Source organism: Staurois parvus, unplaced genomic scaffold (assembly GCF_062004578.1).
Source record: "Staurois parvus isolate SC_StPar_1 unplaced genomic scaffold, SC_StPar_1.0 ptg000356l, whole genome shotgun sequence".
Classification (NCBI taxonomy): domain Eukaryota; kingdom Metazoa; phylum Chordata; class Amphibia; order Anura; family Ranidae; genus Staurois; species Staurois parvus.
Genome location: NW_028318152.1, coordinates 2,561,355 through 2,705,533, shown reverse-complemented (window position 1 = coordinate 2,705,533; position 144,179 = coordinate 2,561,355). Strand labels below are relative to the sequence as shown.

The following is a 144,179-nucleotide window of genomic DNA, read 5'->3' as shown; positions in this document are numbered from 1 at the left end:
TGCATGCACATTTTGATGCGTTTTGAGTTGTCAGAGTGTTTGGGCATTTTTGGCTAGCTTGTTACAGCTTGTTCTTTTTTGCAGTGCAATTAGCATTTTTGTATGTCCATTTTCCATGTGGCAAACGCGTCGCGACCACGCAAACAAAATCATGGGATGTGCGACACCCAAAAATGTTCAGAACCTTTTTTGGGTGTCACAAATCCTGCAATTTTGTTTGCACGATTGCAGTGAGTTTGTCGTGCTGAAAATGTCAGGTGCCATTAAAATTAATGCATTTTCACATTTTTACAGTACATTTTCAAATCGCATGCAGAATAACCCATGATTTGATACACCCTAGTGTGAATCTGCCTTTTTAATATGCCCAGCAACAAGTTGCAAAAAGCACTGCAAAACTGACAAAAGGCAAACTGCATTGGTTTTTGCGTTTTTCTGAACCAAGCCTGAAATGCAGTGAAACTGCAGCAAAAACGCAACATGCATAAAAAACAAGCATGCAAAAATGCAAAACACAATGCAAAAAGCATGTCAAAATGGACAAAACACAAACTGCATTGGTGTGAACAAGATCTGGAATGTATTGAAGCGAAAACGCTTCAAAAACACACATTACATTTTTGATGCGTTTTGCATTTTTTAATCTGCCCAGCAACATTGGCCAAGAAAAAGTGCATCAAAAACTTGTGTGCAAAAATGCACTGCAAAATGGACAAAACGCAAACTGCATTGGTATGAACCATGCCTGAAATACATTGAAAACACACACGTGCTGCAGTTTTAATGCGTTTTTTTAGTCACATGACCTATGAAAAATGTGCCCTAGATGAGGTAAAATTCTGGGTAAAATCTCAGAAAATTGGGAGTAACATCATAGCAAAATCACGGCAAAATCAGGGGTAAAATTGCACCAAAATCCCGGGTAAAATTGTGGTAAAAAGGGCAGCAAAATTCCGAATAATATCGTGGGTAAAGGCAAAGCACAATTCCGGGTAAAATTCCTGCAAAAATTGTGGGTAGAATCATGGAAAAATCATGGGTATAACCGTTGCAAATTTGCAGGTAAAATTGCGGCAAAATCCTTGGTAAAATCTAAACAACATGCTGGGTAAAATCGCAATAAAATGCATTTGTGGCGAGGAAAAATGTGCCACGATCGTGGCAAAAACAGCTCGCATTTTCAGGTACCATTGAAATACGTGTTTTCACATTTTCTCAGTGTGTTTTCAAATCGCCAGCAGAATCATGGTAATTCCGCCCATGATTTTAAATGCCCTAGTGTAAATGGAGCCCTTTTCTGTTTCTGTTGTATGGTGGCCAGGGATGTTATATAGTTACATAGTTAGTCTGGCTGAAAAAAAAACAAAAGTCCATTCGGTTCATCCATAAAAAAAAAAAAGGCAAAAACCCCCAGCAAAGCATGAACCAATTTGCTCCTGCAGGGGAAAAAATTCCTTCCTGATCCCCCGAGAGGCAATCGGATATTCCCTGGATCAACTTTACCTATAAATGTTAGTCCAGACCTTTTTAAAGCAATCCACTGAGCTGGCCAGAACCAACTCTTGAGGGAGTCTATTCCACATTCTCACAGCTCTTACAGTGAAGAAACCTTTCTGTATTTGGAGATTAAATTTATTTTCCTCCAGATGTAAAGAGTGCCCCCTTGTCCTCTGTGATGACCTCAGGGTGAATAGCTCTACACAGAGTTCACTATATGAACCACTGATGTATTTATACATGTTGATCATATCCCCCCTTAATCTCCTCTTCTCAAGAAAATAAATCCAGTTCCTCCAATCTCCCCTCATAGCTGAGCTCCTCCATGCCTCGTATCAGTTTGGTTGCCCTTCTCTGTACTTGCTCCAGTTCCCCAATGTTCTTTTTGTGAATTGGTACCCAAAACTGAACTGCATATTCCAGATGAGGTCTTACTAATGATTTGTACAGGGGTAATATGATATCTCTCTCTCTGGAGTCTATACCTCTTTTAATACAAGGCAGGATTTTGCTTGCTTTAGAAACTACAGCTTGGCATTGCATGGCAGTATTAAGCTTGTGATCTACCAGAACCCCCAGATCCTTCTCCACCATTGATTCCCCTAGTTGTACCCCCCTAGTATGTATGATGCATGCATATTCTTAGCCCCCAAGTGCATAACCTTATATTTATCAACATTAAACCTCATTTGCCACATAGTTGCCCAATTAAACAGTGCATTGAGGTCGGCTTGTAAGTTGGAGACATCCTGTAAGGACGTTATTCCACCGCACAGCTTGGTGTCATCTGCAAAGGCTGAACCTTGGGGTTCACCACTGACAATCCTAGACCATTCAGAGTATGAATCATTAACCACTACTCTTTGAATACGATCTATTAGCCAGTTTTTTATCCAATTACATACAGATTTTTCCAAGCCTGTACACTTTACCTTACACATTAGCCGACACTTTTGCAAAATCCAAGTATACCACGTTCATCGCCACTCCTCTGTCCAAGGTTTTGCTCACCTCATTAAAAGAAATCAGAATTGTTTGACAACTTCTGTCTTTCATGAACCCATGCTATCTGTTGCTTGAAATATTTTGTTCCAGCAAGGGCTCATGTATGTGGTCTTTTATTAAACTCTACAGTATCTTCCCAACTATAGAAGTTAAACTAACAGGTCTATAATCACTTGGTAAAGATTTTGACCCCTTTTTAAATATAAGCACCACCTTGGCCTTACGCCAATCCAGTGGTACTATGCCAGTCATTAAAGAAACAATGGCTTTGAAAGACAGAGCTCAATTCTTTAAGGACCTGTGGGTGTATGCCATCTGGTCCAGGTGCTTTATTCACCTTTATTCTGTCTAACTATTTCTGGATCATATCAGTTGTGAGCCAATGTGGATCATCTGGGGCTGTGTCAATACCATGCCCATTATGGACAAGAGCTCCCCCATGCTCCTTTGTATACACAGAGCTGAAGAAGGTATTTAATAAATTTGCCTTCTCTTTGTCCCCAGTGACCCACTCTAGAATATTTTGTAAAGGGCCTACATGCTCGGACCTGAGCTTTTTACTATTAATATATTTGAAGAATTTTTTGGAGTTGGTCCTGCTATCTTTTGCAATCTGTCTTTCCTTTTCAATTTTTGCGGTCTTTATTTCCTTTTTGCATATTCTGTTATCTTCTTTGTAATGTTTAAACGATGATAGTGTTCCCTTCATTTTTCTATATGTAATAAAAGCTCTTTTCTTATTATTTATAGACTTTTTTAACTTTGGCCGTAAGCCACATAGGTTTGATTTTTAGCCTTTTAAACCTGTTGCCCATGGGAATATATTTTGCAGTGTGTTCACATACAGTCTTTTTAAAGAACTCCCAATTCTGTATTGTATTCATCAATGCCAATATTCCCTCCCAGTCTAAGTCTTGGAGAGCAGTTGTCAGAGCCTGGGTCCGAGCCTAGGCCTTCTGCGGTGAGTGGCAATGTTTCTTCTTGCTGAGCCACCTGGAATGCTGGACTGCTCCCTTGACAATTATTTGGATGATCCTACCTTGACCTTGTTTATCATGAACCTTGAACCCCTTGCTGCTCCCATGAACTTCCTGATATAAGCCATGTCTCTGCACTTCCTGTTTGCCAGATTATTGTGCTCTCCAGCCAGTATCTTGCTCCTTATCATATCTGCTGTTATCCGTATTTTGCTACACTCGTTATTGACCCTTGGCTTGTTCTCGACTATGCTTCTGCCTGATCCCAACCTGCAACTGCTCCTTACCGACCTTGGATTGTTTACTGACCATGCTTCCATTTGATCATTACCTGTTTATATGCTACTGGACCTCCGTTCGCTCACCTCCTGGTGGGGTGATCCCGAGGACGCGACCTGGTGCTAACACGCAGCCAAATCCATCTCCACTATTAGGAGCTCTGGTAAACACCGGTTGGTACTTAGAATCCGCACCTTGGATGATCCCACTCCTCTGCCACGGTGACCTGCCTGTGTACCTATCCTGCTGGTTTCAGGTAAGCCTTTCCACTGCTATAGCAACTGATCTGTCAGGGACCATCGCGACGCATGGGTCTGCACATACGTAGGTGTCTGTCAAGACATGCAGGCAGCAGGGCACTAGGACCCAGATGCACCTGTCGTCTATAACAGTGCTGGGCAGGCAATAGGACCTAGGCTGCGCCTGTCAGGTGCAGGGCAGGCTACTTAAACCAGCCCTGCACAGACACTTGTTGCCAAATGGTCTTTCTGCATATCCTGTTACCTGTGTTGTGAGTACTTTGATCCGGACTGTCTGACCTAGCTGCCTTCTCCTGTCCTGACCCCTTGGCTTGCCTGACTCTGCTCCTGGATGTTCCCCTTTAGATTTGATTTCCTGTTATTGACCAAGCGTGTGACCCGACCATTCTTTGCCTACTGTTTTGTACCGCATCGACCCCCCCGGCTACCAACACGGCTTGTTTGACTCTGCCCTTGCTCATTCCTCCATCCATCCATCCCTCAGGGATCCCCGGGTCCCCTCACATCAGACTCTCACCCTGCAGGAGCCTCTGGCAGACTCCTCTACCACTGATAGAGATATCCGGTAGCTGCGACTTGGTCCCGGGGCGCTCCAAGTCCATCCCCACCATCAGGGGCCCTGGTGAACAAGTGTTCCGGAACTTAGACTCTGCACTCTCGAGAGGCTCTATCACGGGACTGATAGAGGTGCTGTTGGGTGGTCCGTTACATGGTCTTTAAGCTTGACCCCTGATTGGACAGCAGCTCTCAGCCTTGGAAAATTAGCTCTCTTAAAGTTGAGCTTTTTTTATTTTTACCGTGTGTGCTTACATGGAAGCATACAAGCAGTGACGGCTGTTAGAAAAATAGGAAGAAGAATTCCAATATTTCATTCCAGCAGACAACAGTGGATAAATAATCTCATTCTGGGCATGTGGCCATATTTATTTTTGGATTAAAAACAGAATGTCAGGGCAATTAGTTCCTATTCTGTTGTGACTGGAGGGTGAGTGATCACATGTGAGGATAGCAGCGGCAGCTGGGGAATGTGTAGGCATATTTTCTGTTGAAGTGGTTGAAGTGGGCGAGAACACATTCAACATGTACAGGCCTAGTGCACCCACCCACATGATGGGAAGCATCGTTTCCTGAGAGGAGAGGATATGATCTCATCCTGGCCATCACTTCCTCCTTGGCAGAGCAGATGCTGTTACCTATTGAATTACAGAGATAATTTCCTGAAAATTCAGTTAGACTTTTCTCTTCAATGGTAAGGAATTTCACAAATGTATTAGGCTTCATGTACACGAGCCTACCCTACCCTGACTGCCGGCAACGGGAAAACGCAAATCGCGGCACAAATGTGGTGTGGTTGCCGCATTTTGCCTGGGTTTTTGCTGAGTTTTGCGCTTTCCCACAGTTAGTGGTCAAAACATTCCAATCCTGAATGCAATTCTTCCATGTTTCGGAGAGGGAGGTTTAACCTCACCTAAATTTGGCAGCTTCTAAACTCTGCTAAAAGCCTACATGTACATGGAAACATAGGCTTTTATGGGGTTGAGTTTAGGAGCTTTGCCAAAATAGTAGCTGCTCGTGTACATGAAACAAAACACTAAACAATAAATGTTTAGTGTTTTGTGTAGGGTGGTATACTAAAGGGTGATTTTTTTTGCCTATCCCAGAGTTCTTTAAGCATATCTAAACTCAGAAACTTAATATATTACAGCTTACCTGCCCTTAAATGTGGTAGTTTAGTTCGATTTATTTTCAGTCTTTCTCCCCTTTATTTCATTTGGTAATCCTGTGAATAACACACTTCCTGTCCTTGGGTGGCTACGCTCACTTACTCCACTGTATCTAGGAAGGGTAGCATGTTGTCATCCTACAGTAGGCCGCTCTCCTGATTTGGCATACAAACATATTTTCCTCTATTTATCTCTTTCATTTGAAAGTAACATTTGTGATTTCAGTTCCTGTGAGCTGGTTTCAGTTCAGCTTACAGGAAGCAATGAGGAGCACTTCTGGCAAGATCCACAGGTCATTTCTTTACTTGCAAAATGTTCTTAGCCTGAACAATATAAACTAATGCAGGCACTGCATCCAAGGACTGAATATCGGCAATATATTTATTTTGTATTACTGGGTTTTTTAAACCCTTTAATTGAAGAGACCAGATGTAGGTGTCTGCTTTGCTGTAGGGGGGAATTTTGGTATGAGTGCTATGGTTACATAAGCCTTTTAACATATATCCCACATATTATGAATCTGTATAATTATAGTAGATATTTATTTGTTTTATATAATTGATTGTAAAATAATATTAACAATAAGTGATCATCCAGCCTGTGGTATAATAACTGCAATAGAAAAGCTGAAACGGAATTCAATAAATTGTGGGTAATTTTTCACATCTAGTATTACTATACATGGCAATATTTACCACATACAATGTCCATTTATTAGTAAAAATTTAAAACGTTACCTGTCTGGATCTATAAAAAACCTGGAATTATTATAGGCATGGGAATGCAGGCCACACCTTTTCTCCCTCTCCCAAATACCTAAATATCCAACAAGTTAAATAAATACACACACGCGCAAACTTTAAAAATTTGGCAGCGCCACTTTATTGGTTTAAATAAATATATAATAACAAGTACCATAAATTAACTATTATTATTTATTTATTATAGGTACTTATATAATGCCGTCAATTTACGCAGCGCTTTACATATATATTGTACATTCACATCAGTCCCTAACCCTCAAGGGGTGTACAATCTAAGGTCCCTAACTCACATTCATACATACACACTGTATACTAGGGCCAATTTACACAAGATCCAATTAACCTACCAGCAAGCCTTTGGAGTGTGGGAGGAAACCAGAGTACCCAGAGTAAAACCCACGCAGGCACAGGGTGAACATGCAAACTCCAGGCAGGTGGTGCCATGGTTAGGATTAATAATCAAGTTTATACTTCTCTTATCAAATAACAATCAAATAGCTCAGTCGTTAAGGACTCAAACTGAATAAATATAACAACAGTTCCCCCTTTAAACGTAAAGGGTGCTAATACCACCTAACGTGCATTGCGACAAGGGGGGGAGCTCATTGCGCTAACACTGACCAGCTGGAAAAAAACCCGCTGGCAGAGCTCCCTTATATAATAAGCCCCGCCGTCTAGAATCTTCTAACTAGTCATCTGACCTTCTAGAATACTCTCCCAGGTCACATGATATCTGTTTTTTCCCGCCCAAACGCTCTTCAAAATGTAGATCACAGTAACCTTTTATATGTATGTGTGTGTGTGTGTGTGTATGTATATATATATATATATATATATATATATATCTTTTTTTTTTTTTTTTCTATCTTAAAGAGTGAGGGGCGGCCGCATACCCATGTTATTGGGCCCAAAGGATTGATCCCTCTTAATACATTCTCTAAATATATATACTGTCAAGATAACATCATGCATTACAACAAAGCCTCTGTGCCTGCTTATTTTCATGGCGCAACATTCTACATGAATATCATTTTAAAAATGTTTTTTCTAAAGATCTGTGATAAACTTTGCTAAAAGCGGTATTTTGTAGAAGTGGTAAATAGCCTTGGTGATGTTTTTTTAGATTGTCAGTCACTTAGAAACCAAACGGTGTGACCTAAATGGAGATCCTTTTAGCCTTGCAGTCACCATGCTGGGCCTGTAGTATGTTAGTTCTTGCCACCAAAAGCAATAAAGCATGTAAAATCCTAAGCTACTTAAATGTTACTAACATGAAGAGCATCCCTAATGCTAAAGCACATCCTAATGCTTAAAGCTGATCTCCAAGCAGACATGAAAAGAAATAAATAAATCACTAGTGAATGCAGCTACATATTTATTTTATAAATGATTACATGTATTTTCAGATTAAACCAGTGTGAGCGCCTGAATTTCTCTTGATTTTAGCATCTTGTATTCCACTGTACAGTACACAGACTGAGAGAGGAAGGGGAGGCACTTGAGCCAATCAAATGTCCAGCATGTCCATGTGTTGACAGGATGAGCGAGCACAAATTTGTTCTTGCCCCCTCACTGTCTAGCCACTTGCCAACCAGTCACGTACCTGGTACATCAATGGACTTCAAGTGGTTGTACCGGGATGATGCCTGCAGCTGCAAGCATCATCCTGGTATTGTTATTTACAACTGTTGGCTAGCTTTCATTCCGATTGACTAACCTCAATCGCTATTACAAGCAGCAGGAGGGGATGTTCCTCCACCGCCTTCCATGGGTTTAATGGGAACTCCCATCCCACTGAGAGCCCCGATCGACCAGTCAGAGCTGCCACAGGTTAGTAATAAAGCCAAACAAAGAGTGGATCAGCTATGTGCTGCTCCACTGAATAGTAAACCGAAAGCAATGACCTGACATCACTTCCGGATTACTTGGAAATACATTAAAAAAAAATAAAAGCATTCAATCACACCAAACTTTTATTTTTGTTTTGCAGAGAGTAAAAGAGGTTTTATTTTTTCTATGTGTGTCTCATTTCCAATCACTTCCTGCACCCTCCTAAAACAGGCAGTGAGAGGAAATTCTTCTAAAAGTGAAGGAACCCTTGCTGTCACTAGGCTCACCAGAACTAGTGTCAACCCAACTAGGGAGAACCCAAAGTTTGAGATTATGTTGAAATTCCACTTTCAGTGATAACAGTGAGAATGGCAAAAAAGGGTGAATCTCCCTAATGTGGGTACAGACGGTAATAAAAACCACATATGCCTAATCCCTCTCTAAAACTAAAGAAAACAATTTGCCTTTAATTATGCTTTAACACTCCCATATCTGAACACCTCAATCTAACTAAAACACTTAGTCTCGGTTCACACTACTGTGATCTGAAAATTGCAAGACTTACAGTGCAACTTTGCCAGGTAACTTCCTATCGACTTGAGTACTACTTTGATGCAACTTGATGTGACTTTGAAGCGACTTTAAAGCAGTAGTAAACCACGTCCATTATAAAAAAAAAGTCCCCTGCAAGGTAAAGACATGGTGTGCTAGTGTGCATTGCATACCAGCACATTATGTAAAACTTACCATAAAATGAAGCCCTCCATCCCTGTCACTACTGTAAAGGCTTCCATCTTCACCCGTCTCCCTTCTTGGTTCGCAAACTCAGGCATTGCCAGGAGAGTTACTATGTGTAAGCTAAGAATGCTATGAAGTCAGGGGACTGCCAAAGAGTCTGCCAAGATGCTATGGAGGGTAATGGGTTTGATGGAAGTGGGGAGTTATTATAGTAAAATTTGCTTTAAACATTCATAGCCATATTGGCAGCCATTTCCTATATTACCAGTTCAACAATACAACTTTTAATCTTGCAGATCTGCTCAGGGTAGGTTATGGGCCTCCCACCTGTCACAGAAAGACTTCTTTGCCACAGGTCTTGGCATGCTATGTGTGATGCCTCTTAGAACTGCAGAGAGCTTCTCTGCACAGATCTGCTTAGTTTAGAATGACTGTGTTGGGCAGCAGTAGCTGTTATCTTATCCATCTTGGGCCCCACAGTGCTTCCGACGGTTAGCTAGAGCTGTGTTAGGAGTCCTGATAAATTGTCCAACTGTAAGATCCCCTCCAGTATGATACAACGTTACCAGAGCTGAAAATACATTACATATAAAATTGTGAATGTGAGACAGTTGACATATAGGACTTCCTGTAATTTGATAGTTCTCAAAATACTTACAGTAGCTGTCTGTAATTTATTTTGTTTATTTATATATATACCCCAGGCATGGATCACACTTTGGCATAGCATGCAGCCTTTGAAAGTCTTCATAGAAGTGCTAAGCAGAAAAACCAAAGGGCTCAACTTGTCACTACTAGTTTCTGCAAGAACTTCTTATTCAAGCAGTTTCTTACATCTTTCCCTAGTAGCATGGCTTTTGGTGTCCTGTACAATTTTGTTTTTACACATATAAAATATCATTAAATCTCTTATGTTTGACAACAGAACACCCTGCGGTAGAAAGCTGTCCCTGCCCTTCATATAAATGTCTTGAACTGCCAATTACTCTCCTGGCTGCTTCAGTTTAGTTTACCTCTCCAAAGTTTTACTTCAAATATCCATGGCCACATAGCCAGGGATATGCTATATAATGAAGATGATACAGGAGCATTCTTTTTTCAAAAGCAAAGCCATCATATTGGCCAATGAGCTCACCTGTACCCCCAGGTACTGAATAAAATTCCCTCTTACCTCTCAATGCTCATTGGGGTTTTACATAGATTTTTGCACTGGCTAGGCTGCAATCAGATCCAGTGAACAATGGTAAAGAGGATGAGGCCACAAAAGTGTGGTCAACGGTGGCAGCCATTAAATAAATGGGGCTTTCAAGTGGATTCTTCAGGAAGGTTGGTATTTACTGATCATAAGAACAAGTTAAAATGCAAGTTTTTAACTTGTTTTATGATCAATAAATACTGACCTTCCTGAAGAATCCACATGGAAGCATCTTTTTATTTATTGAGCACCTCTGTTGACCACACATTGGTTCCATTTTGGGGCCTGATCCTCAAAACCAAAAAAGTGACATCTCTAATTCAACTGGGCAATAATTAGGCTGTTTAGGAAATCCCTAGATGGCTGACAAACCTGAACATGGGCAGATGTCCCACCACCTGTTGCTCTCCATGACACATCTGCATGTCCATAGAAAGCCTAATTTCTCAGAGTTGTAAACACATCTAGGGACTGGATGATAGAATTTTCATCTCTGTTGAAGAGGTTCAGTCAGAGCAGAGTGAATGTTTATCTTATCTCGTGTCTTATCTGTACATTGCTTTGAAAATGTAGTACAGTACAGTATGTTCTTTATAGAAGTCATTCACATTGACATTTATGAACAGGTAGTTTCATCCATGAAAATGAATTACTCGGTATTTAGATAAGGGTAGAAAAACAGAAAAAAAGGAAAAGCTTTTACATGTTCTGTGAGTACTCATTTAGTGATGATAATGTAAAGATTCTGTGAAATAGTTTTATAAACATACAGTTTATAGGAATGCTGTACTTTTTTGAAGATGTAGATGTGTGTGTGTGTGTGTGTGTGTGTGTGTGTGTGTGTGTGTGTGTGTGTGTGTGTGTGTGTGTGTGTGTGTGTGTGTGTGTGTGTGTGTGTGTGTGTGTGTGTGTGTGTGTGTGTGTGTGTGTGTGTGTGTGTGTGTGTGTGTGTGTGTGTGTGTGTGTATATTACCAAACGTATTGGGATGCCCCTTTAAATCATTGGATTCAGGTGTTCCAATCACCTCCATGGCCACAGGTGTATGAAATCAAGGTCCTAGGCATGCAGACTGCTTTTACAAACATTTGTGAAATAGGCTGGCCATACATTATACAATTATCTGCAGATTTTTGGTTTAGATTTACCAAAAACCATATAGTAGGAGGACAAACCTAAACAACACTTTCAGTTGTATCCAATTAGGCAGGCCCTTGCACTACATAGTTGAAGGTAAATCTAAAGGAAATTGGGCAGAAAATCTGCAGATAATTGTATAATGTATGGCCAGCCATAATGGGTCGCTCTTAGAAGCTCTGTGAACTCAAGCATGGTACCGTGATAGGTTGCCACCTGAGCAATAGGTCCATCTGTGAAATTTCCTTGCAACTAAATATTCCACTGTCAACTGTTAGTGGTATTATAACAAAGTAGAAGCAAATGGGAACAATAGCAACTCAGCTACGAAGTGGTAGACCACATAAATGATAAAGCGGGGTCAGCGCATGCTGAAGAGCACAGTGTGCAGAAGTTGCCAACTGTCTGCAGAGTCAATAGCTAAAGACTTCCAAACTTCATGTGGTCTTCAGATTAGCACAAGAACAGTGCATAGAGAGCTTCATGGAATGGGTTTCTATGGCTGAGCAGCTACATCCAAGCCTTATATCACCAAGTGCGATGAAAAGCATAAGGTGCAGAGAATCACGCTTCTCTGGCTGGCAATCCCGTGTCCACGTGTCTGGGTTTGGCAGTTGCCAGGAGAATGGTACTTGCCTGACTGCATTGTGCCAAGTGTAAAGTTTGGTGGAGGGGGGATTATGGTGTGGGACTGTTTGTCAGGAGTTGTGCTTGGCCCCTTAGCTCCAGTGAAGGGAACTCTTAAGGCATCGGCATACCAAGACACTTTGGACAATTTCATGCTCCCAACTTTGTGGGAACAGTTTCGGGATGGCTCCTTCCTGCTCCAATATGACTGCACACCATTGCACAAAGCAAGATCCATAAATACATGGATGAGTGAGTTTTGGGTGGAGAAACTTGACTGGCCTGCACAGTCCTGACCTCAACCCTATAGAGCACCTTTGGGATGAATTAGATTGGAGACTGCAAGCCAGGCCTTCTCGTCTGACATCAGTGCCTGACCTCACAAATGCGCTTCTGGAAGAATGGTCAAACATTCCCATAGACACACTCCTAAACCTTGTGGACAGCCTTCCCAGAAGTGTTGAAGCTGCTATAGCTGTAAAATGTGGGCCGACTCAATACTGAACCCTATGGACTAAGGCTGGGATGGCATTAAAGTTCATGTGCGTGTAAAGGCAGGCGTCCCAATACTTTTGGCAATAGTGTGTGTGTGTGTGTGTGTGTGTGTGTGTGTGTGTGTGTATATATATATATATATATATATATATATATATATATTTTAGGAGTAAAACTGACTATAAACTAGTAGAATTTAGTCAAACATTTTCCTTTTAAGAATGTTCAATTTACTAATAATTTGTGGGGTCAAATCAACTTAGCTTTCGACCACAGTGAGGAGAAAAGTCAAAGGAGCAGGATGGAAAATTTTTCTTAAATAAATGAATCTCCAACAGTGTATGTCATTTTTGTTCAGGAAATTACATTTATTTCAAAATCAAATGCTAAAGGAAAATGAAAATTTTAAGTACTTTCAAACAACATTCGTTCAATCATCGAATGTACACATACTGTAATTTTTGTAGAAATATTTGTATGAACATTTGTCCACCAGCTTCAGAGTCAGAGATTTAACCATCCACACATAATATATACTTCTCTCTCCTATGTCTCCTATGCCACCCAATGGAAATAGGATCTGGCAGTTGAGATAAACCTAGCGGACTAGAACACAGCCTGGTCTTCTGTAGCTAAATGCTCATTTAACACAGCTAGCTTAGAGGCGGCATACAAGGTGCTTTTACGTTGGTACTTGTTCTCAGCCCGTATTACCCATGCAAATTCCTCCTACAGTAACCGCTGCTTTCAGGGTTGTGGCCATCGAGGTGGTGTTCTGCATACGTGGTGGACATGCCCTTATTAAGTTGGGTTTTGGTCCCATGTATTTGGCCTCCTCTTTACTGTTTCACCTACCTGTACATAGAGCCTTATTATGCTACCCCATACCGGGTTTGTTTGCTCATTAGCAGAAGCTCGCCTCTTATCTTTTATTGTCAGCTATCAGAATGATAGCCCAAGCCTGGAAAAAAGGTATGTCCCCTTCCAGGGGGTTAGAGACCATATGACTGCACTGACGCTCAATGAACAGATGTGTAGTATCCGCAATGACTTTTAGGCTAAGTTTCTCAAAATCTGGGAATCGTGGCTGACACATGCTTTTTCCACTCTTCCTCAAGCCAGCTTGGGCCTACTTTGACAGGTAGTCCTGTAATTGTCCCCCTCCTCCTTTCTGGCTTCTGGCCCTCTGGCCAACTCTCTTCTGTCCCTGTTATTCGTTTCACTCCCTGCTTTACAGGTGCACGACTCTTTTCCCCTGTCGCATCACCTTCTAGCCTAATCTCTTTTATGTTCCTGCTCAACTCTCCTAATTCCTTACATCTAAATGAGCTGAAGACAGCGAACTCACATGGGTACTGACGGAGCCAGGGAACGCCCTGCTGCCGTGGGGGGGACCCTTCCAGCCCTCTGTCCTTTGAAGCTAATAATATGTGTTGAGTTATTGCTGCTGTGCCAGTCTTTGACTGACCTCCATTGTCTTTGTTTTGCTGTCTTTTGCTTTTTTATGTAAGTTCACTTCCATTGCAAATACCACTGCTAGCCCCTGCATGGGCAGATCTGTTGCTTTTTTATTTCTTGGTAAAACCAAATAAACAGTATTGAACTGCCAAAAAAAAAATGAAGGCTATGGAAACATAGGAAAGTATGTGGCAAATGAGGTTTAATGTTGATAAATGTAAGGTGATGCACTTGGGGACTAAGAATATGTATGCATCATACATACTAGGGGGCGTACAACTGGGGGAATCAATGGTGGGGAAGGATCTGGGGGTTCTGGTAGATCACAAGCTGTGGTTTCTAAAGCGAGCAAAATCCTCTTGTATTAAAAGAGGTATAGACTCCAGAGAGAGAGATATCATATTACACCTGTACAGATCATTAGTACGACCTCATCTAGAACATGCAGTTCAGTTTTGGGCACCAATTAACAAAAAGAACATTGGGAAAACTGGAAAAAGTACAGAGAAGGGCAACCAAACTGAAAGAGGTATGTAGGAGCTCATCTATGAGGAAAGGTTAGAGTAACTGAATTTATTCTCTCTTGAGAAGAGGAGATTAAAGTGGAGTTCCAGTCACTCTGTCAAAAAATAAAAGTCAGCAGCTACAAAAACTGTAGCTGCTGACTTTTAAAAAACAGCCACTTACCTTTCCCTCGGTCCTGTGGTGTGTGCCTGTTTCACCAGCCGTCCTGTATTCCAGGAGGCCGGCATCTTCAGTGTGGGCACCCAGCTGTGATAGCTTGCGGCTTCACAGCCGGGTACCCGCTGCACATGCATGAGTAGCGCTGCACTTCATGAATGGTCCTGCAGTCTTCTGGGACCTGTTACGTGTCCCAAAAGACTACAGGGAGGGAGGGAGGACACCTTCCTAGGCGATCGGTCCGGAAGTGGGAGCGGGTACCTGTCAAATTGGTGTACCCGCTCTCCCTCCGCCACCCAAAGGTGCCAATCCTTAATGTGGAGCAGGGGAGCAGTCCTTAAAGTGGAACTTCCCCTTTGGATGGAGCTCTGCTTTAAGGGGCGATATGATCAACATGTATAAATACATCAGTGGTTCATATAGTGAACTCTGTGTAGAGCTATTCACCCTGAGGTCATCACAGAGGACAAGGGGACACTCTTTACATCTGGAGGAAAAGAAATTTAATCTCATAACACAGAAAGGTTTCTTCACAGTGAGAGCTGTGAAAATGTGTAATAGATTCCCTCAGGAGTTGGTTCTAGCCAGCTCAGTGGATTGCTTTAAAAAAGGCCTGGATTATTTGTTGGATTACCAGAATATAACTGGTTACTAACATTTATAGGTAAAATTGATCCAGGGAATATCCGATTGCCTCTCGGGGGATCAGGAAGGAATTTTTTTCCCCCGCAGGAGCAAATTGGATCATGCTTTGCTGGGTTTTTTTGCCTTCCTTTGGATCAACTGTGAGTATAGGATTAGAACTTTTTTTTTTTTTTTTAAATAGTTGAACTGGATGGACTTTTGTCTTTTTTCAGCCAGGTTAACTATGTAGCTATTTAACTATGAAGGAGCAGTAGTGCAAAGGTGAATCTGTCCACTCTGCTCTCTCCTTCATTTGTCATGTGAACACAAAAGAACCTGTGCTCATGTGAATGCAAAAGAACCTAATTGGCTCCTTGTGCTTTCACTTCATTTCCCAGTCCAAGTGCTGCTGTGGGAATTACAGGAGGCTGATAACAAAACAGATTCCGGTACTTACAGTAACTACATTTAAATTACATTCATTGATTTTTTTAAATGACTTCATAACTTGATTACCTTTTATTTCTGCCCAAAATTTCTCTTTACCAATCCATGAATAGTGAAATCTAAAGCCCCAATTCTCAAGTTTCCCTGCCAAATCTTCCAGATAAAACTGATTCCTATGAAAATTGCATTTTGTTTATTCCACACACTGCCAAATGCAGTCATTATACAATTGCACATTCTCTTCTTGTCATACATTATCTGATCAGAGATGGAATTCACTTTTATTCTCAAAGCAATTATCATCATGTGAAGTTTGAAATAGGCAGACATGCACCACATTTTATTATATATATATATATATATACAGTTGCAAGAAAAAGTATGTGAACCCCTTGGGATTACGTGGAGTTTTGCATGAATTGGGCATAAAATGTGCTCTGAACGTCATCTACGTCACAACAATAGAAGAACACAGTCTGCTGAACATAATACTACACAAACATTAGATGTTGCCATGGTTTAATTGCACATAACATGTAAACATTCACAGTGCAGGGAGGAAAAAGTATGTGAGGCCCTAGCTTAATGACTTCTCCCAGAGCTAATTGGAGCCAGGAGTGAGCCAACCTTGACTCCAATCAGTGTGATGATATTGGATGTGTTGCTGACAGCTGTCCTGCCCTTAAAAAACACACACCTGTTTTGGGTTTACTGGTTTCAAGAAGCACTCTCTGATGTGAACCATGCCTCGCAGAAAAGAGCTCTCAGAAGACCTATGATCAAGAATTGTTGACTTGCATGAAGCTGGAAAGGGTTACAAAAGTATCTCCAAAAGCCTTGATGTTCATGTGTCCACGGTAAGACAGACTGTCTACAAATGGAGAAAGTTTAGCACTGTTGCTACTCTCCCTAGGCATGGTCGTCCTGTAAAAATGACTGCAAGAGCACAGCGCAGAATGCTGCATGAGGTAAAGAAGAATACCAGAGTGTCAGCTAAAGACCTACAGAAATCTCTGGCACATGCTAACATTTTTGTTGACACATCTACAATAAGGAAAACATTAAACAAGAATGGAGTACATGGGAGGACACCACGGAGGAAGCCATTGCTGTCCAAAAAGAATATTGTAGCACGTTTGAAGTTTGCAAAAGAGCACCTGCATGTTCCACAGCACTACTGGCAAAATATACTGTGGACAGATGAAACCAAGATTGAGTTGTTTGGGAAGAACACACAACACTATGTGAGGAGAAAAAAAGGCACAGCACACCAACATCAAAACCTCATCCCCACTGTAAAACATGGCGGAGGGAGCATCATGGTTTGGGGCTGCTTTGCTGCCTCAGGGCCTGGACGGATTGTTGTCATTGATGGGAAAATGAATTCCAGAGTTTATCAAGACATTTTGCAGGAAAACGTACGACCATCTGTCCGCCAACTGAAGCTCCGCAGAGGATGGTTGATGCAACAGGACAATGACCCAAAGCATACAAGTAATTCTTCAAAACAATGGCTGCCACAGCACAGAATACGCCTTCTGGAGTGGCCCAGTCAGAGTCCTGACCTCAACCCGATTGAAATGCTGTGGCATGACCTTAAGAGAGCGATTCACACCAGACATCCCAAGAATATTTCTACACTGAAACAATTTTGTGAAGAGGAGTGGTCCAAAATGACTCCAGATCATTGTGCAGGTCTGATCTGCAACTACAGGAAACGTTTGGTTGAGGTTATTGCTGCCAAAGGAGGGTCAATCAGTTATTAAATCAAAGGTTCACATACTTTTTCCTCCCTGCACTGTGAATGTTTACATGTTATGTGCAATTAAACCATGGCAACATCTAATGTTTGTGTAGTATTATGTTCAGCAGACTGTGTTCTTCTATTGTTGTGACTTAGATGACGTTCAGAGCACATTTTATGCCCAATTCATGCAAAACTCCACGTAATCCCAAGGGGTTCACATACTTTTTCTTGCAACTGTATATATATAGTAACCATTTGTGTCAAAGTGAGAAATCCTAGCATGCCCAGCCAGCCAGAAACATGCACCAGATTTGAAGCAGGCCAAAGCATCAGAAGGACATTAAAGCTTTTGGATTCATTCTGTGCATGACATTTAACATTGGTAACCATTAGGCCTAAAGTCTATTACAGTAGTCAATGGGAATGTTAATGGAGTGAAGCATTTATTACTAAATACTGATCTTTAGATTACCAGTGATTAAATTGTAAATGTCCTAAGTCCACTTTCCTACTGTAAATGTCCAAAAACATTCAATTCCAGGTGTGGTTGTATGCTCAGTATTTTTTTTTTTTAAATAGAAAACATGTTTATTGCACCTGGCTATGTGGGAAGGATGGTGAAATCAAAAATTCACTCGATCTTACCAAGCTGGGCCTTAATCTCTTCTAGATCATTCTCAAAAGTCTCTCATGGCTTTCTTCAATATGCATACTGTGCTGGTTAGAATCTAATAAAGCTCTGGTTACTTGGAAATCCAGTTTTCAAGACAGGTAACTGAAAGATTCTTGTATATACTTCCCACTCAGTAAGTCATTTATCACATCTACACATGTGAAGGACAGTTGCAGCCAGGGGTGGACTGGGGCCCCGGGCAATAGGGGATCATGGGGCCCCTCTGTCCTTGCCCAAACTCAAAAAAGCCTATGAGAAAGGTACCAGGGGCATCTAATGGGGCCCCTTGCTGACCCCAGGCCCTTGGGCAGTGCCCGAGTTTCCAAATGGTCAGTCCACCCCTGGTTGCAGCTTGTTTCATCTAGGGCAAGGGTAGGCAACCTGCGGCTCTCTAGCTGTTGTGGAACTACATTTCCCATGAGGCATTGCAACATTACAAAACTGACAGTTACAGCTATGACTTGCAGAGGCATGATGGAACTTGTAGTCCTGCAACAGCTGGAAAGCAGCAGGTTGCCTACCTCTGGTCTAGGGTTTATACTCTCCCCTTTAGGGATTCCTACCAGGAAGGCGAGATCCTTCCTTCCATCCCTAGTCCAGGGTTTGGTAAAACAGACAGACTTCTAGGATGAAAGAATAAGCCAAAGAGGTAAGAGATAGGCAGGAATATCTCATATATTTATCATCTCTCCCAGTATGCAACAGAAGGTTCCCCAGACCCACTAATTGGTCAGCATATCAAATATCCATCAAATATCCATAACATCTTTCTAGCACACCTCCTTGGAGCAAGCTTAAACATCAGTTGGCAGAGAAAATACCCTCTATGCTTAGAAAACCAATCCAATTGAGTGCTAATGCAACAAAAACATGTGAGTACTGTCTATGCTACTTTTTTATTTGTACCAACATTTACATTTTCGACAATTTTCAAGACAAACTTTTGGGGTGTACCCCTTTCTTCTAAGGTCCAAGTAGTACTTAGAAGAAAGGGGTTTAACCTTCAAAGCTTGTCCTGAAAATTTGAATGTTAGCTCAAATTAAAAAAATATCACAGCTAGTGTTTCTGTTGTAGTACAGGCAGGTTGTCTACAACCCACTGCTGGCTACAAGGAATTTAAAAAACACACATGCAAACAGTAGGTGATTTGTGAAGGGGGCCCAGAAAGTACAAATAAACCTTACATTTTACTGCATTGTCTGATTTAATAAATTTGCTCAGGTTACCTGATCTCTTATTTGAAAATTACAAATTAATAGATAGCACGATGACCTTTCAGTCTCTGGGGTGCTTTACTTTATATTTACTGCCCCCCTAGGCCAACTGGCTGTACTGTTTCTCTTCTACACCAGCTCACTGGCTAGCCTTAGTTCAAACTAACAAAATGTAACATCATAGCCACATAAACCACACCTGGGGCTAACTGGCTGAAAGAGACAGTGCCAATTTTATGTCAGTCTGGGACCAACAACTGTAAGAATGGGGAAAAATGTCACAACCTAAACTACCAGATGCTTCGGTATATAGAAAAAGCGTGGGTGAACTTTATGAAGACGGTAAACTATTCCAACAAAAAAAAAAATCACAAACTGCACTAGGGGAAAAAAACATGGGGACCTACCTAGATCACTCTTACATACAGAGAAGCAGTCTAAAACCTTCTATAATACACAGGAATTACAGCACCATCATGATGTTTGGGTGCCTGTGTACTCCTCCTGGAAGTTCTACCACCCTTGGCCATGGCCTACACTGGTTATTTAAAAATCTGGCCCTGCTTATTCTGCAATTGTTAGTTATCTAGCTGCTGTGCACAACTAACTCAGTACAAGGCCTTTATTCTGAATTTCATGATATGTGTAATACCCCCTTACCCCCTAGAGGCTATTATGGACTCAGGTGAGCTTATAATTTCCCTCAGGGTTGAGGTCTAGACTTACAGTCAGGTTGTGAACAAATGGGCACCAGTGACTTTAAACATGCAGACTCCAAAAAAAAAACCTACACACAGTCACACAGAAATTGTATCTGCATGCCAGGCCAGCAATTCTATATTCATTGGACCACTGCCCGTAAGCAATTTCAGCGCTCACACTCTATGGTTGAGCCAGAAGTCTTCTTGCAATGTCCCCAGTTGAAGTTTATCACCCATACTCCAGTCTAGGTAATCACCTTCCTTTTCTACTTCCTCTGTATATACCATCCAGCAGGATAGCAGGAAGCTTTGGGCCTAAGACTTGGGCTTCTTTGTAACTCAGCACACCCTCCCCAGGCAGCAGACCTGGGAGGATAAGAACTAGAGATGAGCGAAGTATTCAAAAATTCGATTCGGCTGATTCGCCGAATTCGAGGAATAAATTCGATTCGATGCAAATATATTCGCTGCGAATTTAACTTATAAAAAGGTGTTTCTAGGCTTCAGAGAGCCTTTATATTAGTGCAGAACACTGTACCTTTAATTTAAATGCCCTTGGAGTCTGCTGGGGAAGAGAAATAATACTGTCAGTCAGTATGACATGCAGATGAGTGCCGTCGATCTTAGAATCACCGCACACTTCACTCATTTGGGCAGTCACGGGGCCAAAACCAGAGTGTGGAGCCACAGTGTGGCGGTGGAGGCAGCAACAATGGGAGGCCTGGTCAGGGTGCGTCTACCGCACCCTGACCAGCCATTGTTAACAGCATTTGTTCCAGGACGTGCAACAGAGGAATGACGTCGTTCATCCCATAGTCCTGCCGACTCACGAATAGCGTGGCCTCCTCAAAGGGCCTGAGCAAGCGGCAGGTGTCACGCATGAGCTGCCAATGGCTGACATCTAAGTTACACAGGGGAGTACCTTTATCCGCTTGTAACATCAGGAAATCGGTGATGGCCTTTCGCTGTTCGTAAAGGCGGTTAACATATGTAGGGTTGAATTCCACCTTGTTGCAACGTCACAGCATGAGGAGTCGGAACGGGGGCCCATGGCAGATTACGGGCCTGGCAGCAGCAATGGGAGGCCCGTAATCTGCCGGCACCCTATGACAAAATGGAACACACCAGCAGTGTGAGGAGACCTGAAAGTGGCACATGGCAGAGTGTGGCGATGGAGACAGCAGCAATGGGAGGCCGTACAGGGACCCATGAGAGACTCTGGACCTGGCAGCAGCATGAGCAGGCGGTACAGGGGCCCATGGCAGATTACGGGCCTGGCAGCAGCAATGGGAGGCCCGTAATCTGCCAGCACCCTATGACAAAATGGAACACACCAGCAGTGTGAGGAGACCTGAAAGTGGCACATGGCAGAGTGTGGCGATGGAGACAGCAGCAATGGGAGGCCGTACAGGGACCCATGAGAGACTCTGGACCTGGCAGCAGCATGAGGAGGCGGTACGGGGGCCCATGGCAGATTACGGGCCAGGCAGCAACAATGGGAGGCCTGTAATCTGCCAGCACCCTATGACAAAATGGAACACACCAGCAGTGTGAGGAGACCTGAAAGTGGCACATGGCAGAGTGTGGCGATGGAGACAGCAGCAATGGGAGGCCGTGCAGGGACCCATTAGACACTCTGGACCTGGCAGCAGCATGAGGAGGCGGTACAGGGGCCCATGGCAGATTACGGGCCTGGCAGCAGCAATGGGAGGCCCGTAATCTTCCGGCACCCTATGACAAAATGGAACACACCAGCAGTGTGAGGAGACCTGAAAGTGGCACATGGCAGAGTGTGGCGATGGAGACAGCAGCAATGGGAGGCCGTACAGGGACCCATGAGAGACTCTGGACCTGGCAGCAGCATGAGGAGGCAGGACAGGGGCCCATGGCAGATTACGGGCCTGGCAGCAGCAATGGGAGGCCTGTAATCTGCCAGCACCCTATGAAAAATGGAACACACCAGCAGTGTGAGGAGACCTGAAAGTGGCACATGGCAGAGTGTGGCGATGGAGACAGCAGCAATGGGAGGCCGTACAGGGACCCATGACAGATTACGGGCCTGGCAGCAGCATGAGGAGGCGGTACGGGGGCCCATGGCAGATTACGGGCCTGGCAGCAGCAATGGGAGGCCCGTAATCTGCCAGCACCCTATGACAAAATGGAACACACCAGCAGTGTGAGGAGACCTGAAAGTGGCACATGGCAGAGTGTGGCGATGGAGACAGCAGCAATGGGAGGCCGTACAGGGACCCATTAGACACTCTGGACCTGGCAGCAGCATGAGGAGGCGGTACAGGGGCCCATGGCAGATTACGGGCCTGGCAGCAGCAATGGGAGGCCCGTAATCTGCCAGCACCCTATGACAAAATGGAACACACCAGCAGTGTGAGGAGACCTGAAAGTGGCACATGGCAGAGTGTGGCGATGGAGACAGCAGCAATGGGAGGCCGTACAGGGACCCATGAGAGACTCTGGACCTGGCAGCAGCATGAGGAGGCGGTACGGGGGCCCATGGCAGATTACGGGCCTGGCAGCAGCAATGGGAGGCCCGTAATCTGCCAGCACCCTATGACAAAATGGAACACACCAGCAGTGTGAGGAGACCTGAAAGTGACACATGGCAGAGTGTGGCGATGGAGGCAGCAGCAATAGGAGGCCGTACAGGGACTCATGAGAGACTCTGGACCTGGCAACAGCATGAGGAGGCGGTACGGGGGCCCATGGCAGATTACGGGCCTGGCAGCAGCAATGGGAGGCCTGTAATCTGCCAGCACCCTATGACAAAATGGAACACACCAGCAGTGTGAGGAGACCTGAAAGTGGCACATGGCAGAGTGTGGCGATGGAGACAGCAGCAATGGGAGGCCGTACAGGGACCCATGACAGATTACGGGCCTGGCAGCAGCATGAGGAGGCGGTACGGGGGCCCATGGCAGATTATGGGCCTGGCAGCAGCAATGGGAGGCCTGTAATCTGCCAGCACCCTATGAAAAATAGAACACACCAGCAGTGTGAGGAGACCTGAAAGTGGCACATGGCAGAGTGTGGCGATGGAGACAGCAGCAATGGGAGGCCGTACAGGGACCCATGACAGATTACGGGCCTGGCAGCAGCATGAGGAGGCGGTACGGGGGCCCATGGCAGATTACGGGCCTGGCAGCAGCATGAGGAGGCGGTACCGGGGCCCATGGCAGATTACGGGCCTGGCAGCAGCAATGGGAGGCCTGTAATCTGCCAGCACCCTATGAAAAATGGAACACACCAGCAGTGTGAGGAGACCTGAAAGTGGCACATGGCAGAGTGTGGCGATGGAGACAGCAGCAATGGGAGGCCGTACAGGGACCCATGACAGATTACGGGCCTGGCAGCAGCATGAGGAGGCGGTACGGGGGCCCATGGCAGATTACGGGCCTGGCAGCAGCAATGGGAGGCCTGTAATCTGCCAGCACCCTATGAAAAATGGAACACACCAGCAGTGTGAGGAGACCTGAAAGTGGCACATGGCAGAGTGTGGCGATGGAGACAGCAGCAATGGGAGGCCGTACAGGGACCCATGACAGATTACGGGCCTGGCAGCAGCATGAGGAGGCGGTACGGGGGCCCATGGCAGATTACGGGCCTGGCAGCAGCAATGGGAGGCCCGTAATCTGCCAGCACCCTATGACAAAATGGAACACACTGTCAGGGAATGGGAAGATCGCCGCTGTGATCGAATCTGCACATGCGTAGAATCCTGACAAAACGTACAGGCAGGCAGGCACTAGGACCCAGGCGTGCCTGTCACAAATGACGGGCTAGGCAAGCACTAGGACCCAGGAGTGCCTGTCAGGAGTCGGGTGGACTATTTAAACCCGGCTCTTGCAATGCTCAAGTGCCTATGGTCTTATCTGTGTTCCTGAGTTCCTGTGAGTAGATTGTTTGTTGCCGAACCTGCCTGACCCTGTACGTTCTGACCTCCTGCTAACAAACCCGGCTTGTGACCTGTTTATCCCTCTGCCTGCTGATTTTGTACTACGCCGCCACCACTGTTACCGACCCGGCTTGCCTGACGCTGCTCCTGTTACCTCCTCACATCAGACTCTCACCTGCTATACACCTCCAACGGTGCTTCTACCACAGCTGGGTGAACCCAGGGGCCGCGACCTGGTCTCGGCCTGCTCCAAGTCCATCCCCACCATCAGGGGCCCTGGTGAACAAGCAGGTCGGAGCTTAGATTCCGCGCCTTGGGGGAATCCAGTCTGTGGAGTGCTAGAGGCTACCGCAGTGGGGTCCCTGACACACACCAGCAGTGTGAGGAGACCTGAAAGTGGCACATGGCAGAGTGTGGCGATGGAGACAGCAGCAATGGGAGGCCGTACAGGGACCCATGAGAGACTCTGGACCTGGCAGCAGCATGAGGAGGCGGTACGGGGGCCCATGGCAGATTACGGGCCTGGCAGCAGCAATGGGAGGCCTGTAATCTGCCAGCACCCTATGACAAAATGGAACACACCAGCAGTGTGAGGAGACCTGAAAGTGGCACATGGCAGAGTTAACATGTTTGGGGCATGATTCATGGCGGATTTAGTCAGTTGTATCAGGAACTGGTGGTTTGAAATCCAGACTAATCCACGCCTGATTCATTTTCACAAACGTGAGTCTCTCCACACTTTGGGTGGACAGTCGTGTCCTCCGCGGAGTTACAATACCTCCTGCCGCACTAAACACGCGCTCCGATGCCACGCTACTGGCCGGGCATGACAGCCTTTCAAGGGCAAATTCAGCTAGTTGGGGCCAATGGTCAAGTTTCGTTGCCCAGTAGTCAAGGGGATTGTCTACCTCGGTTGGCAGGGTGCTGTCCAAGTAGGCCCAAGCCTGTTGTTTGAGGTCCTGCTCCAGGTCTACCTGATGCTGCTGCTGCTGCTGCGGCTGGTTAGTAGTTTCCTCACTGCGCTGGTGAAGAAAGCTACTCATCATCGACTGCAGACTGAGGCAGCCGCTGCTGGTGGAGCTGCCACTGCTCCTACCACCCCACCCCTCCCCTGCTGCCATGGCAGCGGAACGCTAGCGCACAGGGCCCACAGTGTCTGAGGATGGACGTTGGCGCAGAAAGGCAGAGACCAACTGACTACATAGGTGGTTTTTATAGTACGTTATTTTGGCCTCCCTCTCAGCAGGTGTGAAAAAGGCCACCATTTTTGAACGGTAGCGAGGGTCCAACAAGGTGGACAGCCAAAAGTCATCCCTCTGTCTGATGGTTATTATTCGGCTGTCGCTACGCAAGCAACCGAGCATGCTATGGGCCATTTGTGCCAAGGAATGCGAGGGACTCCCTGCCTCCATCTCCACAGCATACTGCCACGGTGCGTCTGGGTCCTCTGTCTCCTCCTCCTCTACCAGATGCTCCTGCTCCTCCACTCCTGTCCGCTGAGTGGAAAAACCACCCATTTCACTCAATAATTCCTGAGCACAAATGTCCTCCTCTACCTTCTCCTCTTCTTCCTGTCCTGCCCCCACAGGGGTCATGTGGCGTTGAGATCTGTGCGCCACGTCTACCGCACCCTGACCAGCCATTGTTAACAGCATTTGTTCCAGGACGTGCAACAGAGGAATGACGTCGTTCATCCCATAGTCCTGCCGACTCACGAATAGCGTGGCCTCCTCAAAGGGCCTCAGCAAGCGGCAGGTGTCACGCATGAGCTGCCAATGGCTGACATCGAAGTTACACAGGGGAGTACCTTTATCCGCTTGTAACATCAGGAAATCGGTGATGGCCTTTCGCTGTTCGTAAAGGCGGTCTAACATGTGTAGGGTTGAATTCCACCTTGTTGCAACGTCGCAGATCAGGCGATGCTGTGGAATTCCGTTCTGCCGCTGCAGCTCAAGGAGGGTGTGCTTTGTGGTGTAGGAATGGCTGAAATGCATGCAAAGTTTACGTGACATTTTAAGGATGTCTTGCAGTGGGATGGTGGATTTTAGGAACTGCTTGACAACCAGATTGAACACATGAGCCATGCATGGTGCATGGCACAACCTTCCTTGATGCAGAGCAGACACCATGTTCTTTCCGTTGTCGGTCAACATGGTTCCGATTTTCAGTTTGCGCGGAGACAGCCATCTGTCGATTTCTCTGTTCATTACACTCAGAAGTTCCTCCCCTGTGTGACTACGTTCGCCAAGGCATACCAGGTGCAGCACAGCGTGACACCGTTGCGCCCTGCACATGTGATATGCCGGTCGGGTAATGGGACTTGGCACGGGGGTGGCGGCTGAGGACACGGCGGAAGAAGAGGTGGTAGAGGCGGACATCTTTTGTGGACCAAGGACGTGCAAACGTGGAGGCAAAAGCGGCGTGACCTGTCCAAGTTGCTGGTGCGGCTGTGCCGGCACCACGTTCACCCAGTGGGCCGTAAATGACATGTACTGTCCCTGACCGTAGTTACAGCTCCACACGTCGGCGCTGCCGTGCACTTTGGCAGAGACCGACATGCTCAAAGACTGGCCCACCATCTCTTCTACATGTGAATGCAGGGCTGGCACTGCCTTTTTGGCGAAGAAATGCCGGCTTGGCACTCTCCGCCGCGGCTCGGCACAAGCCATAATTTCTCGGAAAGGTGCTGAGTCCACCACTTGGAAAGGGAGGGACTGCAGCACCAGCAACTTGGACAGGAGGACGTTCAGCTTTTGCACCGTCGGGTGCGTGCTCGCAAACTGTTGTCTCTTGGAAACGGATTCCAAGAAAGACTGCTGACGGAATCCGTGAAGAGGAGTAGCAGGAGAAGGAGCATCTGAACGAGCGGAAGATGCCAACGAGCGACAAATCCCCTCAGCAGAGGTGTTGGAGCCTTGACTGGCTGATAGAGGGCGATTGACGTCGGGTGACGGAGCAAGTAACGGAGCGGGTGATGGAGCTGGGGCTGGGGCAGGCAGAACCGCCGTATCTTTATCACGGTTTTCCCAGGCCACCAAATGGCGACGCTGCATATGCTGACCCAACGCTGTAGTCCCAACATGGGCCCCCTGGCCACGCTTGACTTTTTGGCCACATAGTCGACATACGGCTACGTTTACTTCCTCGGGCGGCTTGACGAAAAATTGCCACACCGCCGAGTAGGAAACTTTGCCCCCGATACTCCTCACTGGCTGACTGCTACTTCCTCCGTGCACACCGGCACCATTACTGGCCGTGGTGGTAGGCTGCAGTGGAGCTGGTGCTCTACTCCGTGGCCGTTTGCCTCCACTGACACTGCTGCGACCCTGCTGCCTCCTGGGCAACCCACCGACTGTTTTGCTCGCTGCCAAGCTGCCACCCTCTTCTCCTGATGATGCGGAAGCAATAGCCTGATGACGACGAGGCTGCCAAGTGCGATCAGCCTCATCATCATCAATTAGGGTCTCCGCCTCACTACTAGCCCCCTCGGCTGCGTGTGGGTCAGGAGACAGACCTGTCTCTAGACCGGCTACCGAGCCACTCTCCTCGCCACTACTTCTTCGCCTGGCTGCTGAAGAGGCGGATGTCTCCCCCCGTTCCTGACCGCCCTCTGTTAGCTCTTCCTCACTGTACAGTGGGGCTGAGCCCACAGCATACGATACTTCGCTTGGTGAGGGAACACCAAAGGACAGGGGCAGGTCGAGGACACGTGATTTCAGTGGGCTTGCTCCCGGGCCATGCCAACTAATGGTTGTGTCTGACGTACCCACCGGCCGTTGGCTGTAGGTGTCAGAGGTGACCTGGGAAGAGGAAGACGACCGAGCCAACCAATCGATGACGGCAGGGTTGTCGGTGGAGACACAACCGCTGGATGACACCGGGAGCACTGGCCTCTGGCTGCGACTAGTGCTGCCTCCACCCCTTCCTCTGCTGCCACGTCTGCTCGCTCCTAAAACATTGCCTCCTCTGCCACTCCTCTGCGTGTTGTCTGACATACTCTTTAATTAAACGATTCTGTGTCCCTGAGTAACAATTCTGTGTCCCTCAGTAACAATTCTGTGTCTGTCCCTGAGTAACAATTCTGTGTCCCTGAGTAACAATTCTGTGTCCCTCAGTAACAATTCTGTGTCCCTCAGTAACAATTCTGTGTCCCTCAGTAACAATTCTGTGTCTGTCCCTCAGTAACAATTCTGTGTCCCTGAGTAACAATTCTGTGTCCCTCAGTAACAATTCTGTGTCCCTCAGTAACAATTCTGTGTCTGTCCCTGAGTAACAATTCTGTGTCTGTCCCTGAGTAACAATTCTGTGTCCCTCAGTAACAATTCTGTGTCCCTCAGTAACAATTCTGTGTCTGTCCCTGAGTAACAATTCTGTGTCCCTCAGTAACAATTCTGTGTCCCTCAGTAACAATTCTGTGTCCCTCAGTAACAATTCTGTGTCTGTCCCTGAGTAACAATTCTGTGTCCCTGAGTAACAATTCTGTGTCCCTCAGTAACAATTCTGTGTCTGTCCCTGAGTAACAATTCTGTGTCCCTCAGTAACAATTCTGTGTCCCTCAGTAACAATTCTGTGTCTGTCCCTGAGTAACAATTCTGTGTCCCTGAGTAACAATTCTGTGTCCCTCAGTAACAATTCTGTGTCCCTCAGTAACAATTCTGTGTCCCTGAGTAACAATTCTGTGTCCCTCAGTAACAATTCTGTGTCCCTCAGTAACAATTCTGTGTCTGTCCCTGAGTAACAATTCTGTGTCCCTGAGTAACAATTCTGTGTCCCTCAGTAACAATTCTGTGTCCCTCAGTAACAATTCTGTGTCTGTCCCTGAGTAACAATTCTGTGTCTGTCCCTGAGTAACAATTCTGTGTCCCTCAGTAACAATTCTGTGTCTGTCCCTCAGTAACAATTCTGTGTCTGTCCCTGAGTAACAATTCTGTGTCCCTGAGTAACAATTCTGTGTCTGTCCCTGAGTAACAATTCTGTGTCCCTGAGTAACAATTCTGTGTCCCTGAGTAACAATTCTGTGTCCCTGAGTAACAATTCTGTGTCCCTCAGTAACAATTCTGTGTCCCTCAGTAACAATTCTGTGTCCCTGAGTAACAATTCTGTGTCCCTCAGTAAAAATTCTGTGTCCCTCAGTAACAATTCTGTGTACCTCAGTAACAATTCTGTGTCCCTCAGTAACAATTCTGTGTCCCTGAGTAACAATTCTGTGTCCCTGAGTAACAATTCTGTGTCCCTCAGTAACAATTCTGTGTCCCTCAGTAACAATTCTGTGCCTGTCCCTGAGTAACAATTCTGTGTCCCTGAGTAACAATTCTGTGTCCCTCAGTAACAATTCTGTGTCCCTCAGTAACAATTCTGTGTCTGTCCCTGAGTAACAATTCTGTGTCCCTCAGTAACAATTCTGTGTCCCTCAGTAACAATTCTGTGTCCCTCAGTAACAATTCTGTGTCTGTCCCTGAGTAACAATTCTGTGTCCCTGAGTAACAATTCTGTGTCCCTCAGTAACAATTCTGTGTCTGTCCCTGAGTAACAATTCTGTGTCCCTGAGTAACAATTCTGTGTCCCTCAGTAACAATTCTGTGTCCCTCAGTAACAATTCTGTGTCCCTGAGTAACAATTCTGTGTCCCTCAGTAACAATTCTGTGTCCCTCAGTAACAATTCTGTGTCTGTCCCTGAGTAACAATTCTGTGTCCCTGAGTAACAATTCTGTGTCCCTCAGTAACAATTCTGTGTCCCTCAGTAACAATTCTGTGTCCCTCAGTAACAATTCTGTGTCTGTCCCTGAGTAACAATTCTGTGTCCCTCAGTAACAATTCTGTGTCCCTCAGTAACAATTCTGTGTCTGTCCCTGAGTAACAATTCTGTGTCCCTGAGTAACAATTCTGTGTCTGTCCCTGAGTAACAATTCTGTGTCCCTGAGTAACAATTCTGTGTCCCTCAGTAACAATTCTGTGTCTGTCCCTGAGTAACAATTCTGTGTCCCTGAGTAACAATTCTGTGTCCCTGAGTAACAATTCTGTGTCCCTCAGTAACAATTCTGTGTCCCTCAGTAACAATTCTGTGTCCCTGAGTAACAATTCTGTGTCTGTCCCTGAGTAACAATTCTGTGTCCCTGAGTAACAATTCTGTGTCCCTCAGTAACAATTCTGTGTCTGTCCCTGAGTAACAATTCTGTGTCCCTGAGTAACAATTCTGTGTCCCTCAGTAACAATTCTGTGTCCCTCAGTAACAATTCTGTGTCTGTCCCTGAGTAACAATTCTGTGTCCCTCAGTAACAATTCTGTGTCTGTCCCTGAGTAACAATTCTGTGTCCCTGAGTAACAATTCTGTGTCCCTCAGTAACAATTCTGTGTCTGTCCCTGAGTAACAATTCTGTGTCTGTCCCTGAGTAACAATTCTGTGTCCCTCAGTAACAATTCTGTGTCCCTCAGTAACAATTCTGTGTCTGTCCCTGAGTAACAATTCTGTGTCCCTGAGTAACAATTCTGTGTCCCTGAGTAACAATTCTGTGTCCCTCAGTAACAATTCTGTGTCTGTCCCTGAGTAACAATTCTGTGTCTGTCCCTGAGTAACAATTCTGTGTCCCTCAGTAACAATTCTGTGTCCCTCAGTAACAACTCTGTGTCTGTCCCTGAGTAACAATTCTGTGTCCCTCAGTAACAATTCTGTGTCCCTCAGTAACAATTCTGTGTCTGTCCCTGAGTAACAATTCTGTGTCCCTCAGTAACAAATCTGTGTCCCTCAGTAACAATTCTGTGTCCCTCAGTAACAATTCTGTGTCCCTCAGTAACAATTCTGTGTCTGTCCCTGAGTAACAATTCTGTGTCCCTCAGTAACAATTCTGTGTCCCTCAGTAACAATTCTGTGTCTGTCCCTGAGTAACAATTCTGTGTCCCTGAGTAACAATTCTGTGTCCCTCAGTAACAATTCTGTGTCCCTAAGTAACAATTCTGTGTCCCTGAGTAACAATTCTGTGTCTGTCCCTGAGTAACAATTCTGTGTCCCTCAGTAACAATTCTGTGTCCCTCAGTAACAATTCTGTGTCTGTCCCTGAGTAACAATTCTGTGTCCCTGAGTAACAATTCTGTGTCTGTCCCTGAGTAACAATTCTGTGTCCCTGAGTAACAATTCTGTGTCCCTCAGTAACAATTCTGTGTCTGTCCCTGAGTAACAATTCTGTGTCCCTGAGTAACAATTCTGTGTCCCTGAGTAACAATTCTGTGTCCCTCAGTAACAATTCTGTGTCCCTGAGTAACAATTCTGTGTCCCTGAGTAACAATTCTGTGTCCCTCAGTAACAATTCTGTGTCCCTCAGTAAAAATTCTGTGTCCCTGAGTAACAATTCTGTGTCCCTCAGTAACAATTCTGTGTCCCTCAGTAACAATTCTGTGTCTGTCCCTGAGTAACAATTCTGTGTCCCTGAGTAACAATTCTGTGTCCCTCAGTAACAATTCTGTGTCCCTCAGTAACAATTCTGTGTCTGTCCCTGTGTAACAATTCTGTGTCCCTGAGTAACAATTCTGTGTCCCTGAGTAACAATTCTGTGTCTGTCCCTGAGTAACAATTCTGTGTCTGTCCCTGAGTAACAATTCTGTGTCTGTCCCTGAGTAACAATTTTGTGTCTGTCCCTGAGTAACAATTCTGTGTCTGTCCCTGAGTAACAATTCTGTGTCCCTCAGTAACAATTCTGTGTCTGTCCCTGAGTAACAATTCTGTGTCCCTCAGTAACAATTCTGTGTCCCTCAGTAACAATTCTGTGTCCCTCAGTAACAATTCTGTGTCCCTCAGTAACAATTCTGTGTCTGTCCCTGAGTAACAATTCTGTGTCTGTCCCTGAGTAACAATTCTGTGTCCCTGAGTAACAATTCTGTGTCCCTGAGTAACAATTCTGTGTCTGTCCCTGTGTAACAATTCTGTGTCCCTGAGTAACAATTCTGTGTCCCTCAGTAACAATTCTGTGTCTGTCCCTGAGTAACAATTCTGTGTCTGTCCCTGAGTAACAATTCTGTGTCTGTCCCTGAGTAACAATTCTGTGTCTGTCCCTGAGTAACAATTTTGTGTCTGTCCCTGAGTAACAATTCTGTGTCTGTCCCTGAGTAACAATTCTGTGTCCCTCAGTAACAATTCTGTGTCTGTCCCTGAGTAACAATTCTGTGTCCCTCAGTAACAATTCTGTGTCCCTCAGTAACAATTCTGTGTCCCTCAGTAACAATTCTGTGTCCCTCAGTAACAATTCTGTGTCTGTCCCTGAGTAACAATTCTGTGTCTGTCCCTGAGTAACAATTCTGTGTCCCTGAGTAACAATTCTGTGTCCCTGAGTAACAATTCTGTGTCCCTCAGTAACAATTCTGTGTCCCTCAGTAACAATTCTGTGTCTGTTCCTGAGTAACAATTCTGTGTCCCTGAGTAACAATTCTGTGTCCCTCAGTAACAATTCTGTGTCCCTCAGTAACAATTCTGTGTCTGTCCCTGAGTAACAATTCTGTGTCCCTGAGTAACAATTCTGTGTCCCTCAGTAACAATTCTGTGTCCCTCAGTAACAATTCTTTGTCTGTCCCTGAGTAACAATTCTGTGTCCCTGAGTAACAATTCTGTGTCCCTGAGTAACAATTCTGTGTCCCTCAGTAACAATTCTGTGTCCCTGAGTAACAATTCTGTGTCCCTCAGTAACAATTCTGTGTCCCTCAGTAACAATTCTGCGTCTGTCCCTGAGTAACAATTCTGTGTCCCTGAGTAACAATTCTGTGTCCCTCAGTAACAATTCTGTGTCTGTCCCTGAGTAACAATTCTGTGTCCCTAAGTAACAATTCTGTGTCCCTCAGTAACAATTCTGTGTCTGTCCCTGAGTAACAATTCTGTGGCCCTAAGTAACTGTTCTGTGGCCCTAAGTAATGGTTCTGTGGCCCTAAGTAACGGTTCTGTGGCCCTAAGTAACAATTCTGTGTCCCTAAGTAACAATTCTGTGTCCCTAAGTAACGGTTCTGTGGCCCTAAGTAACGGTTCTGTGGCCCTAAGTAACGGTTCTGTGTCCCTAAGTAACAATTCTGTGTCCCTAAGTAACGGTTCTGTGGCCCTAAGTAACGGTTCTGTGGCCCTAAGTAACGTTTCTGTGGCCCTAAGTAACGGTTCTGTGGCCCTAAGTAACGATTCTGTGTCCCTAAGTAACGGTTCTGTGTCCCTAAGTAACGGTTCTGTGGCCCTAAGTAACGGTTCTGTGTCCCTAAGTAACGGTTCTGTGGCCCTAAGTAACGGTTCTGTGTCCCTAAGTAACGTTTCTGTGGCCCTAAGTAACGGTTCTGTGGCCCTAAGTAACGGTTCTGTGTCCCTAAGTAACGGTTCTGTGTCCCTAAGTAACGATTCTGTGGCCCTAAGTAACGGTTCTGTGTCCCTAAGTAACGGTTCTGTGTCCCTAAGTAACGGTTCTGTGTCCCTAAGTAACGATTCTGTGTCCCTAAGTAACGATTCTGTGGCCCTAACTCTCTCCCTGAATACAGACAGCTCTGCCTCTCTTGAATGACTGGAGGCTAATGCAGAATTCTAAAATGGCCGCAATTTATAGCTCGACCATTACACAGTGCTGGCTGGCTGCTGATTGGCTAATGCGATCACATGTCATGAATGAATGCATAATGGGTCAGCGCGCCTTGTCTGCGCGCCTTCCCAGAGATCCCCGTTCCGTCGCCGCACATGTCGCCGCCATTTTAGGAAAAATTTCGATTCGCGCATCCGAAGTCTGCTAATTTTCGGATTCGTCGCGAATCGAAATTTTCCTAATATTCGAAACGAATTCCACTTCGCCAAGTTCGATTCGCTCATCTCTAATAAGAACCTCAGCAGCAACACCTCAGAACATGGGAGGCCAGAAAACTACCAGAAGATTCTCCTAAATATTTATATCCTCCACCATCCTACACCCCAGGAAAAAAATATTGGTTGGCCAGGGAGAAATAAATACTCAGATCCATGCAGCCTCCCACACTATTGCCAGGTACACTCCACAGCAGCAGGCAAAAGACAGCAATAGCTCTGAGCATAGGGAAAACCTGCAGAAATCCAGCTGAGACTGGTTGAGACTTTTGGAAAAGTTTTACTTTAACTAGGCAGTAGCACCAGCCCAGTATTCAGGCAGGATAGGATACATGCAAGGACTAGTCACACCTATGTCAGTTTTCATGCAGAGAATTACTTTTGATAATATTTTCCCTTCCGTTTCCTTAACAGGAACATGTTTGATTGTTTTGGAGAGATTATATATTCTTATAAGCACAGTAAACTAACATTCTGAGAATAAAGTAAGCATACAATAGCAAATAGCAGAATGGTTCTGAAATGGGATCATGGTTTTTGTCACATCCCAAAGTCAGATATTTAGCTTTTCCTTTGTATGTTTCCATAATCCTGCATTCATAAATACATTTTGTGAAACTGAGCCAAAGTAAATCAGTCCCATTCTCATTCTGTGGCTGTCATTGTTGGAATAATCCATCTATAGCACAATAGAGCATTGTATATGTTCATTCACTGGTTCCATATACCACTATAAACAGCTTGTAATATGCTCAGTTTCAAAAATATTAAAACCCAACTTCCAGCAACACTTTTTTTTAGCTTTGGAGCCTCTGTCAGGTTTTTAATGCTGTCTGTTGTCCCGTTGAAGCTATTTCCACTCATTTTCTGTCTTAGTGAGTACACAAGAAGTAATAAATATCTCCCTAACAGTGTTGTAGACAGCAATGAAAGTTAGGTTCTTACTTTTCCCCATTCAAAAAATGAAAAAGCTTTTGAAGTTGTCTTTGTTACCCTTGGAGAGCTTCACTTAAAGGCATTGTACACTTGTTTTTTAACTAGGTATTAGTGTAGTTATAGTCCCCCTGCTGTTTATTTGCTTTACTCTGTAATAATGGCTCACATGTTGCTGCTGCAGTTTGTATTGTCATGGCTGATCAATCCTCCTACATCCATGTATTCATTCATCAAGCTTGTCCCTGTTTCCTAAAGGGACAGGAAACTTTTTGTTCTGTGTCATGCTGCATCTAGTCCTCGCCTCACCATTTTCTCTGTGTTGCATTAAAAATGTGGAAGTGCCAATGTATTGGAACACAACTCTTCTAGCATGGTGATCTCTCTGTGAATGCTCTGCCTTTTTGGCTCTGTCAGATCTAATTACTATTTAGCTCTCACCTGAAAAGTGCTGAGAGACTAGGGATTATGGGGTATGTAGTTTCTTCACAGGTAATGTAAGTTCTTAGACTAAAGACCAAGGTCCTGCATGAACCTATGGAGTGCTATGCCACATAATCATGTTTGAAAACAGAAAAAAAACTAGAAAAACTGCTGACACAGGATTATAATGATTTACTTAGCTATAGTCGGTGCATACAAGTCAATAAATAACACCATGAAATTAAATGGTCAATGCACATCCTATGCAAGTAAGTATGCTATTAATATATTTATGTGTGATTATTATAATCAATGGGCACAAGTACATATTTACAAGACTGTTTTCTCAAAAACTGGTTTTAATGGTTTCCTTCATTGCCTCTTTTAACTGACACCAGATATTGTGTCTTCATTTGGTGATATAATTTTGGTAGGCTGATGTTCAAAAGTCTAGGATGAGGGCAGACTTATCAAAACATATACTTGCATAAGACACAGTGACTATGAATACCAACAAGAGATCTAATTAAACAGAAATTTTGAGAGTCATAACACTAAAGTGATTAGCCACTTGCATTCTGTCCAATCACTTCCTTGAGAAAGTACCAATTGTACCATTTGGAGCAATCAGAAATTCGTCAATTATAACAAATGGAAGGAACAAGTAAAAGAATAGCAGAAGATTGGAAACTAGGAAAGACCTTGACTGAAGACCAGAGAAGGAGACATTGACTGGAGGTCTGACTGAGGAGAGACCACATCTGACAGAGAGACATCTGGGGAGGGGGCACTTGGCTGGGCACAGAGAGGTGCTCCTGAGAGAGATCCACTATTGTTAATCCCCTAGGTGTGGTAATATTGATCTGCTTGCTAGCAAGATATCTTTTCAGTTTATGATTGCTTTAACATTGTATTTGGTTTTATACATTTTTGTCTTCTTTGGTGCAGAGCTTATATTATTTGCTAGCATGGGGTTTTAGTGTTAATGTGCGTCTTGAATTTTTTATGCCTCTAGAGTATTGATCTTTGTAATATTACCTTGGCATAACTAATCTGTTCATATAAATTCTTTAAACAATATATTATTTTTCACCTACAGTTTGTGATGTGTATTTTATTGCTGACCTACCCATATCGACAAAAGGTGAAAAGTAGGTGTCGATTGATATTATTAATATTATTTATTAATGACCATATTATTATTTATTTCCCCCCCAATTTTCTTACAGTCCTAACCCTTTCCTAATCTGTCCTCTCTCCAAAATGAACAAAATATATTAGCTTGAGATAGGCAAAAGGAGCTGATGGTGCTAGGCCTTAAGGTGTTACTAAACCCAGGACCCTGCATTCACTATATCTGGTCTCCCACAGTACACAGAACATGGAACTGCAATTATTTTAGTAAATATAAACTGCTAAATACCTTTTCTCATCAGCAGTTAGAGCAATCTTGTGACTTCTATCAGTGTCCAGCAGAACACCGGTTAAAGCTTGTAGGAGGAGTTTTCATTCTCCTCTGATTGTCCTATGAGGCTGCATATAACCCCTGGCTCTCTGTCTGAACGGTGTTGATTGGCCCTGTGCTGATCACATGCACTCCCCCAAGAAATAAAAACTCTCTAGCAATATACACCAAACTGAGCCCATGCAGCTTACCCCTAAGGCTTTGTTCTATCAGCAGATGGATTGGGGACAGTAAAAGAAAGGGAGGATCAGAGAAGGCAGGATCAAACAGCCTTTTTGCATGCTTTACTGCATATACAGACTGCTTATACTGTTGGGGGTTTAGTAACACTTTATGTGGAAAAACAATTCTGTGGGTTTGTGTGGAGTTTAATATCTTAAAATGCTTTAAGTATTAGGAAGCTTACATAATAAAATTTTTACAGGAACAGTTTAGATAGGAAGCAGAGCAGCAAAATTAAAAAGCTAACCCCACGGTAAGAGTCCCAATGTAAACTTATATATCTTTCAAGCAAATAGCTAAAAGGGGTGAAATAGGGGTTTGAGGGTGCCACCTTTAACAAGGTTTGAGATTTATTATGTAAATGAGAGTTGGACTCATTGGGAATAGTTGGTGGAATGGATAAATATTACAATGTGCATAGGCAATCTCCATGCAAGATCACAGTGCTGTAAAGGAAAATAGGATACTGCAGAAATAGTTTTTACTTTTTGAATTCATACTTCTTTTATCAAGTAATGCTTTACTTTCAGTCGCTGATCCTTCTGCAGTGAGCAGCATGGGAGCTGCATATGAACTGGATGAAATTTAAACACAGAGGGGGGTATTTACTAAAACAGGGGCACTCAGAATTTTGTGCAGTTGTGAATGGTAGCCATTCAGCTTCTAACTTCAGCTTGTTCAATTAAGCTTTGACAGTAAAACCTGGAAGCTGATTGATTTCTACGCAAAGCTGCACCAGATCTTTAATGGTCCAGTTTTAGTAATCTCCCCCAGAGTGTGTCAGGAACCTACAAGATGGTTTCCAGCATGCCAAAGCTCCAATCAAAATTCTTACTATATTGAAATCTAGACAGTGACAGAATTAGCTAAAATAGTTCCCTTTCCTTTGCCAAGCTTTATAGAAACCATTGTCAAATATTAACTTTTCACTTCCTGCACAGCCCACCACGTCAGAGAGAGCTTGCCAGACCCCTTACCCAGTTTGAGAAAATCTGCTCCACAGATTCCCTGCAGGGACAAGTGGTCTCCAAGCTATATACATACCTGGGAATCGCAAATGAAGTCACGTCTAGAAAGGCATGCGTAGCCTGGAGTAGAGATCTGCAACTAGACCTGTTCTCCGATGATTGGGATCGTGTATATGGTCATATACATAAAAGCTCCATGTGTGTTTCGACCCAAGAAAATAATTACAAATTGTACTCAAGATGGTATAGAGTTCCCTCTTTACTCCACAGATTTGGTCCTAGTATCTCCAACTCCTGTTGGAGATGCCACAAAGCGATTGGTACACTTCTCCATATATGGTGGGACTGCCCAATGCTCCAACCGTTCTGGAGCAAAAAACAATCAATAATTGCTCAAGTAACAACTTACTCCCTAGACCTATCTCCTGCGCAATTCTTACTGCATCACTCATCGCTCTCTTTTAAAACGTACTTTAAGTCACTCGCTATGCATATGGTGAATGCTACCAAGCAGTGCATCCCGATACATTGGCGCGCTACATACATTCCTTCGGTCCGGGAATGGTTTACTCGCTTAAACAAAGTAGCTGAAATGGAGGAACTCATCTCTGTAACAAAAGACTCCCCCGAGAGATTCAGGAAAACGTGGGCATGCTGGAGTCATTTTAAAACAACAGACACTTATCACCAATTACTGCAAAAGCCCACCCTTTCATCCACTTGAGAATATTTCTATAGATACGAGGTATACGTAGCTACCTCAGGTGTTATGCACATAACTTACACCCCACTTGACTGGGACCGAATAACAGTGCCCATATACTGCTGAGACTGACATATATCACGGAATACAACACATGTCAACTAAGGTTGACGTACAGGGCCTCTGACTGCTTCTCTGATTACCATGAACAACTTGACCCGGAGCAGTTGCAGCCAAACCCCTACTCCCCCCCCCCTTTTTTTTTTCTTCTCTCTTCCAATCCTCTCTCCCTCTTTTTCCTCCCTCCTCCTATCCTGCATTCTTTCCATTCCCTTCCCACTTCTTTGTGTTTAGGTGAACTTTGATTGCCGGAAGATCCACAGGTACAAATACAGTTCACAGGCTTCCACCCCAGGGGTGGACATCCAATAACCCTCCGATATAACCACCCTTCCACCATACATTGCATTCTGTAATTAAAGGGACTATATGATGATTTTCTAATTCATGTACCCAATTGTTATGTTCACATCATCTTTCCTTTCTGTTTTTGTTTGGATTTTGTTTTTCGTTTGTTATTGTTTTCAGCATTGTTATGCGATGAAACCATGTATACTTCAGATGTATGTCCCAACAGGGGACACTTGCATTTGCTGATACTATCCATGATCTGAATGTAACCTGTATATGTTATCATTGTGCTTCTTTTCCAAATAAAAATTGCTTTTGAAAAAAAAAAAAAAATTAACTTTTCAAGTTATAAACAACACACTGATGCAATTTCAGAGGATACACATGCTGCTCCAGTCTGTTCCCCAAAAAAACATTATTTCCCCACTGAGCTCTAACATGTTGATGCTTGCACAGCATAGAGAAGGTGAGTTTGAAGTGTCAATTCAGTGGCTTACAAGATCATTTTGATACAAGCTTTATGATTGTAATACAATGTTAATATGCACCGAAATCTGCAGTGTGTGTAATTGTTTTTATTAAAAGATCTAAAAAGATTTAAAAGACTCATAAATGTATAATATTCAAAATGGTGTAAAAAAGGAAGCAATCATATAATATTATTCTGCTAAAAGAAGTCAGGGGTTGGTTGATGATATAAAACCACTAGCTAGGAGAAACTAGAGAAATATACCCACACAAAATACGTCCAAACCCTAGGTTTGAACAGGGATATATGAATGCAGCATCATTTCATTGGACCAAAATTAACATATATCCAAACTATAGGGATGTTCAGGTATGAATCCATTCTTGTAAGTGCTACTTGGATAACCTAGGGTGTAACTTTCAAAATTTAACTAATAATAATAACTTTAACAAAATGGGAGGAAGATCTAGGTGGTGTGGTAACTGTCACCAGATCTAGATCTTCACCTCTATGAGCTCAGTAGCGGCCTTGATTACTTAGAGTTTGTCAAACAGAAAGTACAATTGCTCACACTTGGTACCCAGAGGTTAAAAGATTTTGGTCTAAGGTCAGCCAGCATACACTGTTATAGGTTTACATTTCACAATGGACCCATTAATACCCTACTGCAGGGATGTAAACTGCAGGGATGTAACCCAACCTAATTTAAATTACTTCAACATTCAACACCCCTCCTGATTCTCTTCTTTCTTTTGTTTTATTTTCCTTTCTTCTTCTTTTCTGCCCTACATATACAGTATTCTTGACTCTCACCCAGAAGCTTTCCCCATACTTTGAATGTATAGTTAGATCTTGTTGCCATCCTTACCACATAATACCAACAGTCTACAAGGACTATACACGATGAGAATATCGGACAAATTATTGTCCGTTTTTTTTTTCTTGCATGCTAGTCTCATACCGAGAATGAAGAGGTTACTAAAGTTAAGAAAATTCTCGTAAGAGAATACAACTTCCCGCAATGATGTAATGTATTGTATTGTAATGTGTTCTCTTGTTTCTGAGCATGTGCAGTCTTGGTCCCTCGATTTTTTTACGGACAAATACTGTACTGATTAAACGAAAATTGTTCATTTTTCTGTCATATGAGAACATTTTTTGTGCTCATCCCTTCCGATACTTTTGCATGAACTGCCATGATCAGCTCTCAAAAGCTGTGTACTAACGACCAGATTGTCAGACGATTGCTCCAAAAGCAGCCTTTTTCATCCAATTTTCTCATCTTGTGTACTAGGCATTGCTGAATACTCTTCTGGCTTTTTACTGTACTAAATGGAGAGTGACTTTTTGTTCCAATTTATGTAGAAATGGCGCTTCCTGGTGATATTTTCCCCCTACTGTTAAAATGTTTCTTTTGTATTATTCTTGTCAGTACTTGTTCTTACTGTCAACTTGATAAAACTAATAAAATCCTATATACAAAAAAAAATACATTCAAATTGATACATCTCTATTTATTCAGAGAGGCCAGATTTTTTCATTTATTGCACAAATTCATTGTAAATCATTGTAACATATATTACTGAGCTTTGTACTCCTTTAAAATGCATCCAAGAGCTAGGGCTGTTTTCAAACCATGGGGCAATCTGAGCTCCAGTATGGTTAAAGCTCTAATAAGCAAAAGTTTTGAATGTTAAGAGCCCTATCCCATAGCAATCAATAAGAATCCATTTTGTACTGGTCCGACTTCAAAAGAGTAATTCTGTTTGGTTGCTGCACTAAGAATATTCTTTTTTGAAAAAGGCTGTTGCTCTTGGACACAGTATAAGCAAATCCTTCGATAAGACAATACATTTCTCTGGGAAATGCAAACAACACTCATGCACACTTAGCAGTGTTAAATTCACCTTATACAGTATCCCCCCAAGGTGCACATAGGGCAAGCGGTGTGTTAGTATACATTGCAATTTGAGTTCCCCAGTGATGTGTATTGTTTCTGTGTAGGACATGTATGTGTTTTGCACCCAGGGGTAGTTATACAGCCTTTAGATATGCAGAAATGCCTATGTGTATAAGCTTTAAAAGATTAAATATCAACAGAATTCATTCAGAGAAAATTATTATTGAGCAATCTATTTGATCAGACATACAAAAAAATGGCGTTGAAATATTGCTCTGTCACTTCATACTGCATAGCTAAAACTGTTAGTAATTGCTATTGTCCTTGGTGCACTGCACCATAATCTGTATGGGTAACTCCTACAGCCTTTCCACTTCCATGTGAATAAACCTGACTTCTGGTGATAAAGTAACGAATTAAGTGGGATTTTAACCAAAAGCAATATGGGCAGTCCTATGTTTCTCGTTTTTATACTTAAATATTAAATGATGTTTATTTATAAAAAAATATACAGGGATGTTTTAATGCACATAATAGGAAGCAGGATAAAGAGATGGCAAAGGAAATTGGTTCTTTGTACATTATCATCTTCTGTGACCATGCCAGCCTTTTTGGATTCTGCAGCAAGCCCCCTCTTTGGATATGAGCAGCGATGTGCACAATGCATGGATTATATTTCATACATACTCTCACACACCTTAAGATAAGCAGTATACCTTATGGTTGCTTTCTCTTTATGCAACTTGTGAAAACTATGGTATTGTTGTGTACATTATTAGAACTAACTAGTGGATTTAATACAGCTGCTCCAAGCGTGGTTATGGCCACAGCTGCATGCCCGTGGGCCAACAAGCAGGATCTGTGAGCCTCTGCATATTCTTCCTGAGCCTATGAAAGCATCTGACAATTATCATCCAAATAAAGGCATATGAACAATATGAAGAGGATTCCAAGACAGTTGATCAATGGCCTGCTGCTAGACATTCCTCTGTACCTGTGACAACATCATTACTACAACAAGCTTTACATAGTTCATCGAAGTGTAGGTTTGATTAAAGGCTTAGGGTGACTTGGTTGGGCTACTGAGATTTTTCCAAAGTGCAGTACCGACATTGCACTTCCAGAAGGGAAGAATTGGCTGTAAAGACATATCACATAGTGACCTGCTACTTCACATGGTTCCTCTGTCTTACAGTGTTCTTGCTGCTGTTGCTGACTACATCTCGTTAACCCACCTAAGAATTGGGGTAAGTAAATCAAGGCATTCCTGGAGGTTGTCAGTCTTTGATACCACTTTTGATGTCATACGACCTCACGCACAGGGTTGGATTTCACTGTCTGTAGAGGCACAATCTCCTTTTTCTCCTCTTTCACTGGGGCATTTTTGCTGTATTGACATAAACATGATATTTTAAATAAGAAGTATGTGACCCACTCCTTTACAGTTCTACGTATTTTGTAAGTACCTTAAAGCGATAGTAAACGCTACTAAATGAAAAAAAAAATTTCCCCTGCAAGGCAATGTCATAATGTGCTAGTATGCATCACATACTAGCACATTATATGAAACTAACCTTAAAATAAAGCTCTCCAGTGGTGTGGTGTCACCACTGACAGGGCATCCATCCTCACTAGGTCCTTCTTCTGGGTTTGCATGCTCTGGAGGCTTGAATGGCTGAGCCACAATGATATCACCACGCATACGCGTGGGAGTCACTTTTTACGGCACACAGCTCTGAAGGAACTGCAAGGGCATGCCATTCCTTCAGAGCCCATGTGCCTGTGCTCTACACAGGTAAATATCTCCTGAATGGTGCATGTTGGGGAGATATTAAATGGACCTGCAGGTAAGCCTTATTAAAAGCTTACCTGTAGGTACAAGTTAAAAACAGACTTTACTACCACTGTATAATTTGGTAGCATATAATAATTGAAGAACCTACTTCAGATGCCACAAAAAGTTTACAAGCATTTAAAGTATAAGTAAACCCAAGCTTTTATTTAAAAAAATACCTGGTGATCTTATCATGAAGGTCATTGTTTAGGCACGTCCTGTCTCCTGTCTTCCTATTCTGCCTATTCAACCTGTCACAAGGGCTTCAAATGGAGACTACAAGTGGACTTTTGAAAACACATTGGAATGGATTTACTACAGGCAAGACCATGCACTGTGCAAGTGCAGTTGCCTCAGAGCTTAGTAAATGAGGGAAACTCTGCTGAATTCCATCATCCAATCATGTGCAAAATAAAAATGGCAATTGTTTATGATACCTAGTGCTTTATCAAATTAAATGCCATTCATTTAGGGTTTACATCTACTTTTTTTGTCCTTTTTTTCCTACCATTTTGCCTTGTTTCTTCTGTAACTCTAGGTAGTCTATAATATTCTATTCATAGTATTGCAGATTGTTGGACTAAATATAGCTATGGAAGGAATAATGCCTATGATACTGCTTAAATTCATAGTATGTGAAAGCTTCGATACTGTACTTACATTTCTTCCACCTCTTCAATGGTGTCTGGCAGTGGTTTGTTAACTGTTTCAGGTAAGAAATATACTAGTAGTCCAGATAAAATTGGTGCACCCCCATATATGACCAGTGGTAAGAAAGGAAAGAATTCACTCAGCATCTTCACTAGAGGAGCCACAATTCCACCCAGACGTGCCATGGTACTGCCCAAACCGAGTCCACTCTGTCTGAAATTGATACATTCATTAGTATTTTGTAGAGTGGCATTGTAATACATTGGTTAAAGAGTAATTCCACTTTTAGTGAGAAAAAAACATTCCCCCTGGGGATCAATGTACGGTACATTGCAAGGATTTTAACAAACATTTTTTGCAGATTCCTACCTTTTTACTTCTGAAGAAATGGCTGTGCAGTATGTCTGTGTCCATGTACAGGGAAAATCTGTATGGGAATGGTTTTGTAATTATCAGCCAGCTGCTGCACCTGCAGAGCTGTAATGAAGAAATTGGCAGAGTCTGCATCCCTTTAGACCTGATTTCCCTTTGGGAGTATCTCACCAAAAATGATATTTTTTGTTGCAGGGGATGCTCATAATCTGACTTGCATCTCAGAGCAGATGTTTGGGAAAATCAGTAAGCCAATCATACAAGCAGGAAATTATATGTCTGGAGGATGTTCTGTACACAGTCCGTGTACAGAATGCCTCTGGATTGCCATACTGCATTGTATTTTATGAACTATTACAGCCCACAGATTGAAAGGAAAAGTAATGTTTAATAACATTCAATTACAATATGGCTTGTCGCAATTGTATATGCTGTATAATTTTTTTGTATTCATTATTTTTTTCCCAAGAAAGTGGAGTTACCCTTTAAGCAAAATAGTTCAACACAGGGACAACATAACCCAAGATATTTCTGCATAGAAAAATAATACTGTGTGTATATATATATATATATATATATATATATATATATACATATACACACACACTCACTAGCCTGTTTATTAGGTACACCTGTTCAATTGCATGGTAACACAAATTGCTAATCAGGCAATCACATTGCAGCAACTCAATGCATTTAGGCATCTAGCTATGGTGAAGGCGACTTGCTGAAGTTCAAACCAAGCATTAGAATGGGGAAGAAAGGATATTTAAGTGACTTTGAATGTGGCATTGCTGTTGGTGTCAGATGGGCTGGTCTGAGTATTTAAAAAACTGCTGATCTACTGGGATTTTCACACACAACCATCTCTAGGGTTTACAGAGAATGGTCCGAAAAAGAGAAAATATCCAGTGAGCGGCAGTTATGTGGACAAAAATGCCTTGTTGATGTCAGAGGTCAGAGGAGAATGGACAGACTGGTTCAAGATGATAGAAAGGCAACAGTAACTCATGTCAATATGGACCAAAATCACAAGGAATGTTTCCAGCACCTGGTTGAATCTATGCCACAAAGAATTAAGGCAGTTCTAAAGGCAAAAGGGGATTCAACCCAGTACAAGCAAGGTGTACCTAATAGAATATCCAGCGAGTGTACATTTAAATACAGTATACACAAATGTGGGTATGTTGAGAAATTGACAACACAGTCTAGAATTGTATATCTCATATAGATATGCAGTACACTGGAATTTTTATTTTTTGCTACTTTCATGTGTGGAGTTAAAATTATTGCCTGTGTCCTAACCTTCCTGTTCTCTTTCTGAGTTCTTACTTAATACATGGTTTGAGTACTGTGGACGACTTGTTCATCAACTACTAATAAAAATCATTCAATAGTGATTTATAGGAAATGTTAGTACTATGCACTGGCATATCTTGGTGCAGAACCGCGAGTATTCTTATGCTGTACAGATGTAATTCCTAAGGCGCAAATGGATATTGTGTCCCAAGGCAATTAGCTACAAATACAGCATAAAATAACTACTAATTATAAATTAGAGATAATACTAATATTGACTGTCACCACATCTACTTCCACTTTCCATACTGCCTCTGCATAACTCTAGCCGACATTTGCTCTCACAAGACACCCAGGTACCACCACAGAGCCCTTCTTTCTCCATCTACACCTACCATCAGCCCTGAAGAATGGGGGAGGCTTATCTCCCAAAATGCATTGGCTGTATCTGTATACTTGTTATTTTCAATACACAATTGGAATCCTTCTATCAAGTGTGGCATCACTCCGGACACTGGGCACTCCTGTCTCTCTATTCAAATATCTCCAGACTTATCTCTAAATATCAAAATAAATGCTAGTTATATGCAGTGGCAGATCCTAGTGTAGAACTGAGAGTATTTGGATAAAGCATGGCTGCAGAAGAAGGAAATAAACAGAACAATGAGTTAGCTTAGTGTTGAGGCTTTGTGTGGAGGTTACATCATGCTAGGGTTAGGCATTATGCTGGTAGGTAAAGCTCTAGGATCAAGGTTAGAGTTAGGTTTTATTAGAGAGGGTATTTGTTAAAGAGGTATTAAATCTGTAAGCAAACAATTATTATACAATATTGCAGCTTATCAATTCCTAAGCTTCATTCACTCTGGCTATCAAAAACGCCACGTTTAAGGATTTTTGGCTTTTTTTTTCTTCATTTAAACACCCCATCAGGCTTTTACAGGCAGTTAGAGACAGACACATTTAAAGGCAGAAACAATAAACATGGAAAGGAGCATTTTGGCAGAAAAACACCTGAGATGCCTACATCAGCCTAAACGTGCCTAAACACTAGGTGTGTTTAGCGTTTGAGCACTAATTCATTTCAATGGCCAGAATAAATTAATATTCTGGCCAGAGGAATGAGTGGCACGCCTAAACACATTTGCAAAACATGGCTTTAGGCACTTTTTTAAAGCTGTTTTTTCTCCTTTCAGGAGAAAAGGCATTCAGAAGAACTGGGCAAACACCCAGTGTGCATGAGACCTGAGATATGATGGCTGCAGTAGTTTTCTTTTTAAGAATTTTAAAAATGTATTTTCACCTGGTGATCTGGCCAGTACGTCTGTTGTTTTTCAACATAACAAGTTGTTCTACAGATGTAGTAGTTACAGGGCTCAGATAAACCAGTTACTACTGACTGGAGTGCATACGATGATCATTTTTTATTCATTTATGTAAAACCTTTATTCCAAAAGGAAAGGAAACTGCTGTAACTGCTTTTAAAGTGTTCAGCTTCAATTTGTTAGTGTATTTAAATATGCTAGTAGAGGGGTGTCAAACTCAATTTCATTGCAGGCCACATCAGTATTATGGTTTCCCTCATAGGACCAGTTGTATATGTAATACTAGATGTTGAGATCACCCCCCCCCCCTTACATCAGATGTCAAGCACCCCCCCATCAGAAGTCAAGAGTCCCCCACCCTCCCTTACATCACAGTGCACCCCCTTACTTTATTCTGCTGCCAGGAAAAAGCTGGGGGCAGATCTGGGAAGCAGGAAGTGTGGGGTCTGGAGGAGGACCAGAAGAGGGCTGGAGTCAGCTGCTGGAGTCTGAGACCAGGGGAGGTAGTGACACAGGGGTGCTGCAACTGCACAGAGAAGGGCAGGATCTGGCCAAGGAGTTCTGTGCTCCTCTCTGCTGCTGACTGCTGAGACAAGGCGGGGTGGAGACGAGGGGGGTGCCGCAGAGGTGTGAAGACCACATGAAATGGCAAGGCGGGCTGGATTCGGCCTATGGGCCTTGTGTTTGACACACATGCGTGCTAGTACATATAACACTCCCCTCCCCCCAGACTGACAATGCTGCAGGATGTGTGTTACTGGCCAGATCACCAGGTAAAAACAGAGGGAAAAACTCTAAGAAAAGGAAACGAATGCATCCGCCACATCTAATGATTGGTAATCTGCAATATATTCCATTTTAGGTTTTGAGTTTATTACCACTTTAAGGTCTTACATAACAGGTTAGGTTAAGAGTAAAAGCTGAACTCTGGGATAAACAAATCATGTCCAATTACAGGAGTCATGTGTATTCTTACTTGAATCTTGGTGTTTTCTGTTTATTTTTTCCAGATCTGTGCAGTAATATAGCATAAAACTTTGCCTTTGTGCAGACATGTCCTGTAATCAAGCCACTGACACTCTCAATCCTTGTGTAGGGTGACTGGTCTTGTATCCACCCCCTTCTGTAGTTTTCTACAGGCAGCCTGCAGTGGGTGGGGCCTACTGGGCCACTCCGACAATTCTGCTCTCTGCACATGCTATATGCAGCATAATGATGATGTCATTGCTACTTTTACAAATTGATAAATAGGTTTGCAAAGCCATTTGGAGAACACAAAGTAGATTAATATATTTTTTATTTTTGAGGTACCGTATTTTTTGCTCCATAAGACGCACCTGACCATAAGAAGCACCTAGGTTTTAGAGGGGGGAAACAAGTAAAAAAATATACTGAACCAATGGACTGCAGACATAGTACAGGAAAAGGCCAGAGACTGCAGACATAGTACAGGAGGTGACCAGAGACTGCAGACATAGTACAGGAGGTGACCAGAGACTGCAGACATAGTACAGGAGATGACCAGAGACTGCGGATATACTACAGGAGGTGACCAGAGACTGCAGACATGTGGATGTACTACAGGAGATGACCAGAGACTGCGGATATACTACAGGAGATGACCAGAGACTGTGGACATACTACAGGAGTTGACCAGAGACTGCGGGCATATTACAGGAAGTGACCAGAGACTGCAGACATAGTACAGGAGGAGACCAGAGACTGCGGACATAGTACAGGAGGTGACCAGAGACTGCAGACATGTGGATGTACTACAGAAGATGACCAGAATCTGCAAACATAGTACAGGAGATGACCAGAGACTGCGGATGTACTACAGGAGATGACCAGAGACTGCAGACATAGTACAGGAGATGACCAGAGACTGCGGATATACTACAGGAGATGACCAGAGACTGCGGACATACTACGGGAGTTGACCAGAGACTGCGGACATATTACAGGAGATGACCAGAGACTGTGGATATACTACAGGAGATGACCAGAGACTGTGGACATACTACAGGAGTTGACCAGAGACTGCGGGCATATTACAGGAAGTGACCAGAGACTGCAGACATAGTACAGGAGATGACCAGAGACTGCAGACATGTGGATGTACTACAGGAGATGACCAGAATCTGCAAACATAGTACAGGAGATGAACAGAGACTGTGGATGTACTACAGGAGTTGACCAGAGACTGCGGACATAGTACAGGAGATGACCAGAGACCGGGGACATACTACAGGAGTTGACCAGAGACTGCGGACATAGTACAGGAGATGACCAGAGACTGCGGACATACTACAGGAGTTGACCAGAGACTGCGGAAATATTACAGGAGATGACCAGAGTCTGCAGACATAGTATAGGAGATGACCAGAGACTGCGGACATACTGCAGGAGTTGACCAGACACTGCGGACATAGTACTGGAGATGACCAGAGACTGTGGACATACTACAGGAGATGACCAGAGACTGCGGACATAGTACAGGAGATGACCAGAGACTGCGGACATAGTACACGAGATGACCAGAGACTGCGGACACAGTATACGAGATGACCAGAGACTGTGGACATAGTACAGGAGATGACCAGAGACTGGGGACACCGTACAGGAGATGACCAGAGACTGCGGACATACTACAGGAGATGACCAGAGACTGCGGACATATTACAGGAGATGACCAGAGACTGTGGACATATTACAGGAGATGACTAGAGACTGCGGACATAGCACAGGAGATGACCAGAGACTGCAAACCTTTGGGGAGCGGGGGGGGGGTGAGTACCCGAATTCGACAGGTACCCACTCCCCACTCCCACTTCTGCTGCAATCGCCTCTCTCCCCAAAGTCTTCTGGGACCCAGAAGACCACTGGGCCATTCACAAAGCGCATCGCTTCTCTCGCATGCACAATGGGCACCCGGCTGTGAAGCCGCAAGCTAAAGATGATGAGTGGATGAGGACACCACTGGACCGAGGAAAAGGTAGAACCGAGGAGCAGGTTCTGCTGCACAGAAGAGCCGAGCAGCCGGCCCGGTATTCTAGCACGGCGGCGAAGGGGCGGAATACTGGGCCGGCCACTCCATATTCGCTCCATAAGACGTACAGACATTTGCCACCCATTTTTTGGGGGGGAAAAAGTGCGTCTTATGGACCAAAAAATACGGTATATATTTAAATGAATGTTTCTGTCCCCAGAGATTAAGCTTAAAGGGCTGAGGCAGAGAGAGGGGTAAGTGTTAGAGGTTCAGATTTAAATAATAGGTTAGGAGTCAGGTGCTGGGAGGGGTTATTAGGTGCTAAGTTTTTCATTTAAAGGTTAGATTAAGTGTTAAATGGTCAGATGGGGGGAAGGGTCGGATGCTAGGAGGTACTTCCATTTTAGGGACACTTGGCAACATTCTCTGTGCACCTCCCCCCAGCCCCAACAATACTTACCTAAGCCCGATCTCAATCCGGTGCAGAAGAGCAATGGCTCGTCTAGCTCACTCCCTCCTCATTGATTCAAAGACAGTAGCAAGAGCCATTGGCTCCCGCTGTTGTCAGTCACAGCCAGTGAGAAAAGAGAAGGGGGTGGCTGAGCCCTGCTTTGTGTGTTAATGAACACACAGAGTAGGGCTCAAGAGCGAGCATGCTTGGATGTCCCCATAGCAAGGTGCCCCAATAGCAAACGGCTTGCTATGGGTGCACTCAGCAGGGGGGAGCCAGGAGTGCCGGAGGGTGACCCCAGAAGAGCAGGATCAGAGCTGTTCTGCGTAAAACCATTGTACAGAGCAGGTAAGTATAACATGCTTGTTATTTTGATAAAAAGTCTACCTTTAATATCACTTTAATTAAACTGCATTCACTTTAATCCTCTCGTCATGTGAAAACAAAATGTCTATTTACTTTCCTTTGTGCATAATTAGGTCCTTGGAGTGAAAAAAGAAGAATATTCAGAATTGTGGCATTTTTAAGCTGCTTTACTAAAGAATTTGAGTATATTCACTGCAATTATCCAATCACCAATGTGCACATGTAATAACCAATCCAGAATTGTGTAGTGAATCTTTACACTTTTTATTTTGTGATCATTCTCAAATTATTTAGTAAATAAGCCCCATTATCTCATATTTTTTACAAAATGAGGCTAACTTACTAAAGGGTTAAGAATGTTCACATTATATATTGTGTGAATGTTTGCTTCAATTATTCAGTAATTTGTAATTTAAAATAAGTAGACATGGATTTTTTTTCACATCATTGGATAATTGAAGTAATGCTTCAAACAATTTATTGTGTGAACATTCCTAAATCCTTTACTCAGTCAGCCTCAGAGCATGCTAAAACTTCAAATATTTTACAGAATTTGTCAGAATTCTGACATATTATTTCATAATAATAATGTAAGATATTATCTCAGTAGTTTAAGAAATTAACTCAGAACTCTGATATCTAAAAATTATCAGTGATTTTTTTTTCACTTAGCCCTTTTTATCCCTCAGAAGATACCTTTTTTAAACAGCAGGTACCTTTCAAGTTTAGTGATTTTGAGGTGAGCTATATGTTACATCTGTAGGTAATGTGGCGTGGCATTGGTTTACATCTGCCATGTCATCAAAGACTATAGCATACTGGTTACATTTTTCCAACCCACTGATCTCCTACATCAGCAATAATGTCCTAACAAGTTCCCAATTGCATTAATTTACTGTATGGCATTTTCTCTTCATAGCCAGCCATATCTTAACCATTCTTATTATACACTGCTCAAAAAAATTAAAGGAATACTTGGAAAACACATCAGATCTCAAAGGAGATCATGGAAATCAATGGAAATATCATGCTGGATATCTATACTGATATGGACTGGGTAATGTGTTATGAACGCAAGGATGTCCCATCATTTGATGGAAATGAAAATTATCAACCTACAGAGGATTGAATTCAAAGACACCCTGAAAATCAAAGTGAAAAATGATCCAGCAGGCTAGTCCATTTTGCTGAAATTTCATTGCAGCAACTCAAAATGGTACTCAGTAGTTTGTATGGCCCCCACATGCTTGTATGCATGCTTGAGAACATCGGGCATGCTCCTCATGAGATGACGCATGGGGGTTTATTTACTAAAGCTGGAGAGTCCAAAATCAGACTCCCTTCTGCATAGAAACCAATCAGCTTCTAACCTCAGCTTGTTCAATGAAGCTTTGGCAATGAAACCTGGAAGCTGATTGGTTTCTATGCAGAAGTGAGTCTGATTTTGGACTCTCCAGCTTTAGTAAATAAACCCCATGGTGTCCTGGGGTATTTCCTCCCAGATCTGGACCAGGGCATCACTGAGCTCCTGGACAGTATGAGGTGCAACCTGGTGATGTCGGATGGACTGAAACATGATATACCAGAGGTCTTCAAATGGATTTAGGTAAGACAAACATGGGGGCCATTCGATGGTATCAATTCCTTTATCCTCCAGGAACTGCCTGCATACTTTCACCACATGAGGCCGGGCATTGTTGGGCACCAGGAGGAACCCAAGGCCTACTGCACCAGCGTAGGGTCTGACAATGGGTCCAAGGATTTCATCCCGATACCTAATGGCAGTCAGGGTGCCATTGTCCAGCCTGTAGAGGTTTGTGCGTCCCTCCATGGATATGCCTCTGAAGACCACCATTGACCCACCCCCAAAACGGTCATGCTGAACAATGTTGCAGGCAGCATAGCATTCCCCATGGCTTCTCCAGACCCTTTCACATCTGTCATATGTGCTCAGGTGTGAACCTGCTCTCATCTGTGAAAAGCACAGTGCGCCAGTGGTGGACCTGTCAATTCTGGTGTTCAATGGCAATCGAGCTCTGTGGTGCTGGGCAGTGAGCCCAGGGCCCACTAGAGGACGGAGGAGTTTTTGATTGGTCAGAGACATTAACACCAGTGGCCTGCTGGAGGTCATTTTGTAGGGCTCTGGCATGGCTCATCCTGTTCGTCCTTGCACAAAGGAGCAGATACCGGTCCTGCTGATGGGTTAAGGACTTTCTATGGCCCTGTCCAGCTCTCCTACAGTAACTGCCTGTCTCCTGGAATCTCCTCCATGCTCTTGAGAGTGTGCTGGGAGACATAGCAAACCTTCAGGCAATGGCACGTATTGATGTGCCATCCTGGATGAGTTGGACTGCCTGTGCAACCTCTGTAGGGTCCAGGTATCGCCTCATGCTACCCAGTAGTGACACTGGCCCTAACCAAATGCAAAATTAGTGAAAAACAGTCAGAAAAGATGAAAAGGTAAAAAAATGTGAGTGGCCTCCACCTGTAAAACCATTCCTTTTTATGGGGGCTGTCTCATTGTTGCCCATCTAGTGCACCTGTTAATTTCATTAACACCAAAAGCAGCTGAAACTGATTAACAACCCCCTCTGCTACTTAACTGACCAGATCAATATCCCAGGAGTTTAATTGACTTGATGCTAGACTCTGATTAAAAAGTGTTCCTTTAATTTTTTTTGAGCCGTGCATGTTTGTAAACTAGAACACATGAAACTGAATGACATAGCAATTTTGCCTAACCACTTTACAACCGTGCTATATCTGAATGCTGGCTACAGTGCGGCTGCTCAGTTCTGGGAGGGCATCATATGAACGCCCCCAGCGGCACGCACCCGGTGCTGTCAGTAATCGCTGTGTCCTACGGACACAGCTGATCACATGACATGGTAAAAGGGCAATCACAGCGGCCTTTCACATGTGATCAACTGTGTCTAATGACACAGCAGATCACAAAGTAAATACAGTTGCCAGTTATTGGCAGCACTTTCCTCATGCAGTTACAGGATAAGGAAAGTACTGACGATAACCGGCAAATGTCACAGAGGACATCCGCATTGAATAGTGCCCAGCAGTGTTGCCCACCAGTGCCCAGCAGTGCTACCCACAGTGCCCATCAGTGCCACCCATCAGTGCCCAGCAGTGCCACCCATCATTGCTGCCCAGCAGTGCCACCCACCAGTGCCCATCAGTGTCGCCAATCAGTGCCCAGCAGTGCCACCCATCATTGCTGCCCAGCAGTGCCGTCCAGCTGTTGCGCCCAGCAGTGTCACCCATCAGTGCCACCCACCAGTGCCCAGCAGCACCACCCATCATTGCTGCCCAGCAGTGATACCCAGAAGTTGCGCCCAGCAGTGCCACCCAGAAGTGCCACCAGTCAGTGCTGTCAGTCAGTGTCACCCATCGGTGCCCATAAGTGTTGTCTATCAGTTCCCATCATTGCTGCCTATCAGTGCCCATCAGTGCTGCATATCAGTGCAGCATCATCAGTGCGTCCTCATGAATGCCCACCAGTGCCGCTTCATCAGTGCCACCTCATCAGTGCCCATCAGTGCTGCCTATCAGTGCAGCCTCATCAACGCACATCAGTGAAGGAGAAAATTACCTGTTTGCAAAATTTTATAATAGAAACAAAGAAAAACTTTTAGTTTTTTTAATTTTTTGCTCTTTTTTTGTTTGTACTGCAAAAAATAAAAACCCCAGTGATGATTAATTACTACCAAAAGAAAGCTCTATTTGTGGGGAAAAAAATTATAAAAATTTCATATGGGTGTTGCATGACTGTGAAATTGTCATTCAAAGTGCAACAGCACTGAAAACTGAAAATTGGCCTGGGCATGAAGGGGGTAAAAGTGCCCGGTAGGCAAGTGGTTATTATCAAGAAATTTTATGACCCTGTTCTGGTTTTTTTTTGTGTTTTTGTTTGTTTTTTTCAATGAACTATTGCCTTAGGAATGACATATTGATGGCTCCTAAGAACAGACAGAATAATCTGTGAGCCTCAGAAAACTGGGGAGTAGTGAAATGTGCATTCTGCTGTGAATTAGAGCAATCTCTTGACTGTTGAGGGTGAAGCCTGCCAGAAAAGAGATGTTTATTTAATGTATTTTAAATGTATAACGTGTACATATCGAGAAGTTACTACACTCAAAGGTCTTGAATAAGTTATTATATGCTGTTAATAAATTATCACTTGTTCATTTATTCAGAACCCACAATTGCAATAATTCCTTTGTATATTCTCAAGTAAATTTCTGCCATCAGAGCTAGTTTACATTCATTCTGTAATCTACCATTAAGTTTAGCCACAGCTTACATGTCACATATAATGGATGTCATCACATGAATGCAAGACTTCTGAAGGGAATGCAGTAGTCCTATACAGAACTTTACAGGTCTCTTAAGTACAAAAACCATTAGCATGAACAAAGAAAATCAAACCAATAACATAACTTATTGAATATCTTCAATCAGGAGCAACAGTATAAAAATGGTAAATTGTACAAATTGTAAAGTGCTCCTAGATATTAGATGACTTGATGAGTTGTGACCCAACTGTTTTCGACTTGATGATATGATGATTAAAATGCACCGACCAAGGCTGACCATAAATGGATTGCATTTTTTTTTTGCTTTTTTTCTTGATCAGCCAGTGTGCTGACCAAAAGAAAACAAAAACACAAGCGAGACAGAAGGGGGAATCCTCCCTGTTGTGCTATGGTATTCTGATCAGCGCTGCAGCTGGTTGTTTGCAACAGATGATTGAATGAACGTTTTCCAACACTTCCATTCAACAAAAGTCAAACATGAGATTGACTTCTATCAAAAGGGAAAGGCCATAGAATAATCAAAATTCCCTACTGAACTGACCAAATTCCAATCCATCTATGGCCATCTTAACAGGGGAAAATAGTGTTAGTTTAGCATAGATTAGTGGTCTAACAACAACCTGTTACTGAATGTTTGTGTTTAGGGAAACATTGGTTGGAACAGAAACCTAAGGGCAGTAAAATCCTATAATGGTTGCTGACAAATGTTATGCGTATATACATTTTTAAATGTATATTTAACATAGTATACATATATTATACATACAATAATGATCATTTTAAACTATGATTATTGGGCAACACAGTGGCTAAATGGTTAGCACTTCCATCTGGCAGTTACTAGAGGTTGTTGGTTCAAATCCCAACCACTGCACCACCTGCCTGGAGTTTGCATGTTCTCCCTTTGCCTGCATGGGTTTCCTCTGGGTACTTCAGTTTCCTACCATACTCCAAAGACATGCTAGTAGGTGAATTGGCTCCTGTCTAAATTGGCCCTAGTATGTGTATGTATGAATGTGAGTTAGGGACCTTAAATTGTACATCCTTTGAGGGTTAGGGACTGTTGTGAATATACAATACATATGTAAAGTTCTGAATAAATTGACAGCGCTATATAAGTACATAAAATAAATAAATACATTTATAAAACTTGCATAGCATCTTATTTTTACAAATAATCGCTTAATACAGGACCCTTTGTAATTTTCAGTTATAGACAAATGTTATCTAGAATGTATATATATGAACATATACCGTGTACTGTCATGGATATATATGTATTTGAGGTATGCATATACTGTATACGGTCTGAGCAGATGTACTTAATGTAGGTGTAGCAGTAAAACTTTGCAGACATTTTCCCTTATGCCTAGCACAGATGAGAAAATTGGATGAAATAAACTTTTGATCTTTTGAAACTTGACTGATCGTCCAATAATGTGATTATTAGTACACAGCTTTTGAGAGCAAATCACAACAGTTCATGCAAAATTTTCCGAAGGCACAAGTACGAAAATATTTCTTGTAAGATAACAGAATGAACGAATTTGGTTTAATCAGTACAGAATTTTTGTGTAAAAAAATAAATGACCACGTATGCTCGGAAATAAAAGAATACATTACAATAGAATACATCATAGCGGGAAGTTGTATTCTGTTTTATGAGAATTTTTGTAATTCTAGTAATCTTTAGTATAAGACTAGCATGCAATAAAAACTTATGATATTCATCTGTTATTCTCATTGTGTATACCAGGCCAAACTAAATGTTTTTATTATTTTGGGAGGATTTAGGTAAAAATAAAAGTTCATAAAAGAATTGCCTGTTGATGAATGGCAACATGCTTGAAAGGACATTTGGTATCAACTAAAGATTCCTCCTTCATGGTCTTATAAAGTGTACTGTGAAAACAACAATCAGCAAAGAAGAACTTTAATGTGGTGATAAAAGTCCTTTTCATGGGAGTGACCCAAGATGGAAAGGGGGTTTAGAAGTGACTACGGCAAGCTATAGATTATGAGACGAATTGCAAGAAAGCTGATGAGCCGATCCTGCTGGAAGAATGCAATGATTACTGCTAGCGGCTATAGCAGGGGTGGGCAAACATTTTGACTTGAGGGCCGCAATGGGTTCATATATTGGACCCGGGGGTCGGACCAAGAGTAGATGAATGATGTGTATGTGTCATCCATAGTAAGTATAGTAATATTCCCCCATAGTAAGCATAGTAATTAATCCCCCATATAGTAATTCATCCCCCATAGTAATTCATCCCACATATAGTAATTCATCCCCCATAGTAATTCATCCCCCATATAGTAATTCATACCCCATATAGTAATTCATCCCCCATAGTAATTCATCCCCCATATAGTAATTCATCCCCCATAGTAATTCATCCCCCATATAGTAATTCATCCCCCATAGTAATTCATCCCCCATATAGTAATTCATCCCCCATAGTAATTCATCCCCCATATAGTAATTCATCCCCCATATAGTAATTCTACCCCCATAGTAATTCATCCCCCATATAGTAATTCATCCCCCATATAGTAATTCATCCCCCATAGTAATTCATCCCCCATATAGTAATTCATCCCCCATATAGTAATTCATCCCCCATAGTAATTCATCCCCCATATAGTAATTCATCCCCCATAGTAATTCATCCCCCATATAGTAATTCATCCCCCATATAGTAATTCATCCCCCCTATAGTAATTCATCCCCCTATAGTAATTCATTCCCCATATTAATTCATCCCCCATATAGTAATTCATCCCCCACAGTACTATTCCCCCCCAAGTAGTAAGCCAAGTCCCCCTGTGTCAATTCACTTACCTTTGCTCCGCGCGTTCCTCTCGCCGTGTTCCCGCGCCGTTCCGGTCTTCAGGGCGGACTGTGAGAGGAGCCTAGCTCCCCTCACGTTCCTCACGCTGCCCTGCCTACACACATTATGACAGCCGATGTTTGCCACGCTCCGCAGGCCGGATTAAAAGGTCCGTAGTTTGCCCATTGCTGGGCTATAGCCATTGGCAGTAATCACATGCTAAAAATCCAACATGCTGGTTGAACCCAAGTGGATCGTGGATCGACTTGGGTACAATCAGCCTGCTCATAGATGGATCGAATATTGGCCAGTCCCTGCTGAGATTTGATCCATCTGTGGCCGGCTTAGAAGAATGGGAGTGCTAGAAAGCATTAGGAGCAAGGAACCCAAAAAAAGACTGGAAGCAAATAATGCTATAGATGGAACTGCGTAAGGAGCTTTGATGGATTATAAAGGGAAAATAAGCTTGATGTTTATTTGATTATTTTTATATAAATATTATTTTGCATATAAGACTTTGCCTAGACTTTATGGGGTTTTTTTTATTTGTATCTCTATGTAGAAGTGTTTTTCAAAAACTGCCTATTTTAATTTTGTATATACAAGATAAAATTTTATATCTTCTGCCAACAGCCACTTGAAGGAAATTATACAGCCACATACTAGGAAATGTTTTTGTTGATCGGTATTCATATTTTAAGTACTATCAATACTCATTTTCTTACGCAATGACACTAAACTCACAGAGTATTATGTATTTTCTAAAATTAGCGTTAGGCGCAAATATTTTCTTGCAGACCTTTCTCTGTCAAGTTGAAACATCATACTTCTCAATCTAAACTGGACAGGCAGGTAAGGAGAATTAGGGCGAATAAGTCCATCCTCTGGTTCATTGGTCAAGATGTCCATTAATCTTAGTGAATAAAATGTAGCTGTATTCACTTTGACTGTACAACCATAAAAAATATAGGGATTTCATATTGTGCATGATTGAAGTAAATGCTGCCTCACCTTATTCCCGAAACTTAGTAACAATCTCTTCATTCTTATTTAGTAAATCAATTTCATTCAATTTTGTGAGTAAATCCAAGCTTAAGCTATTTAGCTCTGCAAACAGCTGGCTAAAGGGAGCCTAATGGTCTATTTGTTGGTTCTAACTGTAAAAACTAAGTATTTATTTGCAATATTACATATTTATCTTGCAAACTGAAAAAAAAAAATTCATAAATGTTATTTTTTGTTATTGTAATATATATTCAACTATTATTGACAATAAATGGAGACATGCACACAACTTGCAATATTTGACATTTATATTTGCTATATACAGCATCTGATTCTATGTTTAGTGGTCTATGCTTACAAAAAAAACATACTGTTATGTGTAGGAAAATGTTGTCATCCACATTCACAACTCAAAATCACACATTTATTCTGCTCATGGGCTCTTGAATCTTGTTTGCCTAACTGTAAATACTATTTTTTGCTTCTTTGTATAACCAGTGTGTAACCTAGATTCACTGGCTTTTTGAGCAGCTATCAGGCTTGGTCCAAGCATTACATCACTTCAATACACTGTATCTGTGCAAAGCTAAAAACGTCATGCAAAAGGTCAACTTGTTATACATCACAAGTAACCAATGAAAACAACTGTTCAGCTATAAGGAAAATAACAAAAGCTCAACTACAAGAGTTTTCTTTCAACAGAACTGAGAACATGAGACAGACTTGCTATGAAATATTCAGTAGAAGAAATATATCCTGAAGAATTGTTTGTAAAATGCTTCAAACCCCTCAGCCCACTTACTTTTCCTTTTATGAAGTCCATTATGGGACTACAGATTTTGAATGTGAAAAGTTATCCCTGAGGGGACTATAGGCCCATCTTAATGCCCCCTAATATATTATTCATCTGAATACATGAGAGCCTTGTTGTTTAATGTGCTATTGGTCTCCTACTATGATCCGCCATTGGCCCCTTACTTTTTTGTGATGTTTAGATGCCCAGAACAAACTTAGCACTGTTCGTTGATGCCAGTTAACTTGTCAATAACTCTATGACCAATTTGCCTGTCTACATAATCTTATACACTATATATATATATATATATATATATATATATATATACACACACACACACACACACTTTTTCATTATTAGCTTTTAACACTGTAACTGTAACATGCATACTGTCATGTTTTGACTGATATGGCCTTTGCAAGTTGTGAGGGTTATTGCATGTGACCACTAGGATAGCTGTCGTAGTGATCATGTACCATGGTGATCTTTATTAGAGACTGGAGCTGTCATACAAAGTACAATCAAACAGATAGAAACAGACACTTATTCCTACTGCTAGCTGTCAAACAGGGAACATAGATTACCATTACCTCAGTACAGGGCATCATTCTGAGGGCATTTATATATACATATTACAGTCAGGAAGAGACTCTTGCATTATGGTCATCTGTAAATTAGGTGTGAATTCATAGTGTTATAAATGCATATTAGAGTTGCCAGGTCTACTAATCATCTAACAATATATATATATGTGTGTGTGACAAACTGCACTGTTACTGTTTGCAGGATGTTGATTGACCACAAGACGGGCATGTTTCAGAGTTTAGCTATTACAGATCTGAGTATAGCAAAGCATTGTTGAGCTTGTATGCTGAAGGTAGGACTGTTGTGCATGGACAGGCTGAAAGCAGACTACACTTCCTGGAGGAGCTGGCGAAGGGGCGAGAGCCTATATAATCAAAAGCCCGGGAACTTCCTGGAGGGAGGAGAGAGACTGTGCGAGGGTGAGGACATTTGCTGGACACTGGCACTGGACTCAGGGAGCTCAGGGTGTTGCTGACAAGCAGGAGAGTCGACCCAGCAGGCAGACAGATCATGGAATCCTGGCCGGTATCGATTCATTTTCAGAGGGACCAAGAGGACAAGCAAAGGGGCTTCCAAACCAACAGGCCATACTTCACTCTGCTAAGACTACAGATTTGGCAAGAGGGTTCCATGACCAAAATTGTCTCCAGTTACCAGTTACTTCAGTGCAGTACACTTTGTATCACAGTCTAGCACTTGAAATACAGACTTCTTAGCCCAATTCAGTACTGCTGCCTAAAGCTCTAGTGTTTCCCCTCCCCATTGTTCTGAACACAGTACTCTTCTTGCTTGGGAGACAGTAACACTGTTAATATATCAACTTCAAAACATTACAGCTTTAAAAAGGAACTTGCTTCAACAAGCCAGTTTCCTAATTATTGAAATACAAATTTTACTGAAGTCTACTCCTGCCCCTTTCTTATCAATATGAATATGTGCCTTCACTTCCTACCACAAAGGGACCCTTTCTAGTTCCGATACCACCAGGTAAGGATAGTTTCCCTACTACTGTGCCTTTTCTTCTTCAGGAAATCGTGCTCTCAAAAAAAAAAGGACCTCAACCTTAATGTGCACCAACTACGGCCCCAACAATAATGCAGAAGAACAGTTTTTATATTCTGGGTCTCTAGAGGTAATCCCTGTTCTCAGTCACTGAGAACCCAAAAGTGAGTTAGCCCACATTCTTGATAGCTAATTTATGCTCATTTTGGAAAAGATATCTCAGTGCAGGAACTGGCATTTAATTTCTGGTTCTGCAGGACATTTTGGGTTTGTTCTAAAGAGGTACTGTGCTTGATCATTTGGCTGAGTGTCTAACATTTCTACACGCTTACTGTTATCTCTTTTGTGTTTGTACTATTGTTTACTATGATCTCAGTACAATCAAAATATTGGTTCACCTTAATCACTTGCCTACCGGGCACTTTTACCCCTTTCATGTTCAGGCCAATGTTCAGCTTTCACTGCTGTTGCACTTTGAATGACAATTACGCAGTCATGCAACATTCTACCCATATTAAATTTATATTATTTTTTTGACACAAATAGAGCTTTCTTTTGGTGGTATTTAATTGCCACTAGGGTTTTTATTTTTTGCACTGTAAACAAAAAAACAGCAAACCATTTGAAAAAATTTGTTTCTATTATAAAATGTTGCAAACAGTTAATTTTTCTCCTTCACTGATGTGCGCTGTTAAAGCTGCAGTGATAGGCAGCACGGTTGGGCACTGATAGGCAGCACTGATGGGCACTGATGAGGTAGCACGAATAGGCAGCACTGATGGGCACTGATAGGCTGCATGATGAGGTGGCACTGGTGGGAATTGATGAGGAGGCACTGATGATGCTGCATTGATATTCAGCAATGATGGGCACTGATAGGCGGCACTGATGGGCACTGATATTCTGCACTTATGGGCACCGATGGGTGGCACTGAATGGCGGCACTGACTAACAGCACTGACTGGCGGCACTGACAGATGGCACTGACTGGCAGCATTGCTGGGTAGCACTGATGAGTGGTACTGCCGGGCACTGATGGGTGGTACTGCTTTGCACTGCTGTGCACCAGTGGATGGCACTTCTGGCACTGATGGGTGGCACTGCCAGGCACTGGTGGGTGGCACTGCTGGGCACTGATGGGCGGCATTGCTGGGCACTGATGAGCGGCACTGATGATCAGGGCACTGGTAATCAGTGCCCTGAGTATCAGTGTGGGTATCCTCTGTGAAATTTGGTGGTTATTGGCAGTACTTTCTTCACGCTGTGACAGTGTGAGAAAAGTGCTGCCAATAACCAGCAACTGTATTTACTTTGTGATCTGCTGTGTCATTGGACACAGCTGATCACGTGATAGAAGGCTGCTGTGATTGGCCTTTCACCATGTCATGTGATCAGCTGTGTCTGTAGTCTGCCAGGTGCGCGCCGCTGGGGACGTGCTCTGGGAGGACGATGCCCTCCTAGAACTGGACAATCGTGCTGTATCCTTCTTTCGGTTATAGCACAGTTGTAAAGTAGTTAAACTGTGTGATTACTTTGTGTTTCAGAGCCAGGGGATTCTCCTGGGCAAAGTTTCATGATGTCAGCAGTGGTTATGCTTCCAAATCAAGCTCAGAACAGGCAGGGAACCCAAAAATACTTAGTGTCTCTTAAGGGGGTAGCGCTATATATATATATCATGCTGGATATCTATACTGATATGGACTGGGTAATGTGTTAAGAACGTAAGGATGCCCCATCGTTTGATGGAAATAAAAAATTATCAAGCTACAGAGGACTGATTTCAAAGACACCCCAAAAATCAAAGTGAAAAAATGATGCATCAGACTAGTCCATTTTGCTGAAATTTCATTGCAGCAACTCAAAATGGTACTTAGAAGTTTGTATGGCCCCCGCATGCTTGTATGCATGTCTGACAATAATAGGGGCATGCTCCTAATGAGACACTGGATGGTGTCCTGGGGTATTTCCTTCCAGATCTGGACCAGGGCATCACTGAGCTCCTGGAAAGTCTGAGGTGCAACCTGGCAGCGTCGGATAGACCGGACATGATATCCCAGAGGTGTTCTATTGGATTTAGGTCTGGCGAGTGAGGGGGTCATTCAGTGGAATCAATTCCTTCATCCTCCAGGAACTGCCTGCATACTCTTGCCATATGAGGCCAAGCATTGTCATGCACCAGGAGGAACCCAGGACCCACTGCACAAGCATAGGGTCTGACAATGGGTCCAGGGATTTCATCCTAATACTTATTGGCAGTCAGGGTGCCATTGTCTAGCCTGTAAATGTCTGTGCATCCCTCTATGGAAATGTAGCCCTAGACCTTCACTGACCCACCACCAAAACGGTCATGCTGAACAATGTTACAGGCAGCATAACATTCTTTGTGGCTTCTCCAGACCCTTTCACATCTGTCACATGTGCTCAGGGTGAACCTGCTCTCATCTGTGAAAAGCACAGGGTGCCAGTGGAGGACTTGCCAATTCTGGTGTTCAATGGCAAATGTCAATCAAGCTCTATGATGCCGGGCAGTGAGCCCAGGGCCCACTAGAGTATGTCAGGCTCTCAGGCCACCCTCATGAAGTCTGTTTCTGATTGTTTGGTCAGAGACATTCACATCAGTGGCCTGCTGGAGGTCATTCTGTAGGTCTCTGGCAGTGTCTCATCCTGTTCCACAAAGGAGCAGGTACCGGTCCTGCTGATGGGTTAAGGACCTTCTACAGCCCTGTACAGCTCTCCTAGAGTAACTGCCTATTTCCTGGAATCTCCTCCATGCTCTTGAGACTGTGCTGGGAGACCCAACAAACCTTCTGGCAATGGCAAGTATTGAAGTGCCTTCCTGGAGGAGTTGGACTGCCTGTGCATCCTGTGTAGGTCCAGGTAGCGCTTCATGCTACCAGTAGTGACACTGACCCTAGCCAAATGCCAAACTAGTGAGTAGGGAAAAAAATGTCAGTTGCCTCCACCTGTAAAACCACTCCTGTTTTGGTGGTCATCTCATTGTTGCCCATCTAGTGCACCTCTTATTAATTTCATTAACACCAAAGCAGCTGAAATTAACAACTCCCTCTGCTACTTAACTGACCAGATCAATAGCACAGGAGTTTAACTGAATTGATGCCATACTCTGATTAAAAAGTGTTATTTAAATTTTTTGAGCAGTGTATATACACACAAACAGTATGTGTGTGTGTGTGTGTGTATATATATATATATATATATATATATATATAAATATATATATACTGTATATATGACCTAAACTGTATCTAGCTGTCCTATCTGTGTAGCTTTAAATAGCAGAAAATGAATTTCTTCCTTATTCCACTTTCTACAGCCTCAGAAATCTCCTGTGGAGTATTTAGCCAGGGCTGGGAGCAGGATAACTATGACATCACATATCAGATAATGACGAGCAAGTCTGTAATGTCCGAGGATGTGAATTATATTTTGTGAGTATAGGTCAATCTTTTTGAGATAATAGGAATAATAGGAACAAATAGGAAGGACTGCATGAAAAGCTGAACAAAATAGTGCCATAATAGGAGAAATTCAGACTGAATGAGAATTTAAAAGAAAGCTAAGTAATCATGCCAAAAAAAAAAAAGAAAACAACAAATAGAAAAAAATGTCAAGGATATATGTTGGAGAGAATAATCGTGGACTCCACAATAAATATACTCAATGATGAGACCTATGAAACAAATGCAAGAGTCACTGAAGAGGGATGTTGTTATTATTCACTAAAGATAGTTAGGAGATCAAGGATTTTGTAAAAAAAATCTGAAATTCAGATTTATGGAACTATTCCTAAACCTATTGTTATGTATGCAGCACATATCTGGGTTCTAAAAGCAGAGGTGGACAGACTAAATACAAAAGACGGGTTTTAGGGTGCATTTCTGGAGGGAGGCTGATTAACAGAGAATTTAAAATGAGGAGAAATAGAGAAATACAGCTATGAATATTCTGTTCATAGTCATGTATAAAAGAGGATGGCATTTTACATGCATTCTGTGAAATAAGGTAAAAGACCTTCTGGATGTAGCTCCCTCCCAGCCCCCTCTTATACTCACCTAAGCCCCATCTTGGTCTAGTGATGTGCATGAGAATTGCAGTTCTCCCAGGTCTCTCCCGCCTCGTTTGCTCACACAGCAGCGAGAGCCATTGGCTACTGCTGCTGTCAATCACAGCCAGTGAGCCAATGAAAAGGAAGCAGGGGGCAGGACCGAATTGCACTGTGTGCAAGAATGGACAAAGGCCATTCAGAGGAGTGCGGCTTGGGAGCGAGCCTACTCGAGTGCCCCCCGTAGTAAGAGGCTTGCTATACAGGGCTGCTCTGTGCAAAACCACAGAGCAGGTAAGTATAACATGTTTGTTATTTAAAAAATAATGAATTACAACCTTTAGAATCACTTTAAATACTGTATGTATTAAATAACCAAAAAGGTGCGTGTGTGTGTATTTATATATAAAAAGAGGGATAGAGTCCCTTTAATTTGTTTTTGTAGATATGAGTCATTTTAGAAATATAATATTACTGGTAAAATACTAATAATGCAAAGCATTTCCCTTCTAATTTATTTATGTCTTTCTTACCCCCATTACCACCATGTTACTTTCTTTTACTATCTTGCATAAAATTATTGAAAAGTGTAGAATATGAGATTGGCAGTAGCAAAACAGTGGCACTGCCTGTTAATATTTAACACATTGCTCTGATATTAAAAATCAAACTGCTTTTTTTAATAAACATTTAAATTGGATATGGTATCAGATGAAATCTCTAAAGCACAAGTGCAAATCCTGGAGAGTGAGGAAGTCTGGAACTCTGTCTGCCACAACTACACAGATGTCTGGAGTGACTCTCTAGGGAAGAGATCATTGTCAGTTGGGATACAGTAAACCGAGAGATGCAGAGATACAAACACATGGGGCATCACAGCATAGCCAGAGAATATGGGCCATGCAGACAGTACAGCTGAGCAGAGTGATACAGGACATGTGGAAAGAAAAGCTTGGCTAAATATGCAGCAGAGCATAATACATTCTCTTAATAAAACTGTGTTATTCCCCATCTGAATTCTATTGCAATGAAAACCTTTTACGCCATGAACCTTGGCTGCCTTGTATTTGGCTGATATGGGTTACATCTTATCCAATTCATGGACGATTGCTGCACCTCTTCATTTGTTTTAAGTCACACTATCAAAGTGTGCCTGTTTCGGAACAGACAGGATTGGGCATCATACAAAAAATGGAATATGAGTAGGAGAGGAGTGCAGAGGGTATGGCATTGGCCAGTATGTGTAAGGGGAGGGGTATAAAGTGTGTGATGGCAGGCAGTATGTGAAGAAAAAAAATGTAGAGGATATGATGGAAACTCATATGTGCAGGAGAGGACTGCAAAGGGTATTATTATTATAATTATACAGTATTTATATGGCGCCAAAAAGTTTGCTCAGTGCAGTACATTATAGTGGGGGACAGTGCATGAGACAATACAGTAACAAAACAATACACAAAGGGTTTGAGGGCCCTGCTCTTTTGAGCTTACAATCTAGGAGGGAGGGGATAGTGGTACAGGAGGAAGTGGCTGCGGGGGATGGAGTGGTAGGAGGAGTGGAGGAGATCGGCTGTTAGGTGAGGGTGGGGTAGGCTTCCCTGGAGAGATGGGTTTTCAGGGTGCGCCTAAAGGTCAGGAGGGTAGGTGACAGTCTGATGGATTGGGGTAGTGAGTTCCAGAGGATGGGGGAAGTCCTGGAGAAGTCCTGCAGTCGGGCATGGGAGGAGGAGACCAGGGAGCTAGAAAGTAGGAGGTCTTGTGAGGAGCGAAGGGTACGGGTTGGGTGGTATTTTGGTATCAGGTCGGTGAGGTAGTTTGGGGCAGTGTTATGAATGGCTTTGTACGTCAATGTTAGTAGTTTGAATTTAATGCGTTGGGCAATCAGAAGCCAATGGCAGAAATGACAAAGGGGGGTGGCAGATGTGGAGCGGTTGGAAAGGTGGATCAGTCTGGCCGCTGAGTTCAGGATAGACTGAAGCGGGGATAGTCTGTGATGGGGTAGGCCGGTGAGGAGGGAGTTGCAGTAGTCGAGTCGTGAGAAAATAAGGGAGTGAATGAGTTGTTTAGTAGTGTCTGGGGTTAGGAATGGACGTATTTTGGAGATGTTGCGGAGGTGAAGCCTGCATGAGTTTGCCAGCGATTGGACATGGGGTTGGAAGGACAGATTTGAGTCTAGAGTGACACCTAGGACTTTGGCTTGTGGGGTGGGTCTGATGGTGGCATTGTTAGTCGTGATGGAGAGGGTGGGGGGGGCGCAGGCTGGGGGTAACATTAGGAGCTCAGTTTTGGAAAAGTTTAATTTGAGGAAGTGGAGTGACATCCAGTCTGATACGTATGTCATTCAGTAGGCAGGTGATTCGGGCAGAGACTGAAGAGGTGAGGCGAGGGGTAGAGAGGTAGATTTGCGTGTCATCGGCGTAGAGGTGGTAGTTGAAGCCGTGGGAGTGTATCAGTTGGCCAAGGGAGGAGGTGTAGATGGAGAAGAGAAGGGGCCCGAGGACAGAGCCTTGGGGGACCCCAACAGAGAGGGGGAGAGAGGGGGAGGTGGCAGCGTTATAGGTAACGCTGAAGGAGCGTTGGGATAGATAGGAGGAGAGCCAGGAGAGAGTGGAGTCTCTGATGCCAAGGGAGTATAGTTTAGTATAGGAGGGGGTGGTCAACTGTGTCGAAGGCCATGGAGAGGTCGAGGAGTAGGAGGACTGAGTAGTGGCCATTAGCTTTGGGGGTTAGCAGGTCATTAGTGATTTTGAGTAGGGCAGTTTCGGTGGAGTGTAGGGGACGGAAGCCAGACTGTAGTAGATCGAGGAGGTTGTTGTCATGGAGCTGGGAGCTTAGGCAATCGTAGACTAAGTGCTCGAGGAGTTTGGATGTAAATGGCAGCAGGGAGATGGGTCTAAGGTTGCTCAGGTTGGTGGGGTCCAGGGAGGGTTTTTTGAGTATGGGAGTGATGTGCGTGTGCTTTAGGGGGGAGGGGAATGCACCAGTAGAGAGGGAGAGATTGAAGATGTGGGCGAGGGAGCGTAGGATGGAGGAAGAGGGAGACCGGAGGAGTTGTGTGGGGACAGGGTTAAGGGGGCAAGTGGTGAGGGGTGAGCATTGGCGATGTCCTTATGGATTGCGTCAATCTTGTTTTGGAAGTGGTTGGCAATCTCGTGGTCGGTGAGTGAGGTACTGGGTGGAGGTGGGGGGGGGAGAGAGTAGGGAGTTGAAAGTGGAGAACAGCCGGCAAGGACAGGTGGAGTGCGTGTTGATGAGGGTTACAATTTAGGCTTGTTAGGCGGCATGGAGGGAGGAGGTGTAGGTGAGGAAGGCAGATTTGTAAAGGGTGAACGCTTGAGGGGATCTGGTTTTGCGCCATAATCGCTCCAGCGCGTGACTGCTTCATTCAAGAGTATGACAGTGGTCAGCATGTGCAGGAATAGAATTTGAAGGGAATAACTTTTAGTAATATGTGAAGGAGAGGCATGCTGAAGATATGATGGCAGGCTGTATATGCAGGAGAGTAGCTTGTAAGGTAATATGTGCAGGAGAGAAGTGTGGAAGGAGTGGGCAGTCTCTACAGGAGATGAATGAAGAGGGTAGGTTGGTGAGCTGTATGCACAGAAGAAAACTGCAAAGGATATGACCAGAAGAATTATGTGCAGGAGAGGAATGTAATGGGTATGACAGTGAGCACTATGTGCATCACAGCAATGAAGAGGCTATAGAAGCAGAAAGTATGTGCAGGACAGAAGTGTACAGGATATAACAGTGAGAAGTATGTGCAGGAGAGGAATGTAATGGGTATGGCAGTGAGCACTATGTGCAGGACAGAAGTGTACGGGGTATAACTGAGAAGTATGTGCAGGACAGAAGTGTACAGGGTATAACAGTAAGAAGTATGTGCAGGACAGAAGTGTACAGGGTATAACAGTAAGAAGTATGTGCAGGACAGCAGTGAGGAGGCTAGAAGCAGGCAGTATTTGCAGGAGAGGAGTGTGGAGGGTATGATGGTGGGCAATAACTGCAGAACAAGAATGTGGATGGTCCAATAGTGGGCAGCATGTGCAGAGTGAAGCAATGAGAGTATAATGGCAGGAGGTATATGCAGGGTATGACAGTGCTCCAGTAGTTAATGGACAAAATAGAGGGAAAGATTGTCAAAATTGTGTGGAACATGAAATTAGCAGTTTCACTGTGAAATCAAGTTCCACAAAATTTGTTGCTCAGTCTTAGCAGTAATAGGAAGGGTTGTGGAGGAGGAACTTTAAAACAGAGGTGACAGGGACCAAAAAATTGTGATAGTGGAGAAAGTGTGGATATGCGATGCAGATCTATACATAGATGAAGCATTTGCCGCAGGAAGGTTTACTGCAGTAGTTTTAGTAAATCGACCCCTATGTGTGGACGGACTAGGGTTGGGGGATCTTGGAGAGTCTGGGGTGTGCCGAAGAGAGCTTTCAGTGTGCAGGATAGCTGTGATGGTGAAGGCAGGGTGTGTGAATGCTGTTGGGGGGGTATATAGAGAAGTCTGCACAATGTGCTTGGATGCCAGCACTGTGTGGAACCAAGGAGGGAGGGGTGCTGCTGCATGCAAAAGAGAGGGGATTCAAAATATAAGGGGAGTACAGAGGTGTTGGCTGCTTGAGCAGAAGAACCAGCAGGAATAGTGCAGGGGGAGGGGGGTGTAGAGAGGTAACAGCAGTAGTGTGCAGATAGGGGGGTGAGGGGGTGAAGCACAGCAGCATCATGGAACTGGTCAGCACAGTAAGTTGTACAAGAGTGTGTGGTAATGAGTACAGACAGACAGCAATAATGTATGGGTAGGGGGTTTGTGTGATGAGGAGCTGGCTTGGGAACCTGAGACCTGGACGCTGGGATGTCCCAGGCTCTGCTGCTGCTGCTCACCATCTTCCTCTAGGGACCCTGGAAGCAGCAGTAACAGGATCAATGTGGAGGGATCCTGGGAGGCAGGGGAGATCTTGCAAAGTAGAAACTCTGGTGGAAGAGCACAGCATGATAGGAAAGGATTGGGCACTAGTGGGTAAAAGGTGGGAAATATGATGGCACCAAGGAACAGACAGACAGGAAGGGGGAGGAGAAATTGCTAAGAATGACTCACTTGCAAAAAAACCGTAGATATCCCAGAAGGAAAACAAAACTATGCTGACAAAATTAAACTTAAAGCGGAGTTCCTCTCACCCTGTCAAAAAATAAAAGTCAGCAGCTACAAAAACTGTAGCTGCTGACTTTTAAAAAAACAGCCACTTAAATGTCCCTCGGTCCCGCGGTGTGTCCCCCGCAGCCCGTTTCACCAACCATGCTGTATTCCAGGAGGCCGGCATCTTCAGTGTGGGCACCCGTGCTGTGTTGGCTTGCGGCTTCACAGCCAGGTACCTACTGCGCATGCACAAGTAGCGCTGCGCTTCATCAATGGTCCTGTAGTCTTCTGGGACCTGTCACGTGTCCCAAAAGACTACAGGGAGGGAGGAAGGACACCTTCCACTTTCGATCGCCTAGGCGATCGAACTGGAAGTGGGAGTGGGTACCTGTCAAATTTGGGTACCCGCTCCCCCCCACCCCCCAAAGGTGCCAATCCTTAATGGGGAGCTCCGCTTTAACTTGGCTTTTATACTGTTAAGGATTTAATATGTATTAATTAATTAATTATTGATTGATTGATTTTTCAGGGATGTGCTAAGGGATTCTAAGACAAAAACATAGTTATTATTTGACAGCAATAATCCTTTTTTGTGAAGAAACATAGTATAACAGGTTAAAAAAAACACTTGGATTATCTTTGCAGTTAACCTTGTAAGAAAATGTTTACAGCTACAGAAAAATAGTTTTCATAAAGGCCTTCCTTAGAAGGTCTTATCTTGTTGGGGAAAGGTGTGCTAACAACCACCTTTACTTACATGAGGTTATTTTAAAGCATTCATATACAGATAAACAAGTCATTCCTTTAATGAATAAGAAACTTTTTTCCATACTGTTCCACTGTTAAAATAACTCAGGTCATTGTGCAGCAAATATTCAGAGCAAGGCATACAAAGATTATGTTGAATGCTGTTGAGAATAACATACCATTACAAGCACCACAGTAAGTAACATGCTACAATGAAGGCCCTATCCAACAATGAATGCTGATAAATAATGTGACATACAGACTGAGAGCAAATAGAATGCCAGAATGACTAATATACATCTTTGTAAACAACAGTGAAGACCAGGGAGCTCTATGCCCAAACTGAAGAACAACTAAGGAAAATATAAAACAATATAAAATCTAAAACTGAACAAATGGAACCTCCAATTAAGCATTTAAGCTAGAGCCCTCCCCTATATATGTATGAAAAATTGGCTAATGAAAGTGTTACGTGTTACAGACCCAACCAGGACAGGGGCTTTTGGAGGGGACTAGGGGCTAGCTTTCTACCCATTGATTACGGCCCATGGAGGAGACCGGGATTTTGTCTGCTTCTCCTGGCCAGAGCATGAAAAGAGTTCAGTTTAGCCTCTGATCCCTTGGAGAGAGCAGATCTTTCTGTAATGATGGACAACAACGAGATGAATGCTGGGAGCGAGGCTTGGATTAATTCCCTGAATAAAGACAATAAAGCTTCCCTTCCAGAGCGGATGGAAAGGTGCAATCTTATTTTTTCAATTCTTTTATTTATAGAAGCCAAACAGCAAGAGACGGTCTTCACAAACAGACAAGTGTAACAGGTACATATATGCCAATTGTGTCCGTAAATAATCCGTCTACAAAATGAGGGACAGCAGATTAAACACATAAAGCACACAAAACCTGATACGAAATAGAGACATGCAGTAGGAGCACTCTCATATCTAAATAATATAAAGAAAAGGAGACACTGTTGTACAGCTCGCTTTTTTCTTTGGTATAAAAATAGGACAGAAAAGGCCCAGGAAGCATAAAGTCAGAAATAGTAAAGAAATAGAGATTCATAAAAAAATAAAGGGGAGGGAGAAAAAGAGAAAAAAAACATAGGGGGTGGCAGGGGTGGCAGGCGGTAGGGACAAGGGAAAGGTACAAAGTGAAGGACGATTACCCTACCCCTGTCTCGAGGAGAGGCTTCCCTTCTCCAGAGTAGATAAACATGTTCCAAAGTGTCCAGGTATTAGAATATATCTCATGTTTATGTCGGTTCAGTTCCTCGACTTAGTGTTGCCAAAGCCCAACTGATGTATGTCGCGTGTCCCTCCAGCGCAGAGAGATGCAAGATTTGGCTGCATTCAATAGGTAACGTAGAACAGACCGTTTAAATCTTGGGTGATATATTGGCGATATGTAAAACAAAGAATGCGTGGAGTTGGAGAGTGGTGGAGTTGGAGAGCCCTTCAGAAATCCAATTTATAGGAACCCGTTGGGTCGCTAAGAAGTTGTATGGAGGGCCAGGTCCCAGTAACAAGGAAATAGGAGGCCTGGAAGTTACCTGAATGAAGGAGGAGCTCAAAAGATCCATGCAAGAGGCCTGGTTTGAAACCAGGATTTCCCAATATTGGATAGAGAGGGGAGTGGCCTGGCGACAAGGAGGAGAAGGCGAAGAGTGGAGAGCAGATTGAGTATGTCGTGCCTATTAGAGGATGCGTTTTGAATGGAAGAGAGGAATTAGCATGACACCACGGAGCTCTGTTGAGGGGGATCGGGGTTTGGGCCTGTTCAATATTGGGCATCCCTATGGTGGCACCAATCCACCAGTTTCCCATGATGAGCAGCATGGTAGTATTTTTGTAGATCTGGGACAGCCAGCCCACCATGTTGTTTGGGCAGGGTCAGAAGCCTACGTTGGATCCGGGGTCTTTTCCTTGCCCGAACAAAATTATACAGTATAGCACTAGCCTGTTTGAAGTACAATAAAGGAATATGGATGGGTAAGGCTTGGAATAGATAAAGGAATTTAGGAAGGATTCACATCTTGACAATGTTGCACCGTCCAAACCAAGTGTGTAGACCTCTGTGCCAGGTAAAAATTGAAAGAAAAGGTGTGGGGTAGTTGCGGAGGAATCAGGGTACCCAGGTATTTCAGAGCCTTGTTAGACCATTTAAATTTGAAGTTTGCCTGCAGGAAACTTTGGAGAGATTGTGACAGCATTACACCCATTGCCTCTGACTTAATAAAATTAGTTTTAAGGTTAGACAGGTCACCGTAACAGTCAAATTCCTGAAGAATGTTGGGAATGGATATCAGTGGATTAGTCAATGTGAACATCATGTAATTGGCATAGACTGATATCTTATGCTGCACCCCCCTGACCTCCAATCCCTGTATGTTGGGGTTTCACCAGATAATACATAAGAAGGGTACCAACGTAAGGGCAACCCTGTCTAGTACCATTGCTGATGGGGAAGGGGTCTGAGAGAATGCCATTAACCTTCACCAAAGCAGTAGGGGTGGAGGGGAGAACAGGAGACATGAACCTCCAGTCAACCCGGTCAAAGGCCTTTTCTGCATCCATCCCCAAAAATACACAGGGAGTGTTGTACTGGTTAGCGTCTTGAATCAGGTTCAGAACCTTAATGGTATTATCGCTCACTTCCTGGGACGGAATGAACCTGACCTGATATTGGTGGATGATGGAAGGCAGGTGTCGTTGGTAATACTAATCTTATACAGGTTAATGGTCAGAGGAAATATGGTGGCCTTCCTGCAGACTGGGTTGGAGAAGCTCTTCCACTTGGGACAGAAATATTTATCAACAATCTCCTTCTTGAAATCTATGAAGATAAATGCATTCCCCTTTTTCAGACTATCAGAATATTGTATGAGTTTTGTATTATGATGACGTTTCTAGTGGACAGATTACACAAGAGGAAGCCAAACACCTGAAAGACAGCATGTGTAATGTACTTTGTGTATTCAAAGTTATATTTTGTGGACTGTCTGGGGTGAGCTCCCTGACTGGTCTGGGTGCCTGGTTGTTGATTAGCTTATCGTTAATTAGAGCACTGTTTAATTAAGTTACTGTTAGCTGCTAGCTGTTCATTAGATGTACTGTTAGATATACTGATGATGTTACATTAAAGTTTGCATTGTTTGAGATAATGTGATCAAGCTCTTATCAGATTTTGTGTGGTATAAATTCTGTGTGAATTTTCAATAAATTTGAGTTCCTGTTTGCACCTAAGCTAGTGTCGTTTAGTTCTTGGGTGCAATTATCAGCTATATCTTGTTCCTGTGTTCCAGTGGTGAGGAAGCAGTTCTCTGATGGAAGCACCCTCAGTGCTGCCTATCAGCGCAGCCTCACCAATGCACATCAGCGAAGGAGAAAATTTACCTGTTTGCAAAATTTTATAATAGAAACAAAGAAAAACTTTTGTGCTCTTATTTTGTTTATAGTGCAAAAAATAAAAAGCCCAGTGCCGATTAAATACCCCAAAAAGAATGCTCTATTTGTGTGAAAAAAAATTATAACAATTTCATATGGATACAGTGTTGCATGACCACGCAATTGTCATTCAGTGTAATACCGCTGAAAGCTGAAAATTGCCCTGGGCAGGAAGGGGTAAAAGTGACCGGCAGATAAGTGGTTAAACAAGATCGTGGTCTGATAGGAATAGGTTTATTGAAATACTGATTTAAAATCTTATGGGACATCAAATAAAGTCATGATAGTAACAATTGCTTAGTAAGTGTTGCAAGAAACATGCATCAGCCCTATTATTACATGTATAAATTCAAGAATACTTTCCTGTAAAGCACCATAATTGTAATCCAAGATGTAATGCAACCAAATTTATCTGTGGTACAATTGTGGCCATAGCATTACTAGATAGCTCAAAAAGATCCTATGATTGACAAATTGTCATGTGCTCAGTCAGTCTGAAGGAATAGTAAATCTCAAGACAAGTGAGCGCTTAAAACAACTTATAAAATCAATAAGTGAACAAAATTAAAATGAGAAAATAGCAGCTGAACACCAAAAAGGTACCATAAAAACCTTCACAATTATCAGAATGCATAAAAAGGAGAGGTGCAGCGCTAACTTGATAAATATACGCTTATATAAACCAATGTTAAGGTGCTGTTAAAGTGCAAAACGGTGACTAAAATAAGTTATAGTCCATAACGTGTTCAAAACCCAAGAGAGTCTTCAAAGAGCTCCAATGCCTGGATTCGTGGATGAGGTGATAAAAGTATAAAGATTGCGCACTCACCAGATACGCAATCCAAATGCGCATTCAAAGCAGATAATCCTAGGGTCCTCATATGGATCTGGTCAGATCTGGTCACAAAAGCCCCTCGCCACTTGATGGTGTTTGCCACGCATAGAAGAAAAAAGGCCGCTCTGCAGATGTAAAGGGCTCCCACCTTTAGTTATACTTCGTTGAAGTTCCTCTTTAATGGCTCTCTTTTTGATACAGGGCAGCTTGTATCATACCAACACCTCACCGCCCGCACACAGCGCTCTCTCCGCCGGTTACTGAGTAAAGAGGAACTTCAACGAAGCATAACTAAAGGTGGGAGCCCTTTACATCTGCAGAGCGGCCTTTTTTCTTCTATGCGTGGCAAACACCATCAGGTGGCGAGGGGCTTTTGTGACCAGATCTGACCAGATCCATATGAGGACCCTAGGATTATCTGCTTTGAATGCGCATTTGGATTGCGTATCTGGTGAGTGCGCAATCTTTATACTTTTATCACCTCATCCACGAATCCAGGCATTTGAGCTCTTTGAAGACTCTCTTGGGTTTTGAACACGTTATGGACTATAACTTATTTTAGTCACCGTTTTGCACTTTAACAGCACCTTAACATTGGTTTATATAAGCGTATATTTATCAAGTTAGCGCTGCACCTCTCCCTTTTATGCAGTCTGAAGGAATGCTTTGAGTAATGCAATGCAGATACCAACAAAAGGTGAATACTTATACCTGATGAAAACTTAGTGCCCACAGTTAAGCAATAACAGCTATTCTCCAAGACTGTACGTCAGTAGGAAACAGGATCATCTCCATTTGCTTTCAGTAGAAACAAGTTTTTATTTTCCCACTAAAGTAGAGAATGTACTCCTGGTCAAGTCAGTGTAGAGCTTCAAGTGACATAATTAAATATATAGCAGCCAATGCCACTATCCATCAGAAATCAAAGCAAGGCAGAGCAGTATTTCACCAGTGACTAGTGTGACAAGTCCCAGAGTCAAGCTGGCAGCAAGCGAGACCTCCCCTTTTGATGACTGTTTCTATTATACTATGCCTATCAGACCAGGGGCTTGTTTAAAGGCGATTGTGGAGAACCTTATATACTTTGCTGTGGTTTCACGAAAACGTTTTGTACCAGAAACATAACTCTAGTGTGTTCATAATAGGGATAAATCTCAAAACAACTTTGAACCTTGGCCTTGGACCAACAGGTGGCAACTCCCAGGAGATGTTGCTCTGGCTTGGATACTGTACAGATGGACTTGCAGGTTCTATCCATCTCATCTTTGGGGGGGGGGGGGGGGGGGCAGGGGGGTGCACTCTGGCACCTTCACCTTTGGTGACAGAAAAACTAGACCTGACACTACCCACAGATACTGTTGACCATTATCTATCAAATTAAGTAGTGATTGGACAGAATAGAAAGCCTTATCCAATCACTACTGCTACTCTCTGAGAGGTAGTAAGGGAATGTATACACCCTTCATCTGCACTCAACACTCAAGTAGTTAGAGGCAAACGTGGCTTGTAGAAGTGCTTGTGAGTGACTGAATTGTACCTATACTCACCAAAGCATTCCATGGTCTTTGAGCACCTTACTCCACTATTGTCCACTATAAGTGGCTATAAGTGATACTGATGCTGTCAGTAAGCAAGAGTACTTTGAACTAGCTGGTTGGTGTTGTGGTAATCATGTTGATTAGCTAACAACTTCAGCCAAAAGCCAGCAGGTTCCAGTGGCATCGCTAGAGTTGGTCTTCGGGTCGAGACTCGGGAGGTGTACCCACTGCCCTACTGCTGTGCTGCTGTTCATTCAAATATGATGCTAGGAGACACCATTACATCACTGACTCACAGTGCATGCGCCTGCTCATCCAAAAATTGCAGAAAATGTCCAAGCCAAAGTCGTTCCACAGCCATATTTTTTACGGACAGCCTTGTCCGTAATGGACATTTATGGACAATTTGTAAATAGATTGAAATTTATGGACTGTCCGTAAATTTATGGGCGGTTGGCAACCCTGGTGTCACCCCTAGATGGGTGTCACACGGGTGCAGTCCACACCCCTATAGCGACGTCACTGGTAGGTTCCCAACTATGGTGACAGGGTCACAACACAGGAGAGCAAATGGAAGAATGGGAAAGACTGTTGGCACTCTATAAAAGGAAATGCCTGCACAAGTACCTTTATGCCGGGATCATCAGGTGTTATCATACTTGAGATCTTTTGAAAATCATAATTCTTGAAAATAGGGGCAGAGTGGTGGGCTGGGATAATGGTGTGGCTTAATTGCACTAAAAAAGCACTTGTGACAGGCAAAAGGTGTGAAAAAAGATATCTGCTGTTAGGGCTGACATTATTATTTTATCAAAAACATTTAAACATTTTTAAAGGACAATACAAATAAAGGTCGTTTACAATGTGTCAGCATTAACCTTAGAGATGAAATAGTCTCAAAGTGTGAGGCACATGGATCAAAAAAATATAATGTAAAACTGGGGGGGGGGGAATTAGGAGAGGATTAGGGAGGTAGGGGGATGGGGTTGGGAACTAGGAACTGAACAATAGCTTAAAAGAAGAGTGGGGAACAAACAGGATACTATAACAAATATGTGCCGACATGTAACTCGTTAAAGAACAAAGCATGTTTTATGGCAATTTACCAGGGCTGCCATTATTAATTATCAAGCCCTGTACAGTCTCAAAAGTGGCAGTGTCATTTTAAAGGTTGGATAAAAGGTTTTCTGCAGAAAAAGAGGGACAATCTCTCCAATCAGACATTCTGGAACTGCAGCCAATCAGAAACGTACTGACACTGTCACATGGCAGTATTAGAAATTCTCAATTGGCAGCAGGATCAATATGTTTGATTGCTTATACATTACAGTGCGTAAGTACATTCTCTGAGCTGCAGTACCACAGTTATTGCATTCACTATGGCTGTCATTCTCCTAGATCAGTGGTGGGCAACCTTTTTTTTCAACTGAGCCAAATCTCGCCAAAACCACGATTGAAATTTATTTTGAGAGCCACATTTTTAAAACTGAAAATACATAGGATTGTACACTGTTTTTAGTTTCAATAGGTTTTTATAGTAATTCATCCCCCATAGTAATTCATCCCCCATATAGTAATTCATCCCCCATATAGTAATTCATCCCCCATAGTAATTCATCCCCCATATAGTAATTCATCCCCCATATAGTAATTCATCCCCCATAGTAATTCATCCCCCATATAGTAATTCATCCCCCATAGTAATTCATCCCCCATATAGTAATTCATCGCCCATAGTAATTCATCCCCCATAGTAATTCATCCCCCATATAGTAATTCATCCCCCATAGTAATTCATCCCCCATATAGTAATTCATCCCCCATATAGTAATTCATCCCCCATAGTAATTCATCCCCCATAGTAATTCATCCCCCATATAGTAATTCATCCCCCCTATAGTAATTCATCCCCCCTATAGTAATTCATTCACCATATTAATTCATACCCCATATTAATTCATCCCTCACAGTACTATTCCCCCCCAAGTAGTAGACCAAGTCCCTCCTGTGTCAATTCACTTACCTTTGCTCCGCGCGTTCCTCTCGCCGTGTTCCCGTGCCGTTCCGGTCTTCAGGGCGCACTGGGAGAGGAGCCTAGCTCCTCTCACGTTCGTCACGCTGCCCCGCCTACACACATCCTGACAGCCAATCACTGGCTATCAGGATGTGAGTGGCAGCGAGACTTGCCAATCATTGCATTTGAGCGCGCTGCCCTGGCTGTTTTTTTTTGGATCACGCTGCAGAGTCCCTGCCGCCCGAGAGGAGGGAGGGGAGCGGGCGCCCGACACACAAGAGCCGCATTAAAGCGTGTAAAGAGCCGCATGTGGCTCGCGAGCCGCAGCTTGCCGACCACTGTCCTAGATTGTAAGCTCCAAGGAACAGGGCCCTCCTTTCCCTCTTGTATTGAACTGTATTGTTGCTATATTGTCTCCTGTTATATTGTAAAGCGCTGAGCAAACTGTTGGCGTTATATAAATCCTGTATTATAATAATAATTCCCACCCTTGCCCCAGAATTCTGGCAATGACCCAACAATTGCATTCTGGCTATTTTCTGGGTGTGGGTATTATTTTAGAGAAATCTAAAAATTTAAAAATACTGCAAATTACTTTTGAAATTACTTTTCAATACTGCTACAGTGCGGAAGGACTGCGCAAAATCACATATATATACATGATTTTACATTACCGGGTAGGGTGCGCGTGCGCGCCGCACGTACTCCCTACCCATGCCGCCATTGGTGGCCTCAGCTGTTGATCACCAGGTCTTCCCCTCCGGCACCCGGCGATCGTCGAATTTCACTGACAGGGAGAGACCTGTACGTAAACAATACAGATCTCTCCCCTGTCAGCTCCTGCACATTGCTTTGTATTGCTCTGCAAATCAATGTGCTGACACAGTGAAAGACACACACATTAAAACAGCACACAGTTAACCCTTTGATCGCCCCAGATGTTAACCCCTTCCTGCCCAGTGCCATTAGTACAGTGCCAGTGCTTTTCATTAGCACTAATCACTGAATTAGTGTCACTGGGGATGCCAGTGACAGTTAGTCAGTTTCCCCCAGTGTCAGAATGTCTGCTGCAGTCCTGCTATAAGTCGCTGATCGCCGCCATTACTAGTAAAAAAAAAAATTCCAGTATATATACCGCCATTTGTAAACGCTATAACTTTCACATAAACCAATTAATTTACACATATAGGGATTTTTTTTTAGCAAAGACATGTAGCAGAATACATTTTGGCCTAAATTTATGACGATATTTGATTTTTTTAATTTTTTTACTAGACATGTTTAATAGCAAAAAGTAAAAAATATTGTTTTTTATCAAACTTTTCGGTCTTTTTTTGTTTATAGCTCATAAAATAAAAACTGCACAGGCGATCAAATATCACTGAAAGAAAGCTCCATTTGTGGGAAAAAAGGACAAATTTCATTTGGGTGCAGTGTTGCATGACCACACAATTGTCAAAGTAACGCAGCACTGTATCACGAAAAATGGCCTGGTCAGGAAAGGGGGTAAATCCTCTGGAGGGCAAGGGGTTAAAGCTTAGCATACATTTTATTAATTGGGTTTTGTAAACTTCAAGGTAAACTGAATTTTCTGTGTTTAGCAGGAACATTGTTAGTAGCTCACTAAATGTTTTTGACTGTAACTGCTTTTTATTTGCACAGTTGTACAATTGTGACAATATTTTAATAATTTCCTGTGATACTTGCCTAGAAGCACAGCTAGAATTCTGGTCCTGTAATGTAGATCATTTATCTCAGATTCCCACAATACCAAACTGAAACTTTAAAGATTAGCAAATTATAAAAGCAAGTTTGTAAATTATGCTTAATTTGCAAGCATGTTCTTTATGTGAGTGTTTGACCATAACCCCCCCCCCCCCATTTCAATACACATGCACAAGTCTGTGACTCATATGCCTCCCTGCATCCTGAGATGAGAAGGATGGGAACCTTTTAGTACAAGGCAGGCAAGTTACGGATGCACCCCTGCCAAAGTGATACAGGCCCTTCAAATGAGTGACAGTAGGGAGCTATTGACTTGCTCCACCGCTGCTACAATTTTTTGCTCCATATTTCATTAATCAGGTTCTCACTAACCTTTGCCTCCTCTTACAACAGTCAGATCCAGAAAGATGGATCTAAATGTATTTATCTCTTCTATATGTATTTGCATGCAGCAAAATACAGCAGAAACATCTGAAAAGATACATTCTTAAATTAGACTTGGTAACATTTGCATGCAGATTTTATACAGATTAGTTTTCTAATGTGTATTTCATGTAGATTTGATAAGCTTTTAAAATGAATTAAATGCACATCACCAACATGACTATCCTCTATAGCAAATGTCTTTGCATATCTCTAGTAAAATGGTTCAAGCTGTGCTTTTCTATTTATAGGGCGTGATTGGGGGCAATGTAATAATTAACTTTTCTTTATAGTTTCTGTACATTCATATTTTACAGATCCTCAGTTGGCCAACACACATACAGTCTGTATATATAAATATTACATTTAGATGAATCAACCAGTTTTCATGAGTTCATAGTGGATCAAGCTGCGTGTCTTTGATTGGCCGATCCATTCAATGTTGCTAGAGTGACGTTCCATTTTAAACTAGCCATAGATGGAACAAAATTTGTCAGTTTCTGCAGGGATGCACTAAAGACCAAGTTCTCTCAAATGGGCTTGTTGTAAAATTTTGCTTTGATTGGTGCTGCAGTCAAGCATTGACCAGATCAGCCAATCAGAGAGATGCAGCACTAATCCGTGTATTCTGCTGGCGGGAGAGTCCCCACCTTCAGAATACAATGGCACAGTGGGGAGGATTCTCCCATCCACCTCAAATGTGTGGATGGGAGAATCCGTTCAGTTTAATTCGCTAAGCCTGTTAGCTGATTGAAAAAAAACTGACCCATCTATGGCCAACTTTACCGTGGAGACTAACAGACTGTGGCTCCATTCTTTGTTGCTTGACAGCAAAGCTGCCATATTTACAGGTTTTCAATTTGTAAGTTAATAGCTGTTGCCAAATTTCTTATAGAGAAAACGTTTTGGACAAATGGACTTGTTGCACCACAGTCATGTAGCTAACAAGTTGTGCACTGAACACCAAAACTATGCTTGCACATATAGAAAACTAACATATATATATATGTATGTACAGTATATATATATATATATATATATATATATATATATATATACACACTCCTCATAAAAATTAGAGGAACACTTTGATAACACATCAGATCTCAATGAGGAAAAATATCATGGTAGATATCTACAGTATACTCATATGGACTGGGTAATGTGTTAGCACATGATGGTATCCTGGGGTATTTCCTCCCAGATCTGGACCAGGGCATCACTGAGCTCCTGGACAGTCTGAAGTTCAACCTGGCGGCTTCAGATGGACCGAAATATGATATCCCAGAGGTGTTCTATTGGATTTAGGTCAGGCGAGCGCGGGGGCCATTCAATGGTATCAATTCCTTCATCCCCCAGGAACTGCCTGCATACTCTCGCCACATGAGACAAGGCATTTTCGTGCATCAGGAAGAACTCAGGGCCCACTGCACCAGCGTAGGGTCTGACAATGGGTCCAAAGATTTTTCCCAATACCTAATGGAAGTCAGGGTGCCATTGTTTAGCCTGTAGAGGTCTGTGTGTCCCTCCATGGATTTACCTCCCCAGACCATCACTGACCCACCACCAAACCGGTCATACTGAATGATGTTACAGGCAGCATAATGTTCTCCATGGCTTCTCCAGACCCTTTCACATCTGTCACATGTGCTCAGGGTGAACCTGCTGTCATCTGTGAAAAGCACAGGGTGCCAGTAGCAGATCTGCCAATTCTGGTATTCAATAGCAAATGCCAATTGTGCTCTATGATGCTGGGCAGTGAGCACAGGATCCACTAGAGGGCATCAGGCCCTCAGGCCACCCTCATGAAGTCTGTTTCTGATTGTTTGGTCAGAGATATTCACACCAGTGGTTTGCAGGAGGTCATTTTGTAGGGCTCTGGCAGTGCTCATCCTGTTCCTCCTTGCACAAAAGAGCAGATACCGGTCCTGCTGATGGGTTAAGGACCTTCTACAGCCCTGTCCAGCTCTCCTAGAGTAACTGCCTGTCTCTTGGAATCTCCTCTGCTCTTGAGACTGTGCTGGGAGGCACAGCAAACCTTCTGGCAATGGCACATATTGACGAGCCATCCTGGAGGAGTTGGACTGCCTGTGCAACCTCTGAAGGGTCCAGGTATTGCCTCATGCTACCAGTAGTTGCACTGACTCTAGCTAAATGAAAAACTAGTGAAAAACAGTTAGAAAAGATGAGTAAGGAAAAACATTTCAGTGGCCTCCACCTGTAAAACCATTTCTGTTTTGGGGGTCGTCTCATTGTTGCCCATCTAGTGCACCTCTTGTTAACTTCCTTAACACCAAAGCAGCTGAAACTAATTAACAACTTCATCTGCTACTTAACTGACCAGATCAATATCCCAGGAGTTTAATTGACTTGATGCTATACTCTGATTAAAAAGTGTTCCTTTAATATTTTTGAGCCGTGTATGTTTGTAAATTAGAACACATGAAACTGAATGACATAGCAATTCTGCAGTGTATACACAGTATCTCACAGAAGTGAGTACACCCCCCACATTTTTGTAAATATTTTATTATATCTTTTCATGTGACAACACTGAATAACACTTTGCTACAATGTAAAGTATTGATTGTACAGCTTGCATAACAGTGTAAATTTGCTGTCCCCTCAAAATATCTCAACACACAGCCATTAATGTCTAAACCACTGGCAACAAAAGTGAGTACACCCCTAAGTGAAAATGTTAAAATTGGGCCCAAAGTGTCAATATTTTGCGTGGCCACCATTATTTTCCAGCACTGCCTTAACCCTCTTGGACATGGAGTTCAAGAGAGCTTCACAGGTTACCACTGGAGTCCTCTTCCACTCCTCCATGACGACATCACAGAGCTGGTGGATGTTAGAGACCTTGCGCTCCTCCAACTTCTGTTTGAGGATTCCCCACAGATGCTCAATTTGGTTTAGGTCTGGAGATATGCTTGGCCAGTCCATCACCTTAATCCTCAGCTTCTTTAGCAAGGCAGTGGTCATCTTGGAGGTGTGTTTGGGGTCGTTATCATGTTGGAATACTGCCCTGCGGCCCAGTCTCCGAGGGGAGAGGAACATGCTCTGCTTCAGAATGTCACAGTACATGGCATTCATGGTTCTTTCAATGAACTGTAGCTCCCGAGAGCCGGCAGCACTCATGCAGCCCCAGACCATGACACTCCCAGCACCATGCTTGACTGTAGGCAAGACACACTTGTTTTTGTACTCCTCACCTGGTTGCCACCACACACGCTTGATATCATCTGAACCAAATCAGTTTATCTTGGTCTCATCAGACCACAGGACATGGTTTCAGTAATCCATGTCCTTAGTCTGTTTGTCTTCAGCAAACTGTTTGCGGGCTTTCTTGTGCATCATCTTTAAAAGTGCTTCCTTCTGGGACGATAGCCATGCAGACCAATTTATGTAGTGTGCAGCGTATGGTCTGAGCACTGACAGGCTGACCCCCCCACCCCTTCAACCTCTGCAGCAATGCTGGCAGCACTCATACGTCTATTTCCCAAAGACAACCTTTGGATATGACGCTGAGCACGTGCACTCAACTTCTTTGGTTGACCATGGTGAGGCCTGTTCTGAATAGAACCTGTCCTGTTAAACCGCTGTATGGTCTTGGCCACAATGCTGCAGCTCAGTTTCATCATCTTATAGCCTAGGCCATCTTTATGTAGAGCAACAATTCTTTTTTTCAGATCCTCAGAGAGTTCTTTGCCATGAGGTGCCATGTTGAACTTCCAGTGACCAGTATGAGAGAGTGAGAGCGATAAATCAAATTTACCAAATTTAACACACCTGCTCCTCATTCACACCTGAGACCTTGTACCACTAACAAGTCACATGACCCTGGGGAGGGAAAATGGCTAATTGGGCCCAATTTGGACATTTTCACCTAGGTGTGTACTCACTTTTGTTGTCAGCAGTTTAGACATTAATGGCTGTGTGTTGTATTATTTTGAGGGGACAGCAAACTTGCACTGCTATACAAGCTGTACACTCACTACTTTTACATTGTAGCAAAGTGTCATTTCTTCAGTGTTGTCACATGAAAAGATATAAGATTCTGTGAGATACTGTATGTGTATATATACAGGTAAATCTCAAAAAATTAGAATATCGTGCAAAAGTTCATTTATTTCAGTAATGCAACTTAAAAGGTGAAACTAATATATGACATAGACTCATTACATGCAAAGCAAGATAGTTCAAGCCGTGATTTGTCATAATTGTGATTAGAGATGAGCGAATTATTCAAAAATTCGATTCGGCTGATTCGCCGAATTTGAGGAAGAAATTCGATTCGATGCGAATTAATTCGCTACGAATTTAACTTATTAAAAGGGTTTCTAGGCTTCAGAGAGCCTTTAAATTAGTGCAGAACACTGTACCTTTAATTTAAATGCCCTTGGAGATGAGGAAGGAGAAGGAGAAGGATGAGAAGAAGGAGAAGGAGAAGGATGAGAAGAAGGAGAAGGATGAGAAGAAGGAGAAGGAGAAGGATGAGAAGAAGGAGAAGGATGAGAAGAAGGAGAAGGAGAAGGAGAAGGAGAAGGATGAGAAGAAGGAGAAGGAGAAGGATGAGAAGATGGAGAAGGAGAAGGATGAGAAGAAGGAGAAGGATGAGAAAAAGGAGAAGGAGAAGGATGAGAAGAAGGAGAAGGATGAGAAGAAGGAGAAGGAGAAGGATGAGAAGAAGGAGAAGGAGAAGGATGAGAAGAAGGAGAAGGATGAGAAGAAGGAGAAGGAGAAGGATGAGAAGAAGGAGAAGGATGAGAAGAAGGAGAAGGATGAGAAGAAGGAGAAGGAGAAGGATGAGAAGAAGGAAAAGGATGAGAAGAAGGAGAAGGATGAGAAGCGGGATGAGAAGAAGGATGAGAAGAAGGAGAAGGATGAGAAGAAGGATGAGAAGTAGGAGAAGGATGAGAAGAGGAAGGATGAGAAGAAGAAGAAGGATGAGAAGAAGGAGAAGGATAAGAAGAAGGAGAAGGATGAGAAGAAGGATGAGAAGAAGGAGAAGGATGAGAAGAAGGAGAAGGATGAGAAGAAGGAGAAGGAGAAGGATGAGAAGAAGGAGAAGGAGAAGGAGAAGGATGAGAAGATGGAGAAGGATGAGAAGAAGGAGAAGGAGAAGGATGAGAAGAAGGAGAAGGATGAGAAGAAGGAGAAGGATGAGAAGAAGGAGAAGGAGAAGGATGAGAAGAAGGAGAAGGAGAAGGATGAGAAGAAGGAGAAGGATGAGAAGAAGGAGAAGGAGAAGGATGAGAAGAAGGAGAAGGATGAGAAGAAGGAGAAGGAGAAGGATGAGAAGAAGGAGAAGGATGAGAAGAAGGAGAAGGATGAGAAGCGGGATGAGAAGAAGGATGAGAAGAAGGAGAAGGATGAGAAGAAGGATGAGAAGTAGGAGAAGGATGAGAAGAGGAAGGATGAGAAGAAGAAGAAGGATGAGAAGAAGGAGAAGGATGAGAAGAAGGAGAAGGATGAGAAGAAGGATGAGAAGAAGGAGAAGGATGAGAAGAAGGATGAGAAGAAGGAGAAGGATGAGAAGAAGGAGAAGGAGAAGGATGAGAAGAAGGAGAAGGAGAAGGAGAAGGATGAGAAGATGGAGAAGGATGAGAAGAAGGAGAAGGAGAAGGATGAGAAGAAGGAGAAGGAGAAGGATGAGAAGAAGGAGAAGGATGAGAAGAAGGAGAAGGAGAAGGATGAGAAGAAGGAGAAGGATGAGAAGAAGGAGAAGGAGAAGGATGAGAAGAAGGAGAAGGATGAGAAGAAGGAGAAGGATGAGAAGAAGGATGAGAAGAAGGAGAAGGATGAGAAGAAGGAGAAGGAAACAAATAGATACAATGTTTCAACCGCTGTATGGAGGGAATGTCACAGAACTGTCAGAAATAGCCTATTTCTGACAGTTCTGTGACATTCCCTCCATACAGCGGTTGAAACATTGTAACCGCTGTATGGAGGGAATGTCACAGAACTGTCAGAAATAGCCTATTTCTGACAGTTCTGTGACATTCCCTCCATACAGCGGTTGAAACATTGTATCTATTTGTTTCCATAAATGGAAACAAATAGATACAATGTTTCAACCGCTGTATGGAGGGAATGTCACAGAACTGTCAGAAATAGTGGAGCTCTGCAGATACACTTAGCGGAGCTCTGCAGATAGATACAGCGGTTGAAACATAGGCTATGTTTCAACCGCTGTATGGAGTGAATGTCAGAGAACTGTCAGAAATAGGCTATTTCTGACAGTTCTCTGGCATTCACTCCATACAGCAGTTGAAACATAGCCTATGTTTCAACCGCTGTATCTATCTGCAGAGCTCCGCTAAGTGTATCTGCAGAGCTCCGCTATTTCTGACAGTTCTGTGACATTCCCTCCATACAGCGGTTGAAACATTGTATCTATTTGTTTCCATTTATGGAAACAAATAGATACAATGTTTCAACCGCTGTATGGAGGGAATGTCACAGAACTGTCAGAAATAGCCTATTTCTGACAGTTCTGTGACATTCACTCCATACAGCGGTTTCAACCGCTGTATGGAGGGAATGTCACAGAACTGTCAGAAATAGCCTATTTCTGAAATAGGCTATTTCTGACAGTTCTGTGACATTCCCTCCATACAGCGGTTGAAACATTGTATCTATTTGTTTCCATAAATGGAAACAAATAGATACAATGTTTCAACCGCTGTATGGAGGGAATGTCACAGAACTGTCAGAAATAGCGGAGCTCTGCAGATACACTTAGCGGAGCTCTGCAGATACACTTTTTGCCGGCTTGGAATTCTTCTTATTTTCATCCTACTTCTTCTTCTTCTTCTTCTTCATCCTCATCCTCTTCTTCTTCTTCTGAGGATGAGGATGAGGATGAAGAAGAAGAAGAAGAAGAAGAAGTAGGATGAAAATAAGAAGAATTGCAAGCCGGTAAAAAGTGTATCTGCAGAGCTCCTCTAAGTGTATCTGCAGAATAGAGGAGCTCTGCAGATACACTTTTTGCCGGCTTGGAATTCTTCTTATTTTCATCCTACTTCTTCTTCTTCTTCATCCTCATCCTCAGAAGAAGAAGAAGAGGATGAGGATGAAGAGGAAGAAGAAGAAGTAGGATGAAAATAAGAAGAATTCCAAGCCGGCAAAAAGTGTATCTGCAGAGCTCCTCTATTCTGCAGATACACTTAGAGGAGCTCTGCAGATACACTTTTTGCCGGCTTGGAATTCTTCTTATTTTCATCCTACTTCTTCTTCTTCATCCTCATCCTCATCCTCTTCTTCTTCTTCTGAGGATGAGGATGAAGAAGAAGAAGAAGAAGTAGGATGAAAATAAGAATAATTCCAAACCGGCAAAAAGTGTATCTGCAGAGTTCCTCTATTTCTGACAGTTCTCTGACTTTCACATTTACAGCGGTTGAAACATTGTATCTGTTTCCGAATAAAAACATCTGTATCCTAAATGGAAACAAATAGATACAATGTTTCAACCGCTGTACATGTGAAGGAACTGTCAGAGAACTGTCAGAAATAGCGGAGCTCTCTGCAGGGACACTTTTGCCGGCTGATCGGGAAAAATCCGATTCGCGCACCCGAAGTAGGCTAATATTCGGATTCGACGCGAATCGAATTTTTCCTGAAATTCGAATCGAATTCCACTTCGCCTGGTTCGATTCGCTCATCTCTAATTGTGATGATTATGACTTACAGCTCATGAAAACCCCAAATCCACAATCTCAGAAAATTAGAATATTACATGCAATCAGTAAAACAAGGATTGTACATGGAATAATATCGGACCTCTGAAAAGTATAAGCATGCATATGTACTCAGTACTTGGTTTGGGCCCCTTTTGCAGCATTTACTGCCTCAATGCGGTGTGGCATGGAAGCTATCAGCCTGTGGCACTGCTGAGGTGTTATGGAAGACCAGAATGCTTCAATAGCGGCCTTCAGCTCTTCTGCATTGTTCGGTCTCATGTCTCTCATCTTTCTCTTGGCAATGCCCCATAGATTTTCTATGGGGTTCAGGTCAGGCGAGTTTGCACGCTGGACTTCAAGCATCTTGCAATGTGTGCCTCTCCATTCTTCCTCCATACTCTGGGTCCTTGGTTTCCAAATGAGATGCAAAAGTTGCTCTCATCAGAAAAGAGGACTTTGGACCACTGACCAACAGACCAGGTCTGTTTTTCTTTAGCCCAGGTTAGACGCTTCTGACGTTGTTTGTTGTTCAGGAGTGGCTTGACAAGAGGAATACGACATTTGAAGCCTATGTCCAGGATGCATCTGTGTGTGGTGGCTCTTGATGCACTGACTCCATCCTCAGTCCACTCCTTGTGAAAGTCCCCAACACTTTTGAATGGCCTATTCCTGACAATCCTCTCCAGGCTGCGGTCATCCCTGCTGCTTGTGCACTTTTGTCTTCCACACTTTTCCCTTCCACATAACTTTCTATTAATGTGCTTTGATACAGCACTTTGGGAACATCTAACTTCTTTTGGAATTACCTTTTGAGGCTTTTCCTCCTTATGGAGGGTGTCAATGATGGTTTTCTGCACAACTGTCAGGTTAGCAGTCTTTCCCATGATTGTGATTCCGACTGAACCAGGCTGAGAGACCATTTAAAGGCTCAGGAACCCTTTGCAGGTGTTATGGCTTAATTAGCTGATTAGAGTGGGACACTTTGAGCCGAGAGTATTGCACCTTTTCACAATATTCTAATTTTCTGAGATTGTGGATTTGGGGTTTTCATGAGCTGTAAGCCATAATCATTACAATTATGACAAATCACGGCTTGAACTATCTTGCTTTGCATGTAATGAGTCTATCTCATATATTATATAATATTTCGAGTTTCTCCTGTATATATGTGTGTGTAAGTGTGTGTGTGTGTTTTGTAGAGGTTCACTCAAATGTTTTTCATGAAATTCAGTCAAGCCAGTGAGGTACATTTTAGGGCTTTTTTGTCCAGCTTTTTCAAATGTAAAACTCACACAGAAAGCTACTCTCCCAGGGGTTTCCAGCATCACAAAAACAAATATAAATGTTCCAGTCTCCTAGATCAATGGCTAACTGGACAGTGTAGTGTCCGAGTCTGTCTCTGCGCAGACTCACTACATTATCTCATGCAGCCTTGTGAGAAACCAACTGCCAACCTGGGTTGCACAGGCTCCTGCCTAATTGCACACAGGGGTTGATTTATTAAAACTGGAGAGTTCAAAATCTGGTGCAGCTCTGCATAGAAACCAATCAGCTTTAATTTTTTTGTCAAAGCTTAATTGAACATGTTAAAGTTAGAAACTCATTGGGTACCATGCACAGCTGCAACAGATTTTGCACTCTCCAGTTTTAGTAAATAAACCCCACAGTTTCTTAGGAGACAGCCTGGTCAGATCATATCACTTCTTCGTGGGACCAGACGACACACTCTCAGCATCTTTTCACATGTCTGCAGGGGAAGGAGCCCTGAACCACAGTCACCCCCTTCACCAAATGGGCTGTGAACACCTGCATAATAATGATGCTGGTCTCCAGTAAAATGTGGGCACTGTATTAGAGGCTTCACAAAGCCTCTGGTCTCCAGAACCTAATCCAGGGGTCACCAATCCTGGAGAAGACTGCAAAACTCTGTTTTCTCCATTCATAACAGACATCCTAGAGCCCCTCAACTTGCATAAATGAGAACCCTGAGTAACTTCTATTGATTCTGACACCGTGACTTGGCACAGCACTGTCACAATATACATTTATTTAGTGTTCTCCCCCTACAGAGTTGCTGAATTTAATGAGTCCTCCTAGTCTGTCTAAAACTGTCTCACAGCTGCCCTACAACACTCACTGACCATTGCATGGCGACCAGCTAACTGACTTCCACTCTGTCAGTCTTTGCTTGAAGGGAATTAGTTTGTACAAATATGAGAGGAGAGAGGATTAAGGCACAGGGTACCCCAAAAGAGACATAGCATCATGCTCCAGACTCTACTTACAGTCATACATATGAGGCCTTTAAGCCAGAATGGGTATTCTGTAGTCTTTTAGGCAGTAGAGTAGTGCTCAAATGCAGCATATGCACTTCTTGAATAGGTGACCAGACTTCCTATAAAGCCCTGAGATATCCAGCCTCACTCTCCCTGAATGTAGCCCCAACGAAGCAGTGCAGGCTTTTTAGGCACTACACCTAGACCTTTCTTTTCACAGCACATATACCCTCCCAAAGTAGAAAGCCTGGGAGGGCAGAAATCTCTAACAATGCATGCCCTCCTTGGGCAAAGCCTGGAAGCTAGAGAGAGAGAGCTTATTTACAGTTGCAAGAAACAGTATGTGAACCCCTTGGGATTACGTGGAGTTTTGCATGAATTGGGCATAAAATGTGCTCTGAACGTCATCTAAGTCACAACAATAGAAGAACACAGTCTGCTGAACATAATACTACACAAACATTAGATGTTGCCATGGTTTAATTGCACATAACGTGTAAACATTCACAGTGCAGGAAGGAAAAAGTATGTGAGGCCCTAGCTTCTCCCAGAGCTAATTGGAGCCAGGAGTGAGCCAACCTTGACTCCAATCAGTGTGATGATATTGGATGCATTGCTGACAGCTGTCCTGCCCTTAAAAAACACACACCTGTTTTGGGTTTACTGGTTTCAAGAAGCACTGTCTGATGTGAACCATGCCTCGCAGAAAAGAGCTCTCAGAAGACCTACGATCAAGAATTGTTGACTTGCATGAAGCTGGAAAGGGTTACAAAAGTATCTCCAAAAGCCTTGATGTTCATGTGTCCACGGTAAGACAGACTGTCTACAAATGGAGAAAGTTTAGCACTGTTGCTACTCTCCCTAGGCATTGTCGTCCTGTAAAAATGACTGCAAGAGCACAGCGCAGAATGCTGCATGAGGTAAAGAAGAATCCCAGAGTGTCAGCTAAAGACCTACAGAAATCTCTGGCACATGCTAACATTTTTGTTGACACATCTACAATAAGGAAAACATTAAACAAGAATGGAGTACATGGGAGGACACCACGGAGGAAGCCATTGCTGTCCAAAAAGAATATTGCAGCACTTTTGAAGTTTGCAAAAGAGCACCTGGATGTTCCACAGCACTACTGGCAAAATATACTGTGGACAGATGAAACCAAGATTGAGTTGTTTGGGAAGAACACACAACACTATGTGTGGAGAAAAAAAGGCACAGCACACCAACATCAAAACCTCATCCCCACTGTAAAACATGGCGGAGGGAGCATCATGGTTTGAGGCTGCTTTGCTGCCTCAGGGCCTGGACGGATTGTTGTCATTGATGGGAAAATGAATTCCAGAGTTTATCAAGACATTTTGCAGGAAAACGTACGACCATCTGTCTGCAAACTGAAGCTCCGCAGAGGATGGGTGATGCAACAGGACCAGAGGCGGACTGACCATTTGGAAACTCAGGCACTGCCGGAGGGCCCGGGGTCAGTAGGGGGCCCGATGAGATGCCCCTGATACCTTTTTCATAGGCTTTTTTGAGTTTGGGCAAGGACACAGGGGCCCCATGATCCCCTATTGCCCGGGGGCCCCATGAGTTGTCAGTCCGCCCCTGAACAGGACAATGACCCAAAGCATACAAGTAATTCAACAAAACAATGGCTGCAACAGCACAGAATATGCCTTCTGGAGTGGCCCAGTCAGAGTCCTGACCTCAACCCGATTGAAATGCTGTGGCATGACCTTAAGAGAGTGATTCACACCAGACATCCCAAGAATATTGCTACACTGAAACAGTTTTGTGAAGAGGAGTGGTCCAAAATTACTCCAGATCATTGTGCAGGTCTGATCTGCAACTACAGGAAACGTTTGGTTGAGGTTATTGCTGCCAAAGGAGGGTCAACCAGTTATTAAGTCCAAAGGTTCACATACTTTTTCCTCCCTGCACTGTGAATGTTTACATGTTATGTGCAATTAAACCATGGCAACATCTAATGTTTGTGTAGTATTATGTTCAGCAGACTGTGTTCTTCTATTGTGACTTAGATGACGTTCAGAGCACATTTTATGCCCAATTCATGCAAAACTCCACGTAATCCCAAGGGGTTCACATACTTTTTCTTGCAACTGTATATCCACGCCCAGCCTGCAACTCCGGCAATAAAACTTCTGAAAATTGGCCAGGAGGACATCAGCAATCATAGCCCCACATAATTTTATCTTATTGCACTACTGCAAACAGTAACACTGGCCTTAGAAAAGACCAAATAAACACAGAACTATCAATATAGATTAGGCTGATTACAGCCCCACAGAACAAAGTGTAAAGAAACACTCCTGCTTAGGACAGGGTGGACACACACACTCACACTCTTTTGAATGCACTTGGGAAGACCTGTGGCTCAAGGCCCTTCTATCAAATTTCAAGTCCTTTCATTCTATTTAACTTTGATGCTTTTGATAAACATAAGGTTTGTATGTAAAGCATGGTCACAAAACTCAATGCTAGTCTCACGTTGAGGTCAAATGGCTCAACAGGTCAGTCAGCTTTGTGTTTATTAAAAGTCAGCAGCTACAAAAACTGTAACTGCTAACTTTTAATAAACACACTCACCTGTCCCAGGGTCCAGCGATGTTCTCACCCGCGCAGGCCTCTTCTCTCCCCAGTACCGGCATCACAAGTGTGGGCACCAGGCTGTAACAGCTTGCGGCTTCACAGCCAGGTGCCCATTGCGCATGCACATTCTCATTGGTCCGACAGTCTTCTGGGACCTGTGAAGTGGGAGCAGGTACCTTTCAAAAACAAGTATCCACTCCCCCCTCCCCCCAAAAGGTGTCAAATATGGAAGTGGAGGGGGGGGGGGAAATAAGTGGAGCTTCCACTTTTGAGTGGAACTCTGCTTTAACAGAGGTCATAGTATTATAGCATCTTCCTAGCTTAGCTGATCGTTAGTGAGGAGCTGATTAGCAGCTCAGGTGACATAGTCAGAGGGGTCAAATTCTGGTCATGAGTGAGAGACTCTGCAGGCCAATCCCTCCGGTATTTCCCCCTGCTCTGAGGCTTTCAGAGGAGGTCCTTGGGGACAGTGGGTGTATCTGAGGAGTGGCTGGCTACACTATTGAGGGACCTCAGCCAATCCCCAACAGGAAGCTTGACAAGGGGCTGGGACTCTCTTAAAAGTGTAAGAGCCTACTTAGTAACAGGAGTGTGGTGTTGGGAGAGGAGTGTGGTGCAGGAAGATGTAAAGCTAGAGGAGGAAGGCTGCCAAGAGGCCTATTGAGATGGGGTCTGCCTGTGAGCCTGGAGCTGGAAAGGAGGAAAACTCAGGACTCACTGGCCTCCTAAGAATGGACCACCTGTATGGCAAGGAAGGAGCAGCCCAACTGATAGGCCTGGTAGCAGCAGCCATTCCGCAAGCAGTACAGAAGAGGATATGAGTGAGTACACCTCCACCCTCTGGACGGATAGGGAAAGAAGCATTCTGGTGGGAAACCAGATTAGCCCTCTACGAGTGACTGTTACCCGTTTAAAGGAACAGGAGCCACTCCCCTGCTCAGGAAGAAAGTCTCCAGATTGCTGGGTAAAAGGAGTTCATCTAGGGTCTGGGCAGTACAACTGGAGCTGCTGGCTACCATTCCAACAGAGACTGTGATAGAGGAGAGAAGCTGTGAATAGTTCAGGAAGTTGTCCTCAGAATTTAGTTCGCTTGAGCATCCTATACACCCCTTACCCCATCCAAGTTTAATCCCCTCAATAAAATAACAAAACCAAAGTTCAAGGCCTGATTTCTGTCTATGGATGAAAGCTGTGTGGAAAATGCTAACTGACTGGCTGTGCAGGACTATAGGGGGACCCAAATTCATCAGCAATCCCTGAGGGGGTGGTGTTACAGTATAATGCAACATGTACAAAGCATTAGAAAGTAAAATTTTGTGGAAATATGCTTGCATTAATTATGTCTATATTACATAAGGTTGTGCTGTAATGTTGTACTATAGAGCTTCTTGCTAGCAACTACAAAATTAAAGCAGCCAAAAGCAAAAACCAAAAATGTAATATATTGCACCTTACCAATCATTAGAAGTGGTGGCTGTATTAGTTTTTTGTTTTTTAGGATCTCTCCCCCTCTGTTTTTCCCTGGTGATCTGGCCAGTGACACACTTCCTGTAATAGGGTGCCTACACTCTGGATGGAGTTGCAACGCAGACATTTTTGGAGAGCAGTATTGTCAGTCTAGGTTGAGAGTAGTGTTAAATGCACTAGCAGATTTAAATACACTAACATGTTGAAGCCAAATGCCAGCTGACACTTTTTAAGTAGTTATAGCAATAGCTTTTTTTTACTTTTGGGATAAATGTGTTAAATATATAAATAAAAGCTGACCATTCTGAGCACCCCTTTAAGTGGCTGTGTCAACCTCCTAACTGCTACCCCTGTAGAACAGCTTGTTCTGTTGAAAACAACAGACTTACTAGCAGGATCAGCTGGTGGGTGAAAATAAAAGAAAACAAATGCACCCATAACATCTAAGAAATGGTAAGCTGCAATATAATACATACTTGCTTTTGGTTTTAATACTGTTTTAACACAAAAAAACCTATCTATAGCATCCTGTGGTTCACGCAAACCAATACCACCAAAGACAGCTACTCAATCTACTTGAGCAAAATCCAATATATATATATATATATATATATATATATATATATATATATATATATATATACATACACATACATACATATACACACACACACATTATACTTGACAACCCCATGAATTTGGGTCAATGTCGATAGCACCTACATAACTTCTGTTATGTACATAGCACCTATAAAATATGATTTTACAGATCTCACTACAGGTTTTCAGGAACAAATTCACCTATGTCTGTGCTGCAGTAATCTGGTGGTGAACATATTATGGTTCATTTGGAACTCAGGTTAATGGGCCATGGCTGGTGCGGTCACAGCAGGCAGTCCCACCAGATGGTGTCGACATATACTGCATACCCTTAACACAACAAGGCAACTACAGAGATAGAATATAGAATCACTTTTTTTACCAGCATGCAAAGGATCGAACAGATAAAAAATGATCATATATGGGATAAAACCATACACATTTTCAAATGTTTACCTGGAATTCAAAAAACACTCATTTTTTTTTAAAGAAAGGGTTAGGTTATTTTCATTTTAACTTTCTTTTAAACACATAATGAAATGTATCACAGTGGACATATTGGGTCAGTAAAGCAATTAAAACATAAGTAAATATTTACTGAAACACCTGCCTGCATGACATTTAAATTATCCTGTGCAAACCAGAAGATAAATAATAGATTTCCTATGTGCTAAAGCGATAAAACGGCTTCTTCAGACAGCAGGGTTTGTTTCTAATTGCAGATGCAACAGCAGCAACACCTAGTGGTGCAAGCACTGAGCAATAGTTGCTGGTACAAAGACTAGATTCTCTTTGGGAAATAAGGCACCCAAGTAATGTGCTCAGCATGACTCATGTCCAGTGTCAATCTGGAGTTACAAAGTGGCCCGGGCATATGAAGCAATACAGATTTTCATGCAGAGAACATTTTGTGAAGTCTAATGAAGTAATAAATATATATATTGTTGTCAGCACTAATACAGTACAAATAGGGAATATAAGCAGACATGTCCATAGTCTGGATTCTGTAATGATTGCAGTTGATGTACCTACAGGTATTGATATCAATAAAGACACAGAGATCTACTTGAGATTGATGGGTGGGAATATATCTGTCCACCCTTGCACAAGAGCCAGGACCTGCCACTATCATTGCTGACAGTGATGCACACAAGGATCTCTATGACCTGACATTTCTGCATACATACAAACCAGAAAATCTCCCTCTGCAATGGTCCTCTGACTGCCTAAGGCACTCTCTTGATCTCAGTGAAAAAGCTTGAAATCAGAAGCTTTTTCAAAGCTGAACTCCAGTGAATAGAAATTTCTTAAATAGAACGGCAAAACAATAACATGCCAGGGGTTCTAACCCTTCCCTACTCTATCCAAAACAGAAAAAGTTTTAGGCTTTGCATACACTTTAACAAATACGATTGTGTCCTCTCTCCATTCCAAGCCATCTGACTGGATAGGGAAAGAGCAACAGAAGAGTGGTGAGCTCATCCCTCTGCTCACACCTCTCTTCCACTACAAGCATATTCCTTGTCAGCATATTTGCATGCAGCACACCTAATTGGCTCCCAGTACTGTGCTACCCTCTTTCTCAGTCTAAGTTCTGCTGTGTGGGAAATTGAAAAAGTCTGATACCAAGTCAAATTCAGATACCTACTCTAGTTTCATTTGTAAAAAGACATTTAATTATTTATTAATTTATACCTAGCTGCATTAACATGTATTTTTTATCTGCCTGAAGTTCATCTTTAATTATTAGACCATCTATGACCAGCCTCAAGAATACTAACCCTTCAAACAAATCCTAGAGTGAAAATATTGTTTGCAATGATCATTTTTCATCAGTGCAGAACATGACTGATTGTACCTACCTGATGACTGTAGGATAGAGTTCTGTGGTATAAAGAAAAACACAACTAAAAGAAGCAGCTAAACAGCCTTTTCCAAACACTGCCAGACTGGTCCTTAGTGCCTGCAGCTCTAAAAAGACAAAATGATTGTTAATTTCCTCAATGCAGTTATTTTAATGATGTAGCAATAATATAAGGGCCTTTTGGCTTACCAGTTGGCACAAAGATGTTAGCCAGGATTGCCAGACCTCCAAGGAAAAGGGAAAAGAACTGTGTGACTCTTCGACCAATGTAGATCATGCATGCTGTTGAAACTAGCTTGGCTGGAAAGTCGACAGCCCCAAAGATAACCTGGATAAGATAAATGCTCACTCCAAATTTTTGTAAGTCCATTGCTAAGCCATAATAGGCAAAACTAGTGGAGAACCTGTGAAAATACAGAAAGGTGCAATATGTTACAGAAAATTACAGATGATTAAAGCGCAACTCCAGCCAAAAGTTTTGAATTTTAGTTTTGGCTAGAGCAGGGAAAGAGTTGGACTCCTGGAAGTTTAGATATTGGTCACTTTTCCACTGATCACCAATGTAGAGAGGCACTTCTTTACAGTCTATTGTAAGGAGACACTGCTCCACTTACCACCAATGTTAGGAAGTACTTCTACACTGACCACTAATGTAAAGGGGCACTACAATATTAACCATCTGCATTTCTTTCCTGGACATTTTCTGGCCTTGATCATTATTAACAAATCATTGTTTACTTGTTGCACTTTTTTACTTGTTAGAATTATTGTTACATGCAGTCTTTTTCTCAATACTGAGAAGGAATTCAGTCTTGATCAAAAAAATTCTGTATAGTGTATATGTTTATATGTTTTACTTGTAACTTTGGAGAGAGTAGGGAAGGGTTAAAACCCTGATATGGTTATTTTTTGGTGTATGTGTCCTGCTAGGAAGATTGCACTTTTTTTTTACTTTTTTTGGAATTACAACAGGAAGTGAGAGAAAATCTCTGCCAAGTAAGGGGCAGTGACTTTCACAGTTGTCATCAGAACACGTCTCCACCCACATTGGAAGATTTCCACTCACCTCTTGCGTTTATGACCCCTATAAAATGTAGGGTTTCCCCTTACTTTCACATCACCAGGACAAATAGAGGGGTTTCCTGTAGTAACTTGGACAGCAAAAAGACATGACAGAAGGTATAATCCTTACCTATATTTCAGGTAAGAAGGCAAAGAGGAAGAGAGAAATGAGCCTAGTATTTGAAAATAAATAAAGCGATAGATAGATAGATAGATAGATAGATAGATAGATAGATACAAAACCTTATGAACTGGCCCTACTACCACCAGAATACTGTAACAGGAGTCCAGTACAAGACTTGTAGAGGTTACTGCACATTTTAACTGCTGATTAGTCATTAAAGTTGCATGATTTAGGGCTGTTTCCTTCTCCATGCTTTACTACTTAGCAAGGCACTGAACCAAAAGAAGTGTGTGTATTGCATTTCATACCACCAGTGGTGTATTTAGGTTTTGTGTTGCCGTAAACAACACCAAAATTGTCCCCCCCCCCAATGAGAGGGCAAGAGTGTTCAATAAGAGTGTGCATGTATATAAAATATTTTTCCCTCTCTCTCTCTCTCTCTCTCTCTCCCGCCTTCCCACTCCCTCCCTCTCCCCCCCCCCTCTCTCTCCCTCCTTCCCTCTCTCTCTCCCTCTCTCCCTCCTTCCCTCTATCTCTCCCTCTCTCTCCCTCCCCCTCTATTCCCCCCATTCCTCCTAGCAAATAGCACCACCACCACCACCCCCCCAAATCCCCATTACACTTCCTAAAAGAAGTGGAGAGGAAAGAGCCCCAGTAGGAGGTGAGCTCTGTTGTGTTCTCTGGGCTCTCCCTCCTGTTGTCCATGCAGCACAAGAGATGGATCACTGATATAACACACACACACACACACACACACTATAATTACCACCCCCTACCTCCTCCAAGGGCTGCTGATCTCAGGGCAGCAAGAAATGTGGGTAGGGGGTGGTAATCATACTGTGTGTGTGTGCAGGCAGTCCCATACGATCTATCAGTGATCGTGTCTCATGTGCTGAATGGATGACAGAAGGGAGAGCCCAGAGAACACAGCACAGCTCACCTCCTCCTAGCTCTTTCCTTTCCATCACTTCTACTCTCCCTGCTCCAGGCTGTCCCCTTGTCCTGGTTCTGAGTGTGGGCGGGGAAAATAGCAGCAGCTCAGGAACACCAGGCACCACCTTGATCTGGCCAGATCTGTCTCTTCCTCCAGCAGCAGAAAGCTGGCAGGAGGGAGAGGAGGAGAAACCAGCTTTCAGCTGCTGGAGGGAGAGATACACAGGGCATCATTCTGCAACTGCTCTCCCCCACCACACCAATCCTCCTGCTGACCGGGTCACTTACAGGAGAACTGGTGGTACCCCTCAGATGGCGGCCCTGCATGACTCAGTCCACTGCTGCTTACCAGGTCCCTTCTTCTGGGGGGCGGTGCCGCCCCCCTAAAAATTGCCGTCCTAGGCAAATGCCTTGTTTGCTTTGTGGTAAATACACCACTGCATACCACTGCATATGCATATATCTGTTCAAGGACAGAAAATTTATAGCAGCTCTCATATTTCTATCCTGACAAGTTCCTGTTAAAGCAATCTGGGCATGTGATGATAAAATCAAGATGAAGGTTCCCTGTAATAGAAGATGCTCACCTCTCTGGAGGCCCAATTCTTCTACCTACCCTATATGCCAGTGCTGCTTCCTCGTATAAGACTTTTCACAGTTCACATGCCTGCGATTCCATCCTCCAACCACTACATCATTACAGGCCTCAGAGGATGGAACCAGGGTGGGAAATGAGGAACACAGGCATCCATCACTCCCAGAAGTATTGAATGAAGAATACACTGGTGGAGGCCACAGCACTGGAATAGAGGAAAGTTAGGAGATACTGGCCACCAGAGAGGTGAGTATAAGAGCTCTTCTTTTGAAGGGAGCTTTCATGTTGATTTTATCTTTACTTGACAGGGTGGTTTCAAGAGTGAATAATTAGGGAAGCTCACTTTTTGGGCCTGTTTGTCAAATGCTGAAATTCTAGCTCTATATTAAAATACCTTCTCCTTCTTCTTGAAAACTAACTTACAAAATTAGCACATTTTCTAGGGGAGTGCTAATTTTGACAGTCTTCTTACCACACAAAGCTCACAGCAAAGGATATTCTGCGGACAGTACTGGTTCGGACCAGATCGAACACTGTATACGATGAATTCCCACAAGCCACCTCTTTCATCATATCAGCTTTCAGTGTCTATAGTTAAAAAATGTGAGAGCATAAGGGCAAATTTATAAATAAAAAAGGGAAACATTTAGTTGCGCATGGTTATGATGCAGAACTGCTCTATGAGCTCTATATATCTATTGTGCAGATATGAGTTATCCATATTCAAAAAAAGGAAAACTAACTTTAGACTGTAAACATACAATATACCACTGAAGGAAATGGACTGTAGCCTTATAATAAACACAATACAACATGTTTCATGCTCCTTTCACACTAGAGTAGCACATGAACATGTGCCAAACCTTGCAATATAGCGAACATTGAAAAAACACACAAAAATTGTGTGGCACCCTCGTGTGCCATTCATTCATCATCTAAGAAATGTCAAAACATAAAAGATATACTTGAGCTCCTTTGCCACATTTGTAACAAGTAGGCCAGCCCATTGAAATGAATGGGCTGCAATGTACTCAAAGCGCTACATAGTGTGTTTGGAGGCTCATAGATGTTTCAGATTTCCCCTCATTTCTCTGGTACTGGGAAGAGGAGAAACTATCCATCTAGTATACTGACAGAAATACCTGTGTTTCTATTGGGGAGGGTCTCTGCACTGTCTTTGGGAAGAAGAAAACAAAACAAAATTGTTTTAAACTGTAACACACCTCTGTTACTTAAGGCGTTAAATCAAAACACCTTGAAATAGAAGAAAAGTTTTGCAGCAATCACCACAAGGCTAGTCATGATAAGTATACTCATGAAATATTGCCATAAAGTGTTTTATTGTTATGCTTTTATTTAAAAAATGCACTTACTGTATGTGTAAATATATGGATAGTTTCATTGTATTTGTGATAATCCCGTTCAGATAATAGTTTATCCAATTTCTAGTCATGATAAGAATACTCTCACAATATTCTTATAAATGTTTTGTTGTTATACTTTTATTTAAAAAATGCACTTATGTGTAAATATCAGGATTATTGATTGATTGTTTAATGTTGTCATATTTGTCTATGATTGATTCATTTTAGGGAAAGCAGATGTATGACATCAAATGCTACTTTCAATAAAGTAATTCAGTTTTAATTAATTTTCTTTAAGAAGATTAAATGGATTACATACTTATTTCTGATGCGTTTGTTAATCAAAAAAACTTTTTTAAACTTTAGATAGGGAATGGGTAAGGAGTAGGTTAAAACTCCAGTACAGATTTTGGTGCCATCTTTGTCCCACTTGGGACATTTCATTTTCTGTCCTGTAGATACAACAGGAAGTAGGGTAAAATCTGTTCAAGTGTACTAAATCGCCTCTTAGACACCAGTCACTGGAGCAAGTGTGCCCATTAGAAGATTTCTTCTCTACTGCTTTTCAGTTGACAACTTAATTTTTTTAATTATCCTTTACTGTCAGTCCCAAAGACAATGGGTCACCAGGATGAACTGAGAGAGTACATCTCCCTAATGGGGACACAGACAGCAATAGAATATGACAAGGGTCATAACCCCTTCATCACTGTATTCAAAACTGTAAAATAAAAGGTTTGGGTTTTAAATACAAGAATTTTCGACAACACTTCTAATTAGATGACTTATGCCATGACATGGGTTTTATACCTAACAAGGAACAAGTGAACAACTAGATAATCTCCCCTGATCTGCTGACTCCTTAGTAAAGCAAGAACAAATAGCTTTCGTGAATTACCATATCACTAGAGAAATCTGGACAAGGTGTGTTAAGACATTACCAAATAGTATTTTAAGGCTTATGTGAACCTATGGTAAGGCTATAGATATTCAGATAGAAACATGTTCTTAACAAACTGTAAATAAGCTTTAAAACAAGCTCTCACCTCTGTTGCTGCTTGCTAAAAAAAAATTAATAATGATAATAATAATAATAATAATAATAATAAAAAAGAAATTACATATATATATAAATAACTGTCCAGAGCCTAGACAGAACCAAAAGAACCCGTCAAACAAGGCTCTTCTATCCTGCCCACTCCAGTTCTGTAACCACCTCACGACCAGCCATTGTAATTAAATGGCTGGTCAGGGCATCTGTTGTTCTGAAAGGACGCTTCTAAATTCTTTTTTCTAATGTTCATGCATTCTCCAGTGTGCTCAAAATGGCTGTTATTAGACAGCACAGACTGCAGGCAAAAATTTTTAAAAGCCAATCATCCTAATTTTTTTTAAATTTGGAAGGTATAGTGAATTTTCCCTAACATGACAGTAAATCTGTCTTCCAGGATGGCATTATTACATACTGTACATGGATGCACGTGAAGTCCCAGTCAGCAGCTGGTTCACTATGTTGGCTGCTGCTGTTCATAGGAATCTTCTATTGTGGAACTTAGCAGCCAGTGTCAAGCCCGCCATCTACAGAATATTGATGCACACAGGATGTGGATTGCTAGGACTATGGGAATTGTAGCCTCCCACAGACTGAACTGGCTTGATAGGTTGAAAAGAGGAAATTACAGATCACACGAGAAACTGGGTGACAGAAGAGAGATGGTCTTTCCTGTTGCTTTTCCTGGACTGAGCAGGAAAAGTGTGAAGGTTATCCAGAGAGACTAAGTGACAAAGAAGGGATACAGCCTGCTGCCTGATCAAAGAGAAAGGATGCTGAGGACACAGACCAGCTGTGTTTCATCCAACATACAGAAGAAGACCACCTGCTAACGCAGGAGTTATTGAGAGGTAGTCAAATCTGCACTACACTTTGACAAAGGAGGGACATAACAGTTGGGCCCCAACAACGTGGCCAGCAGAATAGAATATATTACAGACTGCCGAACAGTTATGGTTGTATAGCTCTCCTTAGCTCAGACTGGCCTGTGTAGGATTCTGGAGGGGTTGATTTCTACACCCACTGATTGTTATTTACAGTATGTTTAATTCTAATGTTCACCTATTTGCAGTTCAGTTATTTCCTTTTGTTTCAGGGATACTGCATATAGATCTGCAATAAATATTCCCTATCCAGCCAGGTGTATCAGAGTACGTGATGCTATTTTCAGAGTCATGGAACAGTGGACCCAATACATCCAGCAGCTCCTTCATGGTTAAGCACTACAAACACATTATTAGTAATATGTACTAACTATATCTACTTATTAGCTGTTACTTGTAGCTTCCTTTTGTTTTTTCAATTTTATTTATAGACCCTTTAATGTGTAAGTCATTGAAAGATGGGTCATTTTCAGGAGTGGAATGTTGTTTATTTTATTTTTTAGGTTGCTTTGAAAGTCATTAACATACCTCTAAAGTTATTTTCTCAGCTTCTTCTTTCCTTCCATTAAACCTGGCCACCCTCTTCATCTGACTGGCCGCCTTGGCAGGTTTGCCAGAGAGAACAAGCCAGCGGGCAGATTCAAGAAACCACCTGGAAGGAAAGCAGAAAAGTGTTTTTCTGAATGCTCCAATATATAGTTACAGGAATGTAGTTTAAAACCGCTTCTAATGTCTGCAACACTGCCCGGCACATGACAGATCTTGGTGGGCTGATTATGGCTTCTATCAACCTTCAAACTGGAAACTGTGTAAAAAATTCCAGAGGCTTCAGTACTTTCACTGATCTGGGGACGAGTATTCACAGCAGGAGTTCTGACTTCACACAGAATTTTCCACCTGCTTGTTTCAGGTCAGTACCCAAAAAAGCCAGAACCTGCTACATAACTTGTGTACTTATCTAAAGGTCATCAATAGTAAAAGTGAAGATGATTCTTTGAAGGACCAGGTATGAACATACAGTATTTGGGCCATATATTGCAGTTGTGTATTCATTTAAATATATTTAGTATCTTTCTTTGATTCTGTTGACAAGAAAGTGAGTCAGTAGCGTACCAAGCTTGCATAATATGGCAGAGAGTGATTTGTCTATACTATGATCTGTAGATATGAAAGCCCCACTCAGGTCAAAACTAGCTTTCTACTACCCCTCTCTGCCACCCTCTTCTAACCCATCTTTCCAGGCTTTTTTTTCCATACCTGGTGAAGCCAGCTATACTTACCTAAGTCCCCTGTTCAGGTCCCTCGACACAGATTCCAGGTGCAGGGGAACCTCTAATCCAGTGCTGTGATGGCACCCAAGGTCGCCGCTCACCTCAGCTAGTAAGTGTTCGTGTCATGTAGACAGTTGTGTGAACATGTGATGAAAGACCCAACCAGGAAGTAAACAGAGAGAATAAGGCCTGGGGCTTAATTGTCACATGACCGTCGCTTAGTGTAAGTAAAAGTGGCATTTAGATCTGTTTTTTTCTTCAACACAGCAATCAGATAGGATTGGATAGGGGGATATCTCTTTCTCTGAGAAGGACTTTAAGTTTGCCATACAAGCAGTGATTTGTGTTTGATTTGCCTGAGAGCTATTGCAAACAAGCAATTCATCATCAATTAAAATATCAAACAATATGATATTGTTACGCATTTCGTGATTAACTGAAAATATCAATAAAAAATATGATCTATCAGTTATAAATGTAAATGATCAAATAAAACTATTCACTTAATCCAGGGGTAGGCAACCTTAAAGAGGTGGAGATCTACCTGAACAACATGGGAGAAATCAAAGATCACCGGGCACAGTGTTGCCTCCTCATGCCTGATTTAAACCTCTAACCATGTTGCAGTCGTGTGCATTGCACGGCAATCATGTGTTTAAATCAGGTGGTGAGGAGGCAACATATTACCTCCTCACCACCTGTCAAACACACTTGGAACGCTTCTCAGAGGAGCAGTGGTGCCTGCTGCACTTGTGAATGAGCCCTTAGTTGCATTCGGCAGCGGCACCCTTAGGGCTCTTTCACACATACATTTGGGCACAAGGGGGTTAAAACCATGTGGTTGAGTCACAGTTTTACCACCCCCAATCCCTACCCCCTTTAGCTGGTGTATACATGCCATAACAGGAATTAAACCCCATGTTGCTTTTGTTGGGTGCTACCGCCTGCCAATCATTACCCATTCAAGTAAATGGGGCAACTCTGCAAGTGCCCCACAAGCGTATGCTTCAGCGGGGTCCAAAGGCTTAAAGCAGGTGGTGAGAAAGCAACACAACATTGCCTGCTTTACCTCCTTGTTTGCTGCACTGCACAAGGTTTCAGGGCACTTGCAAAGCGGCCTCATTCACTTGAACGGGTCATGCTTGGCAGGTACTGCACCCACTTACCATGACAGGGCGTATAACTCTGTTGCGGCATGTTATGTGTACACCTATGACCACTGCAGCTAAAGTGGGTGTGGCTGGGGCGGGGTGGTAAAAACACATTAACCTTGGGGTTTACCACCCCTAAGCCGCAAATGTAAGTGAACCCTTACTGTTCTGACCCCCCTATAAGGCTGCTTGCACACTGATGTACCTGCACTGCAGGTGCAGCACAGTGCATCTGTGACTTTTCTGGGTTAGCTGTACTTTGCCATAGACTTCTATTATATCCTGCAGGTATGCTGCACTTTCCTGCATACAGGAGTTTTGGTGCGCATTCAGAAAGTGCATCAAACCCACAGGATATAATAGACGTCTATGGCTAAGCACATCAAACCCGCAGGAAAGCTGCAGGTACACTGCCCTGCACCCGCGGTGTGGGTAAACTGCAATGCATCAGTGTGAGAGCAGCCCCATACTATTATGCCCAGTGAGTGTATTGCTTCACACTGACCGGAAGTTCTGTTCCTCCTGCTGCTGGCACCACTCTGGAGACTGCTAACTACCACTAGAGGTGGAGTGCAGTTGGTATCACTCTGCATGGGACAGGAGCCGGCACTACAGAAGGGGCATCAGCTTATGAAGCTCTTGCTCCCTATTACAGCTCCAACTTTACAAGTAGTTCCTCTGTTTGAAGTTCTGGAATGGGTCAGCAAACCCAGACCGCGATCTACCAGTTATCTACCAGTAGATCACAATCTGCTGACCACCGATTTACCTGATCTGAAGTAATCAAAAAAATTCCACTACATCGCATCAACATAGCAGGCTCAAAATTGATTGAGAGCTCACTAAATTGATTGACTAGAGGGTCTTTGGCGTACGTTTTATTTTTATTGAATGATCGATTGTATGATCATCTTGATAGATGTGTGGCCACTATGACAGCTACTCATGCCACAGTACCCTCTGATAGCCTGTGGAAATTTGGCACTCTTGGTATTATTAGAATACAATCTTTGTTATTACGGTATACAATCTAGTGTTTTATTGGCTTTCTTTCCCTAAAGTGATGCAAAGGAAAGAATGAGCGGTATTTTGTGGAGATGAATATCTTGGCATATAGTTCTAAGACACCTTAAATATAATTTAAATGTGTTATCTTGCTGTTTATGCTTGCACAGCCAATCTGAAATTATATCTAAATTGTATTCTGACATTTTTGTCATTGAAAACATGAAACGGCTATTTATACTTGTCTAAACATTATCAGCATAACTTTGCACAAATATGGTATTGAAAGCGATAACATTTCCAATCACCTAATGTTTTATTGTACAGGACAGCAGCAGTCTACCTTTTTATCAACAAAAATATATTTTTGTTCAAAAAAGGCTTTATGTTACATGAGACGCCAAATTGATTTTGGTAGGTTAGCTACCAGTATAGTGACTGACTTTAAAGTGTTACTAAACCCAGGACCCTGCATTCACTCTATTTGATCTCCCACAGTGCACAGAACACAGAAATGCAATTATTTTAGTAAATATAAACTGCTAAATACCTTTTCTCATCAGCAGTATATAGGAGTCTTGTGACTTCTATCAGTGTCCAGCCAAGCACATGTTAAAGCTTGTAGGACATGTTTCCTTTCTGCTCTAGGAGGATGCAGAACCCCTGACCTCTGTCTGGACAGCGCTGATTGGCCCTTTACTGATCACTGCACTCTCTAGCAGTATACACAGGGGCATCTTTAATATTGATTGGAGCCTGGGCAGCTGGTTTCTTGGACCCCCCCCCCCACACACACACACACACACACACATTACAATTTCACTCTCCACCTTCTCTGAGACATACAATAAATAGCAGCCAGACTCAAAATCAGCAGATCAGGCAGAGATTGTGATTGGTTGCCAGAGGTTACAGAAAATCAATACCACTCTCTGATTGGTTGCCAAGGGTTACAGCACATTTCTGCTTTCTGATGTTTGCTAGAGGTTACTGCACAATATTATTGCTTTCCATTTGGTTGCTAGAGGTTACTACACATCTTTACCACTCACTGATTGGTTACTATTGGTTACTGTTCATCATCACTTACTTATTGGTTGCTAGAGGTTAACGTGGCAATTTTAATATGGAGAGGCCCTGGACTGCACGTGGCAGACTCTCTATGGAGAGGCCCCTGGACTGCACGTGGCAGACTCTCTATGGAGAGGCCCCTGGACTGGACATTGCAGGCTCTCTATGAAGGGGCTCCTGGGCTGAAGGTTGCAATCTTTCTATGGAGGGGCTCCTGGACTGCAGGCAGCAGTCTCCCTATAGAGGGGTCCCTGGACTGGAGGTGGCAGTCTCTCTGATGGAGGGGCCCCTGGACTGAAGGTAGCAGTCTCTCTATTCAGGGGCCCCTGGACTGGCATTTGCAATCTCCCCTGGACTGGAGGTGACAATCTCTTTGTGAAGGGGCATGTAGAATGGAGGAGGCAATCTCTCTATGTAGGGGCCTCTAGACTAGAGGTAGCAATCTCTCTATGGAAGCTCTCCACTCCTAGAGACTGCTATCTCCAGTCCAAAGGCCCCTCAGTAGGGAGACTGCTACCTCCACTTCAGGGGCTGGGGGCCCTTCCATAGAGGGACTGCTACCTTCAGTCCAGGGGCCCCTCCTATTATAGGGTGACATTAGAATGCAAGCCACTGGGATAGTAAATCAGCACAGAGTGCAGTGACATTAGTGCAGGAACACGCCCCCCCCCCCGCATTGTGGGGGTTAAGGTCCCCCCCCATGTGTGCCCTGTATGTGATCTCACCTGAGCTATGTTGAGCGTGGTCCTGCTCACCCTACCCCTCCTCCTCCACAGTAGTCAGGTGCCAGTCAGACCTGTCAGTGCGGCACAGGGCGCCATGGACGCTTTCCATGTGGTGAAAGGGCCGGACCTGTCACAGTGTGGCCAGGGGAGGGGTTGGGGTGCAAGGAAGTGGACAGCCCCAGACTCCCATCACATGCCAACACAGCAGCGGTAGTGCCCCCTGAAAGAGAAGCTGTGCGAGAGGCAAAGGACAGATCACTCCACGTGACAGGGCTGCAGCCAGGACTAGGAGAGTAGTATCGGCAAATGAGGCCGAGTGCTCCTTCTGCAGGTGGCGCCTGCCCAGAACTGCCAATGTCTTTGATGGAAGTGGTTGCCAATACTAAATATACCGTTGGCAACGCTGGGCAGCATGGGCTCAAGTGGCAGCTGCTTTGGGCCCCACAACAGTAATTGGGCCCAGGGCAGCTGCCCCTTTTGCCCCGCCTTAAAGAAGGACCTGAATACACACCAAACTGAGCATGTGCAGAGTGACTCCACACTATGTGTCTTAGCAGGAGATAAGAGGGGGACACAACAAATCAGCTGAAACTTGCTTTGTGAGTGGCTCTGTTGTCCTTCTCACATCTAATCCCCTGAATTAAAAATTCAAAGAAGCCAGGCCAAAATTTTTCAGCCCCTGTTGGCCCTTTGCTGCCCAAATTTGTCAACCCCTGTTGGCCCCTTGCTGCCCAACGTCCTTTGATTAAAAGATTGAACTAGGTGGCAAATTGTTGGCTTAACAGTCAAATTCATTCAGAACCTAATTAGATGCATACCCTTTTCAGTTTTTCTGGTAGCCTCCAGCAGATAAAACTGTAACATAAATGGATTTGACCTACCAGGAGTAGAAGAAGTACACGAAAAACGGTAGAGAAACAGAAAGCTGCAGCCATCGCCAGTCTCTGATGCCATATGCTAAACCTGCCAGAAGGAGTTGTCCAACAGTATAGGAATATCCTGCCAGGGTGCCAGTGATTGTGCGGACTTTGGTTGGAACCCATTCCACAACTGCAATGATAAAGCACCATGTAAACAATACCAACAACTGGAAGATCATAGTCTGCTCAGTTTATCTCTTATTTCACAGAAAATATACAGCTCCACTGTTTTAATTTATTAAAATTATGTCTAAACAAATGCTATGCACAAAAATGTAATATATTACAGCTTATCAGTTCAGTAACACAGTTCCTGTCCTAGATTGACAACGCTCACTAAACAAAATCTATGAAAAAAAGCAAAGTTGTCACGCTAGGCTGTTCTCCTGATTTGTATTAAAAACATCTTCTTGCCTCCATTACATAAGAAGATGGTATTGCGTGGTTCACAGAAGATAGCTGTGACGGTGTTTCAGATGACAGTTCAGTACACTAGAATTTACAAGACTGAGATTCTAACATCAATAGCTATTGTTTGGTAAATGTAGAAATGTACTCAGCATAAAACTAATGCAACCACCATCTATGGACTGGTTATCTGCAATATATACATTTTTTTACCATACTGTAAAAAATATGTCAGTATATTTCTTGAGATCTGGTACACAAGGTGGTGTACCTCCATCCCATATTACAAACAAGACAAAATATTCAAATGCCAGTGGGAATATTTTGAGGTACAACACAACAAAATACTGTATATAAAAGAACTTTATTTTTAATATCCAAAAGATTAAACAAAATTCTCATAACAAGCATAAAAAATATTTAAAAATGGGGAAAGCTGATTTAACTATTAATCTACTTGGCATATCTGATTCACGGTTACAATTCCTTGCCTATTACAAGCAGTTACTTAGAATTTCTCATATTTCCAGGGAGCAAAATAGAGTACATCACAAATCTCAAAATGTTTCATGAATATTCATTCACTTCAACAGGACAAGATGTCTATAAAGTAGAAATTATTTAGCGCTTTTATTAAGACATACACTATATTGTCAAAAGTATTGGGACTCCTGCCTTTACACGCACATGAACTTTAATGGCATCCCAGACTTGGTCCATAGGCTTCAGTATTGAGTTGGCCCACCCTTTGCAGCTATAACGGCTTCAACTCTTCTGGGAAGGCTGTCCACAAGGTTTAGGAGTGTGTCTATGGGAATGTTTGACCATTCTTCCAGAAGCACATTTGTGAGGTCAGGCACTGATGTCAGACGAGAAGGCCTGGCTCGCGTTCTCCGCTCTAATTTATCCCAAAGTTGTTCTTTTAGGTTGAGGTCAAGACTCTGTGCAGGCCAGTCAAGTTCCTCCACGCCAAACTTGCTCATCCATGTCTTTATGGACCTTGCTTTGTGCACTGCTGTGCAGTCATGTTGGAAAAGGAAGGGGCCATCCCCAAACTGTTCCCACAAAGTTGGGAGCATGAAATCGTCCAAAATGTCTTGGTATGCTGACACCATAAGGGTTCCCTTCACTGGAACTAAGGGCCAAGCCAGCCCCTGAAAAACAACAGGTGGCAACCTATCACGGTACCACGCTTGAATTCACTGAGCTCCTGAGAGAGACCCATTCTTTCACAAATGTTTGTAGAAGCAGTCTGCATGCCTAGATGCTTGATTTTATGCACCTGCACCCATGGAGGTGATTGGAACACCTGAATCCAATGATTTGGAGTGCTGTCCCAATACGTTTGGCAATATAGTGTAGTTACATCTCTTTTGATTTTCTTTTCACACTTGGTTCCCCAGTTTTCTATTTAGACATGCTGCCTTTCTAAGGATTCGCTATCTGGGTCACTTTTTGGCACTTTTAGTAATGACAATAGTAAAAATATGTAAGCTATATTTTTATTTACTTCTAAGGCTCCATACACACTTTAAGCTAAGAAAAGATGGAAAAAATGCTGGATAAAAACACTGGTAATAGTGTTTCTTAGTCGCATTTTAGTAGGGCTTAGGAGCGTTTAGAAGCATTATCGTTTTTATAGTACATGTAGAGGGAAACAAAAGCTGTTAGGAGCATTCGGGAGTGTAGGAGCATTTGGAGGCGTTAGCCTTTTTTTCCGCAGGAAAAACGCTCCAAAAAAACTGTACAAAAACAATTTTTTTCTCCTCCTAGACGCTGAAGCTTAAAAAAAGCTAATAGCCTAAGGCAGTGTGCATGGACACATAGGATAACACTATTTAGCTTCTAGGAGCAGAAAAAAAAGGCTGATAACAGCTTCTAGGAGCTTAAAAAAAAGCTAGTGTGCATGGAGCCTAAACATTTTTTCCACCTACTTATTATCTATAGGTCTACCTATGTGTATATTTATTTCTTTAGGTTTTAACACACTTTTGGGTCCATCATGGGCTACTCTGGCTACTGATTTCTATGTGTGCTATCTTTTCCCTCTCTTTGTGTTTGGTGCGCTTCCAGGGTCCCTTTCCCACAACTCCAAGGGTTGACACCCTTGACAGCTATCATCCTGAAGTGCTGCCATTTTTATCCATTTTTTAAGCTGATTTATAAGTGTTTTCCTTTATAACCCACTATTATTATTTCAGATACTTATATAGCGCTGTCAGTTTATGCAGTGCTTTACGTATATATATTGTACATTCACATTAGTCCCTAACCCTTAAGGAGTGTACAATCTAAGGTCCCTAACTCACATTCATACATACACATACTAGAGCCAGTTTAGGCAAGAGCCAATTAACCTATCATCATGTCTTCGGAGTGTGGGAGGAAACTGGAGCACCATGAAGGCACAGGGAGAACATGCACACTCCAGGCAGGTGGTGCTGTGGTTGGGATTCGAACCAACGACCCTAGTACTGCCAGGCGGAAGTGCTAACCATTTAGCCACTGTGCTGCCCGTATATTATGCCCTGATAACACACTAACAATTGGAGGATAAATATATGCCATTGTATCATCATTATCTCATAACTTAATTTTGTTTTTCTACTTTACATCTTGTCATTAGCATCCACTCCTGATGAAGTGAATGAAAACTCATGAAAGAGTTGAGATTTGTCATACTCTCTACCAGGGGCGGACTGACAACTCATGGGGCCCCCGGGCAATAGGGGATCATGGGGCCCCTGTGTCCTTGCCCAAACTCAACAAAGCCTATGAAAAAGGTACCCGAGGCATCTCATGGGGCCTCCTACTGACCCCGGGCCCTCGGGCAGTGCCCGAGTTTCCAAATGGTCAGTCCGCCCCTGCTCTCTACTCAACTTGTGGAAGTATGTGGAATTCTAATAATAGTGTAATAGGCATGGAATTGTAACTGTGAATCAATTATGCCAAGCAGACTGATAACAGCTAAGTCAGCTTTTCTCATTTTTAAAGCAGAACTCTGGGCAAAAACTTTTATACGTGTCCTAGTTGCTGATTTCCTACCTTTACTGAATATGTCCTCCTTCTTCTGGTTCACTCTGTAGTTGCTCTGAAACAGTCTGGTGATTTTCAAATAAAACCATTACTTCCCAGGGGTTCCTGTATGTAAGACAGGCAGCAGCAATGTCTCCTATTCCCCCAACCCTGGTCTTGGCACATCCCTTCTGTAGTTCTTTCTAGCCAGCAGTGAAGTACTTCCGTCCCTGGTGGCTGACTGTAGTGGGTGGACCAGGACCCTCAGACTCCCAATCTGTACCGCCCATGGAGGTTGTGTCCTAACAATTACAGCTCAGGACACTCTAGGTCTGTCAGCCCCCCCTCCCCTCTCCCCCATCCTCATAGCCAGGAGTCTCTTCCCCTCTTCCCCAGTACTTTGAGGTCAACAGCCCATGTTCTAGCAACTGATGTCTCATCTCATGTCCCCGACAGAATAGAAGCAGATGGGCTTCAGAACCATTGGCATTATGACAGCTGAGTGGGGACACAGACTCTGTCATCACTATTAACAGCACAGATCCTCTGGGGATACACAAGCAACACAGGATTTGACAGCCTTGCTGTAGGAGGAGAGGGGAGCCAAGCAGCTATACACACACTGCTGCAGAGGGAGCCGAGGGAGTGGCTCACAATTAACTCCTCAATTGCCTGATATTTTTACCATTTAACCTTTTTAATTTGCCGCGCTTGATGGTAAGTGTAGTTTCTATTCACTGCAGAGAGAGAGGAGATGATATGACTTGATCCCTACTATTCCACCTCCTCTTCAGCAGTGCAGATGCTATTATTTTTTTAATTAAAGAAACGACATCCTGAAAATTAAATTAGACTTCTCTCCTCAGTGGTAAGGATTTTAACATTTTTATTAACTGTTCAGTATTTTGTATAGGGGGGTATACCAACGGATGATTTTTTTGCCCATCCCAGAGTTCTTCTTTAAATATGTTTTATGCTTATTATTAGAATTGTTTATCTTTTGGATATTAAAAATAAAGTTCTTGTATATATTTTGTTGTTGTGATGTACCTTGAAAAAGTCCCATGGGCAACTGATTAGTTTGTCTTGACCATAAAAAAGATATGACTTGGACAAAAGAACCCAACAGAAAATAAGTTTCATTAGTCTTCCCATTTTAAGATTCTCACATCTGTTCTGTGACTGGCCATGGGTGTAACATTGCTCAGTACTAAAGTTTGATATATTAAAATTAAAGAACAGAAAATTACACAAAATTGGTGTTGTTACCAACAAACCATCATTTTTTTTCCTTAATGAAAAAATAAACAAGAATTTTGACTGGTTGTTATAGGCACCAATGCTAGTTTTGGCCTTATTAGCTTTTCGTCATTTTTAATGAATCCATCTTCCTAGCATGCTAGTTTTATGCAACCCCTGTGTTACCTTTGCCATTTACATTTTTCGGGGACCCAAAATAAAGCAGTTCCCAGAAAATTACATATATTATAATAAGAAAAATTAAACAATTTTAAAAGCTAGTTTGTTTTCGGCACCACGGTTGTGTACCACCTTGTCTACATGTCTTGAAGGTTCTGCAGTTGCCCCTAAGTGGTACAACAATTAGTGGCTTCTACATATTATTCCATTAGGAAGACTCTTCTGTGAATAGGGGTATGGAAAAACTTCTCAGCATACAGTAATCATATATGGATGCTCTCAATGTGCACTGAAGACCTAGTAAGTGGGTCATCTCCACATGCTCACTATGTGTTTACTTGCATCAGGGTTCCAGAGAAAAAATGTATGCTTTTTTTCATCTTTTCAAAGAAGAAAGCTAAGCCTACCTTGGTATACGAAGCCATAAGAATAGCTACACGTGTGTGTAATATTTTTAGGGATATTGTTACCAAGTTAGTTTATGGCCTACAATATGACTTGATGCAGCAAACTGTGTAAGCTGTTCCAAAAATGAACTAACCCAACAACTGAAAATAAATGTAGGTATTGGCTATTGGAGATGGTAGATAGCATCTGCTGTGATGTTTCTTTAGCTAACTCATTGTGCTTTGGGAATCCATTTCAATAGAAAAAAGGTTTATCTGTGATAAAACAAAGATTTGATATAGCCTATAAAATATAGCACCTGATTGCAGTCTCTTCTTTTCAGGCCTAAAGGTTTATGCTACCAGTAATTAATTTAGTGGCAAAGAGCATGCTCCACCTTAATACAGAATTTGTTTCCTCTCCAACATGTACACCACCTCCAGACATATTCCTTACTGTGCAATACCCACACTCCCATCACACTCATTGTATATTGAACAATGTTAGTGAGTTCAAATGGATACTGCAAAAAAGACCATCAGTGGTCTGATCAACAGAGGCGCCCATTGTCATATGACTAAGAATAGTTCAGCATCATCTGGTTTAATGAGCGTTGAATTTCTTTATTTAACCACAAAAAAAAAGTATTTTGTGGCTTTAAATGGCCACTTCCTCAGTTAAAGGCGATAAGGCTGATTTCTATGGGTACAGAATCCACAAAGTGCATTGTGTATTCAAACTAGTGAAAAACATGATTCAGTAGGGTGAAATGGGCAGCACAGTGGCTAAATAATTAGCGACCCTGCCTGGCAGCACTAGGGTTGTTGTTTCAAATCCCAACCACAACACCATCTGCCTGGAGTTTGCATGTTCACCCTGTGTCTGCGTGGGTTTCCTCCCACACTCCAAAGACATGCTGGTAAGTTAATTGGATCTTGTCTAAACTGGCCCTAGTATATACAGTTGCAAGAAAAAGTATGTGAACCCCTTGGGATTACGTGGAGTTTTGCATGAATTGGGCATAAAATGTGCTGTGAACATCATCTAAGTCACAACAATAGAAGAACACAGTCTGCTGAACATAATACTACACAAACATTAGATGTTGCCATGGTTTAATTGCACATAACATGTAAACATTCACATGTGAGGCCCTAGCTTAATGACTTCTCCCAGAGCTAATTGGAGCCAGGAGTGAGCCAACCTTGACTCCAATCAGTGTGATGATATTGGATGTGTTGCTGACAGCTGTCCTGCCCTTAAAAAACACACACCTGTTTTGGGTTTACTGGTTTCAAGAAGCACTGTCTGATGTGAACCATGCCTCGCAGAAAAGTGCTCTCAGAAGACCTACGATCAAGAATTGTTGACTTGCATGAAGCTGGAAAGGGTTACAAAAGTATCTCCAAAAGCCTTGATGTTCATGTGTCCACGGTAAGACAGACTGTCTACAAATGGAGAAAGTTTAGCACTGTTGCTACTCTCCCTAGGCGTGGTCATCCTGTAAAAATGACTGCAAGAGCACAGCGCAGAATGCTGCATGAGGTAAAGAAGAATCCCAGAGTGTCAGCTAAAGACCTACAGAAATCTCTGGCACATGCTAACATTTTTGTTGACACATCTACAATAAGGAAAACATTAAACAAGAATGGAGTACATGGGAGGACACCATGGAGGAAGCCATTGCTGGCCAAAAAGAAGATTGCAGCACGTTTGAAGTTTGCAAAAGAGCACCTGGATGTTCCACAGCACTACTGGCAGAATATACTGTGGACAGATGAAACCAAGATTGAGTTGTTTGGGAAGAACACACAACACTATGTGTGGAGAAAAAAAGGCACAGCACACCAACATCAAAACCTCATCCCCACTGTGAAACATGGCGGAGGGAGCATCATGGTTTGGGGCTGCTTTGCTGCCTCAGGGCCTGGACGGATTGTTGTCATTGATGGGAAAATGAATTCCAGAGTTTATCAAGACATTTTGCAGGAAAACGTACGACCGTCTGTCTGCCAACTGAAGCTCCGCAGAGGATGGGTGATGCAACAGGACAATGACCCAAAGCATACCAGTAATTCAACAAAACAATGGCTGCAACAGCACAGAATACGCCTTCTGGAGTGGCCCAGTCAGAGTCCTGACCTCACCCCATTGAAATGCTGTGGCATGACCTTAAGAGAGCGATTCACACCAGACATCCCAAGAATATTGCTACACTGAAACAGTTTTGTGAAGAGGAGTGGTCCAAAATGACTCCAGATCGTTGTGCAGGTCTGATCTGCAACTACAGGAAACGTTTGGTTGAGGTTATTGCTGCCAAAGGAGGGTCAACCAGTTATTAAGTCCAAAGGTTCACATACTTTTTCCTCCCTGCACTGTGAATGTTTACATGTTATGTGCTATTAAACCATGGCAACATCTAATGTTTGTGTAGTATTATGTTCAGCAGACTGTGTTCTTCTATTGTTGTGACTTAGATGACGTTCAGAGCACATTTTATGCCCAATTCATGCAAAACTCCACGTAATCCCAAGGGGTTCACATACTTTTTCTTGCAACTGTATATATGTATGAATGTGAGTTAGGGACCTTAGATTGTACACACCTTGAGGGTTAGGAACTGATGTGAATGTATAATACACTTATGTAAAGCGCTGTGTAAACTGATGGCGCTATATAAGTACTTGTAATAAATAAAATGCAACCAAAAATGGTAGGTCAAAATAAATAAGATTTAATGTCTGTGCCGCCCAGCCCTTTCAGGGATTTCTGATCCCAGGAGGTGGGGCAGGGTTCATGATCATGGGATTGGCAGTCACATGATTGGAAAGCTTCCAATCACATGTAATGTTTGGGAGCTTTCCATTAAGCGCCAGTAACTGTGCCGCGGGCGCGTGATCTCAGCATAGGTTTGTTTACATTTTAGTTCACATATAAGAACTACCCTGATCAAAAACATAGTAGAGGGAGGTGAAATCCTGACTCAATATAAAGATGATATCAATTAAAATATACCATAAATATAGGGTTGGTGTAAAAGTATTAAAGTCATAAAAGACAGTAAACTGTCTGCAGGGTCAGTATCATAGATATAGAAAATACAATTCTGTTATTATTATTATTATTATTATACAGTATTTATAAAGCGCCAATGTTATAAATAACATATACCTAAAATAAATGAATAAAAGAAGTAAATAGATCTGTTTTGACACAGCACTAAGCATTAGAACGATATAGATCTATATTTTGTCTACAATTTTTTAAGGTATAATTTACTTTTATTAGAATAGTTTTTTTCTATACTGTAATATTGATCCTTTTCTTTTTTCCTATTGTCAAAACAGTTTTTTAGGTCAATCTTTTTGAATAATTGGACCAAATAACTACACTAAAAAGGCTCTCTGAATGGTAACAGAACTGCTGAACAACTCACTTTGAAAATTGCACTGAAACCTGACATGAAAATTGCATATATGTGAATCCAGGCTCAAAAAGATCCTAAACCAATCCCACCCTTCAAATTTACCGCAAACCATTGCAGTTCAGTCACATACCTCTTGGTTGTTATCTGAGAATATATACAATATATAGCATACAGAATCTTGTAGATCTTGTAGATAGGTGACTTGAGAATGCATAAAATGTAAAACAATAACTGTTTTAAAATGTAAATATGTTTTTTAGAGACACGTCTTACTGGAAGTGCTATAAGTATACAAGAAAGCAGCTAGTAGTCAAAAAGTAACCAGGTCTACTACACGCAATACAAAATATTCATTAACAGGAAGCTTGTACAACATTTCCTAAATTTCTGTTGACTTCATGTTTACAACCTTTGTACTTGTTAAAAGATTACTTAAAATCTCAGCTGTCAAGATTTCTTTCTTGGCTAACATCAAAGTTGAATAATACAAGAGGCCAAGAACAATTTTCTTCCACTCCACCTATCTCTAGGAAATCTATAGATTTAATTTTTTAAAATGTATTAAAAGATCCAATTTCCTACATGAAACTGCCCTTTTGTCTGTCAAAAGGGTCCTCTAAACCTACAGAGGCAACATCATGATGTTATGGGGCAAGGTTTGGCAAAAGACTGGTTGTCTCTACCTGGAGCAGCTAGAGATCATTGGTCTCCAGTACTGGAAGGGGTATCATAGGTGGGCACATCACGAGTGGGAAACGTAGGCATTTTTTGTCATGCTTAGAGTTTAACTGTAGGTACAGACTAAACATGGCTTAGCATAAATTTGACATTAAAGGATTATGATCCAAAAGATAGAGGTGCAGATTCCAATATACATCTCAAGCTTTAATTTGCAGTTTTGACTGTACCATTAATAAATAATTTGCAGTGCCAAAATATAGATGATACCCACTGCTGAAAAAGATATTTATGTGCCCATTGACAGTGATTATCTTCAGACTGCATACATCTAATATGAACCGATATTGCAGTAATGGTTGAAGTAGAAAAATATCTGTACTATCACATCTCAATTTCTTTATCTAATTGTACTTTTGTCTTTTTTCAGCCAGACTAACTATGTAACTATGTATACACTATTTACAGCAAAAAATAAACCATTCCCTACTCTATCCAAAGCTATTGATACACAAATTTGTTCTCTTGTTCACGAATTTTCAACACACTTGTCATTCCACAGTTAGGTATGTATTGTGTACATAGCCTTTCTACATACTTAAGGCAGTAGTGTTCAGTCCAATGCCAGACAGAGCCATCCCACTAAGAAACCGGAACACACAATAGGAGAGATAGTTTGGAGAAAAGGCAGTGCAGATCCCACTGACAGCCATTTGTAGGTATGACCAAATTAGCAATGCCCTTCGACCATACCTAGGAAAAATTAAGAAGAGTCATGGTGATTTTATGGTCAAGGCATTCACATATTGAGATCTATGATTATTAGCATAAGATAGCTTTAGAAAGTGTCACCCACCTGTCTGACAGGCCTCCAAGGATGATGGCTCCCACAAGCACACCCGCCATGTACAAGGACTGAGCTAGCTGTCTTCTGTGTTTTTTGCTGCACACCAAATCCCACTATAAAAGTAAATATAGTTAACTGAAACTTTACACAATGCATATGCAGTACATAACTGAGTTGTCTGTAGAGACACCTTTCTTTGTTGGAGCTGTGCATGCTACAAGCTCTCTAAACTAAAACAAGCCAGGCCACTTGCATGATACTGCATTCTGAAGTATTGTTATTAATGGCACCCCCCCACATCTAGCAAATGTGCGTACACTCATGCCCACCAAACGCCTGGTAACGCAGTACGTGGTTTTCAAAATCATGTTGGCACCTTTTTTTCACATTTCTATAACATAGCACTGCCCAGTGAAATGAACAGGCTGCCCTAAAACGTGATACAAGTTAATGTGCAATAGAAGCATGTGCACTTGGACATGACTCCTGGTGTGAATGAGCCCTCAAGATGTAGAGGGAAACCTTGTACAGAACCATATAGTATAATATATATATATACAGTGGGGATCGAAAGTTTGGGCACCCCAGCTAAACATTTGTATTAATGTGCATAAAGAAGCCAAGGAACGATGGAAAAATATCCAAAAGGCATCAAATTACAGATTAGACATTCTTATAATATGTCAACAAAAGTTAGATTTTATTTCCATCATTTACACTTTCAAAATAACAGAAAACAAAAAAATGGCGTCTGCAAAAGTTTGGGCACCCTGCAGAGTTAATATCTTGTACTGTCCCTTTGGCAAGTATCACAGCTTGTAAACGCTTTTTTAGCCAGCCAAGAGTCTTTCAATTCTTGTTTGAGGTATCTTTGCCCATTCTTCCTTACAAAAGTCTTCCAGTTCTTTGAGATTTCTGGGCTGTCTGTCACACACTGCTCTTTTAAGGTCTATCCATAGATTTTCAATTATGTTGAGGTCAGGAGATTGTGAAGGCCATGGCAAAACCTTCAGTTTACGCCTCTTGATGTAATCCCCCGTGGATTTTGAGGTGTGTTTAGGATCATTATCCATTTGTAGAAGCCATCCTCTCTTTAACTTCAGCTTTTTCACAGATGGCATCAAGTTACCATCCAAAATTTGCTGAAATTTTATTGAATCCATTTTTCCTTCTACTCGTGAGATGTTCCCTGTGCCACTGGCTGCAACACAACCCCAAAGCTTGATTGATCCAACCCCCTGCTTAACAGCTGGACAGAGGTTCTTTTCATTAAATTCTGTGCCCCTTCTTCTCCAAACGTACCTTTGCTCATTCCGGCCAAAAAGTTCAGTTTTAACCTCATCGGTCCACAGAACTTGTTTCCAAAATGCATCAGGCTTGTCTATATGTTCATTTGCAAAGTTCAAACGATGATTTTTGTGGTGAGGACATAGAAGAGGTTTTCTTCTGATGACTCTTCCATGAAGACCATATTTGTACAAGTATCTCTTTATAGTGGAATAGTGTACCACAACTCCAGTGTCTGCCAGATCTTTCTGGAGGGATCGTGCAGTCAAACGTGGGTTTTGAATTGTTTTTCTCACAATCCTGTGAGCTGTTCTGTCTGATATTTTTCTTGGTCTTCCAGATCTTGCTTTAACTTCCACTGTTCCTGATGACTGCCATTTCTTAATTACATTCCGAACAGAGGATATTGACATCTGAAACGCTTTGCTATTTTCTTATAGCCTTCTCCAGCTTTGTGAGCGTCAACTATTTTCAGTTTCAGTTTTCTAGACAACTGCTTAGAAGAACCCATGGTGCTGATTGTTGGGGCAAGGTCAGATGAGTCTGGGCATTTTGAGATTGACATCACCTGGTCTTCCCAGATGATGATTGAGAACAATCCATGACACTGGCAGGTCTCAGCTTGGCAAAGGGGGCAGTGCATGCTTTAAATTCTGCAGGGTGCCCAAACTTTTGCAGACGCCATTTTTTGTTTTCTGTTATTTTGAAAGTGTAAATGATGGAAATAAAATCTAACTTTTGTTGACATATTATAAGAATGTCTAATCTGTAATTTGATGCCTTTTGGAGATTTTTCTATCTTTCCTTGGCTTCTTTATGCACATTAATACAAATGTTTAGCTGGGGTGCCCAAACTTTCGATCCCCACTGTGTATATATATATATATATATATATATATATATACAGTATCTCACAGAAGTGAGTACATCTCACACATTTTTGTAAATATTTTATTCTATCTTTTCATGTGACAACACTGAAGAAATGACACTTTGCTACAATGTAAAGTAGTGAGTGTACAGCTTGTATAACAGTGTAAATATTCTGTCCCCTTAAATAACTCAACACACAGCCATTAAAGTCTAAACTGCTGGCAACAAAAGTGAGTACACCCCTAAGTGAAAATGTCCACATTGGGCCCAAAGTGTCAATATTTTGTGTGGCCACCATTGTTTTCCAGCACTGCCTCAGCTTCTTTAGCAAGGCAGTGGTCATCTTGGAGGTGTGTTTGGGGTCGTTATCATGTTGGAATACTGCCCTGCGGCCCAGTCCTGAAGGGAGGTTATCATGCTCTGCTTCAGTATGTCACAGTACATGTTGGCATTCATGGTTCCCTCAATGAACTGTAACTCCCCAGTGTCGGCAGCACTCATGCAGCCTCAGACCATGACACTCCCACCACCATGCTTGACTGTAGGCAAGACACACTTGTCTTTGTACTCCTCGCCTGGTTGCTGCCACACATGCTTGACACCATCTGAACCAAATCAGTTTATCTTGGTCTCATCAGACCACAGTACATGGTTCCAGTAATCCATGTCCTTAGTCTGCTTGTCTTCAGCAAACTGTTTGTGGGCTTTCTTGTGCATCATCTTTAGAAGAGGCTTCCTTTTGGGACAACAGCCATGCAGATCAATATGATGCAGTGTGCGCCGTATGGTCTGAGCACTGACAGGCTGACCCCCCACCCCTTCAACCTCTGTAGCAATGCTGGCAGCACGCATACATCTATTTCCCAAAGACAACCTCTGGATATAACACTGAGCATGTGCACTCAACATCTTTGGTCGACCATGGCGAGGCCTGTTCTGGGTGGAACCTGTCCTGTTAAACCGCTGTATGGTCTTGGCCACCATGCTGCAGCTCAGTTTCAGGGTCTTGGCAATCTTCTTATAGCCTAGGCCATCTTAATGTAGAGCAACAGTTCTTTTTTTCAGATCCTCAGAGAGTTCTTTGCCATGAGGTGCCATGTTGAACTTCCAGTGGCCAGTATGAGAGAGTGAGAGCGATAACACCAAATTTAACACACCTGCTCCCCATTCACACCTGAGACCTTGTAACACTAATGAGTCACATGACCCCTGGGAGAAAAAATGGCTAATTGGGCCCAATTTGGACATTGTCACTTAGGGGTGTACTCACTTTTGTTCCCAGCAGTTTTGACATTAATGGCAGTGTGTTGAGTTATTTTGAAGGGACAGCAAATTTACACTGTTATACAAGCTGTACACTCACTACTTTACATTCTAGCAAAGTGTAATTTCTTCAGTGTTGTCACACAAAAAGATAGAATAAAATATTTACAAAAATGTGAGGGGTGTACTCACTTCTGTGAGATACTGTATATATATATATATATATATATATATATATATATATACAGAGACTTATTATGTGCATTAGTTTAGAGCAGTCCATGCACAACTAAAGATGACTTGACATTAGATATATTTTTTCATGCTATGTGGATACTAAGTAATGTGTAAGTATGGTACATTCTGATATTTACCTCTGCTGATCTTTTCAAGCCTTGCTGTTCACATGCACTCACTCCAGCAGTGGCTGTACATCATGGCTCTGGACTGGCTTCCTTATAGAGACATTAGTGGACCATGCCAATGCATGATGTGTGAGGACCACCACTTGTAGCTTTAACCAGTAGCACATTGACAGTGTGGCAATGCAGTTGGGAGAGAGTTGTCATCCCATAACACGTAATAGCTGAGCAAGAGCCCTCATGTTAGTGTCAGTAGCTTTTGTTATAATAGAAACTTCTGAATTAAAAACATTGAAACATTTTTTGAAATGCCATCATTTTAGATATTGGATTTAGATCCACCTAAATGATTAAAGGTAGAGATTTTATAAAACATTATACTGCTGCTCTATATTGTGACATTAATTATTTATACAGAAGACACATGGCCACTCAGTGAAGTTGGAAGGGAAGTGGTTTACCCTTAAACTATGCAAGGATTTTTTTTTTTACTGTTGGAGAGGTCAGGATGTGGAACTCTCTTTCACAATTGGTGGTGTCAGTGGGGAGTGTCAATAATTTAAAAAAACTTTTAGATGGGAATCTTAGCTAATACAATATACAGGGATAAGGGAATGGGTAAAGACATAAATACATATACACTCATACACCCACACATGTTGAACTGGATGGACTGGTATCTTTATTAAACCTTACCAACCATGTAACTATGTAAGGTTTGCACAGTTAATAAAATGCCCAGTTCCCGTAATAAAATAAAAACAGTCTAGTATTGCCAACCTCTCTTTTTGAAAATGAATGTCATGCTAACTGCCTTTACCTGCAGTAAATATACAGACAAGGATTTTTTTCATGTGTCCTTTCTTTCCTGATCTGTAAACTTGTTCTAGGTCAGTCAGTGGGAAATTTTGAAGCCAAATCTTTAGAATAGGGTTAGACAGACAGCTCCTATGTCTCTCCTGACATGTCATTATAGGCTATAATAAACGTTGGAACTGTGTATAGTGGATCTCTCTGTTCTATGTAAGATGCTGTAGCCACACTATTTACGCGACCTTGCGGAATATTAACAATCTGATAACGCTGCTGCAAAAGTTTGGACACTTTTACAGAATAAGGTTGTGTTTGTTTTCTGTAAGGGTTTAGTCTCATTCTGCTGCATATACTGCATAGAGGATAACAATCTGTAAGACTTCACTGGGCACAGAAAACACTAAGCACAGAAAGGGATCTGCAATGCCAGCTGAAGACTGCAGTCATTTTTTTGGACAAATGAGGATGGACTTTGCAGCAGTGGAATACATAATACACTCTGACGAGTCAAATTTCACCCTATTTCTTAAAGGGTTAGTTCGCCTTTACCAAACAACTGCCAAGGTAAGGGGGCCTGTAGATAAAAACAAACTGTGCAACTTTGATCATAGTTCAATAATGCCTTTGCTATAGATGTTGGCCATTTATATAACTCCTGAAGCCTGGCTGGAAAACTCCCAGAGATGGCAGCATCCCATTTTGACTTGTTGCTAGGACATTGCTAAGGTACTCCCTGCTGTTACTGCTCCCCCACCATTACAGGAGCAAGCTCTGAAAGCTCTGCTCCTCCATCCAGAGTGGAGAGACTACAAGACAAGAAGTATGTGACATCATCATCGGTCAAAAATAAAGGCTACAAAAAGAAAGCTAATGCTGCCACCACATTTAGGAATTGGTGAACTTCAATATAGTAAACTTTTGTTTTTGGGTTTAATACCCTTTTAACTAAAGCTGACATTTTCCTTTAAAAAATCCCTGCCAATCCTGTCATGATGGTCCTTCTTCAGGTACTTCCTGATATGAAACCTCACCTGCTGCTGGTAAAGATTACAAGTGGCCATGCAAGCACACATTATGCATGGTTCACTATTCTTACTATCAAGAAGCTGGTCCAGAGAAATGGTGTGCAGCTGCTGCTGAAGCAAATGCATGTAGACAGGGGGTGGCTGAAAAAGGCTGGAGGAGATCAACAGCACTGAGATGCAAAAACAGGTGAAAAAATGTGAGATCAGTATTTTCTGGAATTTGTTTATGACACATAATGCTTCAGAAAACTAAGTGTTACCAAGTCGGGTATAAGGTCTACTTTAATCAAATACAGTATGGCAATCTATAGAAGTTATTCTGAGAACTTTGCATATTTCTCTAATAAAATATCTGCAACAAGATTTACCATTGTTACATGGAAACGTATAACTTAAATGAATTAAAAATAAACATGGTGTTTGTTCTGAAATGTTATGGGTGGCCTTCTTGTTGGATTCTTTGGTTCTTGGTTCTGGTGCATGTTTTGCATTAGCCAAAGAAGTTAAGCCATTTTAGAGGACAAGTCCCCAATGCCAGGATAAAAATGCCCATGTGTCAACTGTTGAACAAATTGCCAAGCAAACTTGATGAAGGGGCCCTGCAGGGCACTGAAATGTTTCTTATTTGCAATGTGATCTTAATGTTTAAATAAAGCCTTGCTATCAGATCTGAGGTGTACTGTTGAGATATTCTCCAAAAAGAATGTAATGCCAATAGCTATAGGATCCTAGCTACTATGCCCATTTCCATTAAGCTGTGCAGTGGGAATAGCTCATGTGCGTTTGAAGTCAAACATGTTCCAAAGACTTGACAGTTACCAGACCTAAACTTCATAAAACATTTATAGGAAGTTTTAGGCACCTTCAATGAACTAGGAGACTTTTATCTTAGAGTTAGGATAGTGCAAAATCCTACTACACATAACTCAGGACTTGCATGCCAGCATTCCAGGAAGGATTGCAGCTCTTTTGAAGGAAGAGTTTGACCGTACTTCTTAATACGTTCTCTGCACTAAGAAAGTGTTCGGCATTCTGTCCATCCCCTTTCTATGTATTCAGCAATATATATATATATATACTGTATATATATATATATATATATATATATATATACATATACAGTCAGGTCCAGAAATATTGGGACATCGACACAGTTCTAACATTTTTGGCTCTATACACCACCACAATGGATTTGAAATGAAATGAACAAAATGTGCTTTAACTGCAGACTGTCAGCTTTAATTTGAGGGTATTTACATCCAAATCAGGTGAACGGTGTAGGAATTACAACAGTTTGCATATGTGCCTCCCACTTGTTAAGGGACCAAAAGTAATGGGACAGAATAATAATCATAAATCAAACTTTCAATTTTTAATACTTGGTTGAAAATCCTTTGCAGTCAATTACAGCCTGAAGTCTGGAATGCATAGACATCACCAAATGCTGGGTTTCATCCTTGGTGACGCTCTGCCAGGCCTCTACTGCAACTGTCTTCACTTCCTGCTTGTTCTTGGGGCATTTTCCCTTCAGTTTTGTCTTCAGCAAGTGAAATGCATGCTCAATTGGATTCAGGTCAGGTGATTGACTTGGCCATTGCATAACATTCCACTTCTTTCCCTTAAAAAACTCTTTGGTTGCTTTTGCAGTATGCTTTGGGTCATTGTCCATCTGCACTGTGAAGCGGCGTCCAATGAGTTCTGAAGCATTTGGCTGAATATGAGCAGATAATATTGCCCGAAACACTTCAGAATTCATCCTGCTGCTTTTGTCAGCAGTCACATCATCAATAAATACAAGAGAACCAGTTCCATTGGCAGCCATACATGCCCACGCCATGACACTACCACCACCATGCTTCACTGATGAGGTGGTATGCTTAGGATCATGAGCAGTTCCTTTCCTTCTCCATACTCTTCTCTTCCCATCACTCTGGTACAAGTTGATCTTGGTCTCATCTGTCCATAGGATGTTGTTCCAGAACTGTGAAGGATTTTTTAGATGTCGTTTGGCAAACTCTAATCTGGCCTTCCTGTTTTTGAGGCTCACCAATGGTTTACATCTTGTGGTGAACCCTCCATATTCACTCTGGTGAAGTCTTCTCTTGATTGTTGACTTTGACACACATACACCTACCTCCTGGAGAGTGTTCTTGATCTGGCCAACTGTTGTGAAGGGTGCTTTCTTCACCAGGGAAAGAATTCTTTGGTCATCCACCACAGTTGTTTTCTGTGGTCTTCCGGGTCTTTTGGTGTTGCTGAGCTTACCGGTGCGTTCCTTCTTTTTAAGAATGTTCCAAACAGTTGTTTTGGCCACACCTAATGTTTTTGCTATCTCTCTGATGGGTTTGTTTTGTTTTTTCAGCCTAATGATGGCTTGCTTTACTGATAGTGACAGCTCTTTGGATCTCATCTTGAGAGTTGACAGCAACAGATTCCAAATGCAAATAGCACACTTGAAATGAACTCTGGACCTTTTATCTGCTCATTGTAATTGGGGTAATGAGGGAATAACACACACCTGGCCATGGAACAGCTGAGAAGCCAATTGTCCCATTACTTTTGTTCCCTTAACAAGTGGGAGGCATATATGCAAACTGTTGTAATTTCTACACCGTTCACCTGATTTGGATGTAAATACCCTCAAATTAAAGCTGACAGTCTGCAGTTAAAGCAAATCTTGTTCGTTTCATTTCAAATCCGTTGTGGTGGTGTATAGAGCCAAAAATGTTAGAATTGTGTCCATGTCCCAATATTTCTGGACCTGACTGTATATATATATATATATATATATATATATATATATATATATATATATATTATATTGTATTTCTTTTAACTGCTTATATACTGAAAGAGGGTAATTGTTGACATGTGATGATATATATGTGTTGTAAAGGTTAATAGGCCCTTATAGTTGATAACTTTAAATGAGGCATTTACTGCAGACTTCAGATTACTCTGCTATTAATCTCTCTGTGTACATAGAGTAAAAAAGAAATCGCTATCACTACTGATAAAATTCCAGTCAACTGCTGAAGAAACCTGAGAGCAGTTGTAGTAAATTTATTACTACATTTGTCAGTGTATGCAATTATTGTGTAAGTGTATTATTTGTGCAGGAATTCCTGTCTTTGAGTCAAGCTCCTGCAATACAAGTAAATAATAGAAACTCTTCTCCACCACTGAATTGTGGTAGAACATTTCATAATTTGCACTGCTGGGAGCATATTCTATTCTCCCAGCATAAATAGTGGATCAGTTACCACAAAGGATCACTGATCAGTTTGCTATTTTGTTCATATACTGGCAAAGCAGCCACCAAACAGGACCAGTGCTTCTTTACCCTAGGTAGCCTCCAGCTACCTAGTGGGACCCAATAAAAATTCTGCTTTTAATATTATGGGGGATTGTGGGATAAGAATCCCTGCCTGTTATTGGCCAAATAAAGAAGCAGTATATTTCAACATTAGGGGTTATCATTTGGGGAATTCAAATAATCCCCTAAGGTGGTAAGGCCAGAGGTCACCCCTGTAGCAGGGAGTGTGGAACTCCTTTCTGGATGACCTAGAAATAAAGTGATCTTTTGGACCTCTTATCCAGTTTCCAGATGAACCAATTTAGTTTTCACACCATGTCACCTCTTGGCCACAAGGCTGACTTTTCAGCAAATTGAGTGATTGCCTTACACATCTGTGTTCAAATCCCACCTGAGACACTGCACAACATAAACATGTTTGTCCACAATTTTTAAAGATATGAAAACCAAATATGTGAAAAGAATACTCATGTCTATTAGTGTGTCTCAGTCATGCAGGCACTGCAAAGATTCTGAGATTTTAATAGTTGGGGGATCAAAAGGTCAGTTCAGGTCTATTTTTGAGTTTGCGGGTGGAAGCTTGGTCTTGGCTTAAAGTGTTACTAATACCAGGGCCCTGCATTCACTATATCTGGTCTCCCACAGTACACAAAACACAGAAATGCAATTATTTTAGTAAATATAAACTGCTAAATACCTTTTCTCATCTTGTGACTTCTATCAGTGTCCAGTAGAGCACATGTTAAAGCTTAGTAATACACATCAAACTGAGCATGTGCAGCTTGCCCCCAAGGCTCTGTTCTATCAGCAGATGGATTGGGGACATTAGAGGAAGGGGAGGATCAGAGAAGACAAGATCAAAAAGCCTTTTTACACAATGCGGAGGATTAACCCCTTAGGTTCCACAGTGAGTATAACAAGCATGCTTTACTGCATATACAGACTAATTTTACTGTTGGTGGTTTAGTAACACTTTGATAGCAAGCCTTATTTATATGTCAGTGACTCTGGCAAAATGATTTCTGTATCTGACTTTCTAACTTTTCTGCACCGTAGTCATTAGGACACTGTGTAATTTATGACAAGAGGGCAAAGGTGGTAAACTGTAATGAGAAGACATTAACGAAGGAGTAACCAAAGACTATAGGGTACTACTGGGATATTAAATCTGTTACTATTATCTGTTAACGGAAATATCAATTTAGTTTGTACAGATGTTTGTTGTGCCTTTCTGTCCAGCAGTATATGTTATAACTGTGCAACATTTCCGAACTCTACCACTCATACACTTACTTCAGTGATTATGGTGGAAATGAACTCATTCTGATCATACTCCCAACCATTTGTGCAGGATCTTGTTTCTGCATCCGTAGTATTATGCCATGTGTTGTTGGAATCCACCATTCTCCACTGTACTTCAACAAACTCCAGACATGACTCAGGTCTCCCCTGATCATCCAGTGGTATGAAGTCCCCCACCCAGCCATCACTGTCAGTACTGCTGTTAACAACCCCAGTGTCATTTATTTTGCATTTGTGGCTTGGAATTGCAGCACTAAAGTTCTGGAGAAGGTTATGGCTGGCCATCAACAATATGGGAATGCATAGCAATATAACTTGTGTGATCTGGAAGCGTCCCATGCCTCCAGCTTTCTCCAAAAGATCTGCAAATGCCATGACTGATAACTCAACTTTGACCTCCCTAATCACTTTCACCACCCAAATATGGAAAAAAAAGTCTTTATTTTAACTGTAGATAAAGTTGTTTTTCCTCTTGAGATTGGACTTCAACAATACGTTTTCCACAGCACAGCACAGAGGACAGAACAATGCTGGAGAAAATTCACTGTTCTATATTCTGTTTTCTGAGGAACTCATGCCAGCATTTCCACAGGCATTCTTAAACAGGATTATAATGAAATCCTCTCTTCCCGCTTAGAATTATGTTCTTTATTCTTTGAGCATTGGAAACCCTTATAAAAACTCTTTGATAAGCACTGTAGTTTCATAGATAATCTTTGAATTTTCTTTAGATTTTCATCACACTGTAATGGGCATTCATAATTTTGTTTTCCGCACCAAATTAGTCAAAATATCGCGTTCAGTGCTTGAGTTAATGTTTTGTCTTGGAAAGTAGTTTCCTTTGTTAACCTTTTCAGCGTCAAGGCGGTGACTTTCTTCGTTTATCAAATATCTTTCTTCTTGGAAAAAAGATGATTAAGGATTGCGGTCAGTTGCTTGAAAATATCAAAATAAATTAGTTCAACTAAATCACAAAACATAGAACATGATTAATCCAACAGTGTATATATATGTATATATATATATATATATATATATATATATATATTATAAGCTCTGTGAGAATGCATTACTTAAAGTGTATGTCAAAGAACAATTGTTTTCATAGTTTTGCATAGAGTGGAGAAGGATTAGAACCTCTGTCTGGTTTTTACAGCTGATAGCAGGCTGGAAGTGAGGGGATCTTCCAACACAGGAACATAGGAAAAAATAAAAAAACATTTAGGGGAAGGTTAGAATCCCTGTCAGATTTGTATTTCTATCAATCAGGGGGTAGAGGTTTTTTGGCACCAAAGAATATCTCACAAAATATCACAAGTTAATAAAGAACATTGGAGGACCCTACCTTAGAATATACTTTTTTTTTTTTTTGCACCTAAGTTCTAAAATTAAGGTCACTGTGTTAGTTATAATAATGTAAAACGGAGATTGGGGATTTCTTTTTTTTGGGTGGGTGGTGGTGGGGGGGATACAGCACCAAACACATTAATTAGTATATGTGTAATCAGGGCTTTTTTTCTCAGAGAATAGATGCAGGAACTCCCCCCTTCTACGTCGCTTCTTGTCTCTGCCCCCTACGCACCTTTGAACGCTGTCTCTTGGTTCTACCACTTACCCACCTCCCAGTACTGCTGCTTTTAGAGAACATAGAGCTCAGTAGTATCATTTTGTGTTGCTACATAATTTGTATTGACTTTGATAATGATAACAATAAAAGCAATAAAGTAGATCCCCCAACATCCCCTTGCCAATAAATAGATTCAGAGATGGAGGTGCCAGAACTGCATTCTCCTGTGTTCCCTGCTACAAAAAAAAGCCCTGTGTGTAATGATATGTATCCCATTGTCTGCAAGCTGCTGCTCCTGCTAAGATTTTCCAGTCAACAGCAGCCTCTGCTACTGAGCAAAGCTGCACCACTCACCTCCTTCTGCACTCACAGTCATACATGTTACTCTTGATACTACTCTCCAACAATGCATCGCATCCTGTGAATGGGAAGTGATACTGTCATTCAACCTCTATTTAACCATTTGACCTCCAGAAGGTTTCACCCCCTTCATGACCAGGGCATTTTTTTGGCTATTCAGCACTGTGCTACTTTAACTGGCATTTCTGGATCATAAAACACTGTACCCAAATGAAATGTATATTATTTTTTCAACACAAATAGAGCTTTATTTCAGTGGTATTAAATCACTACTGGGTTTTTTATTTTATGTTACATAAGCAAAAAAATACCAAAAGTTTTTAAAACAAATGCGTTTTTCTTAGTTATAAAGTCTTGCAAATATTTAATCTTTCTTCAAAAATTTGGCCAAAATGTATTCTGCTACATTTCTTTGGCAAAAATAACCCAAATCGGTGTATATTATTTAGTGTATGTGAAAGTTATAGAGCCCACAAATTATGGTATATACAGGTGAAACTCGAAAAATTAGAATATCGTGCAAAAGTTAATTTATTTCAGTAATGTAACTTAAAAGGTGAAACTAATATATGAGATAGACTGATTACATGCAAAGCAAGATAGTTCAAGCCGTGATTTGTCATAACTGTGATGATTATGGCTTACAGCTCATGAAAACCCCAAATCCACAATCTCAGAAAATTAGAATATTACATGCAATCAATAAAACAAGGATTGTACATAGAACAATATTGGACCTCTGAAAAGTATAAGCATGCATATGTACTCAGTACTTGGTTTGGGCCCCTTTTGCAGCAATTACTGCCTCAATGCGGAGTGGCATGGAAGCTATCAGCCTGTGGCACTGCTGAGGTGTTATGGAAGACCAGGATGCTTCAATAGCGGCCTTCAGCTCTTCTACATTGTTCGGTCTCATGTCTCTCATCTTTCTCTTGGCAATGCCCCATAGATTCTCTATGGGGTTCAGGTCAGGCGAGTTTGCTGGCCAATCAAGCACAGTAATCCCACGGTCATTGAACCAGGTTTTGGTGCTTTTGGCAGTGTGGGCAGGTGCCACGTCCTGCTGGAAAATGAATTCAGCATCCCCATAAAGCTCATCTGCTGAAGGAAGCATGAAGTGCTCCAAAATCTCCCGGTAGACGGCTGCATTGACCCTGGACTTAATGAAGCACAGTGGACCAACACCAGCAGATGACATGGCTCCCCAAATCAACACAGACTGTGGAAACCTCACACTGGACTTCAAGCATCTTGCAGTGTGTGCCTCTCCATTCTTCCTCCATACTCTGGGTCCTTGGTTTCCAAATGAGATGCCAAAGTTACTCTCATCAGAAAAGAGGACTTTGGACCACTGAGCAACAGACCAGGTCTGTTTTTCATTAGCCCAGGTAAGACACTTCTGACGTTGTTTGTTGTTCAGGAGCGGCTTGACAAGAGGAATATGGCATTTGAAGCCCATGTCCAGGATCCGTCTGTGTGTGGTGGCTCTTGATTCACTGATTCCTGCCTCTGTCCACTCCTTGTGAAAGTCCCCAACACTTTTGAATGGCTTTTTCCTGACAATCCTCTCCAGGCTGCGGTCATTCCTGCTGCTTGTGCACTTTTGTCTTCCACACTTTTCCCTTCCACATAACTTTCTATTAATGTGCTTTGATACAGCACTTTGGGAACATCCAACTTCTTTTGAGGCTTTCCCTCCTTATGGAGGGTGTCAATGTTGGTTTTCTGCACAACTGTCAGGTCAGCAGTCTTTCCCATGATTGTGATTCCTACTGAACCAGAATGAGAGACCATTTAAAGGCTCAGGAACCCTTTGCAGATGTTATGGCTTAATTAGCTGATTAGAGTGGGACACTTTGAGCCTAGAATATTGCACCTTTTCACAATATTCTAATTTTCTGAGAATGTGGATTTGGGGTTTTCATGAGCTGTAAGCCATAATCATCACAATTATCTATCTCATATATTAGTTTCACCTTTTAAGTTGCATTACTGAAATAAATGAACTTTTGCATGATATTCAAATTTTTTGAGTTTCACCTGTATATCTGAAAATCAATCAATTTTGATGTACTGATGGCCTATTTCATATTTTGAGGCCCAAAAATGCCAGGACAGTACAAATATCCCCCAAATGACCCCTTTTTGGAAAGTAGAAAGTCCAAGGTATTTAGTAAGAGGCATGTTGAGTTTTTTAAAGTTTTAATTTTTTGTCATAATTTAAATAAAATGTAAGAAACACCATTTTTTTTCAAAATTCCAATGCAGTACAGCATCATCATATACCAGGTGTGGCTGTAATTAGGGTTACAGACTAGTGACAGTAACTAAAAAAAGACATTTTTTAAAACCTTTCTTTTTTTTTTTTTACATAATTTCGTCAGAGTAGTTTAATGTCACCATAGTGACAGCAGATGATCTGGGATTTTTTTTTTACATTGTCTTTGCTTATACAGTAAAGATCACAGTATAAGCAATAGTTTTAGCTGTCACGAATCATGAGCTAACATTCATGAACGGCTTGCTTATTGTTGTGATCTGTGATTGGCTATAGCTAATCACATGGTACAGGTAGCAAGGTACCATGTGATTACTCTGGGCCAGATTACAGCTGTAAGCAAATCCATTCATGCCAGTTTGTTTACATTGTTATCACGTTATTGCTGTGATTGGTCATCACAATCACATGATACCCCAGCAGCTCTTAGTGGCAGGCTACCGAGCACTGTGACCTGCTGTGTATGCCATCCTGCCGCAGTAACATTACTGTGAGCAGGTTGGCAAGAGGTAAAGAGTATGTTGTATTGTCAGAGAATAGTACGTTTTGTGAATGGCAACCAGGGCAGAAGGCGTTGGCAGACAAAGAAACCTTTCTCAGTAGCAGCTGCAGCTGAAGATAGTCGCTCAGACAAGCCTCTGGCGGCTATGACGGAGACACCCACTATAAAACTTTTTCCTAGAAGTACTCACATGCAGGTAATAGGATAAACACCATTATACGTAACTAATGTGCTTTGTGCTCTATCTCCCCAAAAAAATCCTTCACCTTTGAAAAATTTTGTCCTGATAAAAATATGTAGGCTGCCATGCCGGTACGTTGGCTTCAAAATCTTTTATGTTACCTACCTGGGACAATTATCCACATTAGGAGTTCTGACTTTATAACTGTTCTGGGTCTGTGACTGAAAATGTATAGAGCCAGATACAGCCAGGCAACAAGCATTTTCATAAGAAGGACAATAAGGACAGCCATTTGTCTCATAGCAGATCTATTTTAAGGGTTTTTTTTGGCTCTGTTGGATATGAAAGCAAGCTACCTACACCCTCATTATTCAAGATCACCCTACGTATATATATATATATATATATGCAGAGGTGCCCTTCCTGCATTCTCACTTGCCATTGACAAGGTCTGTGAATATAACATTTCTGCTGCAGTTCATAGAGGATGCCAGCAAAGAAATTGCAGTAATTAGTGGCGCTGGTCAGCCTGGACCAGTTGCAGAGCCCGCCATTGTCCCACCTGCCAAGATTTTCCTCCCTACACTGTGGCTGAAGTGCTGGATAGGGGTTCAGTGTATTTCAGCTGTTTTGTTGTTGGAGCCAATGACATTGTGCTACAATCTGCCTGAACTGTGGTGTACTGACATCATTGCAAAGCTGTCAGCTGTCAGGGAGCTTGCTAGTTCACTTTAGGAACTAAAGTGGCTAAATGGTTAGCACTTCTGCCTGGCAGTACTAGGGTCATTGGTTCAAATCCCAGCCACAGCACCACCTGCCTGGAGTTTGCATGTTCTCCCTGTGCCTGCATGGGTTTCCTCCATGTATTCTGGTTTCCTCCCACACTCCAAAGACATGCTGGTAGGTTAATTGGATCCTGTCTAAATTGGCCCTAATATGTGTATGTATGAAAGTAAGTTAGGGATTTTAGATTGTACACCCCTTGAGGGTTAGGGACCGATGTGAATGTACAATATATATGTGTCAAGCACTGTGTAAATTGATGGTGCTATATAAGTACCTGAAATAAATAAATGTCTTCAGGCACATAGAACTCCTCCTCCCCCAATTCAGCAGCATAGTGCAGGGTTTGATATTGCTGTAGGATGGGGGGGCTCTGCTGCTTGTCCACGCTGATCAGCGACACCGATTAAAATTGCAGGAGAGGTGGATTTGCTGGCATCCTTTGTGGTCACAGCTGTGCTCCCCTACGACATGGAAACACTGTGCCCAAGGTACCTGCTCTTCCTGCCCCCTTCCCCTTTGTCCTGGTCATAAAAACAGGAGTTTATATAAAAGTTATGTAAATTAGAAAAAAGGAGGATCGTGATGAATATCCTGTAGGCTGATGCTCCTGTAGAAATCCTTGCTTCAAAGCCGCTGGATATTGCCCTGAGCAGCTTTTATTGCTGTATGCATTAACATCAGTCATGAAGAGTTGTACCATTCGCACACCCATTTGCACACTTTCCACCATTCAAAGATTTCATACTACTATTGTGTGAATGGAGGAAGAGCACTAAATGACAGAATTTCCACTGCCAATTCACAGAGTGTGGGAGAAAAGTAATACAGGGGCCCTGAATGGCAGAAAAGGCAAAATGGGTTGGGTGAATGGCATAACTCTTCTTTCTAAAGGTAGCTGCTGTTAGCCACTCAGGGCAAATAAAGGCAGCTATGAAGGTGGCATGAAGGGAGTGTATCCCATATCCAGCCAACAGGGGTTAGAAGAGGGGGTAAAAGCCCTGTCTGATTCTAATTGCTCTTGGTACTCCTATAATGGAGAATTTACTTCACTTCATATGGAACTAGCAGAACAGGAGGTTAGCAAACTCTCTCCAATGAAGTAATAAAAAATATCTATTCCTTTCGTATTCAGCCAGTTCAACATTAAATAAAATGCTTTGCCAAAAGGATATATAGGAGTCTATTTACTAAAGCTGGAGAGTGCAAAATCAGGCTCTATTCTGCATAGAAACCAATCAGCTTCCAGGATTTATTGCTGAAGCTTAATTGTACAAGTTGAGATTAGAAGCTGATTGGTTTCTATGCAGAAGTGAGCCTGATTTTGCACTCTCCAGCTTTAGCAAAAAAAAATCCCATAGCCTTTAAGGAATATATGTTTTACTTGCATGCATTTATAAGTGTGATGCAAAACTTTTTTATTTTATTTTAATTTGTCTGGGATCAAAAATTATCTGTATGTCAGTATATTACTGACAAACCAAGCCCCCCCCCCCCCCCAAAAGGATTCTGGTACTCCATGAGATCTGACCTGCACTTGGTGAGCAACGTATCTAAAGCATAAGTATGCTGAGTTTAGACATGACTTTCAAGACACCTTAGCTACTCTACAGAGCAGCTTTAAATAGGGAATATTTACTGTATGTACAGTATATAGTACCTTATGGCTTACAATTAGACTTTGCAGAGTAGGATACGTAAATCTGTATGCTGCAGGTACTCAGCTTACACCCTGAATAACACTGATATGAGAGAGTTTGATAACCACATTAGACAATTAAAAATAATGTCATACAATTAAATGTCAATATACTGTACTGCATATTATAAATGATTCACATATGTTCTTCATACACTATACTCATTGAAGAGTCACTCTGGAACTAACAGTGAAAATCTTACCTTTATCATATGCAGTTAATCAAGAGTTCCATCAAGGAGACAAGAGAACTTTTGGTTGAAACTATTTAGATGAAACAAGTATCGCAGTAAAAATCGAAGATCTGTTCAGGAACTTTGGAAGTTCAGTCTAGTGACCCTTTCAGATGGGGACTGGCAGAAAGAACATGTGGCTGCTGTTGTTCAGGGCACAGCTAGTACAGGTATTTGAGCTCAGGATTATATAGAGAGTCAGAGTCCGGCAGAGTTAAAGTATCACCACAATCAGTGGGGGATTAATGAGGGGAAGAGGGAAATGTGGGGAATGCACTGAAACATGGGCAAAGTGCAAGGGGTATAGAGGGTGATAAGTGAAGGTAATAAAAATGTTGTATTTGTTGTATATGATAAGCAGAGTACCTTGTGATTCAAAGAATGACATAACCGCACACATTCTATTTTGTATTATACATGATCACAGTGACATGTAGTTCAACAGCCTGTTTATTCTTTGCATCTTACTGTTAATGGAAATACACGTTTCAGCTACAAACAATTGAACCATTTTGGTACTGAAAGATTCCACTTTTCACAAGCTAGATTTTTTATAAAGAGAAAGTGATTTGTTAATGTATTCTTTCTTCATTTTCTATAATTGGGACAAGAACATGAATTATGAAATGATGTAAGAGGATTAGAAATCTGCTCTTTGATTGCTTTTCCATTTTGAAAAAAAATTTGCAAGAATAGTGCCAGTCTCTGACTATGATCCAAAAAGTGCATGTGTAATTCTATTTATTCAGACATACAGTAGATCCAACCTTTGTGGTAAAGAGTATTGAAAATAGATGCACAGGAAGGGATGTGGTGGTCCATGAAGGTCTGAGGGGTTCATTTCCCAAAAGACTGTCCAACGGTCCTTGTGGCAGCTTGGGGTGTCCACCGAAAAAGAAAAGAGGGAGGTAGGGGCTGGAAAATGAAATATTTGTAATTCTTTGGTTACCAAGAATTGACATGTCAAGCAAAAGGTGTCCCTGCAAATAAACCTTTCTGTGTATAAACTAAAAAGGTCCCCACTATTACCACCACCCAAGTGTTCAAGTTTTTTTAACTTGTTGCTTGAGGGGTTTTAATACACATATTTCAGTAAATTATATCGAGCAATCATATTTCACATTTCTATACATGTTTGAGGTGATTGTAGCTGTATTAGTGCACTTGCAGCAAAAACAATTGGGTACTGTCTGTGATACTTTTTTAATTTGCATTAACATTCAGTCTTTCAGGAGAAGCTTTTGGGGTATACCCCCTTCTTCTGAAAAGTTGAATGTTGAATGCATATAAAAAAGTATCACAGACAGTACCCAATTTTTTTTGTTACATTTCTATACAGAGCTCATTATGAGCCCAAAGGAGCTTAGAATATAAGCTGTTCTCTGCCTGTACAATGTCATACACACATGCAGTAGTAAACTCTTGTAAATAAAAAAACTTCTGCCTGCAAGTTAAGGGAATAATGTGTTAGCATGCATTGCATACTAGGACATTATGAAAGACTTGCCTTAAAACGAAGCCCACCAGTAGGGCTGTTACCATTGACAGGACATCCATCTTCACCCGATCTTCCTTCCACGTTCAAAGGCTTCGGCTGTATGAATGGCTGATGATGTCACTCCCGCGCTTGTGAACAGGAGTCACTGTACCTATAGGTAAGCTTTACTATAAGTTTATCTGTATGTACAAGTGTCCAAGCCGTGTTTACTACCACTTTAAAGTCAGTTTTTGAGCAGAACCAGTACATTTTGGATTGCAGAGCAAAATATATATGGATGAAGCTCACATAAACTAGACATAAAAACATCTAAACTCATTCTGTGCCTTTCAAAGGAATTAAACCAATGAGCATAGAGCTATAACGTTAATATACGTATATTATATACACAAACCTTACAATAGACCCAACACTAGATACACTTGTTCAAATGAAGTGCATGCATTTCAGTGTATAAGTGTAGCACTCACAGATTTATTCATTATAGACATTTATAGCACTGACAGTTTACACAACCTTAAGCCTAGTACACATGATCAGAAAATCATCTGAAAAATACTGCTTTCATTGATCGTACGATAATCTGATCATTAGTACACAGCTTTCATCTGAAATTGTTCGAAGGGACAAGCACAAAAATTTTGCTCGTATGATACCAGCTCGTAGATTTTCATTGAATCAGTACAGTTTTCATCCAAAAATACAATACAAATGCATTACATCATTTTCAAATTTTTATACTATCATGCAAGAATTTTCATAACTTTAGTAACCTCTTCACTTTCAATATGAGACTAGCATGCAAAAAAAGATGGATGATCATTGGTCCAATATTAACAATCCCTATCTCACAAGCAAAGGCAAACTAGGGCCAACTTACCTGCCAGCATGTCTTTGGAGTTTGGGAGGAAACTAAAGTGTCAGGAGATAAGCCACACAAGCACAAGGATTAGCAGATAGTATTCTCGCTGGGGTTCAAACCAAGAACCCTACTGTTACAAGGCAGAAGGGTTAACCACTAAGCCACTGCAGTGCCCACAGGGAGTTACTACTGTGCATAGAAACCATAGTACTCCCCCCTGACAAAGCCTTCATCTGTTTACTAGACCCTCTACAGTTCATGGCTATGTTGATAAATGTCTGATAAGATCAGTTCCCTGTTGTCAAAATTTTAAAGTCCTGTTGTTCTTAGGGAATGAACACCTGTGAATGCAATTGCAATTAAATATTCCACACCGACATCAAACATCAGTGAATAGAATATTTCAGGTTTTATTACAAGTGTAGCTAGTGTTTTATACATCTGCTACAAATAGATCACATATTAGTCAATAACAAATAAGAATGACAGCAAAGTATCTAGTATTTGTTTGATAAACAACATTCAATCTTCATGACATTTGTTTCATCCAGCAGTGTTTGCTAGAGGCCCTTTGAAGACAATAGGACAATTGCCTAGTATTAGGTATGTGTTTATGTACTTGTAAACTATTCCCTAAATGAACACATACTGTATTAGCAATTGTTCTTATTATGTTAAAGAAAAGAGTTATGTTAAGGCTTCTTCTTATTACTATGTTAAGAAGAAGAAGAAGAAGCCTGGCCTTGCTTTCCAGACAAGAGTACATATCTTCAATGGTTAGAGATGCTTTTCAGAACAATAGTTTGGCCTCATCATCCATCTAAACTTTTATACCGAGGGACAAGATGGGGACTTAATTTAAAAAATATTAATCCCTAGTAAAATGTCAAAAGTTTACTTCTATTACATCCCTCCTTCATCCTCTCACCTAGTGACTTGTTAAAAATGATAATGTTACAGTCTGACCAGCTGGGAGAAGACTGAGGAAATGCTCCATTCTTTCTGCAGCAGGCTGATGAAGTCATATTTGATTAGCATTCAAGTACTGCTTTAAATATTAATATATCACAAAATATACTGCTACTGACATAAAAGGAAGTTATTGACCTAGATTTGCAAAGTTACTGAAAAATCCACTTTAAGACTTATAGGAGAGAATATAAAGAGAGCAGATTATTATTTTGGAGCTAATATATATATATATATATATATATATATATATAATGAATGGTGGCAGAATGACTGAATTTCAGGTCCATCCAGGTAGCTGGACTATGTAGCCAAAACAGTTTTGAGCATTTTAGGGCAAAAGCAAATCTGTGTTCTACATTTCTAGCTTTCATTCCTCTATGTATCAGTACTGCAAGAAAAACTTCAGTTATTACGCCATTTTAGCAGTTGGTCATTGGAGAACTATGTCACAGTTTATGTATACTGGAACAGCAAAGCTAAAAAAGAGAAGATTCTACCAGGGGCGGACTGACAACTCATGGGGCCCCCAGGCAATAGGGGCTCATGGGGCCCCTATGTCCTTGCCCAAACTCAAAAAAGCCTATGAAAAAGGTACCAGGGGCATCTCATGGGGCCCCCTACTGACCCCGGGCGCTCGGGCAGTGCCCGAGTTTCCAAATGGTCAGTCCGCCCCTGGATTCTACTAATTTTACATACTGGATCATTTGCTAGTTCAATAGAGTCTCTGATGGAGATCAGTGCAGCCAAAATGTTTATAGTTTGGGAGTTTGTTAGATTATCTTTGGCTAACACTCCTCTTTAGCGTCAGGTCCTGGAGTTCTCTCTAAATTTTCGAGAGACTCCTGATCATTGGTGGGTCAGGTTGTCATGTGCAGTGGGTGATGACTCTCACATCATGTAGTGGGCAAGGCATTAGTATGTGCAGCTATCCAGGAGCCTCCTCCCTGTACCTGGATACTACAAGGGGACCACAGTAGTGTGCATTGATAACTAAAAGGATTGTACTTACACAATATTCCTGCATATTTGCAGAAGCAGTTTCCATAAATTACCTCCTGCTATGTCTGTGAATGTTCTCATTTATCTAGATCATGGTATACCTAGTAGTAGTTTGTCTCATTCATCCAAACGTGTTCAGTAATATTGAAGAAGGCTTGAAGAAGGTTTACAAATCCAAAAGGAAAGGTGCCACTCCAAAATCCCTCTCCAATCTTCCTCGGTACTAGTACAGTGCATATCAGGTGCTGACTAGGTGCCCAACTCCACTCCGTATTACTTTCACAAAGCCAAAAACAGGGTCACACTCTGTTGCTGACACTCGTAAAACTTTATTTAACTAGCACAGACACCGAGTTCCCTCCTGCAAACCATACTACTCTAGGTGGTATGAAAGGGGAAAGTTCAATGGATATCAAAACCTCTTCAAGATTACAGACGACTTCTTACTATGCTAACCTACAACATTCATCGTGTGGCACATCCTTAACCAAAATAGTGTATGTTATCTTTATCTCTTGTTGTCAAAGCCTCATCCTAGCTTAACTAATAGCTTTTCAGTAAACTTGTTCAATTCTTGTATGAATTGGGCAATAATTAAAAAGAACCTGAGAGTCATGAGGGGGGAGATTGAAGCTTAAGGTATAAAGGTGAAATTGCTTTAAACTACAGCTTTCTTGTGAAAGCTTATGAAATGAGTCTTCACATTTTCCCTTTATACCTCCTGACATTTGACCCTAAGAGACACATAAGCTCAAGAACTTTAACACAATAATAAAGTTCAAAGTAGGTCAAACAGGCATAAAAGTTTACTAAAGTTTAACAAACAGATCTATGATTTATTTGGTGTCTGCGCCCCATTCCCCTCCTTGTATGTTTAATTCCTGTAAATAAAAAAGCTAGTGAGCACGCTAAAATATAATAAAAGCAGCTAATGCACAATGGTAAACCAAAAAATACCAGATAAACAGTAATATAAACGGGTGCAGCGCTAAAAACTCAGTAAATATATCTCCAATAAATAGTTCATAAAATAATTAAAAAACAGTTCATAAAGTGACTCTTGTGCTCTTATCTCTGGAACTGGTGTCCGTGCAGTAATATAGTAAGTAATGCACACTCACCGGACGCGCATATAAAATGCACCTTTAAATCAATATTCCAGATGTCATCAATATTGGGTCAGGAACTAGGTGGTCTTCCCTCTAAGGGATGGTAAGTCGTCAGACAAGATCCTTGGGGGTTATGAATGATCCACGTCCACCAGAGTTCCCCCTTAAAGGGTTAAACTGGTATTGCTCCCTGGGTGGCAGATTCCTTCACTGGATACAGGGGTCCTCTTGAGACAGTTTTATCTGCAGATTGAAGACTCCCCCAGGGGGTTAAAACAAAAGTACGCCCATAGTGTAGTAAGGTTTTTAAAAGAGTTGATTTAATGAGGAAAATGTTAAAAATGATGCAGCAAAAGGTGTAGTAAAATAACATAGATAATCCCTGTATAAGGGACTGACCTTCTGGTATTTAAAGATGGCCGCCGGAGCTCCAAGTTGCTCCAGCAGCATGACGTCACGGCGTGATGTGGCTCCTCCTGGCGCGTATCGTGCTCAAGTACGTCTTCAGAGGGGGGTCTGAGGCCCTTGGACGCAGTGCAACACAGATCAGGATACAGGGTCAATATCATTGATTGCTCTTTAAAGAGCATTTCACAGGCAGTGAGGAGGTGTTGTATTGCCTCCTCACCACCTGATTTAACCCCTTGAGCCCTGCACAAACACTTCCATTCACTTGAATAGATAGCAATTGACAGATGTATAGGGTGTATAATTCCTGCCACAGCTGTTGAGGAAAGCATTGCAGCTGCAGCTGCAGCCAGCTGCTGACTTTACAGCTAAAGTGGGTAGTGGTTGAGGGGTGGCAAAACTATGGTTCAACTCAAGTTGTTGGCACTTCATGGACTTAAGAAATATGTCAGCTAGTCAGGAAATTAGAAGTGTACTTTATGCCCAAAGGTGTTTCCTGGATTTTGGGCCCCTCTATGCATCTACATTAAGCTGTGAAAAAGTCTCATACGTGTGGTATTCCCCATACTCAGGAGGTGTAGCAGAATGTATTTTGAAGT

General features: G+C 42.2%; 1 protein-coding gene across 3 annotated transcripts; it reads right to left on the bottom strand.

Annotated features, from left to right (window-relative positions):
• Window positions 1–40,883: 40,883 nt before the first annotated feature.
• LOC149456583 (solute carrier family 22 member 6-A-like) lies at window positions 40,884–137,898 on the bottom strand. 3 transcript variants are annotated; one of them, XM_089684785.1, is made up of 11 exons: window positions 137,703–137,898; window positions 130,121–131,064; window positions 119,898–120,001; window positions 119,640–119,794; window positions 109,669–109,837; window positions 104,093–104,216; window positions 100,738–100,853; window positions 97,741–97,955; window positions 97,550–97,658; window positions 43,779–43,982; window positions 40,884–42,671 (listed from the first exon to the last, which is right to left on the bottom strand). In XM_089684785.1, exons 2-11 carry the CDS (start codon window positions 130,502–130,504, stop codon window positions 42,587–42,589), a joined length of 1,665 nt encoding a protein of 554 aa, XP_089540911.1. In that variant the 5' UTR covers window positions 130,505–131,064; window positions 137,703–137,898; the 3' UTR covers window positions 40,884–42,586. The 3 variants fall into 3 exon arrangements, with proteins under 3 accessions (XP_089540911.1, XP_089540912.1, XP_089540913.1); XM_089684786.1 differs by having other exon boundaries at window positions 130,121–131,028; XM_089684787.1 differs by having other exon boundaries at window positions 130,121–131,025.
• Between the last annotated feature and the right edge of the window lie 6,281 nt (window positions 137,899–144,179).

Excerpts from the sequence above, each read along its gene's own strand:
- LOC149456583 (XM_089684785.1), bottom strand. The coding sequence starts at position 130,504 with ATGGCATTTGCAGATCTTTTGGAGAAAGCTGGAGGCATGGGACGCTTC. Across the intron at positions 120,002-130,120 it reads TTTCCACCATAATCACTGAA|TGGGATTTGGTGTGCAGCAA; the intron begins GTAAGTGTATGA and ends TTACTTTTATAG. Across the intron at positions 119,795-119,897 it reads CTTGGAGGCCTGTCAGACAG|GTATGGTCGAAGGGCATTGC; the intron begins GTGGGTGACACT and ends AATTTTTCCTAG.